This window comes from Oryza sativa, chromosome 6 (assembly GCF_034140825.1).
Source record: "Oryza sativa Japonica Group chromosome 6, ASM3414082v1".
NCBI classification, from domain to species: Eukaryota; Viridiplantae; Streptophyta; class Magnoliopsida; order Poales; family Poaceae; genus Oryza; species Oryza sativa.
This window is the reverse complement of record NC_089040.1, coordinates 29,499,050-29,614,572: the sequence shown is the minus strand read 5'-3', so window position 1 is coordinate 29,614,572 and position 115,523 is coordinate 29,499,050. Positions and strand designations below refer to the sequence as shown.

The 115,523-nt window shown below is 46.1% G+C and overlaps 15 protein-coding genes, 2 long non-coding RNA genes and 1 pseudogene across 23 annotated transcripts; 9 read left to right on the top strand and 9 right to left on the bottom strand.

The window, feature by feature from the left end:
* The first annotated feature begins 9,253 nt into the window (after positions 1-9,253).
* Positions 9,254-11,789, top strand: LOC112939443 (uncharacterized). Its single transcript, XM_026026633.2, has 5 exons — positions 9,254-9,467; positions 9,553-9,705; positions 10,891-11,043; positions 11,141-11,279; positions 11,645-11,789. The coding sequence occupies exons 1-5, from the start codon at positions 9,390-9,392 to the stop codon at positions 11,671-11,673; spliced, it is 552 nt and encodes a 183-aa protein (XP_025882418.1). The 5' UTR covers positions 9,254-9,389; the 3' UTR covers positions 11,674-11,789.
* Positions 11,790-12,980: 1,191 nt separating this feature from the next.
* On the bottom strand, positions 12,981-14,654 carry LOC136356943 (uncharacterized). Its single transcript, XR_010742019.1, has 2 exons — positions 14,095-14,654; positions 12,981-13,997 (listed from the first exon to the last, which is right to left on the bottom strand). It is a non-coding gene; the product is annotated as an uncharacterized lncRNA (long non-coding RNA).
* An 8,999-nt stretch (positions 14,655-23,653) lies between these two features.
* On the top strand, positions 23,654-24,890 carry LOC107275542 (uncharacterized). Its single transcript, XM_015786939.2, is given in 3 exon segments — positions 23,654-24,407; positions 24,410-24,568; positions 24,571-24,890. Coding segments are annotated over 3 exon segments (1,233 nt in total).
* A 1,534-nt stretch (positions 24,891-26,424) lies between these two features.
* Positions 26,425-27,162, top strand: LOC107276209 (putative EG45-like domain containing protein 1; annotated as a pseudogene).
* A 12,435-nt stretch (positions 27,163-39,597) lies between these two features.
* On the top strand, positions 39,598-41,026 carry LOC107276859 (putative EG45-like domain containing protein 1). Its single transcript, XM_015787189.3, has 3 exons — positions 39,598-39,763; positions 40,339-40,615; positions 40,713-41,026. Exons 1-3 carry the CDS (start codon positions 39,661-39,663, stop codon positions 40,717-40,719), a joined length of 387 nt encoding a protein of 128 aa, XP_015642675.1. The 5' UTR covers positions 39,598-39,660; the 3' UTR covers positions 40,720-41,026.
* Positions 41,027-41,640: 614 nt separating this feature from the next.
* LOC4341897 (uncharacterized) lies at positions 41,641-48,454 on the bottom strand. Of its 4 annotated transcripts, none has more exons than XM_066311588.1 (17): positions 48,313-48,454; positions 48,067-48,237; positions 47,299-47,421; positions 46,724-46,828; positions 46,561-46,632; positions 46,414-46,485; positions 46,098-46,334; positions 45,639-45,749; positions 45,434-45,547; positions 44,984-45,085; positions 44,051-44,119; positions 43,804-43,910; positions 43,317-43,400; positions 43,133-43,229; positions 42,891-43,010; positions 42,510-42,694; positions 41,641-42,292 (listed from the first exon to the last, which is right to left on the bottom strand). In XM_066311588.1, exons 5-17 carry the CDS (start codon positions 46,585-46,587, stop codon positions 42,004-42,006), a joined length of 1,614 nt encoding a protein of 537 aa, XP_066167685.1. In that variant the 5' UTR covers positions 46,588-46,632; positions 46,724-46,828; positions 47,299-47,421; positions 48,067-48,237; positions 48,313-48,454; the 3' UTR covers positions 41,641-42,003. The 4 variants fall into 4 exon arrangements, with proteins under 4 accessions (XP_066167685.1, XP_015643607.1, XP_015643604.1 ...); XM_015788121.3 differs by having other exon boundaries at positions 48,067-48,229; XM_015788118.3 differs by lacking the exon at positions 47,299-47,421.
* A 1,129-nt stretch (positions 48,455-49,583) lies between these two features.
* Positions 49,584-53,115, bottom strand: IRX14 (probable glucuronosyltransferase Os06g0687900). The gene is made up of 3 exons (NM_001402922.1): positions 52,063-53,115; positions 51,391-51,939; positions 49,584-50,038 (listed from the first exon to the last, which is right to left on the bottom strand). Exons 1-3 carry the CDS (start codon positions 52,905-52,907, stop codon positions 49,858-49,860), a joined length of 1,575 nt encoding a protein of 524 aa, NP_001389851.1. The 5' UTR covers positions 52,908-53,115; the 3' UTR covers positions 49,584-49,857.
* An 833-nt stretch (positions 53,116-53,948) lies between these two features.
* LOC4341894 (EH domain-containing protein 1) lies at positions 53,949-59,190 on the bottom strand. Its single transcript, XM_015788786.3, has 16 exons — positions 58,885-59,190; positions 58,675-58,754; positions 58,518-58,586; positions 58,364-58,421; positions 58,223-58,275; positions 58,086-58,128; positions 57,936-57,997; positions 57,330-57,443; positions 57,072-57,174; positions 56,931-56,980; positions 56,091-56,219; positions 55,766-56,017; positions 55,594-55,673; positions 55,191-55,317; positions 54,967-55,110; positions 53,949-54,508 (listed from the first exon to the last, which is right to left on the bottom strand). The coding sequence occupies exons 1-16, from the start codon at positions 58,967-58,969 to the stop codon at positions 54,323-54,325; spliced, it is 1,635 nt and encodes a 544-aa protein (XP_015644272.1). The 5' UTR covers positions 58,970-59,190; the 3' UTR covers positions 53,949-54,322.
* Positions 59,191-60,920: 1,730 nt separating this feature from the next.
* Positions 60,921-65,946, top strand: LOC4341893 (T-complex protein 1 subunit eta). The gene is made up of 14 exons (XM_015788731.2): positions 60,921-61,142; positions 61,256-61,516; positions 62,200-62,325; positions 62,410-62,613; positions 62,773-62,942; positions 63,048-63,183; positions 63,273-63,389; positions 63,505-63,624; positions 63,702-63,800; positions 63,883-63,972; positions 64,597-64,678; positions 64,813-64,901; positions 64,980-65,054; positions 65,603-65,946. Exons 1-14 carry the CDS (start codon positions 61,128-61,130, stop codon positions 65,699-65,701), a joined length of 1,683 nt encoding a protein of 560 aa, XP_015644217.1. The 5' UTR covers positions 60,921-61,127; the 3' UTR covers positions 65,702-65,946.
* Positions 65,947-67,077: 1,131 nt separating this feature from the next.
* LOC4341892 (protein IRX15-LIKE) lies at positions 67,078-68,441 on the bottom strand. Its single transcript, XM_015786260.3, has 2 exons — positions 67,609-68,441; positions 67,078-67,538 (listed from the first exon to the last, which is right to left on the bottom strand). The coding sequence occupies exons 1-2, from the start codon at positions 68,343-68,345 to the stop codon at positions 67,265-67,267; spliced, it is 1,011 nt and encodes a 336-aa protein (XP_015641746.1). The 5' UTR covers positions 68,346-68,441; the 3' UTR covers positions 67,078-67,264.
* Positions 68,442-73,184: 4,743 nt separating this feature from the next.
* On the bottom strand, positions 73,185-77,819 carry LOC4341891 (RNA-binding protein L-like). The gene is made up of 10 exons (XM_015785522.3): positions 77,349-77,819; positions 77,146-77,208; positions 76,896-76,980; positions 76,734-76,796; positions 76,328-76,403; positions 76,134-76,167; positions 74,698-74,804; positions 74,550-74,619; positions 73,762-73,844; positions 73,185-73,600 (listed from the first exon to the last, which is right to left on the bottom strand). The coding sequence occupies exons 1-10, from the start codon at positions 77,670-77,672 to the stop codon at positions 73,552-73,554; spliced, it is 954 nt and encodes a 317-aa protein (XP_015641008.1). The 5' UTR covers positions 77,673-77,819; the 3' UTR covers positions 73,185-73,551.
* A 2,337-nt stretch (positions 77,820-80,156) lies between these two features.
* On the top strand, positions 80,157-84,461 carry LOC9266893 (probable methyltransferase PMT9). 2 transcript variants are annotated; one of them, XM_015785922.3, is made up of 7 exons: positions 80,157-80,549; positions 80,645-80,809; positions 80,939-81,121; positions 81,211-81,805; positions 82,654-82,766; positions 82,867-83,087; positions 83,986-84,461. In XM_015785922.3, coding segments are annotated over exons 1-7 (1,500 nt in total). In that variant the 5' UTR covers positions 80,157-80,327; the 3' UTR covers positions 83,987-84,461. The 2 variants fall into 2 exon arrangements, with proteins under 2 accessions (XP_015641408.1, XP_015641407.1); XM_015785921.3 differs by having other exon boundaries at positions 83,915-84,461.
* A 941-nt stretch (positions 84,462-85,402) lies between these two features.
* LOC9272062 (protein PECTIC ARABINOGALACTAN SYNTHESIS-RELATED) lies at positions 85,403-89,749 on the top strand. The gene is made up of 11 exons (XM_015787879.3): positions 85,403-85,779; positions 85,881-85,931; positions 86,035-86,125; positions 86,672-86,748; positions 86,836-86,924; positions 87,049-87,168; positions 87,717-87,833; positions 88,037-88,180; positions 88,269-88,392; positions 88,504-88,695; positions 89,194-89,749. The coding sequence occupies exons 1-11, from the start codon at positions 85,438-85,440 to the stop codon at positions 89,554-89,556; spliced, it is 1,710 nt and encodes a 569-aa protein (XP_015643365.1). The 5' UTR covers positions 85,403-85,437; the 3' UTR covers positions 89,557-89,749.
* A 3,991-nt stretch (positions 89,750-93,740) lies between these two features.
* On the bottom strand, positions 93,741-95,250 carry LOC4341889 (uncharacterized). The gene has a single exon (XM_015787877.3). It carries the CDS (start codon positions 95,124-95,126, stop codon positions 93,999-94,001), a length of 1,128 nt encoding a protein of 375 aa, XP_015643363.1. The 5' UTR covers positions 95,127-95,250; the 3' UTR covers positions 93,741-93,998.
* Positions 95,251-95,330: 80 nt separating this feature from the next.
* On the bottom strand, positions 95,331-96,974 carry LOC4341888 (ras-related protein RHN1). 2 transcript variants are annotated; one of them, XM_026026592.2, is made up of 7 exons: positions 96,793-96,974; positions 96,630-96,707; positions 96,382-96,549; positions 96,161-96,209; positions 95,955-96,028; positions 95,752-95,845; positions 95,331-95,668 (listed from the first exon to the last, which is right to left on the bottom strand). In XM_026026592.2, exons 1-7 carry the CDS (start codon positions 96,820-96,822, stop codon positions 95,553-95,555), a joined length of 609 nt encoding a protein of 202 aa, XP_025882377.1. In that variant the 5' UTR covers positions 96,823-96,974; the 3' UTR covers positions 95,331-95,552. The 2 variants fall into 2 exon arrangements, with proteins under 2 accessions (XP_025882377.1, XP_015643364.1); XM_015787878.3 differs by having other exon boundaries at positions 96,789-96,950.
* A 3,238-nt stretch (positions 96,975-100,212) lies between these two features.
* On the top strand, positions 100,213-104,229 carry LOC9271691 (uncharacterized). 2 transcript variants are annotated; one of them, XM_015787876.3, is made up of 6 exons: positions 100,213-100,453; positions 100,901-101,033; positions 101,290-101,393; positions 101,784-101,928; positions 102,012-102,152; positions 102,245-104,229. In XM_015787876.3, exons 1-6 carry the CDS (start codon positions 100,413-100,415, stop codon positions 103,868-103,870), a joined length of 2,190 nt encoding a protein of 729 aa, XP_015643362.1. In that variant the 5' UTR covers positions 100,213-100,412; the 3' UTR covers positions 103,871-104,229. The 2 variants fall into 2 exon arrangements, with proteins under 2 accessions (XP_015643362.1, XP_025882376.1); XM_026026591.2 differs by having other exon boundaries at positions 102,003-102,152.
* Positions 104,230-104,830: 601 nt separating this feature from the next.
* Positions 104,831-105,494, bottom strand: LOC112939425 (uncharacterized). Its single transcript, XM_026026590.2, has 2 exons — positions 105,353-105,494; positions 104,831-105,264 (listed from the first exon to the last, which is right to left on the bottom strand). The coding sequence occupies exons 1-2, from the start codon at positions 105,353-105,355 to the stop codon at positions 105,052-105,054; spliced, it is 216 nt and encodes a 71-aa protein (XP_025882375.1). The 5' UTR covers positions 105,356-105,494; the 3' UTR covers positions 104,831-105,051.
* A 935-nt stretch (positions 105,495-106,429) lies between these two features.
* LOC9267635 (uncharacterized) lies at positions 106,430-108,596 on the top strand. Its single transcript, XR_001546834.2, has 4 exons — positions 106,430-106,526; positions 106,640-106,695; positions 108,135-108,176; positions 108,278-108,596. It is a non-coding gene; the product is annotated as an uncharacterized lncRNA (long non-coding RNA).
* The last annotated feature ends 6,927 nt before the right edge of the window (positions 108,597-115,523 follow it).

Below are 115,523 nucleotides of genomic sequence, written 5' to 3'. Positions count from 1 at the left end.
GAGTCTCAGAACTAGAGTTCGTGCGCGTGCCAACTCCAAACATTCGACGGTTTCCATGGTCGTGAAGGAGAAGGCGCTGGAGGTACTCTCCGCAACCACAGGACGCTTGCCGCCGGCAGCTGGCGTGGAACGTGGGAACTCATCGATAGGCGGCCTATTGCGCTCGCCGGCGCCTTGCCGAGAAACTCCAGAGCGCGTGGTCGTGGTCGCGGCCCTCTCGACTCTCGTCAGCGCTGCTACAGAGACAATCGCGCGCCACTGCTGCTGGCGGCCGTCCAAGCTCGCTCACTGCTAGTCCAGGACGCGACCAGCTCGCGCGTTCTCCTGCCCCGGCGCCGTTTGAAGTAGCTAGGCGTGCGGCGCGGTGGCGCGGTGCCCCCAGTCAATGATAGAAGCGGAAAGCCTCGAGGTGGATTTCGCACGCCGATCGAGCCGCCCATGGCACTCTCGGCAGGGTTCTAACGCGGCGGCGGCACATCTGGTCCGCGTGGATGCGCTCGTTCTAGCCTCCGTGGCCGTGCAACCGACGGTACGGTGGAGGCATATGCTCGCCGCTATTGCTGGCAGCAGCCACCGTCTGCCGACCATTCGACGCTGCCACACGCACACGACCGGCTGTGTTCGCTCCAGCGTGTTCCCAACCGAAACAGTGCGCACGAAAAACAGAACAATCCATTAGCGTGTGATTAATTAAATATTAGTTTATTTTTAAAAAAAATGAACCAATGTGATTTTTAAGCAACTTCTGTATAGAAAACTTTTTTATAAAAAACACACCGTTTAACGGTTTGAAAATCGAGGAAAACTGGGTAAGAACACAACCCACAAGTCCTCACCGTCGTCGCCGCTTGATTGTCCTTAGATATATATCTTAGCGGCCCTTGTGCGCGGCAACGCTTATGCCGCGAAACCTTTGCATGCTGCCGCTGCGAAGACGGAGTCCGGAATTCATTGAGACATACCACATCGCACCGCCACAATATTAATTGGCTCCTTCCTTGAGAGATCTCACGGGACCTAGACATGCCATTTCTAGCTGCTACATGTCTGCTTGGTCAGCTCAAGCTCCGCGCCTCCGCGATCGATCGGTTGCATCAATGCATGCATGCATGCACGTACGCCACTTCGCTCGGGAGCATGCTTGCCGTGACACGACTATCGTGGAGCGGCTATGGCAATCGAGCAGGCTGTGGATCGGACATGCATGGCACGCAGCTGGTTGGCGTGGACGCGCTCGGGCTGGTTTCCGTGCTCGTGGGTTCGTCACAACGCCGGCCGCGCCATACATGCCGGCGCCAGGAAAGTCGACGATGATGCATGGTCCGTTCCACGCCGTGGGCCAGCTGGTCGGCGGCGCTGGCGGTGCGCCAATACCGGGGACACGTTGTTCATGCAGCTTGCACAGCAGCTGGACCTCGCTGGCGCGGCCTGCTGCACGCGGGAGCTTGAGCTCGGCGCCGAGCTGATGAGCACGGCGGGACCGCGGGAGGCCACCAGGTGCCAGGACTGCGGCTATCTCCACCGCCTGCTCCTCGGCGACCTTGGCTGACTGGAAGTAGCCACGGAGAGCAGCCATTTGCACTACCGGAAAAAGTATTTTTCCCGACGTGGGGGTCTTATTTTCGCAGGCGGACATAACATTTAGAGCCAAATGACCGCCTACAAAAATATAAATTGGGGTGAAATTTGATGTATGCCTGCGAAAATCTATTTTCACAGGCGGACCAATTAAGCGGCGCCTACGAAAATGATTTTTTGCAGGCGCCACTTAATTGGTCCGCCTACGAAAATAGAATTAAATATAAATAGATTTGCGGGCCCTAATTTTTTTTAAGTCCTCACACCTCTCCTCCCCTCCACACCTCTCCTCCTTTCCCCTCCCCTCACCTCTCCTCACCGGCCTCTCCCCTCCCCTCTCCTCTCCCCTCCCCTCACCTCTACTCTCCCCGGCGGCAGTGGCGGGCGGTGGCGGCGGGGGGCGGAAGCGGCGAGGAGGAGAGGCGGCGCGGTGAGCTCCAGCCCTCACGATAGGCGCCGCCTCGGAGCGCATGCAGACTATGCCACCAGCACCACCACACAGAAACAGCGAGAGCGCGTCCACGCCGATCAGATACGCCACGTTCGACGCCTGTCCGTGTCCGAGAGCGCCAACACTACTAGAAAAAGCATTTTTGCAGGCGGCTAAAACTAATTTTCCCAAGCGGGAGATAGGTCCACCTGCACCACAACGATTTTCGCAGTTGGGGCAACGGCCCGCCTGCGAAAAATGGAAGGAACGAAAAAAAAATCGCCGGCCCACGCCGGGAGCCGCCGCCGCCGGCCTCCCCCCTCCCTCCTCCAGCCAGATATGGGAGGGAGGGGGGAGGGGAGCCGCCGCCGCCGCCCCGCACCGTCGCCGCTGCCGCCGGCCTCCCCCCTCCCTCCTCCGGCCAGATAACGCTCATGGCACCAAACCCTCGGCAGGGAACTCGAACGCCGCGCGCGACGCATCCTGATCCACGCGGATGCGCTCTCGGTCTGGCTTCCGTGCCCATGCAAACGAGTAAGCGACAGTGGTCGCGGCGCCGCGCACGCCAGCCAAGTAGCCAACTGCCTAGTGCCTGGCCCGGTCATCCCTTGTCCACGGCGCCGTGGTGTTGGGGCAGCGCGCGCATGCCCCGAGTGATTGTTGTGTCCTTGGAGCGTACATAGCTGTGTCGAAATTCGGGTGCATGCGCATGTCTCGCTGCACTGCAGCAATCGCCGCCGTTGTCGTGGCCGTGTGCGCAGGAAGGAGGGTGTATATGGCCCTGCAGCTGCATGCATGCCGGCCACCGCCTTGGTGACGGATGACGCCAGTCATCGAGACACCGCAGCGCGCGCTGGCGGTGCCGCCACATGCCACTGCTAGCTGTTGCAACGCCGTACGTGCTCCGGGTCACCCACGTACGCCGGTACGCCACGGCGCGGACGTACGGTCCACGGTCCAGTCATGCATGTGCAAACAGAAATTCGCATGGTCGCCAGCTCTTGCATGCGTGTGTTCCTTCACACGTATGGATGAACCGCGGTCGTCACCAAGTACTATAGCATTTTAAATTTGAATTGCGACCTTCTTTTTTGTGTGTGTTCTAGAGTGTTCTAAAAGGAAGAAAATGCATATACGGTAGTACACACGAACCATGGGTATAGCTGGGATAAAGCTGACCCATGCATAGTACGTACTACTCGCGGTAGAGGTAGACCGCCCTGACTCGCCAACTGCTCCTCGCCTCCTCCCTCTTCGACTTCGTCCCGTCTCGTGTCAACTCGCAACATCTGATCCATAACATTGTACAATGCAGTAGTGTGTGGTATTTTCGCCGCCCTTGTGTCAGGACTGGTTTAATTTGCTTCTCCTCACCGTGAGATAAAGCAGATGCGAAACACCACCCCAGATTTATCTCAAAGCTCCTCTTGTCTGGTGCGCTCCTTTCCTCCTCAACTCCATTCTCTCCCCATCTCCAACGTGCGCCGCCTCATCTCTCACCATGCCTCGCTACGGGCTCATCGCCGCCGTGTAGATGGAGGGAGTCCTCGAGGTCCATCCCATCGGGGGAGTTTTCAACGGAGCCGCGACGGCATACTTTTTACACGTATGCACTAGCTCTAGCTCTTTTCTTGGGTGGCGTACTAGTATTTTTCCTTGTGATTTGGGGTTTGGGGGTGTTTTGTTCTTGTAATCTGGGGTTTGGGGGTGATCTCTTGCATCTGAGGTTTGTTTTTGGTTGATAATGATTTTGGTACGTCCTTGTTCCAGCTGCGGTGCACAACTTGCCGTGAAGCTACCGGTAAGCAGATCTGCCTCTACCCAAGATAGAGCCCATGCCCGTTCTACTTGCGTGGTAAGAAGGAATAAGTTCACTTTAGGTCCCTCATCTTGACGTTGAGTCTGAATAACTTCCCTAAACCGTAAATCCGGGTATAACACATCCCTCATCTTCCAAAACCAGCGCAAATATAGTCCTAAGGCAGTATTGAAAGTGGTTTTGGGTGACGTGGCGCTGACGTGGGACAAGAAGCAAAAATAACCACGTGGGATCCATATGTAAGTGAAATAGCTTAATGATCTGCACCACCCTGAGAATGGCGTGATCGTCGTCACTGGCCATGTCGACAAACACACAAGTCGTATGGTTTGCCTTGTCATCCAACTTCACCCCCACCACCTCTTGGGGCAGCACGTTGTCGATGTGGTGCACATTCGTGCGGCAGATGGCGCTGCCCTCCGGCGATGCCGTGACGGCCTTGGAGATGACTTACACCTCCTCTCGCCCCCTCCCTCTTCGATTTCGTCCCGTCTCGTGTCGACTCGCAACATCTGGTCCATAAAGTTGTACAATGAAGTAATTTGTGGTATTTTCACCCCTTGTGTCAGGACTTGTTTAATTTGCTTCTCCTCATTGTGAGATAAAGCAGACGCCAAACACCACCACAGATTGATCTCCAAGCTCCTCTTGTCCGGTGCACTCCTTTCCTCCTCAACTCCATTCTCTCCCCATCTCCAACACGCGCCGCCTCATCTCTCACCATGCCTCGCTACGGGCTCTTCGCCGCCGTGGAGATGGAGGGAGTCCTCGAGCTCGATCCCATCAGGGGAGTTTTCAACGGAGCCGCGACACTTTAGGTCCCTCATCTTGACATCGAGTTTGAATAACTTCCCTAAACCGTAAAACCGGGTATAACGCATCCCTCATCTTCCAAAACCAGTGCAAATGTAGTCCTAAGGCAGTATTGAAAGTGGTTTTGGGTGACGTGGTGCTGACGTGGGACAAGAAGCAAAAAAAAAAACCACGTGGGACCCATATGTAAGTGAAATAGCTTAATTATCTGCTCCAGCCTGAGCATGGCGTGATCGTTGTCACCGGCCATGTCGACAAACATACAAGTCATATGGTTTGCCTTGTTGTCCATCTTCACCTCCACCACCTCTGGAGGCAGCACGTTGTCGATGGGGTGCACCTCCGCGCGGTAGATGGCCCTGCCCTCCGGCGATGCCGTGACGTCCTTGGAGATGACTTACACCTCCTCTCGCCTCCTCCCTCTTCGGCATTGTCCTGTCTCGCAAAATCTGGTCCATAAAGTTGTACAATGCAGTACTTTGTGGTATTTTCACCACCCTTGTGTCAGGACTGGTTTAATTTGCTTCTCCTCATTGTGAGATAAAGCTGACGCCAAACACCACCCCAGATTGATCTCAAAGCTCCTCTTGTCCGGTGCGCTCCTTTCCTCCTCAATTCCATTCTCTCCCCATCTCCAATGCGCGTCGCCTCATCTCTCACCATGCCTCGCTACATGCTCTTCGCCGCCGTGGAGATGGAGGGAGTCCACGAGCTCGATCCCATCAAGGGAGTTTTCAATGGAGCTGCGACGGCATACTTTTTGCAGGTATGCACTAGCTCTAGCTCTTTTCTTGGGCGGCGTACTAGTAATTTTCCTTGTGATTTGGGGCTTGGGGATGTTTTGTTCTTGTAATCTGGTTTGGGGTGATCTCTTGCATCTAAGGTTTCTTTTTGGTTGATAATGATTTTGATACGTACTTGTTCCAGCTGTGGTGCACAACTTGCCGTGAAGCTACCAGCAAGCAGATTTGCCTCTACCCAGGACCGAGCCTATGCCCGTTCTACTTGCGTAGTAAGAAGGAATAAGTTCACTTTAGGTCCCTCATCTTGACGTCGAGTTTGAATAACATCCCTAAACCGTAAAACCAGGTATAACGCATCCCTCATCTTCCAAAACCAGTGGAAATGTAGTCCTAAGGCAGTATTGAAGGTGGTTTTGGGTCATGTGGCACAAGAAGCAAACAAAAACCACGTGGGACCCATATGTAAGTGAAATAGCTTAATGATCTTCTCCAGCCTGAGCATGGCGTGATCGTCGTCACCGGCCATATCGACATCCACACAAGCTGTATGGTTTGCCTTGTCGTCCACCTTCACCTCCACCACCTCTGGGGGTAGCACGTTGTCGATGGGGTGCACCTCCGCGTGGCAGCAGACGCTGCCCTCCGGCAATGCTGCGACGGCCTTGGGGATGACTTACACCTCCTCTCGCCTCCTCCCTCTTCAACTTCGTCCTGTCTCATGTCGACTCGCAACATCTAGTCCATAAAGTTGTACAATGCAGTAGTGTGTGGTATTTTCATAGCCCCTGTGTCAGGACTCGTTTAATTTGCTTCTCCTCACCGTGAGATAAAGCAGATGCCAAACACCATCCCAGACAGACACCAAACACCACCCCAGATTGGTCTCGAAGCTCCTCTTGTCTGGTACACTCCTTTCCTCCTCAACTCCATTCTCTCCCCATCTCCAACGCGCGCCGCCTCATCTCTCACCATGCCTCGCTACGGGCTCTTCGCCGCCGTGGAGATGGAGGGAGTCCTCGAGCTCAATCCCATCGGGGAGTTTTCAGTGGAGCCGCGACGGCATACTTTTTGCATGTATGCACTAGCTTTAGCTCTTTTCTTGGGTGGCGTATTAGTATTTTTCCTTGTGATTTGGGGTTTGGGGGTGTTTTGTTCTTGTAATCTTGGTTTTGGGGGTGATCTCTTGTATCTGGGTTTTTTTTTGTTGATAATAATTTTGGTACGTCCTTGTCAGCTACGGTGCACAACTTGCCGTGAAGCTACCGGCAAGCATATCTGCCTCTACCTAGGATTGAGCCCATGCCCGTTCTACTTGCGTAGTAAGAAGGAATAAGTTCACTTTAGGTTCCTCATCTTGACGTCGAGTTTGAATAACTTTCCTAAACCATAAAACTGGGTATAACGCATCCCTCATCTTCCAAAACCATTGCAAAGGTAGTCCTAACGCGGTATTAAAGGTGGTTTTGGGTGATGTGGCACAAGAAGCAAAGAAAAAAACCACGTGGGACCCATATGTAAGTGAAATAGCTTAATGATCTGCTCCAACCTAAGCATGGTGTGATCGTCATCACCGGCCATGTCGACATCCGCACAAGCCGTATGATTTGCCTTGTCGTCCACCTTCACCTCCACCACCTATGTGGTCCATGTGGACAACACGTTGTCGATGGGGTGCACCTCAGCGTGGCAGCTGGCCCTGCCGCGCCAGCCTTGGGGATGACTTGCACCTCCTCTCGTCTCCTCCCTCTTCAACTTCATCCCGTCTCGTGTCGACTCGCAACATCTGGTCCATAAAGTTGTACAATACAGTAGTGTGCGGTATTTTCACCGCCCTTGTGTCAGGACTGGTTTAATTTGCTTCTCCTCACCGTGAGATAAAGCAGACGTCAAACACCACCCCAGATTGATCTTAATCTGTTACTCTCGGTAGACGCGGCGGCGCATGCATCTGGCCTCCGTGACCATCCAACCGACGGTGGAGGCGCGCCTCTGAGCTTGCTGGCAGCAGCCATGCATGGAGATCGTAGCGAGAGCAACCACCGTCTTCCAGTCATTAATTCGTCGTGCCCGGCACGCACGGCCAAGTCCTCACCGTCGTTGCCGGAGTTGTCGCTGCGCGTTACTTGATTGTCCTTTGCTATCTTCGCCGCCCTCGCGCGTGTGCGCTGTGCGCGGCAACGCGTATCGGCGTATGCCGCGAAACCTTCGCATGCTACTACCGATTTCCTTCCACGAGAGTCGCGCGAGAAATAGAAATGCCAGTTGTTATCTGCTGCAGCCTGCATGCGCTGCTATAGTGGTCACGTACGGATGGTCCAATGATGCATGCAAATATGCAAATGAATAAATGATCGCCAGCTTAAGCTCCATACAGGGTTGCATGCATGCATGCATGCACGCACGCCGCTTCTCTGGAGCATGCTTGCCGGGAATCCATCTCCATGCTAGCTTGCCTTGTCGACACGACTATTGTGGAGAGGCTACGGCGAGCAGCCTGTGGGCGCGCGCTTCGGCAAGGGCTGCGTCGGAGACATGCATGCATGGAGCGCAGCTGGTCATCGCAGACGCACTCCAGCCGGTGTCCATGATCGTGGTTTCGTGCCAACGTCGGCCATGCCATGCCAGCCGGCATGTCGCGACCATGCATGGTCCGTTCCACGCCGCGGCGTGGCTGTGGTTGGCGTGGACGCGACCGCGCGCAGCAGCCGGATCTCGTTGGAGGCCTGCTGCTCGCGGGAGCTTGAGCTCGCCGAGCTGATGCGGCGGGAGGCCACCAGGGAATGGATCGAGGCCCCACGAGCAGCTCCTAGGTGCACTGCGCGTGGCTACCTCCACCGCCTTCTCGTCGGCGACCTTGGCTAGATGTAGCCACGGCGAGCAGCCTTTGGGCCCTCTCGGGTAGGGGCAGGCGTCGAACATGGCATAGCTGGTCGGAGTGGACGCGCTCCGGCCTCCGGGCCTCTGGCTGGTCTCTGTGGTGGTGCTGGCGGCGCAGTCTGCACTCCTAGGAGACGCCTATTGTGATGGCTGGAGGTGGAGCTCGCCGGTGCCGGATGCATTGGTTTAGTTTGGTTGGTTACTATGTGCGCCTCGTCGTCCGCTGCTGTACGTAGTGCCGTCCGCAGTCAGGGAACGCCTCGCGTCGCGAGGTGGTGTTTGCAGGTACGTCGAGCCGCGCGCGCGCCCATGGCAACCTCGTCAGGACTCGAACGCCGCAGCGCATCCTTGTCTATGTGGATGCGCTCGATCTAGCGTACGTCCATCCGCGACATGGAGATAGTACCGTCTGGCGCCAACTGGCCCCGCGCCAACTGCCTAGCCTAGGCCGTTCATCCCTTGTCCGTGCCGTCGTCGCGACGGCGCCGCAGCGCACGCTCCGTTGTGATTGTTGTGTCCTTAGAGCGTCAGCTGCATGTCTCGCCGCCGCCGTCGCGCGTGTGCGCGGGCACGCGTATGTCCTGATCCTGGCATTGGGGGCGACGGAGTACGCGAACGCGAGTCATGAACACCAGACACCGCAGCTAGCGTGCCGGCGCCGGCACAGAATCGAGACATGTACTCCTAGATGCCTAGATGGTTGCATGACGTACATGCTGCATGCGCATGCATGGCATGCATGCGTCCACGTATATATGAAATCCTCGTCATCCACAAGTAATACTAGACTACTGAAGTTAGTATAAGAGTAGCACTTTAAATTTGAATTTGTGTTTCATCTAGTACGTTTACTCTACTTTTTCTGCGTGTTCTAGAGTGTTCCTATCTAAATACACGAGGCACTGACAGCTGGGGCTCCAAGCGGGGATTGCGCGGTGAATGGTAAAAAGAAAAAGCTGACACAACACAAGCCCAGTACAGTACTTGGTAGCCCGTAGCCTCGCCCTGGTCGCCCAACTGCTCCCCTTCCTCTCCTCTTCCCATCTCGTCTTCTTCTCTACGCTGCGTCCTGTCTCGTCTCAAGCTCCGAATCAATCTCATTCTCACCTCAAGCATCTCTCGCAACGCGATGGCTTTCTTTGGACTTTTCGTTGAGGAGCCAGTGGGTGGAGGTTTCAACGGTCCTGCTGCCGCGTACTACCTGAAGGTAACGTGTAGGGCTTGATACCCTCGAATTCTCGATTCGTTTATCTCCTGTTTATCTGGAATTTTTATGTTCTCTGTGTTTGCAGCTTTCTTGTGACACCTGTGGAGAGCCTACCACCAGAGACGTGTGCCTTGTGCCTGGGCCAGATTCGTGCACCAACCTGCCCGGAATCAAGAACCAGTGGAGGTATACTTGCTACCCCACCTGCCCGGATTCAGGACACGTAGTAGTCCGTAAGGTGAGGTTCAGATTTTGATTTAACCACCACCAGGTTGGAGTTTATTCTCTTGAGAACATAGCATGCACTGCTAGTCACGATTTGGCAACTTAAAATCATCTTTAAAAACGGCAACTTTAAATAGTAAATATGGCAATTGTTTGGCTTTGAATGATAGAGGTGGTACTAGTTTGGACTGAGGTTAGACAATTGGTTGAATATGTTCTATTTGGATACATCCTAGAGGTTCCTTCACAGTACTATCAACATTTAGGACTGCTTTGGTTTAGTGCCAAATTTTACCCATTCAATTTTTTGGTACTCTAAATAGCACTTGTGTGGTTTTGGTAGTCTAAATAGTGGGCTTGTTTGGTTTTAAGCTAATTTTGCCCAATTAAAATTTTGGCAATTTTAACAGTGTCAAACGATTATTTGGTTTGCAACCATTTTTTGCCCACATTAGTTCAAGTTATATACAACCAAATTTGTTAGTACTAAAACCTACCAAGGTTATGCAACTACTAATATTTTTGTTAGCAAAAATTTGCTTCTTAACCAAAAAAGCCCTGTTCTTGTGTGTTATTTAGGGATGTTTTGGATTTGATATCAAACGCCCTACTAAATGTGTCCTACAAATATTCTGGTAGGCTAAATAGTATATGCAATCCATTTGGTTTGAAGCCATGCAACTATATAGTAATACACATACTAAATTTGCTAGCAATTTAGAATATTCTTCACTATAGTTTCACAATTTGACTCTACGTTGATAGCGAACCAATCATGACCAATATAAACTTTAAGTTACCAAATAATTAGAAGTGTCAAAAATCTTATCTATATTTTAGTACTGCTAATTCTTTCATTTAGTGTGCTGGTAGGGTAGTGAACCAAATAGGCCATGAACCAAATATGAGAGTTATTGTGATGTTTTCTTCCATTTCTCAACATCAACTTACTCATTTTCTACGCGTATGCTTCTCAAACTTTTAAACGGTGTGAGTTTTTGCAAAGAAAAAATATATAGAAAGTTGATTTTTTAAAACATATTAATTGTTAAAAAATAGCTAATAGTACTTAATTAATTATGTGCTAATCTACTTCTCCGTTTTGTGTTTTAGTTCCCACCCCATTAATACATAGTACAATTGTTTACACAATCGTTTTCTACTTTTATATCTGTATGTTGAATGCTGTGTACTATAGTGCAAGGTGTGCTCTGCCTTGGGCTCGGTGGCTCTGCTGCCAGGACACGGGAAGGCATTGACTACAAGTTCTAGAACCATGGTAATGATGCTCCAGTCCAAGGGATACACTCCCACCAATTTCGCCCCAGGAAGTAGGTGGGTTGCCACCAAGGTAATACTCCTATTCATCTCCATTCTCCAGCATACAGTACACTAATGCTGTTTGTATTATACTCCTGTTTTGTTTATCGGTTTTTCTCTATTGAAAGGTTACTGGGTACCGTTGTGAGCTGGAGTTGACCGCAGACCACTTCAAGGGGTACGATGGTACCATCACCATCCCAAGTACTTCTACCAAATTCTCTGTGGAGAAGCTGAAGAGGGCAGAGGTGCCTACCTCTTTACTAGGTATTACTCCCTCTATTTCATAATAATTACATTCCTATCAAAGTTATAAAAAAATGTGTTTTATAAAATAGGACCCAACAAATGAAATGTGTACCTAAACCTTCCTTTTAATCTAGTTTACATATATAATGTGCGCCTCAACCTTTCTTTTGATGGAGTATACTTATGAAATATGTGCATGCACTTTAATAAATAGGGTTATTATTGTGGTAAATCGTGTTCGATGTTATTCTATCTGTAATTCTCTGGAAATGCAATTATTATGGTATTCCTAACTTTACTCTCTTCGGTTAATACCAGGAATAGTTTATCCACACTTGCAATCCCTTTTCTGTTTTCCTAATTTATCTCTCATTTTCAATCAGGTCTGCTCCCTGGGAAGAGGACTGCTTGATACTACCAATGGAAACTCAGAAAAGACAAGTGATTGAGCGAAAATAATTTGTGTTGCTTTAAACTATCATCTGTAAGACGTTGGAAACTTGCAATGTTAGTTCTCTGCTACCTGGATGATTAGTGTCTTGCTTGCTTGCCATATACTTCCTCCGTCCCATTTTAAACGCATCAATCAGTTTCCGTGTCTAACTTTATTCGACCGTCTTATTTAAACTTTTTTTAAAAAAATAAAAAACATAAGTCGCACATAAAGTAATATTCATATTTTATCATCTAATAACAATAAAAATATTAATCATAAAATAATTTTAAATAATACGGACAATAAATAAAAATTGAATACGGAAACTCATGACTGCGATTAAAATGGGACGGGTGAGTAATACTCGTTTTTACCGTTTTACTAATGAGCACAGACGCACAGTAAGTTATAATTACCTTCCCACTGCATGTGAATAGTTCGCATTGCATTAGCTGGGAGTTACTCCCTCCAGGCTAATAATACTTATTGTTTTAGACAAGGGTAAGATCAAACTTTAGAATCTTTGATTATGAACCATTTTTAAAATATTTATCTTTCAAATTTGGTGACTACATGTATAAATTAGTCTTAAAAATACTTTATTAAGATAATATATTTGTTAATATTTTTATACATATTATAATAGAAAATAATAATCAAAGTTGTTTTTTAAAAACCGTGTCCTTATCCAAAACGAAGTATTATCAACTCCGGAGGGAGTAGCACTTAACACTGCATGTGAACAGCACCGGCAGGAAGGGCTGGCACTCGCAACCGTGCAACGCAGCCACCTCACCTGCGGGCGTCTAGTACACGATCGATCGCGCCACCTCATCACCGCGTGCGATCGCTTTCAGGCCGGCTTGGATGCTACGTGTGTTTTCCTTTTCCAGAACGATGCCGCATGATCTGCCTCTGTTTTTCCCGATTGGCATCGGTTCGGTTTCTATCTCATGAGCCATGAGCAGCACGTATTGACTTGTCTTTTGGCCCATGTGCCGGCTTGCCTTTTGGCCCACTCGCTAACTGGTACGGAGTACCTTTGTTTTTGGCCCACGAGCATAATGCAATCTATTTAGGAATAAGTTCACTTTGGGTCCCTCTATTTATCATCCAGTCCGATTTTCGTCCCTTAACCGCAAAACCGGGTACGACCCGTCCCCCAACTTACGAAAATCGGGCAAACGTGATCCCTCAGCGGTTTTGAAGGTGGTTTTGGTTAACGTGGCGCCCACGTGGCTTGTTTGACTAGGTCTCTGTCCCACGTGGTATTGACGTGGCGCTTACGTGGCAATTATATTTTAAAAAACAATAAAAACTATGGGCCCACCTGTCAGCTACACACAAAAGAATAATTTTAAAATAGCGGGGCCCACATGGGCCTACATGTCAGCGACAAAAAATAAATATGGTGGGGCCCACGTGGGCCCCACATATCATTCCCTTTCTCCCTCTTCTTCCTCGTTGCGTCTTCTGACTCCGCTCAGCTCAACCACCAGCACGCGGCCGCCGCCGCCCACGGCCGTGCTGCCCGTCGTCTTCGTCGACGGCGACCAAACCGTCGACCTCGGCACCGTCACCGTCCAGCCCTTCCTCGGCGTCCGCAAACTGCGGGTCGTCGTCGCCGACCGGGTGGGCCTCGTGCGGCAGCAGATCTTGGCCTCGCTCGCACGCCCATGCCGTGCGCGCCGCGTCCCCTTCAAGGAGGGGACCGAACTCACCGCCGCCGTCCGCACGAGGGTTCCGGCTTCTATGTCCTCGCCGTCCTCCACCGCAAGCGCCGCGGCGGCCGCTCCCTCTGTCCTCGTCGTACTCCGCTGCTCCTGCTCCCGCCGTCCTCATCGCCATCTTCCAGGGCGCCGCCGCTCTGCTCGCCTTAACACGGACCGGCGACTTCCTCGCCGAGCTGCAGTCCTACGTCCGGGAGGAGGACGGCGTGCAGCGGCATGCGTCGGCAGCGGCTGCACCCGCTTCTGGGTGGTGAGCATTGCGTTGCTTCAGAGGAGGTGCGCACTTAGCTTTTTCTTGGGCTCAGTGGGGGCGCCGCCCTGGTGGGGGATGAACACGCCGGTGCCCGTGCGTTCCGGTTTGCCTCCTGGAGGGCTGAGGAACACGGCGCGCATGCCGGCCGCGGACGACGCCTGCTGGTGGGACTTCTGCAGCGGTGGCCAGCCGGACGAGTTCAGACCAAGCGGCGGGCCGACGCCGGCGCGGTGCGTGCCCCACGTCGCCGCTGTTGCCGCGGCGAGCTGCTGCTCCCGTTGTTGCTTCAACAGCTGCCTCTGCTTCAGGAGGTGGAACTGGAAACAGACGAAGACGAACAAAACATCAGAACAGTCACAAAAATCAATCAAACAGCATGCCATGGACTAGGTGATTCATGGCGGAGAAACTTACATGAGCGACTTGAACCTGGTGTTGGGTGAGTATACTTCGCTGCTCCCGCTCCCGCCGTAGTCACCGCCATCTTCCAAGGCGCCGCCGCGCTGCTCGCCTTCACGCAGGTCGGCGACTTCCTCGCCGAGCTGCGGTCCTACGTCTGGAAGGACGACGGCGAGGTCATCCTCAAGCTCGTCGGCGGCCTCGGCGCCGCCATCTTCGTGCTCGAATGGGCCGCGCTCCGCCGTCCTCCGCCGCGAGCGCCGCGGCGGCCGCTCCCGCCATCCAACGCTGCTCCCGCTCCGCCGCGAGGACCACTGGTCCGTGCGCGACGCTGTAAAAAAGAGAGGAGAAACGTGGTCAGCGCGCCACGTAGGATGGTCAATGTGCCACGTAGGCCAATACCGCCCTCCATACTGCCATAGGACCACATTTGCCCGGTTTTGTAAGTTGGGAGACGGTTTGTACTCGGTTTTGCGGTCAAGGGACGAAAATCGAATTGGACGACAAATAGAGAGACCCAATGTGAACTTATTCCATCTATTTATGTGCATTTAGACTACTCAATTATAGTACATAAAAATTATATATGTATGCATCGTACATATAAACTTTGTATATAGAAACTTTGCATAAGTAAATTTATGTATATAAACTTTTGCAAATGGGTTTAAAAGAATTAGAAAAAGTAAAAGAAAAAAAACCCACGTGAACCTCATGTGTCCTTGTTACTACTAACAGGTTGGAATAAGTCCACTTTGACTCCCTTAAAAGTGGCCCGAATCTAATCCGTGACCCTAAACCGCAAAACCGGATATCTCGACCCCCGAACTATTGAAACCGGTGCAATTTGACTCCCTTGATGGTTTTGGAGGGCGGTTTCGCTGACATGGCGTTGATGTGGCAATGTTGACCTAGTATGTGGGTTGACGTGACGCTTAGGTGGCATTTGAATTAAAAACATATGTGAGACCCGTTTGCCATTCACACATATTAAAAATTGTGGGGCCCACTGACATGTGGGCCCCATATGTCATCCCCTCCCTCTCTTCTTCCTCCCCTCTTCCTCCCTTCCCTCTTTCTTTCTCTTTCTCTTCTCTCCCCTTCGGCCGGCCGCGGCCCGCGGGGGGCATAGGCTGCAGCGGCGGTGGGTGGGGGCCAGACCGGTGGCGGCGGATTGCAATGTGGAGGAGGAGTCGGCTACGTACTGGGCGAACGGCGCGACCACGGGAGGAGTAGTTGGAGTGGGCGCCGCTTTTCGCCTCCTGACCTGGAGTTGGGGTCGTGGAGGGTTCTGGCCATGGGGGGCCGAGACGGCAGCCTCCTAGGGCATGAAATGCGGCGAGTATAGGCGAAGGACTCCGCGGTTGCCGGAATCGCACGAAGGCGGAGGCGCTACGCCGCTCCGGAGAAGGAGTCGCCGGTGGTCCAGTCCATGCAGCTTCAGACCGTGTATCAGTGCATCATGATTGTGTTGGTTGTTGGGGAGATTATCTGCCCTGCCAATTGGCAATTAGTGGAGGCATGCATTCGAGACAAGTTGTCCTATAAAATTTTCGTCCATGTCAGTCAGTAACTCATCAGGGTAAATGGGTAATCATCATCATCAAATGAAATCAGTAGAGTAGTTAGATGAAGGAAGTCTGGCCGAGCACGCCATGGACGTCGTCGGTGAGCGCCTTGTAGCGCCCGTTCCGTCGTGGCGCCTAGCGGGAAAAATTATCTCTTAAAAACCCTAATTGCGAAATTTGTTTCTCTGATTGTTGTCTAGTGTCCGTGCCATCTCAAGATCTCAATCCCCGATCTATCGTCGAGTTCAATTCCGAATCCAATTCCTTCCAAATCGAATCCCTCCGCAAAAGTCTAGTTTGCCTCCCCCAGGTTCGATGGGCCGAATTCCGCTCGGCCCATCTCTTCCCCGGCCCCCTCTCTCCCGGGCGCTCCCTCCCTCTCTCTCTCTCTCTCTCTCGCTTTCCCCGGCGCGTTCCCCCCCCCCCCCCGCTCGCTGCTCGCGCGTGCGAGAGCCGCGCTGAGCGCCCCCTCCTCTCGCGCGAGCTCCCCGCTCGCAAAGCCGGCCCCGCGCGCCGTCGCTCGCGCGCGCGCCCGCGTGGTTTCCCGCCCGAGCCGCGTCGTCTGCGCCGTCCGCGTCGCCCTGTCCCGCTGCCCAGCCGCGCCGCCCGTTGTTTCCCGCGCGCGCGTGCCGAGTGGCCGACCGCCCGGTCGCCGCCGCCGTCACCCTCTGCCGCGCCAGCCCGCGCCTGTCGCCCGTGTCGTCGCGCCGCTCCAAACCGCCCCGCCGTCATCGCCGTCGTCATCGCCCGGCCCCCGCCACTTCGCGCGCTAGCCTCCAAGGGGCGGAGGCAGAGAGCCCCTCTCCCTCTGCCGAGTCGCCCCGCTCCCTCCTCCTTTTCCCGAATCGGCAAAGGGGCGAGCCCCCTTTCTCTCCCTCCTTTTCCTTTTTTTCTCCCCTTTTTCCCCTCTCGCCGGCGTCACCTCCTGTCGCCGCTTTGGACGCTAGCCGGAACGCCAGCTCGCCGGCTTGACCGCCCATGTCGGTTCCCCTCTCAAACCGACATTGCCGCCCTTTTAAACCCGTCTTCCCCCTCCCTTCCTTTCCTCTCCCATTCGCCTCCTCACCGTTGTCGCCGTTCCCGTGCTCTGCCTCGCCTCCGCCGTCCATCGCCAAGCGCCGGGAGAGCCGGTGCGTTCGTGGACGCGGAAGGGGACTCCGAGCGCGCCCTCTTCTTCCTCTTCCTCGGCCCGAGGCCGGAGAGATCACTCCCGCGCCGTCGGCCTCTCGTCACTGCGCCCCGTCCCGCACGGTAGTGCCTCTCTCCGTTCTTCCTCCTCGCTCCATCTCCTCCCCCTAGCTTTCGGTAGTAGCTTGAGTAGACTCCCCGTAGTTAGCCGGCGCCGCCCCGACCGTTGCCGTCGCTCGCCGTGTGCTCGCCGCCGTCGCCGCCCGAGCTCCGTAGCACCCGCTCGTCGCCGGCCTCGCTCGGCGTAGTTCCGCCCAATCCGACGCTAGCGTCGAGTTCCCGAAGCCGCGTAGATGCTCTCACCGCCGGGAATCGACCTCTCGTGACCTCGTCGCCGTTTCCCTCTTCTCCCGCCGCCGGTTGCCGCCGCCGCAATCCGCCGCCGTCGAGCAACCTCCGGCGAATCCGAGCCGTTGGCTCGCCTCCCCTTGTCACGTGCAACCGCCCGGTGTGCTCGCTGTTGCCCGTATCGCCGTGGTTCGCTCCGCCGCTCGCCGCCGCCGCCCGCCGTCCATTCGCGGCCGGGTCGTCGTCTACCTCCCGCCGGCCCGCGTGGCAGTCACGTAGGCGCCACGTCGGCGCCAGCTCAGCCAGACCGGGTCGGGCCGACCCCGGTCGGTCCCTCCGCGTGCGCGCGATCCACCGCGAGCCGTGAGGCTACGCGTGGGCCCGCCGCACCTGCGTCCACCGCGGACCGCGCGCATGCACCGCGTCCCTTCCCTGCCCGCGCGCGTGCGTCGCGTGCTCCCTCCGCACGGTGAGCCGAGCCACTGACAAGCGGGTCCCACCCGGGACCGCGCGTGGTGAGCCCGGTCCACCGGCTCTCTCTCTCCTCCCTCCCGCGTGCGCGCGAGTTTGGGTCGCCTTGGGCCGGCCGGCCCATTTAGCTCGGCCGGACCGCTCCATTTCTCTTGGGCCGCGCCCTAGCCGTCCGAGAAAAGTCTATATTCCCTCCCTCCCTTCTTTTCTTTTTCTTTTCCAAAAAGGATTTAATTAAATCCTTTTCCTTTAGATCAAAAATTCAATAATCTTAGAAGTTCAATATCTTCCCAACCGTAAATCCGTTTGACTCCGTTCAACTTCCAAAATTCCCCAAATCTCGAGATCTATCTAATGGCACGCTTAGAGGTCATTAATAGGGCTTATTTTTCGCCGTTTGTTGAGTTGTTCCGTTTCGCGTATAGTTTCGGAGCCCGAAGACCCGCAGTGCGAGGATTTCGAGGATCAAGCTCCAGATCTCGAGCAAGGCAAGCCACCTTTGAACATCTTGAGCCTATATTTGAAATTTAATTATGTTGCTTGCAAAATATTATGCATTGATAGGATCGCACTTAATCTGTTTGTCCCGTCTGCATGGCAGATTGGCGGACCTACCTAATTTGTCGCATTTGATCCTTCCTTTGTTAATTGCTATACCATGTCCCCTTGTAACCACCCAGTTGCGCCTCGATACTGGTGCACTCTGTGCAAGTATCGACGGTCGCCTTCAAACTTAAAATCTGAGTAACAACTTGGGTAAAATTGGAGTTTTACAAAAAGACTTGGAAAACCCGACACCTGGGTCGGTGCTTGCGAACTAAATGAATTTCCAAAACCGCGGACCGGGGAACGTACCGGGTGTACGGTTTTCCGCTCTTGCACTTAAGGACCGTTTCCTTGGAATTTCATCCGAACATAAGACAAGTACGACCACATGGGTGGAATGGGACGCCCCTGGCTGAGTGAATTGCTAATCGGGGGAGCCTTGATGCCGAGAGACATGTGGATTCGCCGGGGTGGTGTCGGGGAGGACCCCTGGGCTTCCTGGCACAGTATGGTCTGGGACCCCTCTCGTCGGCATATGGTAAACCTGTGTCGGCTTTCGAAATGCCTTGTCATGAAAGCTTGGAGGTCTCCCGACGTGGCTGATCCCCACGGGCTGGGTGACCCGGGTTAGTAATGTCGTGTGGGTAAAGTGTACCCCCTCTGCAGAGGTTAACAAACTGTTCGAACAGCCGTGCCCACGGTCATGGGCGGATGTGAGGTGATTCCTAGCGTAGTTTGGTTTGACTACTGCTTGTGAAGTTGCTGTGTGAAAAGGGGGTTCGGTGTTTGAAAAATCTACAGCTGATGGGATCAGCTAGGCCCGGATGGCCGTTTGAAAAGTTGTTGGCCCGGGTGGCCGTTTGAAAAGTTGTTGGCCCGGGTGGCCGTTGAAAAAGCTGTTGGCCGGGTGCCAACCTTGTTTAAATCCTAAAGATTGACACATTGCACATACTCCGACCGGACGAGACGCACTGTCTCATCCGTGTCGTTTGAGAAGCACTCACTTAGTTGTTTTCATAAAAGAGTTCAAATAAAATCAATTGCAAAAACAACAGCCTTCCCTTGAAGCCTGCATCAAACACTTATTTCCCCTGGCTTGCTGAGTATCCCCCGTACTCACCCTTGCTCTATATAAATATCCCCCCCCAGTTGCTGAAGAAGATGAAGCGGATCATGCTGATGAGGAGTTCTTCCAGGAGCAAGCCGGCTACGATGAGTTTTAGGGTTTCGGCCTAGTTCCCAAGTCGCGCCTGTGATGTTTGGTCCAAGTCCTGGCTTCCGTTTCCCTTTTGTAATGCAGTTGTGAGCTCGGGATCTGTCCGCAGCCCAACATGACTGTACTTCTACTCTATAATAAAGAGACCTCTGTTGCTGTGATATTCTGTCTCCCTGTGATACCAGCACTGTTTCCTGGGACTGGTATCGATTAACAGGCTAAATTGGAGTGTCACGGGCTAGTTCCGGTCGGGACTAGTTCGGGGCGTGACACGCCTCGAACTTGAAGCCGAGGTTGAGGTGGACGAGGCAGTCGTCGTCGGTGACGCTGTAGTTGTGGACGCGCGACGGCGCGACTCCTCCCTCGTGATGGGCACCGAGCTGGCCACGATGCGGAACACGCCCCTGAGCTCTACAACCACACGCCGTTGGCCTGCGTGGTGCGCGCCACGGACAGCGCTGGGGCGTTGGGCGGTGACCACCGCGCGCCGTCGTGGCGAGGCAGGTCACGACGTGGTCGTCGTGGAAGGTGAGCTCGACGCGGTACACAGTAGTTGATCCAGCCCACCGTCGCCGCCGCTCTGGCCCTCGCCCGCCGCCGCTACAGCCTGTCCTGTGCCCCCCGCGGCCGGCCGAAGGAGAGAGAAGAGAAAGAGAAAGAAAGAGGGAAGGGAGGAAGAAGGGAGGAAGAAGAGAGGGAGGGGATGACATGTGGGGCCCACATGTCAGTGGGCCCCACAATTTTTAATGTGTGAATGACAAACGGGTCCCACGTATACGTTTTTAATTCAAATGCCACCTAAGCGCCACGTCAACCCACATACTAGGTCAACATTGCTACATCAGCGCCATGTTAGCGAAACCACTCTCCAAAACCATCAAGGGAGTCAAATTGCACCGGTTTCAATAGTTCGGGGAGTCGAGATATCCGGTTTTACGGTTTAGGGTTATGGATTAGATTCGGGCCACGTTTAAGGGAGTCAAAGTGGACTTATTACTAACAGGTTAGCCATCACTTGGTTTTGGACCTTCCTGGGCCACTCCAAAAACGAAAAAGCCTAGCCCCATTGCGAAGAGGAAAAAGTACACCCAAGGTCCCTCAACTTGTCATGGAGTTAAAAAATCGTCCCGGAACCGCAAAACCACATATCGGCCGTCCCTTAATTAATCAAAACCGGTCACTCTTCGGTGGTTTTGACTCCGGTTTTATCCTACGTGACGGCTGAGTCAGCGTGGGACCTGGGACCTACGTGGACCCTACATGTCAGGATGCTATGCCATCTCTTTCCCTTCCTCCTCACACACTCTCTCTCTCTCTTCTCTTCTTCTCTTCTCCTCTTCTCTAGGCAAACTGTTCGGCGGCTGGGGAGGAGGCCGCCGGGGCGAGGCGGGAGAGGAGGAGAGCGGCGCTAGGCAAACTGTTCGGCGGCTGGGGAGGAGGCCACCGGGGCGAGGCGGGAGAGGAGGAGAGCGGCGCTACGACGGCTGCCGGCGGCGGCCGCAGTGGGGAGGCGGCCGTTCCATGGAGGCCACATCCCGCGCCAGCAACACCAACAACCACCCCGCAGCGACGGCGAATGAGGGGATGCTCTCCTTCTCGTCGGCGTACGTCGACGACGCGGCTGTCCACGGGGAGACAGCCGTTGCTCGCCCCCGGCAGCCGACAGCTTCTCCTCCGCCTCCCGCGCCGGGATGGCGACAGCCGCAGCGCACGCATCAGGCTGTCGCGGCCATCACCATCCTGAGGTTAGTACTGGTTTCCTTTTAGGCGAACGGCTGCTGCGCCTCGAGGAGAGCGGGGTGGTTGGGGTACAGGCAGAAAGGAAGGAACACCAGCAATAAAATCAAAGCCAGCACCTCATCTGCTTGTTGAACTTTTCAGACGAGTATGCAACAGCAAACCAGCCGTTCAGATCAACCCCAACTCAACCTGGCGAGCAGAACACGATCGAGAGAAAAGGACAAACTTGTATTGTGCATATGTACTATGTTTACCATGTCAACATTCACAGATAATTCCATCAAGCAATTCTATATAAATCCTGCCATTTTGAGCAAAATGCTCAAGTGTATCGTCTCTGCTCTGAGTTCTGAACTTTGAACATGCAAGCGAAAGCAGAACAAGATGGAGCGCTCTTCTTCCAAGCCGGTCATTGCGCTCGTGCTGCTCGTCGTATGCATCGTCAGCTGTTTCGAGGTTGTCACTGCCCAGTACGACGGTTCTTCCAGCAACGGCGCAGCGGCGACGGGCCCCATGGCCGCCGGTGGGAACTGCTCACTTGTTGTTGCTGCCGCTGTGCTCGCCATCGCAGTGTTTGTCTGGAACTGAAACATTGAGATGGAAACGCTGCGACCGCCTGATGCGTGCGCTGCGGCTGTCGCCGTCCTGGGCGCGGGAGGCGGAGGAGAAGCTGGCGGCAGCAGGGGCGAGCAACGGCTGTCTCCCCGTGGACGGCCGCGTCGTCGCCGCCAACGAGAAGGTTCGTCGTCGCCGCCGGGTGGTTGTTGGTGTTGCTGACGCGGGATGTGGCCTCCATGGAACGGCCGCAGCCAGCCGCCGTCGCGGCGCTGCTCTCCTCCTCTCCCGCCTCACCCGGTGACCTCCTCTCCAGCCGCCGGCCGGCTTGCCCAGAGAAGAGGAGAGTGAGAGAGAGGAGGAAGGAGATAGATGACGTGGCATCCTGACTCGTGGGTCCCACGCTGACTCAGTCGCCACGTAGGACAAAACCGGGGTCAACACCACCAAAGGGCCTACTGTGACCGATTTTGATTAGTTAAGGGACGGCCGATATCTAGTTTTGTGGTCGGGACGATTTTGTAACTTGATGACAAGTTGAGGGACCTTTGGTGTACTTTTCCCTTGCGAAGACAATAAAAATGGAACAAATCTAGCCCAAAACAGGTAACAAAATGGGCTCTTTCGTTTTTCATCGGTATAAGTCTATTTGCATCCCTCATCTTTTGTCCTTGATTGAGTCACATCCCCAACCACAAAACCGGGTATAACACCTCCCATAATTTTTTAAAACCAGTGCAAATGGACTCCTTGGATGGTTTTGAAAGCAGTTTTACTGACGTGACATGCATGATCTCTCCTCAGTCGTCATTGACGACCCAGATGTCAGTCGGGTCCACAGCGAGATTGTATTCCGCACCAAGGACATCAAGCTCGCCATCCTCCACCCATGGCGCTACTCGATCGCCTCCCCACGCGTAGTTGCTCGCCGCTTCTCTTCCTTTGCAACTTTGCCGCCGCAGACGACGCCGGTGTCTTATCCCGTTGGGAACCTCGTTGGTGCTAGGGAGGGGAACTACCGCTGCATTGCCAAGATCCTCTCCCGTGGTCACAATTCATGCTCGTCGTCGCGGCAACGCGAGAGAAATAGAAGAGAGGAAGAAGGAGAAGGAGGTTGATAAGTGGGTCCTACCTTTTTCTTTTATCATTGTCATTTATATGTAGGATCCACTTCTCTTTTCACTTCTTTGATGACTAGGCTACCACGTCAGTACACTTAAACTAAGTCGACCTACCACGTTAGCAAAATTACTTTCCAAACCACCTAAGGTGTCAATTTGCACTGTTTTTTAAATTGTGGGAGGTGTTATAAGCGGTTTTGTGGTTGAGGGATGCGATTTAACCAAGAGCAAGAGATGAGGGAGACAAAATAGACCTATTCACTTTCCATCTCAGACACTGCGAACAAGGCATGAATAATGATCGAGCCGACCATAAAGCAAGGTCACATATACTTGTTCATTCGTTGAGAAGGGCTGATGACGGCAAGGGAACAGCCAACACGTTTCACGTGGAAAATAGAAATAGCAAATCTGACCGATCGCTCGTCCCTCGCTCGCGCGCGATCGCCCAATAGCCTTTTTCTTCGCTGTCGCGGCGCCCTGGCACGTCATGAGAGTCGTGACGCGCATAGCTGCTTCAAACACCGGTACTGGCACCCAAAAACCGGTATTTTTCCTTCTTGTTTAAAATCGACCATCACTCGTTTGACCTTAATTACTGGCCTGTGGACTTGCATGGCTGGTTAATTAGGCCATGTGCAGCGTGCAACTTGGACATGGTGTAGTCCGTGTCCGCGCTGGAGTTCTTTTCCGTTTAGTGTACGTGCCGGGGTGAGAGCCTGAGAGCTCTGTACCGAATCCAGTTCGGTTTTGGTAAAATAGGTACTAGTAAGTACAACATGTATTCGGAAAACAATAGACGTGCACCCTATAAATAAGGTGTGCAGTTGTTGGTCTTTCACGTACTCCAGCGTGAGGAGGTAAATTAGGACTCGCCCATCATGGCTGGAAAGAAGAGGCAGAACAAAAGAAATGGAAAAGTGTCAAAGCCACAAGCGGAGCCTAAGAAAGTCACTGAGAAACAGGAGGATCTGATCAGCAAGCTCCCCGATGACATCCTCCTGCACATCCTATCCATGTGCCCCTATCACGACGCCGTGCGCACTGCCGCGGTTTCACGGAGGTGGCAACATCTCCACACCCGGCTTCCAAACGTTCGGTTTCGTATGTCGGTACTTGGCAACCTTGCATCTCTAGGCGAGTCGAGCGAACCGCGCGTGCAGAGCATGGAGCGCATGCTTCGCCAACGCTGTCACGACGACGGTGGCCTGCACGACACCATCGAGACGCTCCACATTGGTTACCGGAAGGACGTCCCGTTCGAGTGCCGGTACGCGAACGAGTTCGTCGCGCTGGCCAACGCGTCGAGGCTAGAGCTGCACGTCCAGTGCAAGAGGGGACTCCCTGACGAGGACGCCGGCGTGTGGTCGCTCGAGCTGCCGCCGGCGACCACCGAGCTTGAGCTAGGCCTGTACTGGTACGCGGTGAGGCCGCCACGCGTGCGTGGCCCCGGCGTCACCTCCCTCCGGTGGCTTGCGTTGGACGGCCTGACGGTGCTGCGCCCGAGCGATTTCCTCTCTACCGTCGTCTTCCCTTCGCTGGAGGAGCTGCACATCGTCGACTGCACGCTCCCGGCCAGCATCGACATCACGTCCGACACCATGCCGCGGCTCAAGCGCCTCCGCATCACCGACGTCACCTAATGAGCGCCACCACCAAGGCCGGGATCGCCGTCCTCGCCGACGAGCTGAGGGAGATCCGCGTGTCGTGCCGCTGCCCGACCGAGCCCATGTCGTCGTCCAGCCCTGCCGCCTACCACCTGCTCCCGCGGTTCCGTGCCCTCTTCACCCGGTACTCGTCGTGCGCGCGCCCAAGCTGCGCGTGTTCGAGTGGAGATGCTGCTTCGCCGACGAGGTCTGTGTGGAGAGCGTCGGCCGTCTCACGGACGTCGCGGTGGAGCTCGCCGCCGGCCGGCTGCCGAGGCTGTCTGACGAGGAGAGCAAATCTCTGTCGGTAGAAGACTGTGACAAGCTAATGAAAGGCATCCTTCGTGGACTCATGCCTGGACTGCAGCCGCCCAGCTGGAGTTCTATTCAGAGAAAATGCATCAAGCGAGATGAAAGGTGGCTTAGCTTTGAGATCTCAAGTGCTCCAAAGTATTATGTAAATGATTATTGAATAATTCAAACTTCTATATTTCTGTTAAAAATATGGTATGCCATATTCTTTTTTGGAAATTGCTAAAAAATGTCGCGAGTTTTTTTTATAATTTGGCAAAAAACTTTTAAATGTAGCTATATTAATTATAGTTATAGTGTAACTACAATGGTAGACATTGTAACTATATTATAATCTCTATATAAATTAGATATAAATAAAGTTACATATATTATTTTAATACTTATATAAAATTATATTATAGTTATAGTATAGTTATATGGAACTATATTACAATTGTACTTTAGAGATTTGAAAGTTTTTTCCCATAAAAAAATTGCGGCAATTTTTTAGATAATCTCTTTTTTGTTACCTTATTCCAGACACTTTTTTCATGTGTGATTGCTACATCTCGTTTCTTTTAGATGTAAGGTTTTTTATGTTTCTTCTATTTCCTTTTTTAAGTAGGTCATCAATTATTTTTATCTCACTTTTATTATATTGTATGGATTAGCAAAATTGCATATGCAAATATTTTAAATTTTACAATATAATATAATATAATTTACAGCGTAAACAATTATATGTTTTTTTTTGGAGTTGTGTGCGATTGGGGAAGGGAGAGATAGGTGTGCATTTATGGTGTACCTTCTGCTTAGGCATTTTACAACGATTTAATGACCCGGAGATTGTATTTGGATATAGTACATAAAAATAGTTGGGAATATTCAAGGATTATGATCGAGTATTGATGAGAAAATTTTTTATTATTATTGTGCTCACTAAAATGTAACACCTGTCAGTCTTTCAAACTAAAAAAAGCTCCCAAATGGGACTACTCAATTTCAACGAATCTTACGTAATGTGTAGTCAATTTTAGTAGTCTTTAGAATTGTAACAAATGCAACATTGAGGAGATAGAGCCGTCCATGTTGGAAAAAAGTAGAACTGTCCGAGAGTTTAACGGCTTCATCGTTTGCTCCTCTTATAAGTCGTAGATAAGATTTACATTTTAAAACTTAATTTTAAGTTGATTTTGATGTTTTTATCGTAGTTTATTTTTCAACATATATTAACTTACAAATCGGTAGAAACAGATATATAAAATTTTATGTACATTTTATCATTAACAAATGTCAGTCTTATATTCGATCGTATGAGAAATTATAAGACTCGTCATTATGTTGCTAAATCAACGTAGTAAGTTTAGTCTCTTTATCATGCTGATCCTCTATCCACACCAGGACAATTTTTCCACTTTTTTGTTTTTTTCTCTAAACAAATCACACATTTTAATATGTCTCCCAGGATAAGATAAAGTGATGTATATATCCACATTAGCGTAAGGTCGGATTTAATTTGGTACCTCTTAACTCCCTTTATTTACTACTCCAGAGACAGATTTAGTATCTCTTATTCTCCTATAAATTCTTCTGTCCGACTGTCCGTATTGGAACAAATTTGTTACCGTCAAAGATTTTTCGTCCTGACAAGAACTGAAGTTGCAACCTGCAATAATCTTGCCTTTGTCAAATCAAAACACCACAAGTAGTCAATGGCAAAGATCGCATTCCTGCTCGCTGCCGCTCTGCTCCTCGGCCTCGTGTCAGTGTCGCAAGCCATCCAAGGCACCGCGACCTTCTACACCACTTACAACCGTACACCACTTCAGTCTTAAGCTTTACCTCGAATACATCTTCACATTTCGCATTTCCGAAGCTCCAAATTCACCTATAATTTTCGTGAGATCTAACATTCGTTTTGCCGACATCTTGCTTAATTTTTGGCAGCGTCGGCGTGCTACGGAAACCAGGACAACGGGAGGATGATCGCGGCGGCTAGCGACGGGCTGTGGGCCGGCGGCAAGATCTGCGGGACGATGTTCACGGTGCGGTGCGTCGGGCAACCAACGCCGTGCCCAACCCGTGCCGCGGCGGCGCCATCACCGTCAAGATCGTCGACCGCTGCCCCGGCAGCACCGCTACCATCGACCTCTCCAGGGAGGCCTTCGCCGCCATCGCCAACCCCGTCGCCGGCAAGGTCCTCATCGACTACCAACAGTACGTACCATACTCTGCATATATACATATAAATACTCGTGTCAGTCGTGTGTAATGTATAAAATATACAATGTTTATTTTTCACTCACTAGGTGTTGTTTTTGCAATTTTGCAGGCTCTAGATGAAGAAATGATCATCTGAGAGTCGTAGGTCTCATGGTTCACTGCTTAGGTGGACTTGGCTCATATGTACATACAGAATCGAAATTCAATAAAAAGAAATGATTTATGAAGTGAACGAATTCCTGCTTCAAAACCACTACTGTTTCCTATGAAAAAAACAACAACCAGAGATTCTCTAAAAATGAATAAGTCTATTTTGTTTCCCTTGACTCTTAATCCTGATTGAATCGCCCCCTCAATCACAATACTCGGTGTAACGTCTTCCCTATCTTTGAAAACCCGGTGCAAATCGAGTCCACGGTATGAATTCATCCCGTCACAGCCCAATTGAACCCACGAGAAGGCGAGAAGCAGCGGACCATTTTGTCCCTCCTATTGATGTTCGGCCCAATCTGCACCGTTCGCTGGGACTCGAAGTTGATCGGTCCGTTCGTTGCTGTACTTTGTTTTTCCCTTGCGCCGGGCGCGTCTGGCGCTGCCGTGATGGCCGCTGCGTTCTCCGGCGATGTTGACGCAAGAACACGCGGCGGCGAACTCCGTAGGATCTCCGGCAAGTTGCGAAGCGCCCACACGGTGTCCTCGTCATCGCTAATCGCTATAGCGTAGAGGAGTCCATGGCGTCATGGATGTTCATCCGGTTTGCTCCTCATCCGCATTTTCTTCGTGTTCATCCCAGTAGCTCTGCTACTAATTAGTAATTAATACATTTTTGAAGAAATCAGGCACAATGTTGAAGAAACTTGGCACATTTTTCCATTGCATAAACCGATGAACGTAACTGAAGAAATAATATTTTTCCTGGTTACAGATCAGCTTCCAGATGAGGATAGCGAACTTGCTGAATTTTCCAGTGGATTCAACCCTTTATTTTTTTCCAACAGTTCAAAAAATTACGCAAATTGCCTATAATAGGTCGGTATATAGATAGGCGCTAGTTTGTCAACATTATGGCGGCGTATTGAGCTTCTGGACTGGAAATTTGGCTATTTCCAGATGCACAATGTTGTGCGGTTCATTTTTCTCTTCTGACTAAAACAAATGGTTGTAGTATGTTCTGCCGGTAAAGTCTCTTTCTATCTCTCTCAAGATTAACCTTAAGACACACATGTGGAGATTATGGATATCCCATATCTACACGGCGATGATATTTGGACTGAATATAGGATACCGAATATAGATAGAATATCTTATGTGTATCCTGGGTTTGTTTCCTAACTTGTATATCAAGGAAATACCTTGAGACTTAGTCGGTCACGACTGTATTCCGTTAGGGACATAGATTATCTTTTGTAATCCGGACTCCTTCTTATATATAAGGGGGGTCCGGGTGCCTCTAGGGGCAGATGTTGATTTTCTCTAAATCATACAATCAATAATACACTCGGCGGATTCATCCCCGGACAGGAGTAGGGTATTACTTCTTTTATAAGAAGGCCTGAACCTGTATAAATCCTTTGTCTCCAAACCCATACACTTTTCCAGCTTGATAGCCACCCCCTTTTATTATTGCCGAAATCTAGTTTCGACAGTTGGCGCGCCAGGTAGGGGTAGCGTCAAGCTTTTCGCCGATCAGTGCAATGGGTTCCATCTCCGGCATCGACGACCTCGTCTTCCCGCCCGGGCAGACGTTTCGGTTCGGCAGCCTCGACTTCGTCACCAACAACTTCGGCAAGATTTCTCTCCTCGACTCGGAATCAGACCAGTCGGGAGAGAACCGGATTTCGGTCCCGTTTGGATTCCCGAACGCGGCTGAAAGCTACTTCAAGACCATCTCAACCGAGTCGGCTTCAAACCACTCGGCCGAGATCGCATCTTCTCCAACGACACCAGATCAAGATGATGGGGCTTACCCACCAGTCCTGATGAAGCTCCCCGACGATTTAGCGGCCGTCTCCACCACGACAGCGTCTTCATCCCGTAGGCCTAGGCGGAAGTCGGCTTCAACACCGATTTCGCCTAGCTTCAGGGAAGTCGGCGTCATCCTCCAACCACTCGGCACGGTTTCGACGGATCAGCTGGATGACTACAACAGCTCTCCCACCGTCGACTCACGTCCTACTGACATCGTGGAGTACGACGAATTTAGTTCTCGCTACAACGACTTCGACGACTTCGACGGAAGCCTAGATGACAACTACACCCCTCTCTACTTTGGCGTTTTCATGGCCAATAATGAGACGGAGGAGCAACGCCAAGCCCGGGAGACCGAAGAACGTTGCCGACTGGAGGAGGAGCATCAAGCACAAGAACAAGAACGGCTACGGCGTGAGCAGCAGGACCGTGAGCGGACCGCGAAGGAGGCTGAGGATCGACGTCAGCGAGCTTTGGAAGCAGGGCGCCGAGCGCGTGATCTCATCGGCCAGCAAGATGTCGAAGGGACACCGGTTTTCCGCACCCCTCAACAGAATGCGGTTGCCGCGATCACCCTTCTCGACACCCTCCTCAACCAAAACGAGCTCAATCGATCCGACCACGTCGTCAACATCTTGAACCAGACGAAGACCATGATTGCGGCTTCGGTCCCAGTTAACTCCGAAAGCGTCCACACGCCGACTGGCAGCCGAGTTCCCCACTTCCGATCTCATGACTACCGTCATCCAAGCCTCAGCATCACCGGCGCAGGATCCAACCGCAGGAGCAGGGGTCACGACGAGCGGTCTGTTCACTCACCTCCCGACCTTCATAGGGAGCGCCGAGTGGAACGGCCTCGCTCACCACCTCGTCGCCGCCCCATCGATCTTCGCGACACAATCATACAGCGCCGAGCAGCTCGAGGCTACCATCACTCGCCGGACCGCCACGACGACGACCTTGACGGAGTAGCAGCCTTCACCGACGACCTGCGTCGAGTGGATTGGCCAGCCGGCTTCAAACCGACTGGAATAGAGAAGTATGACGGCACCACTAACCCCGAATCGTGGCTTACCGTCTACGGTCTCGCAATCCGCGCAGCAGGAGGAGACAACAAGGCCATGGCGAACTATTTACCAGTGGCTTTAGCGGATTCCGCCCGATCTTGGCTCCATGGATTGCCCCGTGGTACAATTGGATCTTGGGCCGAACTACGCGACCACTTCATCGCCAACTTCCAAGGCACCTTCGAGCGTCCCGGCACACAATATGATCTCTACAACGTCATTCAGAAGTCCGGAGAATCCCATCGAGATTACATCCGGCGATTTTCTGAACAACGTAACAAGATCTCCGACATCACCGACGACGTCATCATCGCCGCGTTCACCAAAGGGATTCGCCACGAAGAACTAGTCGGCAAGTTTGGGCGTAAGCCTCCCAGGACAGTCAAGCTCATGTTTGAAAAAGCCAACGAGTACGCCAAAGCTGAAGACGCCGTCACCGCATCAAAGCAGTCGGGTCCCAGTTGGAAGCAAAACAAGGGTACGCCGGCTACGGGAGGAGGTGGAAGTAACAATCATAAGGACCGCAAGCGTAAGCCTGCGGAACTTGTTGCAACCGCCAGTCACTCTTCTCGACAGCGTTCGCGCGTCAACACGTTCGACAAGATCATGAACTCCCAATGCCCGCACCATCCTAACTCCAACCACGTGGCCAAAGATTGTTTCGTCTACAAGCAATTCGCGGATCAATACACCAAGACTGCACGAAAGAACTCTGACGAAGAACAAAGCACGTCGAGGAAGAAGGATGACGGCGACACCCCGGCAGGTTTTCAAGATCACCGCAAGGAGCTCAACCATATCTTCGGCGGCCCCCTGGCTTATGAGTCTAAACGGAAGCAGAAGTTGACTGAACGGGAGATCAATGCTGTTCAGCCCGACACGCCCCAGTATCTTCGATGGTCAGAGATTGCAATCAAGTTTGACCGCTCGGATCATCCTGACCGAGTGGTCCACCCGGGGCGGTACCCCCTGGTACTAGACCCAGTGGTCCGTAATGTCAAGCTTCGCAGAACTCTCATCGACGGTGGCAGTGCACTCAATATCCTCTTCGCCAAGACCTTGGATGATATGCAGATTCCTCGCTCCGAGCTAAAACCAAGCAATGCGCCTTTTCACGGAGTAATTCCAGGACTATCCGCAACTCCACTCGGCCAGATCACCCTCCCGGTCACTTTTGGTACTCGGGAAAACTTTCGCACAGAGAACATCAGCTTCGAAGTCGCCGATTTCGAGACAGCATACCATGCCATACTCGGACGCCCGGCGTTAGCCAAGTTCATGGCCGTCCCGCACTACACTTACATGATGATGAAGATGTCTGGTCCCCGAGGAGTCCTATCCCTACGGAGTGACATCAAGCAAGCCGTCACATGCAACAAGGAGAGTTGCGACATGGCTCAAACCCGCGAGATGGCGTCCGCCCGAGAGGATATCCGACTGGCTGCAGCCACGGCGAGCGAAGGAGAAGTGCCCGCTACCAAGATTTCAAAGAGTGGAGAAAGCGAAGCCAAGACTAAGAAGATTCCCCTAGATCCCTCTGATCCTACTAAAACTGCTGTAATAGGCGCCGAGTTAGATTGTAAATAGGAAAGCGCGCTCATCACCTTTCTTCAGAACAATAAAGATATCTTTGCGTGGAAACCATCTGATATGCCCGGTATTCCTAGAGAGGTGATTGAGCACTCCTTACATGTCAAAGAAGATGCCAAGCCTATCAAACAACGACTCCGCCGATTCGCACAAGACAGGAAGGACGCGATCAAGGAGGAATTAACCAAGCTGTTAGCAGCAGGCTTCATCAAAGAAGTCCTTCATCCCGACTGGCTGGCAAACCCGGTTCTAGTTCGGAAGAAAACAGGGCAATGGCGCATGTGTGTTGATTATACCGACCTCAACAAGTCTTGTCCCAAAGATCCTTTTGGGTTGCCTCGCATTGACCAGGTAGTTGACTCAACCGCCGACTGTGAGCTTCTCAGTTTTCTGGATTGCTACTCAGGGTATCATCAGATCCGACTGAAGGAATCCGACTGCTTGAAGACTTCATTCATTACGCCCTTTGGAGCTTATTGCTATGTCACCATGCCGTTCGGACTAAAAAACGCAGGAGCAACTTATCAACGTATGATCCAAAGATGCTTCTCAACGCAGATCGGCCGCAACGTTGAAGCCTATGTGGATGATGTAGTCGTCAAGACCAAGCAAAAGGATGATTTGATCTCGGATCTAGAAGAAACCTTCGTGAGCATCCGCGCTTTCAGGATGAAATTGAACCCTGAAAAGTGCACCTTCGGAGTACCGTCAGGGAAGCTGCTTGGCTTTATGGTGTCTCATAGGGGCATCCAAGCCAACCCGGAGAAAGTTACTGCTATCCTCAACATGAAACCGCCAAGTACCCAGAAAGATGTTCAGAAGCTGACTGGATGCATGGCGGCGCTCAGCCGATTTGTTTCAAGACTTGGCGAGCGGGGGATGCCCTTCTTTAAGCTGCTGAAGAAAACAGATAACTTCCAGTGGAGACCCGAAGCACAGAAGGCCTTCGAAGATTTCAAGAAACTTCTCACCGAGCCACCAGTCTTAGCCTCACCACACCCGCAGGAGCCGTTGTTGCTGTACGTATCAGCTACCTCCCAGGTTGTGAGCACAGTCTTGGTCGTTGAGCGCGAGGAAGAAGGCCATGTCCAAAAAGTCCAGCGACCGATTTATTTTGTCAGCGAGGTCCTAGCCGACTCCAAAACGAGGTACCCTCAGGTTCAGAAGCTGTTATATGGTATTCTAATTACTACCAGGAAGCTATCTCACTACTTTCAAGGTCACTCGGTAACGGTGGTCACATCATTTCCACTCGGTGATATACTGCACAACCGCGAAGCAAACGGACGTATTGCTAAGTGGGCTTTGGAGTTGATGTCTTTGGACATATCATTCAAGCCCCGAATTTCAATCAAGTCCCAAGCGTTAGCTGATTTTGTCGCCGAATGGACCGAGTGCCAGGAGGATACCCCCGCGGAGAACATGGAGCACTGGACCATGCATTTTGACGGATCCAAACGACTTTCGGGCACTGGAGCAGGAGTGGTTTTGATTTCCCCAACTGGAGAAAGATTGAGCTATGTGCTTTGGATACATTTTTCGGCGTCCCACAACGTTGCCGAGTATGAGGCCCTCCTTCATGGACTACGGATTGCAATTTCCCTAGGGATAAAGCGTCTGATTGTTCGAGGCGATTCACAGTTGGTTGTCAACCAAGTTATGAAAGAGTGGTCCTGCATTGACGACAATATGATGGCATATCGACAAGAGGTGCGCAAATTGGAAGACAAGTTCGAGGGACTCGAGCTCAGTCACGTTCTTCGACACAACAATGAAGCCGCCGACAGACTTGCCAATTTTGGATCCAAGCGCGAGGCGGCGCCCTCAGATGTTTTCGTCGAACACCTTTATACACCGACCGTACCTCATAAAGATACTACTCAAGATGCGGACACTCATGACGTAGCTATGGTTGAAGCCGACTGGCGAGAGCCCTTCATACGATTTTTAACTTCTCAAGAGCTCCCTCAAGATGAAGATGAAGCCGAGCGGATTTCAAGGCGGAGCAAACTTTATGTTATGCATGAATCTGAGTTATACAAGAAAAGCCCTTCAGGAATTCTGCAACGCTGCGTATCTTTAGAGGAAGGGAGACAATTGCTGAAAGACATACATTCTGGGATATGCGGAAACCATGCTGCTGCACGCACCATTGTCGGCAAAGCTTACCGGCAGGGTTTTTTCTGGCCTACTGCAGTGTCCGACGCCGACAAAATTGTGCGCACATGTGAAGGTTGCCAATTTTTCGCCAGACAAATTCATCTACCAGCTCAAGAGTTGCAAACTATCCCGCTGTCTTGGCCGTTTGCGGTTTGGGGGCTCGACATGGTTGGCCCGTTCAAAAAGGCAGTTGGCGGTTACACGCATCTCTTTGTGGCCATTGACAAATTCTCCAAGTGGATTGAGGCCAAACCGGTTGTCACAATCACAGCAGATAATGCTCGAGACTTCTTCATCAACATTGTGCATAGATTTGGAGTGCCCAATCGGATAATCACTGATAATGGCACACAATTCACTGGCGGAGTTTTTAAAGACTTTTGTGAGGACTTCGGAATTAAGATTTGCTACGCCTCAGTGGCACACCCCATGAGCAATGGACAGGTGGAGCGAGCTAATGGCATGATACTTCAAGGGATTAAAGCGCGTGTCTTTGACCGGCTAAAACCCTATGCCGGCAAATGGGTGCAACAACTGCCATCGGTACTTTGGTCTTTGCGAACTACACCCAGTCGGGCCACAGGCCAGTCACCTTTTTTCCTTGTCTATGGGGCAGAAGCAATGTTGCCGAGTGAAGTCGAATTTGAGTCTTTGCGCTTTCGTAATTTTCGTGAAGAACGCTACGAAGAAGACCGAGTGGATGACTTGCACCGATTGGAAGAAGCCCGCGAAGCAGCTTTGATTCGGTCGGCTCGATATTTACAAGGGTTGCGGCGCTATCATAATCGCAATGTTCGATCTCGTGCCCTTTTAGTCGGTGACCTGGTTTTGAGGAAAATTCAAACTACACGAGATCGGCACAAGTTATCTCCTCTATGGGAAGGGCCATTTATTATCTCTGAAGTCACCCGGCCAGGTTCTTATCGACTCAAGCGCGAAGACGGTACTCTTGTCGACAACTCTTGGAACATTGAACATCTTCGTCGTTTCTACGCTTAAGTTTATCATTGTACTTCCCTATCTTGACTGTCAACATCAAGTTTTCTTCTTGCCGTTGTCAGTCGGGGGCTATCATCATAATAATGGAGTGTGATTTTTTATCAATTTAATTTGCTTACTTGGTCTATCATTGCCTTGTTTGATTTTTTCTACTTAGTCTGCGAGGACTGAAAGTTTTTAATAGCTTCTTTGGGTTTTAGGCTCAACAAAGCTTGATAAAAGCTTTTAAGAAATCAAAGACTTGGTTAGAACTATCAAGCACAGCATAAATACACCAGTATTGTACAAATTAAGCCTCCATTTGCTACATCTACACTCAGTCAGAATCAGTCCTTTCATCATCAGAGTTATTATTGCTCGGCTGAAGGTCGTTGTTGCGGAATTGTTCTACAACATCACTTGCAATCTTGTCAGCCGCACTTTGAGCATTACTGATAAGATCAAGAGCAGCTTCTTCGCTTGTCCCGTCTGCAAAGCCATCAATGGCGTCAATTTCAATCCTCGGGTACAAGGATTTGGTCATCGCCAATGCCATACTAGCTCCCATACTTCCAGCTTTCTTGATATTCTTGAAGTATACATCCGGTGCTACTCTCAGCTTGTCAAAGATTTCGGTTGCGTCAAGTGCACTCGGACCACTGTCATTAAGGAACATAGCTTGGACAAGTGGTGTAGCGACATTGGCGACTTCGTCTCTTGCTCCTTCAAGCTTCTTGATCTTACCAACCAGGACATCAAACTGAGCTTGAGATTTGATTTTACGGTCTACAAAACACATTTATAATAAGAATTTGCTGCATTAAAGAGAGGAAAGTTCAAATTGTCAGCTGGCAGTACCTTCAACCTCCTTTAAGGCTGAGTCCCTTTGCACAGCTAGTTCTACTTTGTCTCTTTTCAAGGCTTCAATCTGTTTCTCCATTTGTGCCATCCTGGTAGCTTGTGCTGTTTGAAATCCAAATATTTGAGGATACAGTTATGACAGCATAAATCAATGGAATAGATCTGGAAGGTTACCTTTTGATGAACCACTTAGCTCGAAGTTTGAATCCTGGAGCTGGGCAATTCGGTCCCTTAACTCCTTCTCTGTCTTTTTAGCATACTCCTTGGCCTCATGCAGCTGGTCCCTAACTGCTTCAAGAGTTCCCAAATGAGGAACCAGCTTTTCCAAAGTTGTAGTCTTGGCCTCATTGCGAAGATGGATTCTCTGCATGATGGATCATGATTCAGTTCTGCTAAAGAGAGAACAAAGTTATTAAAGGCAGTCACCCGGAAGATTTACATTCACAATGCAAGTGGCTTCTCCAAGTGCTTTCTTCAGCTGGCACACTTCCTCATCTTCTTTTTGACGATTTATAACGATGCCGGCAACTTGCGAGTTCTCGTCCCACCATTTGAGCAAGATAGGAGGACGGGAGTCATCAGCCGCCTTTATGCGAGGAATTGTTTCTTCGTCATCGCCTAGTGTTCCTGATGTATTTCCAAGACATTGGACGAGTAAGCTGAAGTTATTTAAATCGGCATCACTTGAGAAGATGTGTTACCTGAGGATGTTCCTGGCTGAACATGAGGTGGTCCTTGTTCTTTATTTAGAGACCTAATCATTGAGTCTTTACCGGCCTCTGGTCCTTGGGAAGTTGTCGTTTGCACTTCAACTTCAGGGATTTCTTCATCGGGACCTACATCCGACTGGTTTCCAGTCGGGGGCTCTTGTGTTGTTGCAGTTTCAGCTGTTGCCGACTGGTCTCCAGTTGGCGGCTGGTCACTCGGATCGGCTTTGTCATCCGAAGCATGGGCGCCAGTCGGCTGGCTTTCGGCAGTCGGCTGGCTTTCGGCAGTCGGCTGGTTTTCGGCAGACGGCTTAGCATCTTTGGATAAATTTGGCTCTGTCACAGCCGGATCAGGATCTTTTCCAGTTGGATCTATGTCGGACGGTTTCCTGCAAAGTGTCCTTTCGATATTCAGCATAATTTCTATGAGAGAAGCATATCAAAGGGAGATGGTACCGAGAAGTTTATACCTGGAAGATGTTCTAATCTTTGGCATTTGACAGCCAGCCAGTTTTTTCCTGGGCATGGTATGCTTTGGGAGTTTGTTGGGCGTGCCCTTGTCCCCAGATTTGTTGCTGTCATCGCCCTCGTCGTCATTAAGCACCAGCTTTCTCTTACGAGGACCTGTCTGACCAGCCGGTTTGGAGGTTTGAGGTTGTGGGTCTGACCTGTTTGTCGGCCCTCCACTTCCCTGAATGGTGTGCTGGCGAGGAGATCGGCGCTGAGCAATTGGGGGATCAGATTTCATCAATACGTATTCCTGAATGAGATGCCTCCATGGTTAGTTAACTCAACATGAAGACAAGATACTATTTTGGTCATAAGTTGAAGATTTCAGATACATACCTGCGGAGGCGGATTGAATGCATTATATGGCACAACTGGCAGCTGGTGTGAGTAGCTGACGACAATGGCATTTGAGAAGATTTTATACATTCTCTCCTTCATGATTTTGAAATCCAGAGAGTCTGGTTCTTCGCGATTAGGATCATGCTTGCCGTCAAACTCAAAAGCTGTACGGGATCTTTCTTTAATTGGCGCCAGTCGGCATTTGATGAAGTGCCGAGTGATCTGCTCTCCTTGCAAGCCTCGTTCTTTGAGTTTTAACATGCGATCCAACAATTCCAAGGCTTGGGCAGCTTCATCTCCGATTGGAAGAGAGTTCCAAGTGTCTTGGTACACCGGGGGAAGACAAGAGTATTCGGGAAGAGCAGGCTCAGGATTCTGAACATAAAACCAGTTCGCATGCCATCCTTTGTTTGAAGTCTTGAAGGGCATTGAGAAGTATTTCTGGCTCAGAGTTCCCCTCAGCTGAAATCCGGCCCCTCCGACTACACATGGCTTACTCTTGTTTGGTTGGGGTTTGAGAAAGAAGATTCGGCGGAACAGGGCGAAGTGGGGTTTAATTCCTAAGAAGGCTTCACATACATGGATGAAATTGGCAATGTGGACTATGGAATTTGGGTTTAGGTGATGCAAGCTGATTCCATAGAAGCTTAATATCCCGCGGAAAAATCTCGAGGTCGGAAGAGCGAAGCCGCCATAGAAGAAATGCGAGAAGACTACGATCTCATGTGTATCAGGGGTCGGAAAAGCCTCACCGCACGCTGGCCGCCACCCGATGATCTCCTTGGCTGGGAGAACGCCGTGCGCCACCATCTCCTTCAGGTTCTCTTCCGTTACGTCGGACGGCGCCCATTGGCCTTCGAAGCTTTCCTTCTCTTCCGCCATCGATTTTATCCGAATGCGCTGATTTGATTCGAGGGATGGCTAGGGAGAAATGAGGGATTAAGGCGGTGGATCACGGGAAGGATTTTGATGCACTTTTCGAAGGTGGATTTGAGTGGAGTGGTGAACCCTAGTTCGCCGGCGCAGTTCTACACTGTAGCAAGGAGTGGGGAAAATGGTGAGAGTTCCGGCGGGGAAGACGAAGCGTCGCTTGGATCTCGGGATTTCTTGTTAAGGGTATCGGAGGTGCAAATGGGCCTAGGCCTGAACAGTACTTCAGCCCAATACTTTTAAAAGCGTGGCCCATTGTGTTCCTTAGGGACTTAGGCATATTTTGCTTTGGCAATATTATGCGCACAATAGTGTTGCCCAATGCTGATAAAATCCTTTTTATGCGGTCATATAATTCTTTGGAATTATTGCAATGCAAATTAAAAGGTGCCCGACAGAAAGGTGTTATACTGCTTTTTGTTAGCTTTATTAGGCTACAAAAGCTGTCTGGGTTATTTGGAATGACTTGTTTTTATCATAGTCACTTCCTTGGTATGTTATATACCTATTTTCATTATGGTAAATAGTCATAGCCTAGGCTATTAGACTTATTCATTACCATAATTTTTATAATACTTGGTGGGTAATCTTTAGAGTTTTATATTCGGATGCCTGTCCAGTGTGTTCATTCGTGAACCTTTTAGAGTGTAAACCACTCGGACTCTTTTCATTATGGCTAAAAAGCGGTCGGCTAGCATGCCTATTTAGGCGCCGTGTGTGCTTTTGTCATATGATGCACGATTGTGCTATTATTTGGTCTCTCAACTATATGTTTAGTTCGTTAACTAATCACATAGTTGGGGGCTACACCTAATTAGGTGCATCTATTCGATGCACCATATTTTTATCTTTTCGCCCTTTACAGTCTTTGTCTTCGCTACTCGGCAGGCCTTGGCATGAAAAGTTTGAAGCACTCGGATTATTATCTTTGAGAAGGCTACGATGATTGACTGCAAAGGTCTCGGGGGCTACTGTGGAGATTATGGATATCCCATATCTACACGGCGATGATATTTGGACTGAATATAGGATACCGAATATAGATAGAATATCTTATATGTATCCTGGGTTTGTTTCCTAACTTGTATATCAAGGAAACACCTTAAGACTTAGTCGGTCACGACTGTATTCCGTTAGGGACATAGATTATCTTTTGTAATCCGGACTCCTTCTTATATATAAGGGGGGTCCGGGTGCCTCTAGGGGCAGATGTTGATTTTCTCTAAATCATACAATCAATAATACACTCGGCGGATTCATCCCCGGACAGGAGTAGGGTATTACTTCTTTTATAAGAAGGCCTGAACCTGTATAAATCCTTTGTCTCCAAACCCATACACTTTTCCAGCTTGATAGCCACCCCCTTTTATTATTGCCGAAATCTAGTTTCGACAACACAGGACTAAAAATTTTCCAAGTTTGTTGCCTACGGACTGGACGGAATGCAAGTCTGAACTTTCCATGCATCAGGCACGATTTTCCACGGCCCAGAGTACGTACCAGGCTAGCAGCTGTTCTATAAATCAACCTCGTAGCTAGCAATGGATAACTCATCACTTCAGCTTCTTGCTCATCCAATCCTACACGAGAACCTGTGTCTGATCTAGCGGCGGCCATGGCTAGAGTTGGCATCCTGCTCGCTGCAGCTCTGCTCCTGGGCCTCGTCTCGGCGTCGCAGGCCATCGAAGGGACCGCCACCTTCTACACCGTTTACACCCGTACATCTCCAAACTGCTCCTTAATTCTGAATGATGTGTTTGGTTTGTTGTCGGAAAAAAAGAACTTGCCAATAATACCAAATTTTGATAGGAGAAAAGCTCTCGCCAAATTCTCTGATGAGAGTTTTCGGATTGCAGAGTGCCCAAATTACTAAAATTTGCTAGGGCCATGAACTTATGATGGTAATAATAATGTGTTTGGTTTCTGCTTGTAAAATTTTGATAATGCTAAAATTTAGTAAAGATGAAAATAACATAAACCAAACATGTGGTGGTGTTTGTCTGTTTGAGATAGATTAAGATAAAGATGATATTAGCGCACACAAACGATAAATCTATTAGCGCATGAATAATTGAGTTTCAATTATTACAAACTTAAAAATAGATCTATTTAATAGTTTAGTTTTTGTAAGGAACTTACCGTTTAGCGGTTTGAAAAACGTGTCAATAGAAACCGAGATAAAATTTATACATCTTAAGGAGAAAAGAATGGGGCCATTGGACATTTGGACAGTCTTCTACTATTCCATTTCTGGAACATATTTTCTGTAGTAACTTGTGCTGTTGCGGTGCAGCGTCGGCGTGCTACGGGTTCCAGGACCAGGGGACGATGATCGCGGCGGCGAGCGACGGGCTGTGGGACGGCGGGCGGGCGTGCGGGAGGATGTACACGGTGCGTTGCGTCAGGGGCACCAACGCCGTGCCCAACCCCTGCAACGGCGGCACGGTCACCGTCAAGATCGTCGACCGCTGCCCGTCGCCGGGTTGCACCTCCACCCTCGACCTCTCCAGGGAGGCCTTCGCCGCCATCGGCAACCTCGACGCCGGCAGGATCGTCATCGACTACAACCAGTACGCTTTTATATGCATCTATATTGTATTTTCGTGCTTTCTTATGTGTTTCGCTAGCTGACTCGCTCTCCGTGTCCGTGTGATGGTGGCTTTGCAGGGTCTGAATGGTTCACGCTTCACAGGTTCAGGAATGCGTCGATCTGTATAAATAAGCTCGTCACATTTGCAGCGAGTACAAGTGTCGAGAATAAAGCGTGATGCTGTCTTGTACGTAAAAACCAGAGCATTATATTTGCAGAGTGCGAGCTCATCCCGCACTCTGTATAGTGTATAGTCTAAAGATCTTTTTGTTTTACCCCTAGGGGTTGTATTTTCTCCTTCTATATTCAATGAAAAAGCACTACTGTGCTGTTTTTTCTGTTCAAAAAAAAAAACCAGAGCATTATATATAGGCCTTTATCAATTGAATAAGGTGATGGTCAGATTCACTGGCTGAGCTGAGAACTTTGAGATTACGTGAACAGACCTTGTTGCCTAGTATTTGTATGGTGCAATTAAACAGTATTGAACCAGTTGTGACACTTGACAGGACAAACTGCGTTGCCTATTTGTATGGTAAAATTAAACAGTCCTATTGAACAAGTTGACACGTTTATTTGTATGGTGAAATTAAAGAGTACTACTCCATACTCATAAAAGAAGTCGTTTAGGACAATGTTTAAATCAAACATTGAGAATATAAATCATAAATAACTCTAAAGTTGTTGAGTTTAAAAATGTAAAAATTATATGTATAGATTTATCTTGAAAAATACTTTCATAAAAGTATACATATATCACTTTTTAATAAATATTTTTATAGAAATAAGAAGTCAAAGTTGTGTTTTGATCTAAGACCGTGTCGCTGTTCTAAACAACTTCTTTTACGAGTATGGAGGGAGTATTGAACAACTCGGCACTTGAGATATTTGTATGGTGAAATTTAAACAGTATTGAACAAGTTGACACTTCACAGACGAATGGACGATATAGGAATTCGTCAAGTGTCAACGCATATTCAGGAAACAGCACCGACCAACCAAATCTAGTATCAAAGTTAGACAGCTGCTGTTCCGATATAAAAAATATTGGTAAATCGTTCTACATCAAAACAGGCCTGTCTTTTACATACCAGAGGGCTACCTGCTAGTCTATAGTCACAACCACTCCCGCTTCGTTTTTAATAACACATCTGTACTTCACATTTCATCCCAACAACTAACCTATTTGGGCTGGATACATCGCAAAAGATGGGTCGTTCGACCCTTCTACCAGCTATGAAGTAAAGCTCCAATTCTATCCGATACTTGTACTCTTATACAAGCTGGATCCTAATGCACTCCCAGCATACGGCTGTTTCTTTTGTGAAGTGAACAACAAGTTGGCGGCGGCGATGATCTTTGGACCCATTATGATGGGGGGCTTATTGATGGTCTGATCCTCGCAGGCATGGTAAGGCCAGTGTCACTATTTGCCATAATTTGATGAAAGAAAGAGCGGTTCGGCGTTATGGACATCTTGTTCATGGAGTATTCCAAGTCATCATCACTGTTGAGATCTATCTCAACATGATCATCTAAACTGCCGACATTCATTTCAGGTGCATCGAGGTCCACTAGCTCATCATCAACATCACTGTTATAATTGTTGTATGTCGTCTTGACCATGGACCAGTACTCAAAATTTGGACGCATATATCTGCAGGGCAATCAGACAGAACAGAGCATTAGTATAAATGTATAATATGTAATAATGTGGACAGCTCACAATTATATATTCAACAAGACTCTTTTTTAAAATGCATTTAAGGTTTGCTAGAGAGACTATTTTAACCCACATAAAGCACAAAAAAAAAAGGTAAGCAGCACTGGAGAATTGCTACCAAAAGAGTTTATTGGATATTAGTGATGCACACCTGTCGGATTCTTTTAGCAGATAAGGATCAAATGGGAAGAACATGTCAAGTCTATTCATTCCTCCAAAAGTTTTGGACAAATCAGATTCAAGCGCATCTTCAAATTCTGAATGGACAGATGCATTGAACAACCTGGCAGCCTTGGCCTGCCTCAGGAACTCATCAACTATCGATGGCAAGCAAACCTAAAATATCAAATAGCCATGTGAGTTCTCAAAGGTAACTAATAGTAAACAATTAAGATTTATGGACTTAAAGAACACAGCAGTCAAACACACAAACAGCTACTAATGGGGATATGTACTGAAAATAACAAAAAGAGATGATTATAATGGCCAAAAAGGAAATCTAGAAGGGGCAGACAATTGGTGCTGTACAAACCTTTAAAGGTTCCAGTGGGTGTGTCAAGATATATCCAAATGGCATGTTAAAAAGCTGTGCCTTAAGATTTGGGTAGTCCATAATAGATCTTAAGCGAAAGCACAGGATGTACATGACTGCCTGCAGATGTAAGAAAGATGGCAGCAACACGTTTAGAGAGCATACAGAATCAAAATGAAGACAAGTGACTAACCATACCTCTCCTGCTTAGCTAAATGCAATATGTGTGCGACAAAACTAACCTGACAGCTTGCGTAAAATATTTGATGATTTATAGGCTTGGTTGTTATCCTTATGTTGTTCTGGAGGTCACAATAGTCAACACACCAGTCCACTAACCTGCCAAAAGAAGTACAAAGATATTCAAATACCAAACCATATTACTCAAGACATATATGGATGCAGACACTACAGCGTAACAACCACCTTTTGAGTATACCAACCACCGTATCAGCAGAAATGAACCTTGCCCGAGACAAATAGCTTCCAACATATGAAACTGCAGACATTCTGCACTTAAATAACAAAGTGATTACTGGCTGTTCATTACTGTATAAGTTATTACCAGAATCAAATATACAGTCTACAGCAATCCCCTCGATAAACAGTTACAACCAAAGTTGGCAGGAGCCCAGGCCAATAAATATACACTTTCTGCCAAACTAAGCGAGAATTTTTCGGCAAAAAGGTGTGCCCTATGACAGGTGGATCAAAAAGCTAATTTTGTGCTCCAAAGATCTGGTTGCAACTAAAATTTCAGCCACAAAAATGACCACCTCACCAAACATGCAAAAGGTGAAGCTTGTTCTAAGTAATCACTCAGCACCCAATGCCAGCTATGATCACAAGTTCACAAGACAAAGAAATACAAGGTATGCACGTTAGCTGTATGCATGATATGGGAAAAAAATACCTAGAAATTGAATCCTCTTCCTTTTTAATAAAGATATCAGAGAGGAAGAGAGCGAATTCAAGGCCACAGATTTCAGGATCCAGTGAGCAGGCATAAAACATGATAAACTGCAAATTTACAGCAGAAGAATCAGATAACAAGAACGAAGCAGAGAGCGATGGAATAAATATATAATGCTGAATAGCACATGGTGCACTCACAAAATTATAGTGAATCTAGTTAACACAAAAAAAAGGTTAATCTTAACCTGTGCAAATTTGGATTTGTGCACCCTTAGCACAGATGCTCGAAAGATAGTCTTCAGAATGTCAAACTCCTGTCCAGTTCAAACCAAACTATGAAGAACCAACAGACAACAATACAGGGTAAAATAGTTCATTTATCTGTATATACTTCAGAAAGAAATGGTACTGGTTGTGAGTCTGCAGCCACCACATCTATGTTGCATTTGTAATGAAGTGCGCAAAATATTACAATTAATATTGCACAGCAGACCTATTATATTCTTATTTGTTTGTCTTCTAAAGTTAATTTAATACGGAAAGGTGCCAGTGACCAAATTCCGGAGTATATATGCAATTATCAGTTAATTTCACAATTAGTGTGTTCAAAGTGTAGACACTATTGAATCTTCCTTGTGGAGAAAAAAAAGGAAGGATATATTGGTGCAAAAAATCACATTTATTTATTTTCAACTCAGGCCCAATAGGATTCTTTTCTTTATATAGTAAGGACAACATACTTTAGGTGTCAAATAATTTCATTTTAGCATCAAAATACCAGTTTTAGGAGAATTATCTCATGATTCATGAACTTCATTCAATAATTACAAGACATGAAACACCTCTGGATCCCAGAAACAAAACTCCTTCAGAAATGCATCACAGAAGTTATATCTCATCCTATAAAGTCTAGAGCAGGACAGTAAGCAGGAGTAATAAGTGACTTATAAGTCTGCCAACAATATGTACAGGACCAACGCAACGCCACGTACTGGGCAACAAGTATAAGATATTAGAAAAAACGTACACATAACAGATAGATGCAACTGATACTCGCGTGTTTCTACACTAAACAGTTTTTAGCCATTATTACCTGGTTTAACATCCATAATCATATTATCGAACTTGCTATACTTTAAGAAAGTCTTTAAAACGTAAGTATTGACTATCTGTTTCACCTGGGGTAAGCGACCATGTTCTTTACATGACTTGAGGTGCTCACAAAAAACAACCATTAAACCATCAAGCTTTTCAGCACAAGCATTTCCTCCAAAAAGGGCCTGACCAATAAAGTGAGTCTCTAGTTATTCTCAGTTAAGCAAGAAAGCGACAAATTTGCTGCATGTTTGCTATGGAAACTAAAATAATTACTACTTCTGTCCCAGAATATAAGGATTTTTGGAGTTAGTCACGGGTATTAAGAAAGTAGGTGGAAATAAATGGGGAAGGTTGTGATTGGTTGAGAAGAGGAGGCGATAGGCGGAGAATTTGAATGGTGGAAGGTTGTGATTGGTAGAGAAGAGAATGCAGCGGGAGAAGTTATATTTTGGGACAATTTTTGAATGCTAAAAGTTGTTATATTTTGGAACGGAGTGAGTAGTTAGCAATCCTAAATATGACGCACTAACCTTTGTTCCTTCTTGTCCAAGGCTGTCCTCATCCTCACCCAAATCTTCAAGCTCCATATCAAATATACCTTTGTTATGTTCATCTTGGAGTATATCTTCCCAAGTTATGTTAACCTACATAGCTCATAAATCAACCAATAAGAACCATCTAGTTACAGGACAGACTACCCAGCCTTGATAAAAGAGAGGTAAAATAGGGGCATACATCCAATTCAGTCAGTAGATCCACAACTTTCGCCAGCAATAGTGCTCCAATGAGGTCGCCCATCCTATCATTATCAAGACCCAACATGCACTCAACAAACGAAACCATCTTCTGCATTAGACATTATTAGACGGTAAGAGCAGTTGTTTGATGAAATGATAGCTTAGATTCTAGCATAGACTATCATCACAAAGATATTGGGCAAACGAGCGCCCAATGTCAACTCCCACTAGATATAGAAGCAGAAATTAACAGAAAAATATAATTGCATGATATAATAAGGATGTTGCAGCTTTGGGATTTAATACAGCAAAAAAAAACATGTTGGGTTCAAAAACAGACACTTTTTAACATGTGCGTACTGTTTTTCCAAGTAAAGATCCACAAGTAAGGAAAACCAGAATATATCACATCATAATCACTACAATAAATGGAATGGTTTACAAAGTTCACACTTACAGCTTTGTTGTCAAATAACTTCGGCATACTCCTATCTATTATATCCTTTAACATCCTTGGTGCTAAGGGTACAGTATCAGAGATCATTCTCAAACTCTCATGCAACTGAGAATAGATTTCCTTCTTCCTTGCAAGCCATCTCGGTTGGCCGATGAAAGCAGTAAGTGATCCAGGTGGAGTGAAGTTGTTCACAAGCATCTGCAAACACTCTCTTAAGAACTGATCTGCCACTGCAGCCTGGATGGTAAATCGATTGATCAGAAGCTTATATACAGATCATCCAGGGCAATGTGCATGTGGTTGTAGAAAATAATACCAATCTGGTGATTAATGACAAAAGAGCATCCCTTGTATCGCTGTTCAAGTACCAGATAGACATCGTAAATATCTGAAAAATAGTGCCTTCAGTAAGATCCAGTTGATTCAGCAAAAGACATAAAGTGTGTACTCAGTATCACATTACATTGTTCAAAAGAGCATGATGGTACATGATATCTATCTTGGACACTGCTTCTGATAGTGCTTTCAAAGTTGTCTGGAAAAGCAGGAAATACATGCATTTATCATAAGAGTTGCTTCATAAGCATGCGAAGGATAGGAAAGTGAAACTAATGTTAAGCACTTACCACTAGCAAAGCCTCGTCATCGTAACTCCTTTTCTTTGAAGAGTCTACAATACTTAGCAAGCTATCATACTCTTCTTTGTCCCTTAGATCAACTTGAAAAGGATCCTGAATGAAAGGCAGGACATTAAGAGCATTTTTTAAAGAACCCGTAAAAAGTACTATGTCCTAATAAACCCTTGTTGAATGTGTTCCCTTAGTATGAATTCAAGCTGACAAAGGAGCTACTCAATCAGAACACTAGTAAAGGTTGGGATCAAGGCCTCAAAACCAAAAAGGAATATACACGGTACAAATTATCCAAAAATAATTGATGTGTTTCGGATTGTAACCAAAAGGGCCTGTTAAATGACACTCCAGATAAGTTACTGCAGCAATAAAGCGCATGGAAAATTACTTTCTAAAAATGGTCATGCAGGACCGCAATAAAACCATTTGTGAATTGTGAGCCTGAAAGAACATGTAAAATCCGGAAGCTACTTACAGTAGCAGTTTCCGTAAGAATAAAAAGGATGCACCTTGCTATCTTAACACCCACAATTTGGCATCCAATAAATATCTCCATAGGCAACAGTCACCTTTGTATTTCCCTAACTCCGCATGGTTCATGCATCTGCCGCATTTCATCACATCTTCAAAACACCCTTGGATTTCGAACTTGAAAGCAGTACTAGGTAACTCACTGCACGCCCCCATTTTGTCTGAAGAAATGTATTATCCATAGCATGAGTGGCCGTATTTTTTATTTGGATTGTGAAACAACACAAAGAGGTATGATTTTGGTTTGAGAAAAAAAATGCTATCCTAGAATTAGCATTATAAGTGAATGCATTCGTTGCTCAGACTGCAAACTTACACAAAGAGAGCTCTTAGTATTTAACATATGGGCACACACTGCTAGCTCCGTCGTCTGACTTCAATACATGGCAAATAACATAGAAGATGAAAGCTGCGTGTCACATTACAGTTTTATTTTATTTTTTTTGCTTTGTATATGGCAATATGGTCTGTCGAATTGTCGTCCATAGAAACAACTTGGAAAAGGTGAACTAGTTTTACTATATCAACTTGTCTACCGGCATCCCTCCACAGATTGAACTATCAGGTATCAAAATCAAAGGACAAAATAAAACAAAAAAACGGAGCTTCGGAATGCTAATTTACAAGGGAATGCAATCCAAAGCAGGACTAACCACTTGAGACCGAACACAACTCTAAATTCTACCCATGGAGCTATCAAAAAACTAATGTCTGAGCCATCGTACGACTGATTCGAAAGCTGATCATGGTACCCCCATCCCCCCACATAAAAACTGAGCAGAGGAGCAAGGAGCTCAATCCCATACCATCCGCACGGACTGGAGCACGTGCTCGACGAACCGGAACGCCTGGGAGTCGCTGATGTCCTCCTCCGCCACCTCCATGTCGTCGCGCCGCAGCTCCGCCCCCATCGCCAGCCGACCCGACACCTTACCTCCCTTGGAGAATAATCTCGCGCTTGAAGAAAACCTACCAAACTGAATCGGAATCAGCACCAGGTAGGGCGGTGGCCTCACGAGCCTAGAGGCGGGAAGGGATGGGGGATTCCTCACCGGCTCGTCGGGAGGAGGGAGGCGGCGGCGTGGAGGCGGTGGGCGGCGAGGAGGCGGCCCTAGCTAGGGTTTTTGCGGGAGTGGAGGAAGGAGAGAGGAAGCGGGCGAGCAGGGGAGACGCGGGATTTATCCGACCCGAACCAGACTGACACGTGGCGCCGGGTGCGGGTTCTTCTTCTGCTCACGCACCCGCTTGGCCGCTTGCCAATTTCGCGGCCCAATTTCTGATGGGCCTGCACATCACATCATTGAGGCCCGTGTAGGGCCCATCTGTAGATAGTAGGTCAGTTGGGCCAATTAGTGGGCCTGTACTGTGTAGGGCCATTTTGTTTATAATGTGTTAATGTGCCGGTTTGCAACAAAACGAACTCCATCTCCAAAATTGGCAGTAGAGCATCCTATTTTTATTTCAATAAGACAAGGAGATTATGGTATAAAGCCTATACGAAATTGTAATAACCTCGTTTAGATATGGACTAACAACATGGAGGCAGAAACAGCATGGGCAGAAAAAATGACCGATGCAATCGAATAAAGGGACCACGATGCTTCCATTCCATCATCCAAATATAAGATAGTGACAGTGTTGGTTCCAAAAGAAAAAAGTAACGACAGTGCTCATGCATCAAATGCATAGGATAGGAGTAGCAGCAGTATGCTGTGATGCATTCAAATCACTAATTCAGTGGGACCAAAACGCCTCAATTCTGATCTAATCTGATAATGTTGTACCCAGAAAATGAGTGCTTTAAATATTGGTACATGTATTTTCTGTCCCAGATGTCTCCAAGATTTTCTGGTATTCGATACATCATTGAATTGTCAATTGAGCGAGGAATCTTTAATAGTCCCATCAAGCATTTAGGCCAAAGATTTGTTACACAAAAAGAAAAAAAGTATGGTAGCAATGTATTCTCTAATACGAATCTAAACGTGCCTCTTACTAAGATATCTCACTTGTATTAATTTGATTTATTTTAAGATATCTCACTTGTATTAATTTGATTTATTTTGAAACGGAGTGAGTATAAACTTGAGATAGTTTGTACGAAAGAAATTGTATCATATATACTTAAGGTTCTTTCTGCGCACTGATTATTAGCTTGGCGCTGTTAACAAAAGGGTTAATACACAACCAAATCGATTGGAATGAAGCGGCAATACTTAGTAGAACCGTTGTCGAAACGCTATATTAAAGTGAATTTTCCACCATTCCACTGCCAACAGCAAGAATAGTAACAGAGATCACCAACACAGAAGCACATAAAACGAGCACGAAACCCTTACTTCAGGGAGCGTATATGATATCCAGGATCCAGCTTCCATTTCCTTGATTCAGATTGCACTGTATATTACAACATAGATAATACAGCTACCAATAAAAAAACAGTCTTCTACAGAAGACATACGAGTATGAAGCGCTGCCACATTAGCAAAACATCAGGAAAAAAAATAAACATAATACCCACCAGATTAACCAGACATGGTTCCTATTGTAGTTTGTGCAGATGTAAGATATACATTACAAGATGTGTTTATTTTGCTTCAGTTCTCCTTCCGCTTTGTGGTGCTTCGGGACCGAGATGATCTGTCGGTTCTTGACAACCGCCTACCCTCCTGATCTTGTTTGGAATCTACTAATTCAGCCGAAAGCTCAGCGGTAGTTTCAGGCCATGGGGTGCGCTTGGCGGGAACAACTATGTCCAAAGGTGGCTCAATTACCCACCTGCAGAACACATTTCATTGCAGCTTAGCAAACATAAAAACTCATGAACTTAAGGATAAAAGATAAGGGAAGAAACATTAACAAACAATTAAATAGTCAGCCATTCTTGATGATTCCAGGTGTTATTGTGTTTGGTTAGAAGAACCTAATATTCAATCAATTGTTTTAGTTGATTTAAATGAAATTTGCAGTTTATGGAAACATCCTTTATAACTCTAATTCTCTAAAGCTAAGTTTCTCTCGATGAAGCTCCATATCCATGGCTTTGGAGAACATATTTCTGATACAAGGACACAAACTTTCTTTACCATGTGACCGATGACAGTGGTCAACCATGAAATTGACTCCAACATGAATGCAATGAAAACTTTGTGTCCAAATTTCAAAACAAAATGTTGATAATGATAATTAGTTAATTATTGATGGTTTGGCATCTTTCATGCCACTACCACATGGCAGCATGTCAGTTGAAGGGGTCACAGTTGTTAAATACCTAATCCTACACTGCCTCTATTACGTATCAGAGGAGTGGTGGCTATCCAACAAGTGTTGGGTACACATGAATGCTACTTGCAAAAGCGTTTGTTGCAGCCAAAGTTTATACTTGAGCACTTTGGTTAAATTGGAAATGCAAAATTCTAGTGCTGCTGCTACAGCAGTAAATGTAACACAGTGGCATTAAAATAAACAAAAACAGACGCATTTCTGATTGGAAATACCAAAAAAAAAAAAGGACAACCACTGCAAGTAATTATAGAAGGAAAAAAGAACAAAATAAAGGTCATTTTACAAAAACAGAGTTAAATTTGACATCTTGCAGGATGCCATCTTGGGTCTGCAAAGTTCCCAATCCCAGATCCCAAGTGCAGAATGGAGCTCTTAAACAAGAAGTCAAACAACTAAGAGACTAGACAATGGACTATTTAATTTAATGTGAATTACTAACAAGGAGATTTATGAGTAATTCACACCGTTCGATCTAGCACCAGACTCAACTCAGTGCAACCATATTAGTGGCAGTACCATTACTAGATTCAAACTGAATCAAAGTCTCAGTTGCTGAATAACTAATTATTAGATGGTTGCTCTTATTCGAAAAAAAATATTGGATGGTTGGCTTGTCCAATTCTCCCCAGAAAATACTGAGTTGAGTGCCTAACTAGAAAGTCTGGTCAGCATAACTAACTTATGGAAGGGATTCTCTAGACTCTATGACTTAGATTGTGGCTACACAAGTTGTTTGAAGTACCGAACAAAGGTGCATAGAGCATTTCAATATTTTGCATCAACATAATGGCGAGTTTAAAGTAACCAGTGAAAAATGTAATGAAAAATTCCAAAATAAATCTCACCCCTGAGGAAATTTGCTGTCAGCTCGCGCTTCAACACGGAGCCACCACAAGAGGATCTTCTTCCCACAGTTCCCCAATGGCTCAACGGAGGATGGATCATTCAACAAAATAAGGGGGTTCTCGATTTCCTCGCCGTTCTCACCCACAGCATCCAGATCCTTCACCCAATCAGGTTTTCCCTCCGCCTCTTTCCAAAGAATCCTAGAGTTCAACACAAAACCAGCCCACTCCAAACCCCTTGGTAGAACCGGTGCTGCCTCTCCAACAACAGTGGCAGTTTTCCCGGCAAAAGGCAATGAGTTAAATGTGTGCCACCCGGCTAGGTGCCCAGAAGAGTTGCAGGCAGGGCCTTGAACTGGAAGAGGCATATTCTGCTTGTCCTCTTCACTAAGTCGTGGCTGGTCTGCTGTTCCAGTATGTGCGAGTATACCCACAGACACCGCACCCATCCACTGGACCTTCTGCACCTCATCAAACAGCTCCAAGCTATGAACATTGCTGTCATCCGCAAACACAATCACACCATCCATCTTCCTTTCCCGGATCACCCTACACAAGCAAACCTATCCCTTGTTAGCCACTCTTCTTTCTATATTCTCTACTTCGTGGAATTCAACAAAGAAAATTACTAACTATGAGAAAGCGGAAAGTATTGAAGTAAAGCACACATACCGCAGTGCGTGGAGGCGCATACGATTCTCGGTTGCGTGACGGTCAGCCCAGTCATGAGGCATGCGGTCAGGGAAGGGGATGTGAACGATGGTAAGGTCGGAGCGTGCAAGGAGGGACGCGGTGGCGTTGGTGGTGCCGCCTGCCTCGACCACGATCCAGGTGAGCGGGTAGGGCACGTTGCGGAGGGAGTGGAGGAGGCCGGTGAGGTGGAGCGCCTGGAACGCGCGGGAGTAGGTGGGCGTCACGACCAGGACATGGCGCGGCTCCTTGACGCCATACCACCTCCGCTGCTCCTCCTGCACGCGCTCCATGATCCGGTGCGCCCGCATCACCTCGACGGGGTCAGGGTGCGGCCATGGCCGGATCCGTATCCCATGCCGCCCCACCACCACGTGGCTCTGCGTGTGCCCGGCCGCCCCCGCCGCGTCCAGGGCAGTGTGGTTGGAGAGGTTAGATGGGGGAGGGTTTGGGTTGGCTTGGAAGGAGAGGGTGAAGGTGTTGGTGGTGGTCGTGGTGGTTGTGGTGGTGGTCGTCGTCGTCGTCGTGGCGCGGAGCACGGCGGAGGAGGAGGACGACGAGGTGGAGGAGTAGAGCGCGGTGGTGGAGAAGAGCAGGAAGAAGAGGAGCCTGGAGAAGCGGAACCCGAGGAAGAGCGAGACGAGGCAGCAGAGCGCGTGGAGGAGGAACCAGAACGTGGACGTGGCGGGGGCACGCCCGCCCGCGCCGCCGTCGGAGCCGGCCCCATCGGCGCCGCCCGACCCCGCGCCTCCTCCCGAAGACCGCGCCGCCGAAGCCGCCGCCGCCGACCGCCGCAGCTGGCTCTGCGGCAGCAGCGACTTCATCATCGCTGCCGCCCGCCGGATCTACTCCCCCTCCTCCTCCTCCGCCGCCGCCGCCTCGAATCGATCGCGCTCGGTCGCGTGCGTGGATGGGTGGATACTGCTACTACTAGTTTTTGATGGGGAGGTTGGGGGAGGTAGGTGGGTGAAGTGCGGTGCACGAAACTGCTGGTGCGGAGGCGAGGAGGAGAGGAGGGGGGAGGAGGAGAGGAGAGGTGAGGTTGGGCTATCAATTGGTCAGTGGAAAAGGGGAGCGTTGGGTTGGGATGGGTTGGTGCCGGACGGGGACGGAGGCGTCGTCAAGCCGTCAGCTCGGGCAACGCGTCGCGTCGTGCCGTCGTCGTGCGGGTGAGGTGAGGTCGCGTTGGGTTTGGGTTTGGGGGGGAATTCGGCGGAGTGGACGGGGTCGGCGAGAGAGGCGGTGGGGGTTGGGTTGGACCGGGCCGCGGGTCGTCAGCGAGTCCGCGTCGTTTCTTTTCTTCTTTCATTTTTTTTCTCTCTCTTTTGCGTCTTTTTAGCGGTTTTTTAGTTTCTTTTTGGTTTGTTGTTCACGTTTTTTGGTTTAACAATGATTGGTGCGGTTTACCGGCGTCACCGAGGCTCCGTTTGTTTGTGCCAGCTGCGTTTGACTTCCAAGGGTAGTGTCGGTCCGGGAGTCTAGAGGACACCTTGCTAATGACCTTGTTCCAGTACAAGCCTCAGGTTTAGGTTTTTTTTTTGTGTGTGTGTGTGTTAAGCAGTCTCTGAACTGCATTCCTGAATAAATATTATTGTTTAATTAAGATGATATAGATGAACTACAAGTTCATCTCCAAACTCTTGTTGTAACTCAATTCTCAAAGGAGCCACAGTTTACAGGTGTAACACAGTGATTCATCTGTAAATTCTCCAGTTGGTCTTGGTTAATTGTTTGCAGATAGATTTGGTCGTTTGGTGTACTGTCTGCAATTAATAACAGTAGAAACATTCAATTCAATTTCCAAATAAAACGAAACATTGTGCTAATCAGGAAACGCGATGTCAGAATGGTCCAACGTTGCTCGAGCGTTAATTCCCGGGGCCCATCATCAGGCTGTTCCCCACAACGAATATATACTCAATTCTTAAAAAACAAAAGACGATGTGCGTCATATTCTTTCATACAGCGCTTCCCGTTTTACATTGCCTTCCAACAGTTCACATCTTCGTTGAAAAGAATTGAGCAATGGCTCTCAGATTCTTATGCATGCAGTTATACAACAAGGTAAAGTATGCCACAATAAACGCCCTACAAGAGTTACAAGACCTAAACCTCAGCAATCCCAGATTTCTGACAGTTGCAAAACTATGGAATGCAGCGCATCCCTATTCCCTCCGAATATGACTAGTCTCTCATCATGATAAAAAGTTGAAAACCATGGTCATAATTTAAAGGTGTTCATTCACTCGTATGGGTTCCTGAAGTTCTTGAGGAGTTCTGGAATGTCGTATCCAAGCATATCATCCACCGCCTGCACCATCTTGGGCTTGATTTTCTCAAACTTGTCAATGCTATACCCACCCAGGACATCTCTGAAATGCTCCACATAAGGGAAATCTCCAGCTGGAAGATGTTGTTCCCTTTGGACCTGTTCCACCAGACCACGGATAGTAATCAAGCATGGAATTACATAACTGAAATGAACCATGCAGGTGAACTGCATGAATACTTCATAATGCGATACGTCGACAAACCAGAATTAGCTATTACTACAACTACTAATTAACTGGTTAGGCAAGTATTACAGCACGAGGACAAGATAGGCAGAGAATCTACCACGTGTTCTAAACGAACAAAGGGTGGATACTCACTACAAATCTACCATTTGTAAAGTCTACAAGACTACAACGGCCCCAAAATGACTACTTCCTCCGTTTCAGATTATAGGATTTTCTAGCATTGCCCACATTCATATAGATGTTAATGAATCTAGGCACACATATATATCTAGATTCATTAATATATATCTAAATGTGGGTAATGCTAGAAAGTCTTATAACCTGAAACGGATGTAGTAGAAATTACAGGCTTACAGAGCTAAGATACCTTTGCGAACTCATTCTCCAAATTGTCTATAAGTCGCTGCTGAGCTTTGGCTTTGCCCATCATCGCAGGCATCTCCTTCTTCAAATGACCAATTATATGGGCATGAATCTTGGCTGCTCTTGCACGTTTAACAAATTCATTGATCTGCAAATATGGAATGAGATTAATTTGTGAAATCCAGGACTCAAATAAGCCAAACAATAGAAGGTACTGTAACAACTTACTCGACGGTCACAAGCTTTCTTCGGTATATCTTTCAGATCAGAAAGTAGATCATCTTGCTCTCTCTCAAATAGTTCCTTTCCAATTGGACCAACAGCTGATTCATTTACTGGTTTGTCATTAAATGATCTGTGAGTAAAACAGGAAACTAGTTTAGTGCTTTAATATGCCGAGGCGGCCTCAAAGATCAGTACAAGCACCAGATCCAAATTACGCAATTATTTGAGAACCCACTAATACTGCTGTGAATTTCTGTGCTAACCTAAGGTAAATGAAATTTATCTACAGTATTTCTAGCAATGTTCAACCTATGGTTTTATGGTATTGTAAGTTGTAGTTTGTAAAGTACTCTGTGCAAAAATAATGTAGGAGCGAAGCAGTGAGGACAGGGGCATGAGAAATTACCCAATATAAACACGTGCAACCTCAGGGGTATTCAATACTTTCCCAAGAGACCACATCAATGCACCATAGACTCTCATAAGCTGCACGCCAATAAGGAAAACAGATTTATGTCAAAACAAAGCAATATGCAAAAACAAGCGTCGTGAGAAGAGATGGCTATGAAATACTCTACCTGCTGAGTGTCAACTTGGTCTGCCTTGTTTAGCACTACACGTATTTTGTCATCATGTCCGCGTAAAGATCCAATGACACGTTTGAACTCATCACTGATATCAAGCTTATGTGGATCAAACAGAAGAAGAATAAGATCACACTTGGCCGCAAACCATGATGTGACACCAGTGAAATCATAGCTACGTTGCGTCCGTTGCTTCTCGCCTGAGAGAACACCAGGTGTGTCGACAAAGGTGATATGCTCTAGTAGCTTCAACATCCAAATTAGGAATTAGTCTCTAGATTACCACATGCCCTCTACATGCATCAAAATTAAATCTTACTGGATGTGGCATCTGAGAGCATTCGAACTTGGATAAAAAAGCAGTTCCAAATGTTGTAAGACCACTGAAAGGCATGTCTGCTTGCACAGCTATGGTATTCCCAGGAATAGTCCTTTCATCTGGTCCTGACTAGTATAGGGAGAAGAAAGTTAACTGGAGTAAGTAGTAATAGAGAAGTACAGATAGAATATACCCATCAACACACCAGCTAGGCAAGTGGAAATTCAAATTGTTTACATTGCACTCGCTCACATCAATCCATTGTAGTAAAAGCTAAAAATGAATTTGTTCAAAAGCTAAGAAAAAATTATGCTAAATAGTGATGGGTGTGTTATGCTTCTTCTATACTAGCCAACAAACCCTAAAAGTAGTAACCACAACAGAAACTGAACAAATGGTCAGCTAACCAATTCAGAGGAAATTTTGATAAGATGGTGCCTGAACAGTGTCACCATGCTAGCATTCAATAGAGTAGATAGCCGACATTTTTTAGAAGCTATCATTAACAAAGGGTCAATGAATGGCAAAATCCATACATCCGACATAAAAATACCATTATTGAAGTAAAAGAAGGCAAAGACTGAGCTACTTGTTCTAACTCTTATTAGCCATGGAAACTAAAAAGAAAAAGGAAAGTAAAAGACTGACAAATATTCTACCACTTTGGACTGGCTCAAAGCCTCAAACGTAAAGCATGTGAAACCAATTATCAGCATTGAAATATAGAAATTGAAATAGTGTTTTATTCATTTTAAAAATGCAAGATAGCTCTTCCAATAGTTGTTTGTAGCAAACTTCCTTAACAAATCATTTGCAAGAATTGCGCAGACTAGAGTTTACCATGACAACAACAAATCTGTCAGTTGTTGGCTCTGGTCCAATATGGGCACCTGCAAGTGCATATCAACTGTCAAGCACATGCTACCTAAATTAATCTGGAAAACTACAGAAAAATAAATATAGAAAATACTAAATAAAAACCTGGATAGCTTGTTCTGAGCAGATGTTTTATAAAAGTTGTTTTCCCTGTAGAATATTGACCTAAAAGCATAACCATTGGCTTTGCATCAAAATCACTATTTGTCTGCAAAAGGGAAGAAATAGATATTGTTATTCATGCAAGTAATTTACTTTAAACCATACCATAAGCAGGGAAAACAACAAGGAACAGAGAAACAAAAGAAATTAGATGTTTATAGCTAATAAGAAACCAGATAATGAGAATATATAAGTATGTACCAGTAATGGAGATACAAAATCATTGAATTTGTATGTAACTTCCAAAGGCTTTAATTTTTCGATGTATAGTTTTTTTAACCCATCAATGACAGAAGTAACAGCATTCAGGGGTATCTGCACATATAGAACACCACAAACAAAGTCAGCATAAGTGATATGTGTCTCATTAAAGAAAGGAACTTCTTTATCAGTTTATCATCTGGCATCAATGGTTTGTATAGGGCAAAGGCCTTAATAATTGCCTCTTTGTGAACATTATTAAAGACAAAGTTTTAGAGGACGCAGTCCTGTGAAAAAAAAACATAAGGGGTAAATCTTTAAACAACACGACTTCATCTTAAGACATTGAATCAAGGTTTCTGTACTGTTGCTTCGTAGTTCAATAAATTGCATGTCAAAGCTTAACTTGATGTCTTCACCGCTCAAATAACTCAGCAGCAAACTCCTTACTTGCCTTACTTTCCTTTTTAAAATTGCAACATGTTATCAAAATATGAATGTAATGCAAATTGAACTCACCAAAATTTTGCAAGAGCTTCAAGGTTCATGTAGGTATCTATTGTTCAGAACACAAAAGGAAAGAAAAATAAATAACACGAACATTACCTTCTTTGAGGACTTTGAGCTGAACCATTGGCTCGTTGCAGGAGATTGAGCCTGAGGAAATCCTGCATGATTGCACAAATATAAATTGTTTGTCCTATGACATAGCTAATTTTCCCAGCATGATTTCCTATTGAAGGGTGCATTCCTTACCATCGATATCTGGATCAACTCTCTTAGCATGATGCTTTGATTTCTGTAAAGCAATTAATCATCACACTATTATCCGGTTGTGTTGTGCAGCACAACTTAATGAATCTGACTGAGGCATAGACGCATAGTAGACTTACCACAAGTAGAGCATCCAAACCATCCATCGTTGGAGGATTCAGGCTGCCCAAGTCTGTCAGAAATCAGTGTAAACTATAATTAGTACTAGTAAATACAAACTCATCAAAGAAGCTTAGTACTTGGTGGCTAGTAATAACAACCATCGCGCTTAAGGCTGTCTTGAGTGATCTCATCCCCCGCTTGCGCCAGAGAGACAAGCTATCAATTGCGACAAACCCATCACTAATTAATAAAGCCATACACTTCTGATGGCAGCACGGAGTACAACCAAGGCATCGAAAAGGGGAGGAAAACCTGCATTGCCGTGACGAATTCGCTGAAACCTAAGTACCCCTGCCGCTTGGAGTCCGCGATTGCCCAAACCTTGAGAGGCGACGCGGATTTCACGAAGTCAGTACACACAACTCTACAGTAATAAATAAGAGGATTGGGGAAACAGTAGACTTGGCACCTGCTTGAGGTCGGCGCGGGGGAGCTTGGACATGGCGAAGAACTTGATGGCGTCGGGCCCCGTGATGCGCCCGTCGCCATCTGCGCGCGCCGCCGATTAACCGAACGAATCACGAACAAACCATCAATCATCAGATACCACCAAACAGCGGAAGGGGAACAGGGATCAAAGGGGGCGAAGCAGCCAGGGTGATTGGGATTGGGATCGGACCTGAGTCGGCGAAGGCGAACCACTCCTGGTAGGTCTTCTGGTGCTCCTTGGAGTAGCCGCTCGCCGGATGCTGCCCGATCTCCATGGCTCCCCTCCCTCCTCGTCCCCGGGCCGCGCCGCGGCTCCGCTTTGCAGCCGGGAGAAGCAAGCAAAAACCCTACGACGTGGCCTCACTGTGCGGTAACAGCGAAGCAAAGGGGGTCTCCTTCTTTTACTCGGAGGAGAGGAGGACGAATCTCGTCGTTACGCCACTGGAGACCAGAGGAGGAGGGGTTTGGCTGGAATCCACGCGACGCTGCTCTCGCTGCTGCGTGGCTGCCCAACTCGTCGTTGACATTAACCGAACTCCGAACTCGTCACACGCGCCACGCGATTGCCGGGCGCGGCGAGCGTGGATTGGACGGGTTCGTGAATACGTGGATTATCTTTTCGAATTGTGAAAGAAAAAAATATGGTAGCCATTCATACGAATGGTGTTGGATCTGCCATGGGACGACGTGGTAACTACGGGTAACTACGTGGATCTGCCATACGAATGGGTCTCTGAGCCTCTATTGCCGACGTGGTAACTACGGGTGTCCCCATTACACCTTATTAATTTTATTTTTCATACATCCATTAGAGCGGATTTATAAATGTTGTCAACTTGCTAGTTGTAACACATCTACGTCATTTATAGCTTGTTAGTATAGATTGTCCATATAACAATGGTACTCCCTCCGTTTCAGGTTATAAGATGTTTTAACTTTGGTTAAAGTTAAACTACTCCTAAGATTGACTAATTTTATTGAAAAAAATTAGTAATATTTTTAACCTCATATAAATATATTATGAAAACTTATTCAATTATAGATTTATAAAACTATGCTGGTGTTGTAAATATGAAAACTGATATATTTTTTAATTGATATAGATCCTACTAATTATTGCATCCTTTATAGTTGTTCCAAGCATGAATCAATCTCTATGATCTCCATAAGACTCGTTTCTCTTTTTTCATTGTACAGTGTGCTGCAACCGGGCGATAATTCTATTGTCAGCTCGCGTTCTCTCTCTACCATTGTCTCCTCCAACATAGCAATGAGATCGACGTGGTCACGCTATCGCCGGTCCATGTTAGCCTATTAAACATGCTTTTAGAAGAGGGTTATAATTTTATATAGTTTGTTCAGCTCCTCATTTTTTTTATCCGCCCATAAATAGAATTTTCTCTCATATAGGACACATCTGACTAAGGATGCGTTCGTTCCTGCAGGTTCCCAACTCACTTCCCTCGTTTTCCGCGTGCACGTTTACCAAATTATTAAACAGTGCATTTTTTGCAAAAAAAATCTACACAAAAGTTGATTTAAAAAATCATATTAATCTATTTTTCAACAAAAAGGCTAATACTTAATCTTGTATATTTATATAGTTCATCCCCACTAAGTGTGTAGTTAATGCTATTTCTCTCTTCTCTTATGAAACCACATCATCCCAATTATTTTTAGCCTTTGGATGATAGATCTATGCTACAACTAGTCTCTTCTTTATTCTCTCGTGAAACCATACAATCCCAGTTTTTTGTCTATATTTGTATTGTTCATCCCCACTAAGTATAGTTAATGCTAATTTCTCTATTCTCTCATGAAGCCACATAATTCCAATTATTTGTAGTCTTTAAATAATAAATCTATGGTACAAATAATCTCTTCATTCTTCTCTCATAAAACCATACAACCTCAGCTGTTTTTATTCAAAATTCATAAGTATCAAAAATATGTTCACCTTGCATTATATTTGCAGTCATGTGTTAATTATATAAAACATAGGAAGTCATTTTATTTTGGCTTACAAAATATAATATAGCTTATTGTACATACTATACAACTTAGTTTCCAGCAGCAACACGACGGGGTATTCATGTTCCAGTTAAAAAAACAAACAAGGCAAACGGTGAACAGAAAATAACCGAGCCTATCAAGGGGTTTTGTAGAAACTGTCCAAGCTGCTACTCCGTACTACTTTATAGCGTTCCAAGGATGGACGGCTAGGATGCAAGCAAACATTCCAAGGGCAAGGTCATTCGGCACCCGGGGGGCCTCCTAGAACTCTCGCCTTCCCCGCGCCGCCGCCGCCCTCTCAAAACGAGCGATCGAGAAAAACCCTCGCTGCTCTCCTCCCCCTCCCCCTCCCCCTCCGCCGCCACCTCAGATCTCCATCTCCCCGCCACCAAATCCCCCCGAAACCGCGAGCTCCTCGCCATGGCGTCCATGATGGTAAGCACCACTATCCCAGTCTCCATTGACGCGACCTCTGCTCCCCTCCCCGCGAGGTTTTGAATCACTGGCGTGATTTGTGGTTTGGGGTTTTTTGTGGGGGGATTTTGCAGCAACCGCAGATCATCCTGCTGAAGGAGGGGACGGACACGTCGCAGGGGCGCGCGCAGGTGGTGAGCAACATCAACGCGTGCACGGTGGTGGCGGACACGGTGCGCACCACGCTGGGGCCACGCGGCATGGACAAGCTCATCCACGACGACAAGGGCGGCACCACCATCTCCAACGACGGCGCCACCATCATGCGCCTCCTCGACATCATCCACCCCGCCGCCAAGATCCTCGTCGACATCGCCAAGTCCCAGGACTCCGAGGTAAAACCCTGGCGAGCCCCCCCCCCCCCCCCCCGGCGGCGCGCGCGCGCTTGGCAGTAGAACCTCGTTGGAGTGTGCAGCTGTCCTACTACATAAGACTGTTTTGCGCGATTTGGAACAATGCTTCAGTGAATATGCCGTGCCACAAGATGCATAGGGTAGAGATCTGAATCGATGATCTGTTATTTTTTTGTGTGTGTGTGTGAGTGATTTGTTAAGTACTTAAACGAGTGAAATGAAGTTATCTGGTGATCCGTGGATGTGCTGCTTGTTCCTTCCGGATCACGTTGCTTTGCCCCTGTTACCCGTGGTTTACTGATATGTGATGTTTGGATTCATGAAAAATGTGTTTGGATAGCCTTAGTGTTTTTAGATCAAACAGATTACTTATGTTCAAATTTCGCATCTCATTTCATACAATGACCTGACCCACGGGAAAAAAGACAATTCTGTTAATTAGGTCATGAAAGGCTTGTGATTTGCTCGTGTTGCATTGGATCAAGATGATGCTCTTTCATAAGCTGCTGTGTGGCATAATTAGTGTTTAGGCTGATGCTTGTGTATTCATAGTGATTATCAATTTAATCTTGTTTTATCATCTGCCACCAGTTTTAGTTGTATACTTGCAGCCTGTAACATACACTTGAAAGTAAGCTGTATCTTACCCCTCTTGTTTCCTTCAGGTTGGTGATGGAACTACCACAGTGGTGCTTCTTGCTGCTGAGTTCCTGAAAGAAGCAAAACCTTACATTGAGGACGGAGTACATCCGCATAGTCTAATTCGCAGTTATAGGACTGCTGGCCATTTGGTTAGGATGCTTGCCTTTCTTCTCCTCTCTATACACCCTCCCACTTGCTCCATTCCTTTCTAACTCACATGAAATAATCATCAGGCAATTGAAAAGGTCAAAGACTTGGCCACTAGCATTGAAGGGAAAAGCCTTGAGGAAAAGAAGGAATTGCTAGCCAAGTGTGCTGCAACAACACTCTCATCAAAGTTGATAGGTGGCGAGAAAGAATTTTTTGCATCTATGGTTGTGGATGCTGTTCTTGCCATTAGCAATGATGACAGACTTAACCTTCTTGGAATAAAAAAGGTAATTTCTCAAGATATTGGTACACAGCTTTGTGTTAAATCATCGAGTGCATGATGACTATAGTACATTTGTACTGATCAAAAACCAGTTTCCATTCAATAGATGTTTAGCATCTAAATTTCATTATGAATCAGGATGTCTAAATTTTGTACTTATTAGGTTCCTGGAGGCACCATGAGAGATTCCTTCCTTGTTAACGGTGTTGCCTTCAAGAAGACATTTTCCTATGCTGGATTTGAGCAACAGCCAAAGAAGTTCTTGAGTCCAAAGATTCTTTTGCTGAACATAGAACTAGAATTGAAATCTGAGAAAGAAAATGCAGAAATCAGGTACTAGCACAATCCAAGCACTTGTAGTGTTATCTTGATCTGTATTCATATTTGCATGCACTCTCTGTTCTTCCCCTATTTCTTACTGTAGTCTCATTTATTTAGATTGTCTGACCCTTTACAATACCAATCAATCGTCGATGCTGAATGGAATATCATTTATGACAAGTTGGATAAATGTGTCAAAAGTGGGGCAAAGATAGTCCTTTCTCGGTTGGCAATTGGTGATCTTGCAACACAGGTATGCATTCTCGTTGCAACTCATCCTGTTCTCTCAATTAGTTTTTGTGTAGCACTGTAGCCTAAGCTCAAAAACTTTCTTTTATCCAGTATTTTGCAGACCGGGACATTTTCTGTGCTGGCCGTGTTGCAGAAGAGGATTTACAACGTGTTGCAGCAGCAACAGGTGGTACCGTTCAGACATCAGTGAATAATGTCATTGATGAGGTAATCATGTTTTCAAATTTTCATGTTTTGAGTCATAGTACACATGTTTGCATCGGTTAGCTATTTTGGCAACAAATAAGCACACTAATGTATGATGGTCCTTTCTGCTGAAAAGGTACTTGGTACTTGCGAAGTTTTCGAGGAAAGGCAAGTGGGCAATGAACGGTTCAATATATTTAGTGGTTGCCCTTCTGGTCAAACAGCAACCATAGTCCTTCGTGGTGGTGCAGATCAGGTGCTCTACAGCTATATATGATTTGCTAAGTTTTCCAACTAATCATGATATACTAATGCTGCTGTTAATGTTATCAGTTCATCGAGGAAGCAGAAAGGAGCCTCCACGATGCCATCATGATTGTTAGAAGAGCTCTTAAGAACTCAACAGTTGTACCTGGTGGTGGTGCTATTGATGTATGCATGACCAGCTTAAACTAAGCAGTGCAATTTTCCACGTATATTAATGTACTAATCTGTAATTTTTTTTGGGTATTAGATGGAAATAAGCAAGTACCTCAGACAGCATGCACGTACCATAGCTGGGAAGTCTCAATTCTTCGTAAACTCATTTGCTAAAGCCCTCGAGGTACATCCTTGGCTTCATTCTTCCCCATTGTTTATTCATAGTATGGAGTACTTTGTTTAATCCAACTTTTTTTATTTTTTTGCAATTGCTGGTTCCTTAAGGCTTTGTTATCACTTGTGCAATCAGAATAACAATTGAGCTTTGTTTGTGTGATGTGATTGTTGGGGAATTTAACTATGAATAATGCCTTCCATGCTGTAACTGTAACTGTAACTAAATTGCACTTATGTTGTTATGTTAATGTTGGGTATTTGGCGTTGCTAACCAGACCCTGAGTTCACTATAGAATATGTCCTCTTCTTTTGGAGAGTGTTGGATTAATAAATATTAGGTTCAGTTTTCAGCCCTGATGTGATCGACAAGGCATAATCTCTAGTAGCTTGTAGCATTAAAACAAACATTAATGTTCAGCCAGTCCTTGTGGTGAGCTACCGTTGGTTTCAATGGGAAGTTCTATTGTGTCTTTTGAGGTTATGTTCATCAAGCACTGCAGTTTTTGACTAGCACTAAAACGGCACTAAGCTTATGTTGGTTTTACACTTTTGCTCAATGTTGTTTCAAATCTTATAGATCAAAGCTTTGCAAGTATACAAATTTGCTCAGTTGAAATTAACTCTTCTACAGGTTATTCCAAGACAACTTTGTGACAATGCTGGATTTGATGCAACTGATGTACTCAATAAGCTCCGACAGAAACATGCATCTGGTTAGTTACCTGTATCTTAGGTTCAATAGTTAGTTTCTGTTGAAAAGTTTCAATTCATTCAAGCCAATGTGGAACTGTAACATTATATGAACTCATATGGTGAACTTCTCTTATTCTCGGTTCACTGTTAACAGGTGAAGGTGCTAATTTTGGTGTGGACATCAACACTGGTGGAATTGCTGATTCCTTTGCTAACTTTGTCTGGGAACCTGCTGTTGTGAAGGTAATGGTGCTTCTCCTTTTCAGTAACTCTTTAAATATCCCTATTGTTATGTTGATGGTATAAAATAAATATTTCCAGATCAATGCTATAAATGCTGCAACTGAAGCTGCTTGCCTTATTCTCAGCGTGGATGAGACAGTTAAAAATCCCAAGGTAAAGAAAGTACTATCGATTCTTCTCATCTGTCATAATAAAACCTGACCATCCTTCGCTTCTCTGCCAAATGCATCTAAATTCTCCGTTGGCCAGTATTATCTATTTTCCCCTTTGCCAATTGCGCCACACCGTGTGCTTGTTCTAGGAACATGACATTGTTTCCGCTTGTAACTTGAACAAGGAAAAAAAGATAGCCATGCCATCCTTTTGTGATGGGGTTCATTCTTCTACTTTTTCACTAATAATTGTTTAGTAACGTCATTTTAGACGTCTAAGTGAATCATACCTCAGGGTGTGTACATATGGTTTTAGGCAATACTGTAAAGTATGCTCTGTAAGCGAATGACAAATTTAAATACCTGAATCTCTTCTAGTTAATGAACTTACAATTTGTGGTATTATTCACCTTTTGTGATGCCACAGTGAAAAAGATGTTTCAGCCAGTCATTCATTTCCATCCTCACAATTTGGTGCAAGTTGCCGTATGCATATCGCTGCTACAATAGGCATCACTTCGTCTGACCGGGTTATCTTCTTTGCTGTAGTCTGAAAGTGCGCAAGGTGATGCGGCTGCTAGCGCGATGGCTGGCCGTGGCGGAGGAGCGATGCGGGGCCGTGGTGGAAGGGGCATGAGGAGGCGGTAATCAATCTACGCCACGTTTGTTTAGCTTCGTCGCTCGTGTGGTTTAAATTTAGGAGTAGGTTATTTGCAGTCTGCTCTTTATCGAAGTTTTTCGTGACGCTACATGCATGCCCTGCTCGATGTATTTCCAATTGTGCTTGTCAGATTCGTGAAAACATGGCAAATATTTTTGTGATGGTTGCCTACTAGCTTTTGTAACTTCACATGTTGACTGTTTCAATCAATGGGTATTCTTCTTGATCCTCACCACCTTTGCATAACTTGCATTTGGAAATTCACGTGGTATTCTCAGAGGCAGGACTAACACCTGCGGCGGCGTGCAGGTTGACACCGCTATTTTGTGTATAATGTTCGTAGTAGTTAAACATAATTATGCACACACAAAGTATGGATATAAGGTAGTGCCGGGCAATTTATGAGATCATGCATCTACTAGGCTTTTCTACGGTTCTAGGGGTACAAAACAAGAAATAAAGCAGGGCGTGAAGCCATCAAAACAGTGCGCATACCTTTGTACCGTATCATTGGCGCCATGGGTGCCACCAGTATGCCATCGAGCGGTACAGTAGTACATGTGGAAGTGTGGAACCATCGACTCGAGCTCAGAGCAATCGAGGATATGGGTACTTGGCATTGGGAGGCAGCATCCAATGCCAACACATCACACAGTATAATAAATGCTATCTTGTTTTGAAGCCTAAAAATTTCAGACATGCAACACAGCTTTCTGCCTAACTTTGTTACACAGAACAGAACACGACAATCAATCAGAACTCAGTTATGGATTATGACAAGGTTAATCACACAGGCCAAACAAGTTAACAACATCCCCCTCGTCGTTGCCTCGTTGCAGCCAAATCCACGCAGTCCCATCCACCGAGCCAGTTGCGACCCTCGCCGCAGCCGCAGCGGCGCCCGGCAACGTGCGCGTCGCGTCAGGCTGCAACCGCTGCTGCAGCAGCAGCAGAGGCGACGAGGCAACAGCCGACGGGGCGTGGCACTGTGGCAGTGTGTCACCATGCTGTCTCGCTGCTCCCACCCAACACAGGGCGTCAGTTGGGAGGAGTGGCACTGTGGCTGGCCAGTCATCCATCCATCCAGCCAGCCACAGCCAGTCATGGCCACCATGGACGGCACGGCAGCGAGGCCCCAGCGCCCTCACCAAATATGGCAGCAGCTGCATGCAGCGCCATTCATATCGCCACTCTCGCACTCACCTTTACTATCATCCCACTAGTTGCAGCAGATGTCGATAAATCGGAGTTTATGTTTTCTTGTGTTGTGTACCAAATGTTTTTGTGGCCCTTTGTGTTTTCAGCTGGACCTTGTATTTTTGTGGCTCAACGTGAAGAAAAGAGACAGAAAGAGAAGCGAAGATGAACGCCATGGACACATTTTTATGTGCTGCTTCGCATCTCGCCGATTTTTTTACAGGCTTTCAGCTTTCTCTTGTTCTTATGTTCACTCTCACTCATTGGGCCATGGCCACCGACATCATCATTAGCCATCAAAAGATGGGAGTAAAAAAAAAAACTACCAAGTGAGTAAAAAAAGGGAGAAAAATCTATGTCGAGGCGCCGCTGCCGCCGCCGCCGGCGCAGAAGGTTTCCCGGCGGAGGTCGCGGCCGCCGGGGACGACGAAGTGGGCGAGCGACCTGGTGCTGGTTTCCTCCACGCGATTCTCCTCGCAGAGGAACTCCCTCGAGCACGCCCTCTCCACCTCCCTCTCGTAGTCGTGCACCAGCACGTCCGTCTCCGCCCCCTTCTCCGCCCTCGACCTCGCCATCACCCCCGCCGTGAATATCGCCGACATCCTCCCCGGCGACGCCGCCGTGTACCTGCATCATTATCGGTGAGGAGAATCGATTGCAAGAAGAAGAAGAAGGATTAGATCTGTTTGGTTGTTACCCGCGAGGGCCGTCGACGAGGATGATGTCCCAGGCGACGTCGTAGAGCTGGTTGGGGAGGTCGTTGATAGCGAGGCGGCAGTCGGAGTAGAGGAGGTTCTGGACGGGGCGGCACTCGGCGGAGCGGGCGGCGCGGGCGGCGTCGAGGAGGTCGGGGAACTCGCGGACGGTGGTGGTGTAGACGACGTCGTAGGCCTCGAGGCCCGGGTGCCGCCCCTCCAGGTGGGACACGTAGTACTGGTTCTCGTCGAGGAACACGGTGCGGCCGCCGTGGTTGAGCGCCCGCCACAGCGGCGTCTCCCCGCCGAGCCCGAACACCAGGAAGTTGCACGGCGCCCGCCGCTTCACCACCGCCGCGATGGCGCGCACGTCGCCGCCCGGCATGCTCGCCGTCGAGTTCCCCCCCGCCGACGCGTACTGCACCAGCGCGTCGAACACGTACCCCGGCAACCCACCCCCACCTCCACCCGCACCGCCACCCCGCGCCGACACTGCGAGCGTCGCCGCCTGCGCCTCCGCCGCCGCCAGCCTCCTCGCGGCGACGGGCGGCGGCGGGTGGTCGCGCGCGGCGCACAGCATCGTGCCGAGCGACACGCAGGCGAACCCGGCCAAGAACAGCACCACCCACATCCGGCGGCGGGAGCCAAGGACCGCCATCGCCGGTGACGCGGCGCCACCCAGCGGCTTGTTCGACGACGGGTGGACCACCAGCAGCTTCGGCCCACTGAGCCCCTTCATCTCCGCAAGAAAACCGAGCTTGCCAAGAAGGCAATGGCGGTAGTTGGAGAGAGAGAGATACTAGTAGTAAATTGGAGTGGAGTGCTCCTAGCTAGTGAGAGTGTGAGAGAGTGAGAAGTGGATAGATATGGAGGTGGAGGTGGGGAGAGATGGGTGAAGTGGAGGAAGGGAGAGAAGAGGTGGAGGAGGAGAGGAGGAAGAAGAAGATGGGTTGGGTTGGGGTGGGTAGGTAAAAGGGCGAATTAATCCCGCCGGGATTTGCGGTGGCCGCTCTTCGTTTTCGTACGTGACTCTGCTGCGTTTTCTCTTCTTTTCTTTTCTTCTCCCTCTTCTTTTCTTCTCTTCTCCTGGGTTTGGCAAATTCGTAGACTCATTATCTCCGATTAATCAGGCTGAGGTGGTATTCGATTCTACTTAAAAATAAAAAATAAAGTTAGAAAAATAAAATAAGAAAGTCATTAGCATAAAATTAGTTGAGTTTTACTTATAGCAAACTTAAAAAATAAATTTATCTGATAGTTTAGATCAACTTCTATATAGGAATTTTTTTTTGCATGAAATGTGACCATTTTACTGTTTGATGACAAACGTGCTAATGAAACTAATGTAAAATATGCATCTCAATCGGACAAAAATGGGGCCTGAACTAAGCTGCCTGCCTGCTAATTAAACTATTTCAGATTTTTGTGGTTAAATAAAACATATGGGGGTATTTATTTCGATTTAAAAATGTAAACTTACAGATAAGTTAAGTTTTCAGTATTTCTTTTGTGTATCAAAAGATGGAAAGTTGTTACAGTTTGTAGCTTAGCTTTTGCTAATCTTTAATGTCAACGATCTTACCGCGGTTCCAAGCCCCAAGTCAACCAAATGTTAGTAGTATAATACAGGCAAGTCAGTTTGGTCGTATGATATTATTACTGTGGAGATCGCTGGTACTATAGTTAGTTCAATGGAAAAAGTGGATGAAGCCAAGACAAGCCATCGCTTTCTGTCGTCCTTTCGGGCCACGGTTGCACAATGTGATGAGTCACACGACCAAGCAGCTAAACTTAATCAATGCCAAACAATCAAAGGGGAAACCAGTGCAGCAGCATCATCGCTACAGGACGCAACAGCAGATTAATTGCCGCCTAAAAATCGTATCTTAAACCTCCTCCGTAAAGTAGAAATCTTTCTTTTGCCGGAATGACTGAAGGAGATCATTCAATATAATTAAGATAGAAGAAAAAAGGTTACAAGAAAAGTTTTACAAGGATGTGCACTAGAACACACGCCCTGAACGGTTGAACCATGTGCCAACCGTCCAAACACACGCTACAGAGAGGAAGCCAAGCACCGAACCGGCCATCGCTATGCGAGACCGATCGCCACCGAGCCAACAACATCACCACGACACGAAAACACAAAAACAACGCCCTCACGAGGGTCGCAACGGCGAAAGACGCAATCGTCATCCGTCCAAAGAACTGGACTAGTTTTCACCCAGTGCTCCTCGCCGAGGGAGGGGTACCTCAACAATGCCTTCAGGAGGGTTACCACGCCCGAAGGCGTAGTCACTGTTAGCCCAAAGGATTGGGCTAAGCTTTCACTCGGAACCCCTACCGCCGTGGTTCGTCGCCCAATCTAAGTCCACCATCTAAACATCGGCGGCACATGGCTTCCGCCACATCCGACCGACGCCCCTCCGCCGGCCAGTTTCTAGTCCTGCCAATGACAAGACTGCCACATGAATCTTCAAAAGAGAAAAACATAGGAAAACCTCAAAAGAGATGCTTGGTTACAACACATGAATAATACAGGAATAGTTATATGGATTCCGAATTTTCTTAAAGAAAAAAAAATCACAAACAGATGTTCGGTTGTAACATAGGAAAAACAGGGTTGCAACAGAATTCTTTTCAGAAAGTAGAGTTCTTTCTGAATCATGGGCGTTTTTGAAAGACAAGAATAGAAAAAACACAATGGAAGCGATATGGATTCCCAATTTCCCCCAAAGAAAAGAAATTAGTGTTTGGTTGCAGCAAAGAAAAAACATAAGATTGGAACAGAATAGAAATAATAGAAGAATGTTCATGAATCTAAACAAAGTCATTTTCTGAAGGAGCGGTAGTGCACCGTCATGCTATTTAGTGCCCTCCCTACGCGAGTCACTGTCAGATCGCCTCATTAAACGAGGTCATTATCTGAAGAAGCGAGCAAGGCAGCACTTCACCTCATCAGACATGGAACGTACCATCTCGCATGCTTTTGCTGTACAAATCAGCTTCAGATTGGCCGGGCAACCGCTAACCACTGGGCTAGGAAGGCTTAGGGTGGTTGCATTTGCATTGCTGCTCAAGATGAATCTACAAATTAGTAGCCAAAAAGATGGACGTAATAGGACAATTATATATCTCAAGTCAATCAGAGAAAAGGGCTTATGATATCACCTAAAGTCAGCAAGAAAGTTGTGAGCTATTATCAGATTTGGTGCCAAAAATGTTTGACAAAAATCTCCAAATCATGTGCCTTAAATGTTGTTAGATGGGGAGATGTTATCAGAATACGCTTGGAATTTAAGTCACGGACCTGACATGTCCAAGCCATCCATCTATATCCATCTCTGCATCCATCGCCTTTAATAAAGAGTTTAAGTGAAGCCTCGGGCAATGCAAGATGCAGAGAACACAAGATGCCAATGTGCACTCAGATGCCATGCCATCCTGATGAAATGAAGCATTTGATTTATTTTTCTTTTGGGGTCACTTATTTCTTTGCATGGATTCTTGTAGCATTGACATTAGTTTATCTGAACAATCTAGAATGAAACAATTGTAAGATAAGCTTAAGAGAGAGCAACAGACAGGAAGCACCTAAAGATTTGTTTTGTTGTTAGTTTACTCTAACCTAGAATGTTGTAGCATTGGTAATTAGTATACAGTACCTGTTGTAAATTATTCAGACAGAATCTTTGTACTATCAAAGCATCATTAGCAGCAGTTTGGCAAGTGTTGATTACATCTGAAGTCTGAAGGTGAAAGCATGGTCTTGGTCTCTTGACATTGACGAGCATAGTTTAAGGTGGCTTCCCAAGAATGTTTGCCACGCGGTGCCTGCAAACAAAAATGCTAATGTAATGTTGATGCTACTAGATTACCAGAAAATAAATTATTAGATGAGTGAGATTTGCAGGAGCTATAATAGAATCAAAAGCAAGCAGTAGCATCGAAAGCAAAGGTTCACCTTATTTTGAAGATCTGTTCCTGGATATCGCTACTGAAATCTTGTTGAAAGCTATGGGATAGTTTATGCCCTCGTATTCTGCATATCAATGCTCCTTTTTGGCATCCATTTGCTGCAGGTTGGCTTCAGAGGATGGATTAAAGCTTGAGCTAGCTCACCTGGAAGGCAAAAGGCAAACATCTGAGATGCTTCCATTTGACGAATGCTGGACCTTCTCAGACTAAATACGGTACAAAAGTATATAATTACTGTCTACAAGTTCACAGCCAAGTACAAACAGATTCCAACAGGTGCTAAACAGCCAGTAAGCTGCAAAACATAGCTGTCAGGGCGAATCAGTGATTCAGTGTTCGTTTTCCCTCAATTTTTTTAATTTCCCTATAAAAATTAAGTTTTCGTTGCAAGCCCTATCTACAGTGCTAAATTTTACAAGAAACAGTTGAGTTAGAGCAGTAACAGCATGCTAAAATGAAGCAAACAATGAGACTGATCACTGCAAACCATAATTGAAGTACTAGTATACCACATTGTTCCCACTACTCATACTGTCGCACTCGCACATCACCAGCACGTTGCAGTTGCTGCTGGACATCAGAAAGTTACTGTACATTTCAACTCTTTATTGAAGCTCTGTACTAGCTGGGGCACATCCCCCTCATGAATTGAAGACGGATCAGTACTACGATCCATCAAAATAGAGGTATTCTGAATTTATATTTCTACCCTCCCCACTAATGAATTGATGACCTCTGGAATTTTACTCAAGTTGATGGTGGGTGTGCAAGCGAGCACAAATAATTGACAACCGACCATGCTCTCGCAGAACTTTCAACTTAAAACTGGTAAAGAGTTCTAAACCTCAGTGCCCATAGCTTTCCTTGTTGATAAAGGGTATCACCTCTCGAGCAACTGCAAGTTATGACACTATCTCGAGAAAGAAAGATACAGTACAGCTGAGCAGAACCATCACTGTTAGATATAGCACTTTGTATTCGGATGGTAGGTCATCCTGCAAATAGCCAAAATGCACCAAGATGATGTTTCAGCGTTTACAGTAAAGGATAAGAGAAGCAGCTCCAGTGCATGCCTTTTTAGGTTCGCTTTCTGTTTCACATTGTTACACGCACCCAAAATATCCCCTATATGCCGAACAAATCAATCAATATGAGCAACTACTTTGCTTCCCAGTCACAGCTGTTATATACTATAATGTACTAGCGTAAAGAAGACAGTGCACCTGAAAGGCAGAGGTGTCATTTGAGCTCTGCATTTCGTTGGTTAGTCTAATAGTCTAAGGCAAATCAGATTAGCAAATGAGCTAGCATTGGATAAACGTACCAGAAAGGTAGATATACCCTTTCATTATGTACTTGAAACGCAGACAACAGTGAGAAGAAGCATCAACACCTGCCTGCAGGAGTCTCTACGGCCGTCGGCCTGATGAGGGCATACATCATCCATACAACCAAACCATCCGTATCAAACACATAATGTCATAATGATGTCCTTAAATATTGGACAGTCACCACCCATGGTACACTCATTAAGGTTTCCCAATGATAACCCCCAATTGGACCAGGCACCATGTTGTCATTAATGACCAAGTACAGTTAATTTGGCACCGAACCATTTGATCTTTCAAAAGTTACAACTAGTTTGATTGTTTGAAGTTTGAACATGATTACATGGGTATGCTGACTTCAACAGTAGCTAATGAACAGCCTAGAAAGTATAGGGTTGAAAAGAACCAGAAGGTAAGACAACTACACAGGTACAGCTTAAGTTACCAAACCCAATTACAAAATGTTATGGAACTGAAAGACCACCGATGCACCATAACCTAACATCATGAGCAAAACATTTCACTGAACAAAACATTGTGTCATCAGACTAAACAGCACTTGGAAGACCAGTCAGGAAACATCATGCTCCACTGCCAGTTGCGCTGTATGAGAAACAACTGCAGCCTCGTCTATCATATCTATTGGCGCTTATCCTGCTTACGCAGGCCCATCCGAGATTTGGCATATCTGATAGATGTTAAGGAGCTATATCAATAAGTTAAAAAGGCATGGTCAGGAAGTAGAGATCGCATTTAGCTTCTGCTATAAGCTCCAAATACACCCTGCAAGAAGAATTTGAAGAGAGATATAATAGCAGGAAATTTAAATAATCCCTAAATGTAGGATACTCTAAACGCATCCCCTCGCCAGTTGATGAATACAAAATAACTCCTTGGAGACGGTTTATGGCTTCAGTTGAACTGTCCATATCCTGCAGGCAGCAACTCCAGTTTGGGATTAACTTTGAAAATAAATTCAAACATATTGAAATCATCGGTAATGAAAATGCTTAAGGATCCACTCTATAGGAAAATGCAAGTACAGAAACAATAGTATCTTTCAAAACACATATCTCCATTGCATGTTAAATGTGGCAACAAACAAGAACCCCTAATTCGACTATCTTTACTGATGCCTGTGTATGCAGCAGTTGGTTGTCTGGTCTATAGAATTTATGGATACAAAAAACACTTACATAGAAAAAAAATACAGATATGACTTTGTTAATAATGTTCGCAACAGATTCCCGTGGTCACACCACAAATATTAGGGTTAACTAGTAAAATTTATCAAGAAATCATTTTTTTGATATCTGAAACACATGAAACAAAAGAATATAAACTAGATTTAACCTACAGAAAAGAATCAACTTTACAGACTGTCTGTCTCTGTAAGTGTATCATCATAGTTTCATGTTATCTCACCACTGATGAAATCAAGAGCGTTTATTTTCTTGTTTACTTTGTTTTGACTTCTACCCGATGTTTTCCTTTTTAACGAAAAGTGAAATGGGCATCCATTATCTGAAGATTTACCACAGATTTCAAAAGGCAGATAGCTCTCCACAATAGACCAACATAATAGCTAGAGACCTAGACAATTAATAATAAGCAGCAGAATAGTTTACTTGATATACCTTGAAATCCACAAATGCAACTGGAGCTCCAAACTTGTTTTGCATCTTCACCTTTATGAATCCCGCGCAACTAACCATGAGAAGAAACTTGTAAAAAAAATATGTTTATTTATTTATCTCACATCATGAATTGTTATATTGGAAATACCTTGAGAAAACATCTATTAGCTCTTGCTCAGAGCAAGTTGGACCAAGGTTAGCAACAAAGAGTGTAGGGCAAGGAGGATTGTTTTGAGGGGCAAATGCTGATGGGTCCTGCAGGTAAATGGACATGCAAAAGGGAGTAAGCATTACATACTCTCCAATAAGCCTAACAAAATATAGATATTTGATATTTAGCAACAACAGAAATCAATTGTGCTGTTTTCTGATCTTTTTATTTATGTAAAGTAAAACCATGGGTTACTTCATTTAGTTTTCCATCCAATAAGATCAGCTGTATAATATGGCTCACTCCATGAGTCAAGATCGAATGCCTTGTTCATAATGATCCCAATGAATCCGAGCCATTTATTCAATTGCACAATTAGTTGCTATATGCAACCAAACCAAGTTTGTAAAATAAGAATGAAAGAAGAAGGGAAGGCGATCCCTCAGAATATTACAGCCCAGCCACATAAAGCACACATAAATCAGAGAGAAAGGAGATGAGAAGATAGATGACCTGGTTCAGCCCAATATCCCACTTGAACCCAACATCTCACATAGCACACTATCTTCTAGCCCCGCAACTCCAACTTACAAGTCAACATGCGTCCACAATTCACAAAGTAGCCTCCACTGCCTCCCCTTCCTCCACAGCTGCACACACCTAGTCATCTCCTCAACCTCCTCTCATGCTCCCCTCTCCATAACCATCTCATGCGTCTGCTGCTGCTCCTCATCGTCAAGCAGATGAGCTGCAATGGTGGCAATGGTGGGACTGGCAACAAGCAACAAATTAATGGCCAACCACCAGCAATAGGCAGCAGTCTCTCCAAGGGCAACAACCCACACGCACAAAGATCCAGTGGCCAACCATCAGGTGCTCTCATGGAGAGTGGAAGCAGGTGTGCCCTGGTAGTGACCCATGATTTGAGATGCCTCATCAAGGTCATGGATCATGAGGGCAGCCCCCAATCCCTGTGGCTATACTTTGCAGTACCAGTTACGCCATTGAAGTCATTCGCTTTAGTCTTTTGTAACTCAATCGCACTTTATAATACTAGTTAAACTACCATTGTTGTGACTAAGTTAATAGATTTACCTACTATACAAGATTAATAGAATTCTACCTTGAAGATAATGTACTAGTAGTAAAACTCTGAAAGCAGAACTGACTTGTGGTACAATAATATTATAAATGTGCTAGCCCTCTTTTTTCCATATACAAATGGAATTAACTAAAACCATTCAAACAGCTTTGCAAATGTGATATATGTCATAAGATGGTAATAATATTAAGCTTTGCTGCAATTGTTCGTAGTTTCCAATTTTCCATCTCAGATACTGCAAACATTTATCAAACAACATATTTGTATAGAAATAAACCAACACTGATGCTAGACAAGGACAAATATATCAAGATGCACAAACAAAACTCACCTTGCTGAAAGCAGCAGGCTCAAAGTTCGTGTAACTGCAAGTTGAAAATGATCTTGATTAGAATTAAAATATTTCTAGGAGTAATATCAGCAATAGTATTGGATATCTCTTTTCTAACACCAGCTGCTGGACATCTTAAGCTGATTTTCCTAAAAAACACATAATTAAACTGTGCTCAAGTAGTGCGCCATAACCTTTGTGCAGAAGGATAACCATTCAAGCTGTGTGAAGAATTACCCATTCCAGACATGTGAATATTGCTTCCAGCACCTGATAGGGCGCAAAGTGTGCCAAAGATGTGCAAGGTGAGTGTTTTGCAAGAATGTTCATCAACGTGAGTGGATATGAAGTCATGGTTAGGATATGAACACAGAAAATTCTAGGAAAAAGTTATAGGAACTCAGGATCAACTGTATCCCTTAGTAGAGAGGGAAACCATTTTCATCAATCTGATGGATGTGGAAACTGTGGATTTGGAATGGTCTGCTATTGCTCATGTGACTACGATGGAACAGGTCCTAGTGGATAGATCAACATGGTGTATACAACGAACTGTTCAAAAAAATTGCAGGTACTAGCTCCTGTCAACTTGAATGATACCTGAATCAGGAAATCCCCTCGGATTTCTAGCTTTTTTCTCAGAGGAATAAGACGGAACATCATCTGTTGAAGTAAAAGGGTGCAATCAACAATACTGATACACAATAACCACAATATGTGGCAGTAGGAACAAAGATTGCAAGGTGCAGGCTAATCGCCCACCTGTTCTGGAGCGCTTTGATCTTGAATTAGATTTCGCAAGATCTACATGCAGTGTGCAATTATTCTCAAGGTCAAATATCCTTCCCTGCAGCAAGAAACAATCCACAGAAATGGCAACCATTGAGAACTCTAAACAGATTATTTATAGCTGTAACTTCTGATGTAGATAACCTCGTTAGGAGTAATGGTTTGTCAGAAAAGCATAACCTAATACTACTAGAAACCTGATAATGCTGAAGCGAGCTCTTACGTTTGTGGCACTCATTGCAGCTAAGGCAGAAGGTTGATCTGCAAAGACAGCGAACGCATATGCCTGCAACGCAGAAACAGTCAGGGTTTGTGCTACTCACCATACTGTTCGAGAGAAGGAATACGTACAAGTTTGCAAACCCAATTACCCTAGCACAGGGGAGATTGAAGGGTTGGGGGGTGAGGAGAGAAGAGTGGGGAAACCTGCGAGGATTTGCCGGAGGTGCGGAGGTGGGAGGAGACATAGCCGGGGAAGTCGCGGAAGAGGTTGTAGACCTCGCGGGCCTTGGCGTCGCCGGGGAGGCCCGCGATGAAGAGCGTGCGGAGCTCGTCGCGCGGCGGCAGTGGCTCCGCCGCGTGGTCGTAGTACGCGCCGACGTACGCGGGCGGCGGCGGCGGGTGAGGAGGGTAGGCGTGGTGGCGGTAGGAGGCGTACAGGGAGGTGCCCGGCGGCGGCGGCGGCGGCGGAGGCGGGGCCGCGTACGAGGAGTGCGGCGGCGGCGGGTTGTTGTAGTAGGACGCGGCCATGCGAGGCGGCGAGGCGGCGAGGAGAGGAGAGCGCGAGCGCGAGGGCGACGGCGGCGGAGGAGGAGGAGGCGGTGACGCGGGGGTGATGGGGACGCGGACGCGGTTTGGAGGATTCCGCCGCTCGTGCGGCCGACGGAGTTGGGGGTTGGGGGAGAAAATTGCATATCTACCATTGCATAAGATTGGCTTCGCAGAAATACATCACTTAAATCGGCTTCGCTAGAATACCACTCCCAACTAGAACGGCTTTGCCAAAATGACATTTTGGACAAAAATAACCCTGGTTCTTCTCCCTTCCTCCAATGCCAATGTTGGAGGAGCTCGTCGGCAGCCACCAGTGCCACCTTGTCGGCGACGATGGGGGCGCTGCCCTCCTCGTCGTCCCCACCTTTTCATCATGCCTGCCGCGCTAAGAGGAGGCCATAGCCGACGTCATCAACGTTGATGGGGCCAAACTCATCGGTGACGGAAGCGGAGCGGACGAACTCACCAGCGATAGGGGTGACGCGTTGAGGTGCGGCGGAAGAACTCGTTGAGGATGGGGGTGGTGTGTCGAGGCAACAGATGAACTCACTGGCAATGGGGATGATTCGTCGAACTCGTCGGCGACGGAGGCGGCGTGTCGCGGAGACTGAAGGCGTTGGGGGCCGCGAGGCTAGGTGAGGCGGACGAACTCGCCGGAGAAGACCACCGTCGTTCGCTCCTCATCTCACCTGCCGCTACCGCGCCGCGCACCATTGTCGTTTGCTCGTGCCGGAGGTGGAAGAGATAGATGCAGGGTCATTTTTGTCCAAAATGGCATTTTGGCGAAGCCGTTCTAGTTGGGAGTGGTATTCTAGCGAAGCCGATTTAAGTGATGGTATTTCTGCGAAGCCAATCTTATGCGATGGTAGATATGCAATTTTCTCGGGTTGGGGTGGTTTTCAATTTCGCCTTTCTCGGTGAGCACGACGGGTTGGAGTTGGAGTTGGGGTTGGGCGCTTGGCGTGGTGGCTAGCGTTTCGTGTCTATGGCACGACCCGTGTTGTGTGAATTTGTTATGGGTAATGATGCCTATTTAGGGAGGGGACATCCGGTTCTGACCGAAAATCGGTCTTGAACTTCAATCTTTCAGTCTTTAAAAAGTTAAATCGAATTTCAAAACAAAAATATCAGGACCGATAAATTCGGTCTCGGTCTCGGTCCTGACCGAAATTCAACAATAGTTCATATATGCAAAGAAATAATAGAAATTTTCAACACAAAAATCACAAAAAAAATTCGTAAGCACGTATGAATAAAGACTCTTATTAGGTTGCATGCCTAGAAGAAGTAGGGATGTGAAAACTATAGTTTAATCATATTGAACTCAGTGGATTGTAGGTTGCATTTAGACTTTTTTTTTGTTATTCGGTCTATTTGGTTAACCGAGGAGACTAACTGAATTGGCCGAACTGAAATTCGGTCTTTCATTGTCTGGACCGAATTTCTCGATCTCAGTCTTTTCGGTCTCAGTCTTGATCTTTTCGGTTTAGTCTTTTTCTGCCCACTCCTATGCCTATTGCCTTTCTTGAGTGTTTTGTTGCCATTGTTGTGTAAAGATTGGACTATGGATTTTATTTTTACAAAACTAACAAATTATTTTCTTGTGTAATATCTTATACATAATTGTAAATACATCACATACTACTAATTAAATCCCCAACCTTTGGATTGTATAGAGATTCATGGTTCAATCTTATTTTCGAATAAACTCTTCGGCGGATACGATAATGCAACAATGATATCTCTATTGGACTAGGTTTAGAATATTATTAAGAATTAGTGACTAATCGTCGCTACACATTTTTATTTATATAATTGAATCAAGTTTCACATGCACGCATGAGATAATGAGACGTATAATATTTTATATAAAGCACTGTTCACAAAAATGGTACTATAATATTTAGTGTGAACCATTGATCATAAAAGCAGACGATCAAAATTGTTGCGTAATCGCCATAAAGCATAAGAGATTTTAGATTTAAGGAACACCTCATATTACTACTAATGTCAACAGATGTTGTCTATCTAAAATCTATCGGAGGGAGTATATCCATTCAGTGCAATGGATCATTTTATATACGGGCATTTTATCGCAAGTACGATGTACGGGCATTTTATCGCATCTTCGTATCTTCATTTATATTTTTGGTGTAATACGTTGTTCTCAATGCAGGTCGCGTTGATTCGAGGAGGGCCACACGGCAATACGGCATACGGCCGGTCCCCCAGCACCAGTGCAGCGCACCACCGTGCGCCCGTGCGCCCGTGCACGCGGTTTCGCTCGCTCGCCGTTCCATCTCCTGCACGAAAAAGAAAAATGATTCCACGCGATCCCACGAGAGCGAGAGCAACCCAACCCAACCCGCGCCCGCCGTTGCGCCGAAGCGCGAGCCCCCACCGCCGTCACAGGGGAGAGACAGCGTCACAGTCACAGAGCCCTGAGACCGCAGTCCACCCGCGATTTGTTCATCTCGTTTCACTTCACACGCACACGCCTTTCCCCATCCCCCGCCTCCGCGCCCGCGCCCGCGCGCCCCCGTCCGCGTCTCGTCCCCGCCAACCATGCCGGCGCCGCGCGAGCGCGACTAGCGGCACGGCTCGCGTCGCGAGGGAAAGGAGGAGGAGGAGATGATGACGAAGCCGCCGCAGAGCCGAGGAGGGGGAGGCGGAGGCGGTGGCGCGCTGGGGCGGCGTGGCTTCGCGGCGCTGCTCGCGGCGGCCGTCATCGCGCTGGCGCTGCTCTGCCTCTTCTACGGCGCCGCCTTCGCCCCCACCCTCCGCTCCCGCCGCCTTCCTCTCCAGCGCCGGTTCGAGGCTGTCCCCGCCGACCTCGCGCTCTCCTCCCTCCCGGTCCGTGACCTCCCTCCCTCCCCCCGCCATTGTTCCGTACAACGCGAGTGACTGATGGCTTTGATTCGCTAACTCCGCGCATGGGGTTGGTTCAGGTGTGCGACGCGAGGTACTCGGAGCTGATCCCTTGCCTGGACCGTGGCCTCCACAACCAGCTCCGCCTCAGGCTCAACCTCTCCCTCATGCAGCACTACGAGCGCCACTGCCCACCCGCGCACCGCCGCCTCAACTGCCTCATCCCGCCACCCGCCGGCTACCGGGTGAGACAACATACATCCGATCCGACCATGGAGACCATACATGATATGATCGATGAATCCATCACTTGTTGTGCTGTGCATTGTTTGTTGTTTATTTGGTAAATGTTGGTGTGATGTTTCAATGTTCAGGTGCCCATCAGGTGGCCGAGGAGCCGGGACGAGGTGTGGAAGGCTAACATACCACACACCCACCTTGCCTCTGAGAAGTCCGATCAGCGGTGGATGGTGGTGAATGGTGACAAGATCAACTTCCCCGGTGGGGGTACCCACTTCCACACTGGTGCTGACAAGTACATTGTGCACCTTGCTCAGGTTCAGGATGATCTAACAGCTAATTACCATGTTTTGTTACCTTTGAATCCGATGACATCATTGTTGTTTGGTGTGGATGTGTGGTGCAGATGCTGAATTTTCCGAATGGTAAGCTAAACAATGGAGGGAACATCAGGAATGTGCTGGATGTTGGTTGTGGGGTTGCAAGCTTCGGAGCCTACCTTCTTCCTCTTGATATAATTGCAATGTCTCTTGCTCCTAACGATGTGCACGAGAACCAAATTCAGTTTGCCCTTGAGAGAGGAATTCCGTCAACCCTCGGTGTGCTGGGCACAAGGAGGCTGCCATACCCCAGCCACTCATTTGAGCTTGCGCACTGCTCTCGTTGTCGGATTGACTGGCTGCAGAGGGATGGGATCTTGTTGCTGGAAGTCGATAGGGTTTTGAGGCCTGGCGGGTATTTCGTATATTCATCGCCAGAAGCTTATGCTATGGATCCCATCAACCGGAACATATGGAGAAAGATGAGTGATCTTGCTCGAAGAATGTGTTGGCAGATTGCATCTAAGGAGGATCAGACAGTGATATGGATCAAACCATTGACTAATGAGTGCTATATGAAGAGAGAGCCAGGAACACTTCCAAATATGTGTGACCGTGATGATGATCCGGATGCTGCTTGGAATGTGCCCATGAAAGCATGTGTAACTCCTTACTCGGAAAGTAAGTTTATTTCCCTGATTTACCTCAAGATTGAATGAATAGTGAAAAGTATAGTGTACTACTATACTACCCCTTACTTTCTTATGGAATTTTGCTTGAATGCTATATCATCGGCTTTCCACAAAAGTTTGCTCATCACATGACACACTTAATGTTGGAGATTCAAATCATTAGTGATAATTTAGAAGGGTACCACGGTCAACCATTTATATCAAGAGAATAATCCACTGCCGAACCTTTAATACTTGGGCTGCGGGCTGCCCAGTTGCCAACCAATAGGCTTAAACCTGGATCATGCTTGCTAATCGCTATACGCTGTAGGCTTTGCTTATCCAGCCATTTATGGCCTCAACAGATTACACTTCTCTTTCATGTTCCTGGTCATAGCGGCGGTACCAGATCATAGTTGGCTATATACTGGTGATTGAAGAGCAGATGATAAGCTGAATTGTGCATGCTTAATTGGGGACATCTCTCGAGAATACCTCAAACTCGTTATTTGTAATTTTTAGTATAGCTTGGTATAGTATGTATTAAATGCTTTACCTCGTTATCTTTACCTAGAATCACTCAGTACTTTTCCAGTAACCAATTGTCTGTTATTGCATTTACTGAAGTATAGAATTCTGCTGTCTAGCTTGAGAACTACTGTTGTAATTTTGTTTGGTTCAAATATGTGTGTTATCTTGGTGCTGGAAATTTAATCAAGCAATTGTTAGTTACCTATTTTCTGTTAAAAGGAATTGTCAACTCCAGTCGTTGTCATATCCTTGATTTATCTGCTATCAAACATATGTTTTTCTAGCCAATTTAGCCTTGTTCTGATCTTGTCGTGTGCACTTCTCCAGGAGTCCACAAGGTTAAGGGCAGTAATCTGCTTCCCTGGCCGCAAAGGCTTACAGCACCACCCCCTCGTCTTGAAGAGCTCGGAATCAGTTCAAACAATTTTTCTGATGACAGTGTGAGCTATGCAACAAACCAATGATATTTTTTCATGCAATATGTGCTCACATCCTTTCTGATAGCTTCTTTAGTACCTGACTTTGAAGTACTCCTTGCAGGAGATTTGGCATTTTAGAGTTATTCAGTACTGGAAACTCATGAAATCTGAGATACAAAAGGATTCATTTAGAAATGTTATGGATATGAATGCAAATCTTGGTGGATTTGCAGCATCCCTGAGGAAAAAGGATGTCTGGGTGATGAATGTAGTTCCTTCCACAGAATCTGGAAAACTGAAGATCATCTATGATCGTGGTTTATTGGGGACCATCCATAATTGGTATGATATGTTTGCAAACCTTTTGTCCTAAATCCTTTAGATTTAGTTCAGTCCAGTTGTTTCAGTGTTGACTTTGCATAGCTAAAATTATTACGTTTTCATTGTCTGTGGCAGACAAATCCAATAGTTTTAATGCCTGGAATGCAATCAAAATATCAAAAAGTATTGAAGTATGTTGAGTATTGAAGAAAGAGACCAGTAATTTGATTATTGTTGACAAATGAAACCTATTGTCAAGCTGTTCTTTAGCAGCCAGCCTTAGAAATACCATATCTTTGTTAACAAAGCGCCATTATGTATCTTCCATTCATGTAGGGGATTACATTTTATCTAGACATAATTTGCATACGATTTTGTGGATTTCCATAGTAATGCAACAATTGAAGGGTGGTAGCTATTTATCACACGGTTTTAATAGTAGTTATAGTTCAGTTACCACATTAAAACATGTCGCTAGAGATGTTATCAAGTCATCATGATTGCACCTGAAGTTCTCGCCATGAGAAATCCCTCCAAATGACATGTGGTGCTCTTGTCATTAACTTATGTGACCAAGATGCTCTATTTACTAGTATTGCATAAAACTTAAAACCTTGGCCTATCTTCTATCTGGGCCCAGTGCTCCAGCATTGCTTAATTTCAGTGTCTACTTTCTATTGTTACTTCCTATTTCTACTAAAATGCCTTCCATATGCCTGATTGACTTTGCCATGATCACAGAAAACAATTTCTTATTGTTGTTGTATTGCAGTATTTGATGGTACCAACTACTATTTGCTACCTCAATTGTGGCATAATTTCTTTATTTTCTGTTTTCTTAATTGAAGGTGTGAGTCATTCTCAACATACCCACGCACCTATGATCTCGTTCACGCCTGGCTTCTTTTTTCTGAGATAGAGAAACAAGGGTGCAGTGTGGAGGATCTGCTGATTGAGATGGACCGCATCATGAGGCCTCAGGGGTATGCCATTATCAGAGACAAGGTTGCTGTCATCAACCACATCAAGAAGCTTTTGCCAGCGGTAAGATGGGACGACTGGTCATCTGATGTGAAACCCAAAAAAGACGCTCTCTGGTCCGGTGATGAAAGAGTCCTGATCGTGAGGAAAAAACTCTGGAATCAGACATTGTAGGCCTTGTAGCAAATACGCAAATCGTAGTTCCTGTTTTGACCTTAGTTAGCCAGCCCCTTCTAAATTGTGATAACCTGATCCTCATGTGTATTAAGCGACCGGTGATCAATGCTTAGCAGTAAGTACAATGTGAAAGCCATTCAAAATATGGAGTTTCACACGAAACCATGTGATACAACACTCGCTTGAATATAAAATTAGCCATAGCAGCATATAATCAAAATGTTCCTTTCACATCCATACCATTGTATAGATCATCAAAAAGATTATAAATGATGAAGTGACCGTATATTTGCCATTTGACAAAAAAAACACACCCTACAAATGCTCTATGAATTTTAAACTGTTGGATCGCTTTGAGATTCATGTAGTAACCCTCAAACCCTAACCCCCTCCTCTGCTCCCTTCTTATTCCCACCCCAATACCCCATTGCGACTTGCTCGATGCTCCTGCCTTCATCGCTCCACAGTGTCACTACCCACCCTCGGTCCGCCTTCTCCCTCTCCCTCTAGACCTCCTTTCCCCTTCTCCTCAAGCCGTTGGGACGCCCCTGGCTTGTAGCCACTCACTCTGCTTTGCTATTGACGCCAACATTGGCCCACTGCCTCGCTGCTGACCTCGTGGCTTTGTTGGCCTCACTGCTCACTTGTCCTGTCACCAACCAATGGTTTGCCGCCTCCCATGGACATTCCTCTTAGCCTAGGGAACTCTCCTCTCTCTCCTTGCCCCCACCCCCATCCCTAAACCCTAAATTGGGGGCCACTACTAATCACCAGAGTTCATTAGGGTCGTCAGAGCTGGAGAAGGAGTCTTAGCATAAAATCGGGAACCAAATCCAAGCAAGATTTTGGCCCTAAATTCCTATCAAATGCTATTTAGTAATGCCGATTATACAAGTCTATTGTGAGTGAGTGCGTACCCAACGACTCAGCGAACACATCACAACAGAACCCATGAAATCCAGATGAATTTGATTAAAAAAAATTAAAATTCAGTTTTTTTAAAGTTGACAAAAAAAAACACGAGTGGTTTGTGCTTGAGGTTCGACCTGGTTCAAAAAAAAAAGAAAAAAAATCGGGTTTCTGCGAAATCCGAACCAAATTTCACTGGAATTGCGAAAAGGCATGTTGGGCCGTAAGGCCGCAACCAGAAAATCTGGCCCAGGAAGCGCAGCGGAGCCAATCCAACGACACTCCCGTCACCGCCGACAGCGGCATGGCGGAGCTACGGCACGCCACGGCGGCGGCGGCGGCGACGCGCGCGTCGAGCTCGCCGGCCAAGCGCGACGCGGAGTCCTCCGCCTCGTCCTCCCCCTTCGTGGCCTCCTCCTCCTCCCCGCGCGGCGGCGGAGGCGGGGACGGCAAGGACGGGGCGCCCCGCTCGTCCGCTCCACTCCACCACCAGAAGTACCACCTCCCCTCCCCGCTCCGGTCACTCCTCGCGCTCGAGGATCCCAGGTCGCCGACCGCCTCGGCGTCCTACCGGATCCTGGTCGCCGTCGTCGCCTGCCTCTTCGTCGCCGCTCTCGTCTCCGCTCCTTCCGTCTGGTCACGCATCGTGAGCTCTTGATTCCTCCTCGATTGCTTCATTTCTATTGCTGTTCGATCAAGATCTCATCCAACTTCTTTGCTTACTATCATGTCGTTGTTGGAACGTAGAACGCGCCCTATCTGTGCCGCAAGGACGGGATTCGGCTCCACTGCCCCAGGGTAAAGTGACGTTGATCTCATAATGTATTTATGTATCTTGGATATCTATCTGTACGCAATTCGCTTTCAATATTGTTTTGGATGGCTTGGTGCTACTCTGCAGGTGAACGAGCGGGAATCTCTCTGGGAGAATCCGCATGCTGCAGCGGCATCTTGGAAGCCCTGCGCCGAGCGCCGTAGTGATGAGATCTCAGGCAAGAGCAGCATCTAATTGTCATTTGTCCCTGCCTCCCTGCAAATACTTACTCAAAGATAATCTGAATATACGTACTAGTTGGACCGCTAGATGTAGTTTAGTTGGCCCAAATGATTTTCCAGTGTCTGTAAGGAGAAATGAACAATGAATAACTTATTTCTCTAATGTTAAACTGATGATTTTAGCAACTATCCACCAAGATTGTTTATAAGAGCGCAGGCGAATTAGGCACCCAGAACGATGTACCTCCTGTTCTGTGATTGCATGCAATGTACCTATCTATTTCTCTCTGTTGATGCAAAAAATGACTACTTTAATCCTTACTAAGCCTCTCGTACCCACAAGACCTAAGCTTTCATTTATGATGTCCTGTGACTGCTCTTATAAGAGGCGCTTAACACTTCAGCATTTCACTGTGTATGCTTGTGCCTGTTTATGTTTGTCAATTTGTAGCTTACAGGAATTATTACAACATTCCTTTGAAAGTTGAAACCATGGTTAGATCCTGATGAATAAAGATATTTTTCTCTCTTCTGCTGTGCAGATCTTGTACCAGAGAATGAAACCTCTGGGTATATTTTTATTCATGCCGAGGGTGGATTAAACCAGCAGCGAATAGCCGTACGGATGTTCTTTCCTCACATTATTAGCTTGCTGAAGCTGTGTTGTGTAATCAGTAGTTAACTGCGATACTCGATGTATTTGCAGATATGTAATGCTGTTGCAATTGCTAAGATAATGAATGCCACACTTATTTTACCTGTGCTGAAGCAGGATCAAATCTGGAAAGATCAAACGTAAGTGATGAATTATGGTATTCTTTTTCTGTATCAACTCCTGCTTGCATACACCCTTTTGTGTCTATCATGTCTTTTAGGTACAAGTCCTTTAGTACTTGAGAGCTTTCGTCCTTTTATGCAGGAAATTTGAAGATATCTTTGATGTAGATTATTTCATAAATTACTTGAAGGATGATGTACGCATTGTTCGAGATATTCCTGAATGGTTCACAGAAAAAGATGAACTTTTCACCAGTATAAAGTTAGTTGCTTCCTTTTCACTTATTCCTTCTATCTTTTCTTTTATCAATCAATAAGATTGATGTGTGCACACACTCCTAGAACATATGAATTCTGGAGACAAGCAAACAAGGTGATTGCCGCTGCTTGTTTGCGGTTTGTAGTTGTCTTTCATTCACACATTGCATTGTCCACATATGTGATGCCACTATAGAGGCATCTACTTCAAACCATGTAGGGGTTAGCATGTATTATAGGGTCAAAATTAGCTTATTTTACTATAGGATGCCAACAGTCTTATACAACCGAAAAGTGCAAGGGCAAAGGAAAATTGTATCACTAGGACAGGTACTGCTTATGGGCATTTTTTTCCTTATTTATTCTTCCTTTTTTCCCCTCTTGTCATGATGTTGAATGATTATAATATGTTTCTATTTTGGTCATCACTATCTGCTGTGTTTTCACCCATAGTTAGCAGTTACTATATGTGCTATATCTATAATTGATTAACACTGGAACATAGTCTTCCATGAATGTAACTTATTTTATTTTTGATGCTGATTATAACAGGCGAACTGTGAAAAATATTCCAAAGTATGCATCGGCGCAGTTCTACATTGACAATGTACTTCCGAGGATCAAAGATAAAAAGATAATGTCTATCAAGCCATTTGTTGATAGGCTGGGGTAATGTCTTATCATCATGACTGCACCTCATCCATACATCTTGAGATTGGTTGTATAACTTTTTAGCGCTGTTACTGTCCTTGACATCAGAGTCTTTTGTTGTAAAGTGAATATTGCTCCCGGTTCCTCCCCTAAGTATATGCCTTACAATTTCGTTCACATCAATTGATGTGATTGAGTGTAACCTAAGCCTGCAATTTCAGGTATGATAATGTTCCAATGGAGATTAACCGGCTCAGATGCAGAGTTAATTACCATGCCTTGAAGTTTTTACCTGAAATCGAAGAAATGGCTGAGAAGCTAGCAACAAGGATGAGGAACCGAACGGGCAATGTAAATCCATACATGTAAGCTTAGCTCAGTGTCTCCTATTTAACCTACCTGTCGCTATCAGATTGAAATGTATCTTATACTCGGTTATACTTGCTTGTGTAGGGCTCTTCATCTTAGGTTTGAGAAAGGAATGGTGGGTCTTTCATTTTGCGATTTTGCGGGAACTAGAGAGGAGAAAGCAATGATGGCTGATTATAGACAGAAACAATGGCCAAGACGCTTCAAGGTAATCTGAATTTTTAGCTACCTGGAGAGTTGATGATGACATTGGCCTCAATATGAATAAGGTCACAGGATACAGTACATAATGTTTTTCTTCTCTTCTATTTGTATGCAGAATGGATCTCACCTTTGGTCATTAGCACTGGAGAAAAGAAAAGAAGGTCGCTGCCCTCTTGAGCCTGGGGAAATAGGTATTATTTTACGTGCAATGGGATATACAAAGGAAACTCAGATATATGTTGCATCCGGTCAAGTTTATGGTGGAAGCAATAGAATGGCTCCGCTAAGGAATATGTTCCCCAATTTGGTAAGTGCTTCAAAGTTTTTTTACCGGGAAAACATTTCAGTACTTTAGGTCTTTACTAGAAGGTTCAATTTATTGCATTCCGTGTTTCCTTTAATGTAGACATATTGCAAAATCTTTACTACGACTTATAAATGTTAGTAGTGTCATGTCTCTACACACTCATTACTTGACCGGATCTTTTATAGATGGATCTGCGTAAACACGAGCGTGCTCTTTGTAGAAACATTTGATGTTGCATTTAATTCTTTTGTGAATCATGCATGTGATTCATTGAATTAGAGAACGGTTATCTTTTATTTATGAGTAATTATGCAGGGCTAGAACTTATGCCATGTGTCTTCTATCATTGTTTGAGAACTGTTGCAACCCATGGGAAAATATACTAGTTGCATATAGTTTTGAATGTAGTCGAGATAGTCGAGATAGTTCTGACCAGCATAAAATCTGTTCAGACAATTGATCTGTTCTCTCCTCTCTCTGTTTTTTCGTTAATTATAGGTTACAAAAGAAGATCTTGCAAGCAAAGAGGAGATAGAACACTTCAAGAAGCATGTGACCAGCCTTGCTGCATTGGACTTCCTGGTTTGCCTGAAATCGGACGTGTTCGTCATGACCCACGGTGGCAATTTCGCCAAGCTGATCATCGGTTTCCGCCGCTACATGGGTCGGCATCGGCTCAAGTCTATCAAGCCAGACAAGGGCCTCATGTCCAAGTTCTTCGGCGATCCCTACATGCCATGGGCAACTTTCGTGGAGGATGTGATGATCACTCACCAGACACGAACTGGCCTCCCTGAGTCCACATTCCCACACTACGACCTCTGGGAAAACCCCCTTACGCCTTGCATGTGTAGAGCTTAAACTATAGACAGATATTGATTGTGCGTAGATATTCTTTGTTCATATACTGATTGTAAGTTTATATAGTTCTTTGTATCACATCCATTTTTCATTTTACCTGTTTTCTTAATTGTATCTTCTACCCTACAATGCACCAACTGTTTTTACTCATTTTTCATTCTTAAAATCCAACGACACATATTTGTCTGCATTAGATCGAATGGATGAGATTGCCTCCCCCTCCTCCGTGTTTCTGAATGGTTGTTGTGTTGAGAACACTGCCAAGCTGAGGACTCTTGTCTCATGATAAGGACTTTGCCGAGCCGAGGACTCTGTTTCTTGATCCATTCAAATGAACGTAAACTAAACTTCATATAGATCAAAGTTGTAGTGATATTCCTTTATTTAAAAACTCACTTTGTTGAGCTCCATTATTTGTTGGTAAATTGATGGACAAAATTTGTAAAAGCATTTGAGAATTTCATTGGATATTTTGTATACATGTTTGTTCCACTAAACCGGAGAGAGTAGTACTTAATTGTCCAATAATGAATAAAAAGAGAACATTCGATTACGCTTATAGGTCAAATATAAGGGCAAATGTTTTCCCCCCAAGCAACCAAATTAAACATATATAATATGTTGTTATCCTTTATTTTACCATTGCAAGCTTAGATTCCTGGCATAATACTAACATATAGTAATGTTTTTATATGTTCATTGTCGTTTGGCCCCCTCGTATGAATTTAGACATACCTCGGTTCAGATTCATTGTACTATTATATGTGTCTCATTTAGGTTGCGCTCTTTTCAGCTTATAGGATTAAATTCTACTCGTTTTCTGTTAGCATGTTTTTCAAACTGCTAAATGGTATATTTCGTGCGAAAACTTTCTATAAAGAAGTTGTTTAAAAAAATCCAACAAATTTATTCATAAAAAATATATATTAATACTTAATTAATCATATGCTAATCTCATTTCTCGTTTTACGTGTGGCTAATCAGTCCACCACACCTACTGAAACGAGCGCACCCTTAGTTTTAGGTTACTATATTTTGAGACAGCAGCATCAATGATCAATGGCTCCAGAACTCAAGCCTGCAAATTTTGGAGATGGATTTTAATATCTCGGGTGGATGTCCACCCATTTCTTGCATGCCACCTAAATGATTATGAAAAAATTCCAAAAAAAATTGTAAGATAGGTTAATATGTAATATATCATTTCATAAACATGAAAATTCAAATTTGACTTCTACAAGCTATAACAAAAATAACAAATTTAACTCTAACTAGTATATGTATATTCACAGTCAAATTTGTTATTTTTGTTACAGCTTGTAGAAGTCGAATTTGAACTTGCATGTTTGTGAGATGATATATTACATATTAACCTATCATGTCAATTTTTTAAAAAATTTTTTATAACCATTTAATATGTCCACCTGAGTGTTTAAAACAGTTTCCCTTCAAATTTTTTATAACCAGGTCCTTCCTAGCACTTGTCACTCCTCTCGAGAGTGAACTCCAAGCACTCGCCATGGAAGACATGGCGCACGGAGCACCCGGGCCACGCGACGAGGTCGGTCTCAAGCTGGAAGAAGCAAACGGGACACTCCTCTCCGGCGACCCCAGCCACCGCCCTCCTCCTCTTCTTCGCCGGCGGCGGCGCCCCGTCGCCCTCCTCCTCCGACAACACTTCGCCGGCGGTGGCGCCCCTGTCGCACAGCACCGGCTCCGGCAGGTTGAGGTCCAGGCCGACGTGGTGCCCCGGCCACGACCACGCCGCCGCCGCCTCGGCCTCCAGCTCGCGCCGCATGTACTCCATCCGGTCCGGCCTCTTGTCGAACGGCCGGAGGATGCCGACGGCGACGAGCACCTCCACGCGCGTGGCTCCCGGCGGGACGATGCTCGCCGGCGCCGCCATGATCAGGCTCGACCAAAGCTCCAGGAGCTCCCGCCTGAAGAAGTAGGGGTAGATCAGCGGCGCCAGCGACGAGCCGGCCCACGCCAGCGAGCTCGCCATGCCGGCGGCGGGGGAGACGACGAACCGGAGGCGGTTCAGCTTCGTCCTCCTCGACACCTCCACGCCCTTTCGCCCGCTCCACGTCCCCGAGTAGCGGGTGTAGCGGTAGAGCACCACGATCTCCTGGCCGCCGCCGCCGCCGTCGCCCTCGACGACGGCGACACGCATGAAGCCGGCGGCGCACCCGGCGGTGGCGAACCGCGCCGGGCCGAGGAACTCCCCTTCCGGGACGAACGGCGCCGGGACCAGCGGCAGCTCGCCTCTGGCCGCCGGCGCCTCGCCGTCCCTCGCCTTCGTCGGCTCGTCGGCCTCGTCGCCGCTCTCGTCGTCGTCGGTCAGCTCGTAGTCCACCACCGAGATGGCGGGCGCCTCCTCCTCCGCCGCCGCGGGTAGCGATCCGGCGGCGAGCTCGCTCGATCTCGATCTCTACAGGAGCTAGCTAGGGCGGGTGGCTTAATTCGAGCGCGCACTCGCTTTCCTTTTCGGTTCGGACACAAAGTGGATTCGGATTCATGGGGCCTTTTTAAGATGTGTTAATTAAGAATTTGTCGCTCGCTATCTATAACATGTAGACCCTTATGTGTGTATGACATGTGGGTCTGGCAAATCTTTTAGAACCACTTGTACAAGTGGCAAATAGTTGATTATTCCTTAAAGAATATATATACAATGTAGTCAGCACATCCATTACCATTATGATGCCTTATCCATAATAAATAAATACGGATGCGATTAGGGATCAGTACTGCCCGATCCTAGCCAAAACAGGCAATATATTTCGTCACTTGGTTAATTAAAGAAATGATTCAAGTTAACTTGATACTATATTCGTCTCAAAATATTGCTAGAATAGGTCAATTTCTATTCTTGGCAACGAATCTGGCTGGTGTCCAGATTCATTGCCCTAGGATAAGTAAAATCATATCCTAAATAGCAATATCTTGGAATGGAGGTGGTAAAAATTAGTAATTTCAAATAGATGCAACATTCATAAATACTCTTGCAATAAAAAAAAGTGCATGCAACATGAAAATTGACGGCAACATTCTGAAAATATTGTAACTAATACATGCAAAATCCAAACAAAACCAATTGCGATATTAAGAAGATATTGTGGGCAACATACTCTGTGATATGGCGCTTATAATGGCACCATAAACTCCACGTACGCCTCCGTGAGTCCAATGAGCTATTATGCCAATCAATGATGCATGCTCATCCGCTTATTGCCTCTGCTGGCCTCTCCTTCATCACCGTCGCCTGCTTCTTCACCTTCTCCCCCTCCCCCTACAGAAGTGAGGGACACCGCGATGGAGGCGATGCTTGTGGAAAGCCCCAACAAGGAGCTATCTACCCGCCACCCTCATTCTGTCTAGGACGGTTCTTAACTAGATCTCGTACCTCAATGTTGGGGTTAGCTAGATTTGGCCAAAGGACTAAAACAAATTGATAAGCCAAAGAGGGGAAAGGGAGGGAGGGAGGGGGCATTGCCAGGAGGAAGAAGGTGTGCAAGGAAAGGCTGGGGAGGGGTGCCCTAGGAGAAGCGGCATCATCGTCCCGAGGACTAGAGGTGGTGTTATCGTCTCGAGGAGGACAACTGGGAGCCGCCATCCTTTATCACCATTTCTACAAATGAGCGAGAGAGAAACGTGACCGATATGGAACATCCGATATTTCTCTTGGATGTCAGTGGTATGGTATGTAAAATAAATGTTGAGTGGTATGGTAGCGCGGGAAAGTGTTTTAAACTCTCAAGATAATGTTACTACACTCTACATTGCTAAATGACTTTAGATTTTCTTTTTCATAACCAAATATTAAATTTGAGAGAGAGGGAGTTATACGAGGAGACATCCCCTCAGAGGATAAATATCCTCTCCCTTTAGATGCTGCTAAACTGCTAATGATCCAAGTTGATTCTGTGGACGGCGTTTTCAGCTAAATGATGGCGCTTTCTTGAACATAAGAAAAGTACGGCTCAAACAATGACTTCTGAATTTTAACGACATATTTGTCGGAGATCTGAATACTGAAATTGCATATTGGCATCTTATTCTATATGTTTCAATTCTAAGTGGACACAAAGAACAAATCAAAATTTCAAGTAATGCTTCTGACATTGTTACTTGATTTGCTATAAGCCATAAGTGGAGAGTCATAATTGAATGCATGCATGATACAGTATACAAATAGCCAAGAATCTCTTATTACAATGGATTGCTTATACTTAGCATCGAACAGAACAGAAACAACATATATAGTATAATCCATGGAACAAATTTTACAGTGAACCATGTGTATGAACTCTGAAGAATGCTCCAGATTCACACAAGAAATCGATCGAATTGAAGGCTACAACTGCAGAACAATCAATCTGCTACTACAACCTACAATTCATTCATTCATTCTGTTTCAAATGCAAGTCTGCAACATCAGTCTACTCCTGCAAGGTTTTCAGGCCAAGATCACGCCTGCAGATAGGGCACATCTGGCTCCCCTTGAGAGTTGTCTCCAAGCATTGGCCATGGAAGACATGGGCGACAGAGCACCCAGGCCACGCCACGACGCCGTCCTCGAGCTCGTCCAGGCAGACGGGGCACTCCTCCCCGGCGTCGAACACCTTCCTCCGCTTCGCCGGCGGCGCTGGCGCGTCGTCGAACACCTCCTCGCTGCTGTCCCTCTTGCACGACGCCGCCGCCGCCACCACCGGCTCCGGCACGTGCAGCTCCATGCCGAGGAGCTTCCCCGGCCATGGCATCTCCTTCTTGGCCTCCAGCTCGGCGCGCATGTACTCCCTGCGCTCCGGCGTGTTGTCCCCCGCCCTGAGGATGCCCACGTCGACGATCACCTGGACGCGCGTGGCTACCGGCGGGACGCGCACCTGCGCCGCCAGCTTGGACCACAGCGTCTCGAGCTCCTCGACGTAGTCGTTGTGGTAGATCAGCGGGGACAGAGATAGCCCGGCGAATGGCAGCGAGCTCGCCGGGTCGCCGGAGGCCGGGACGATGAACCGGAGGCGGTGTATCTTCGACACCTTCGCCCACATGGACAGCTCCACGCCCGCCGGATCGCTCCATGCCCTCTTGAGGAGGGTGTAGCGGTAGAGCACGAGGATCTCTTGGCCGTCGGCCGGGTCCGCCTCGACGGCGGCGACCCGCATGAAGCCGGCGGCGCAGCCGTAGGCGGCGAACTGCGCCGACCCAAGAAACTGCCCTTCCGGCACGAACTGCGCGGCGCTCGCCACCGCCGGGTCAACCTCCTCGCCGTCGCCCTCGTCCTCGCTGCCGTCGCTGTCGTAGAACTCGTACTCGACCTCCTCCACGTCCGCCGCCTCTTCCTCGCCGTCGGCCTCGGCAATCTCCTCCTCCTCGCCGGCCTCCGTCTCGCCCTCATCATCCGAACCCATCACCTTCCACGGCGGCGGCGCATCCCCGGCGTACTCCTCCTCCTCCTCCTCGTCCTCGCACTCCTCCACCTCCTTCGGAACCGTCTCCCCGTCAACCATCACCGGCGGCACCGACACGGCCACCGACAGCGGCAGGCCGGCCTCGCAGGCGTTCTCCATCGCGGGCTGCTCGACGTGCGCAGCCGCGGCGGCGGCGGCGGCGGCGCGTAGGGTTCGCGGTGAGAGCAGCGGCGGGAAAGGGAAATAGGTTGGAAGAAGAAAGCAGAGCAGCGGCGGCGGCGCGAGATTTGTAGGGCTCGGACTAGGTCGGTCTGTCGGTGTCCGGGTCCGACTCGAACTTGGGCTCGCGAACGCGATATGATGGGTCGTGTCGGACTCGGAGTGGCGGCCTGGTGGGCCGCACCGACTTGCTGTTGCGTAATCGCGTACACGTACGAGTTTACTGTATACATAGACACGTCAGCACGTGCCTCATCAGCATATATCCATTGCCTTATCTACCAGGGACATTTAAAGTCCAAGGCGGGTTCAGTAAAAGACGTTTTCGATTAAGGATGGCGTATTTCGGGAGTCGGTAGAGGCGCATCAGCCGGAGCAACAGAGCCGCCATGGCCAGCCGCCGCCGTCGTCGCGGCGGCGCCGGCCGTCGTGGAGAACCATCCCGGAAGGGCGGTGAGGTCGCACTTTGACCAGCCTATCAGCTGGCAACAACACGTAGATGTTATTATCAGGCGACGATGCATCAGAGAGTTGAATCCGACAGAGTTGTTTCGGTAGTGCTTGCCTAGTTCGTAGAAGAGCTCGGTGACGTTCTGCGACGTCTTGGCCGAGGTCTCTATGAAGAAGAGGCCGTTTCGCTCTGCGTATTCCATCGCCTCCTGCGTTTTCAATAAGCAGAGACGATGAGAATTTTGGAGACGCCCTACAAAAGTTTCTGAATTTTGTCTTCAGATACAGAGATACTGAAAGTCTGAATTGCATTTTTACCTGCGTTCCAACCTGCCTCTTTTCTTCCAGGTCGACCTTGTTGCCCACTAATGCCATCACCAAATGTGGATTCCCTGTGTTTACACAGGTAGTAAGACTAAGAGAAAATCACAATTTGAACTAACACTTTTGCTTCTAATTTGCTACAGACCCATATGAATGATACTGAAACGGCAGTAGTACTATTGTCAGGCACTCAGGCATACCTTGTCTCTGGAGTTCGTCGACCCACTTCCTTGCTCGAATGTAAGAATCCTGTATGACACACAGATATGCATATCACTTAATCAGTTGCTGAAAATCTACCGATGTGATTATACTAATTGCTTAGCTGCAAATGAGCAAATCTACCATTTCTGCTGATGAGCCAGCAGGTGCGTAATCAGCTAGCATCTGAAGATCACTTGCTAGTTATTTTGATAATTACCGTGCTGGAGATGTCGTAGACGACGACAGCGGCGGCCGCGCCGCGGTAGTACATGGGCGCAAGGCTGTGGTAGCGTTCTTGGCCGGCGGTGTCCCAGATGTCAAGCTTCACGGTGGCCTCGTCCATGATCAGCACCTGCGAGAAGAACGCTGCCCCGATCGTCGACTCCTGAAAAGCATAAAATCTTCAGTCCGAAACTGAACTTGATGAGAATTTAAACAACAATTAAGCAGGTATTGTTTAATTGCCTGGCAATCGTAGTACAATCCTTTGGCAAATCGAACCACGATGCTCGTCTTCCCGGCTCCCAAGTCACCCAGAAGTACCTACCAAAATATTGGAAATGCCCAGATAAACTGACAAGGATCAAAGAACCAAACAATCAGAAAATTCAGGGTAAGACATACCCACCAGCTTGGCCTGGATAACATCGCTCCCCATCGATCGATCGCTCCTAGTTCGCTTTTACCGCTGCCGTTTGGATCAGGATAATTCAGAATTGAAATGCGAGCAGAAGTGAAGTAGCAATGCTTTTCTTTTTTTCAGTTGATGCAAAGACTGGTAGCTGTCCGCGCATTGGATGGATAAAAAGATGATGAGGAAGCAGAGCAGGAATTGATCAGCAGCTGGTAGGTTTCAGACTTTCAGTTTCTGAAGCTCAGACTGGTAGTTGGAGAGGTTTTGGGCAGCACTAGCAACACACTGCAAACGCATTGCGTTGCCCATGGGCAGTGGGCCGGCTCTTGCCGTTCGGCCCAGCTCAGCCATCAGCGAGTAAAGCCTAAAATTTTATACTCCCTCCGTCCGTCGCGTAATACGGATGAGTGTCTAGATTCGTTGTAACGTCCCATTTAGCTTTAATTTGCTATATTATACGATGGATGGGTATAAGATTTCGATAAAATGTAAGCCAGTTCATTTTAGACATGTTTAGATTGGTGATGATTTGTACCCTATCTATATTTTGGTAGCTTCAAAATAGTACTTTAGTGGCATTTCAATTTATATCATCTTTAGCCTAACTAGTATCAAATTTGGTAATGCCTGACACTACAATATTTTGATAGGGCTTCAAACTAAATGAGCCATTTGACCTGTTGTGTCGGAGAATGGCGTCCATTTTTTGCACGTACTGAGTGTATTATAAACGCATAACGATGTGTTGCTTTCAATGTATTCCCCCTCATCTCAAAATGGATCAAATTTTATTATACGTGATCTCATATATAAAAGTTGATTTGAATTGAAAAGAGTACTACGATCGTCCCAAAATAACTATCTCTCGAGGATTCAAATTTCGTTTTAAAATAGTTGTCACTTTAGAATACCTACCACATGTTCCATCGATCACCCCACGTTTATTCCTATTTTATCTTTAACCACCCTTTCATAACTAACCATACACCATTTAATGAAGGACACTATCATCTGTTTCTCCTTAAACCTTAATCTACACTAAACAATTTAGAATGACAGCTATATACTTTGACAGATGTAGTACAAAATAAAATACTGAATGCTGTACATATGTACCTACGGTTCAGCATCCCTGCGTCAATCGGCAACAAAATTGTCAATTCCTATGCATCGTCGCACCTCAGCAACCCATACATCCAACGGTTCATAGACTTTTGGAGCATTTCTAGCGTAGTAGCTGTACAATACAAACCAGAAAAAGGCTGGTAGCTCGTGACGATGCCTCGATCTCACGCACGTCCCCGTGCCGGAGCCTCTGCCCGCACTCATCTTCCCCAACCCAACCTTTTTGCCCATTCTGACCGTTGGAAGCCACCCGCTTCCTAAGAGCAGGTAAAGTAGCATGCTATAAACCAGCTGCAAACATATTTCAAGAAAATAAATGAGGAGAGAGAAGGACAGCTGGCTATAGATTTGTAGTCAGCTGCAGTACGGACTCCAAAACGTAGTGTGTATATGACAGGTGGGACCAGATATTAATAGCGTAATATGTAACTATTGTATAAATGAGCTATTAGATTAGCTATAGAAAAATTGGAGTTAGTACTTGGCTATACTATTAAACTCTCGGGAATTCCATCTCACCCTGTGCCATTTGTACTCGCTGCTAGAGTTCTGGAGGTGCCAGTGCCAGTCATGGGAGGTGTCAACGTTTTTTTTTTATTGTTTTTTTTTCCTGTCGGTTGCATTTGGCCTCGAAGAGACGAAGATCCTGCCTGACACTTGGGCCACGAACTCACTCTTCTCCTAATCTCCTTGCACGTACTACTGTTTGTCGTCTCATTTCTGTATTTGCAGTCGAGAAATCTTCTTCTTCTGTGGGTGTTCTTCATGGCTGACACCAGTTTGCAAGCATAACTGTTAGTCAACAGTTTTAAAAAGTCTCCTAATCTAGTCTGAATAAAACAGTCAAAGCCGGCCACAAACTGTACTGAATTATACAAAAAATGATCTCTTCTGCATAGTTTTAGTACATCTGGACATCTCGCTTTCTGGAGTATGTACAATAGCTGTAGCGGCAGTGAGATTCATAAGAAAGATGCTCTGAACTTTTATGCCTTCCTTTTCCTCCTGCACTTGCCTGTTCATGCGAGAGAGATTCACAGAACAAACAAGGTTAGGCGAGTAAACCGAACAGATTAGTCCACAGCTAAACTTAATTAATAGTAGAAGATATCAACTGATTCGCTGGAAGCTGATCAAACTTGTGTCTCTGCCAAGCTGTTCTTAACAAGGAGTATTGCAATAGAAGCCATGCTGTGTCTTGCTGTCCGTGAGCTTTCATGGCGTGTAGCTTGATCTGCCAAATGGAATGGAAAAGGATGCAACATCATGCCGTGGGTAACACCTGACAATGTATGAGTAATTAGTAGTCCGTGAAAACCACTTATGCGAGCTAATCGATTGGCTGTGTCACGCGTGAGGTTAAGTAATCCTATCCACTTGAGTGTTGCGGTGGGGATGAACTGTTGCTGTTAGTTAATTTATTTACACAAGTTGAGTTTTACTACTAGAGCTAACTGTAGTTATCATGTTAAGCTAATTAATTAGTCCAAAAGGTTTTAACTGCAACCTGTACTAGCAGAGATTTGACGAGACAGGAATGTTTCTTGCAAAGGTTCGCGAGAGAGAATGTTCAGTAGTTGACTTTCACGTGAGAAATACTCCATCCGTTACAAGACGTTTCGACTTTGATCAAAGTCAAACTATTTTAAATTTAACTAAGTTTATAAACAAATATAGTAATATTTATAATACTAAATTAGTTTCATCAAATTAATAATTAAATAAATTTTCATAATAGATTTGTCTTAGGTTGAAAATGTTACTACTTTTTTCTATAAATTTGATCAGGCTTAAAACAGTTTGACTTTAATCAAAGTGAAAACGTCTTATATCCTGAAACGTGGGGAGTATATATTTTTTTGTCAACTTCCAACTTGAAACTGTTTCGTATCAAATGCTTCAAAATGTCAGTGTTCTCAGTTTACCTCTTCCGAATAACAAAATACTAAGTATATTGAAGATTAATCATGATAGTAATTAAGATGCAATTTAATCAACGTGTTCACCTTCAAGATTAACAAAAAAAGCAGCAGTATTTTTCTCATCTTTTGTGACCTGAAGCAAAATATCGGCTGCAACGGGTAATTTCCCCAAAGATTAGGGCTTCAAATTCGAAATTCGGTTGGTTGCTTTGTGCGGTAAACTTTCGCCTGGTTTGTTACGAATCCTCCCTCTTTCCGCTGCAACCAATCCTCACCGTCAATTTCCGATCGGACGGCTCGTGATCGCCCTAGCTGGCCAAGCCATACCTGGTTTTCGCCTTCTGTTGCAACAGCTCACATCGATTCTGTCCACCACCACCTCCACTTCCTCCTCCCCCACAACCGCCTCCTTCCCCTCCCCCATTGCTCCCTCTCATCTTCTCCTCCTCGTCCTCCTGATGATTTAATGCCATTGGAAGCTTCGCCTGTTGGGTGAAGCGAGGCGGAAGGGAGAAGAAGAAGAAGAAGAAGAAGAAGAAGCTGGGAGGAGGGGAGGAGTGGGGGAAGATGTTTGGCAGCCTGCTCAACTCCAAGTTCTACAACAAATGGTGAGAAATTGCTTCTTTTCTGCTTGTTCTTTTTGGTTCTTGGGTTCCTAGGGTAGTAGGGTACGAGGGTTCGAGCTCAGCTGAGTTCTTATGGTCCAATCTGGTTATTTGAGGCTCTACTTTTGGGGTTCTTGGTTCTTGAATCCTCCCCGCATGGAGGGGCGAACTTTTCGCCGGGTGCGTTCTTGGGTTTCCGGGTTCTTGCTTCTTGTTTTCTCCTAGGTTCTCGAGTGGTTCTTGCTTCTTGTTTTCTCCTAGGTTCTCGAGTTCGTCAGCTTACGCGTTCGGTCCGGATTGGTTGATAGATTATTTTCTTGGATTGCGCGAATTTGGGTTACAAATTCTTGGGCTTGCGATGGATTTGTTTGATTCCACCTTGAAAAATATTGTTTTGAGTTCATGGAGAAGGTTTGACCAATCGTTTCGGTTCTTGAACAATGGATGCAGCAAGCACGCATTCAAATGCATTCGTACGCGGCTGGCTCTCATACGGCGGAAGAAGCAGGCGATGATTCGATTCATGAAGAAGGACATAGCCGACCTCCTCACCAATGGCCTCGACACACATGCATTTGGACGGGTAAATTTATGTCGGTTAACTCATTCTTAACCGCTGCATTGCATTGTTCTGCTGTTGAAGGATTTTGGGTTCAAGGGGAATCGGAGAAAGTTGCACTCTTGCCCCCTTTTTTAACACAGGAAAAGTTGCACCTTTTTCGCACATGGTTTAATGATTAATGATCAAATTCTGGTCATTTTTGTGGTAGAGGAAACATGCGGTGACTGAATTGCTGATGTTGTATTTTGTATCTACTTTCCTCTCTCTTGGAATGCAGATGGATGGGCTGATAATTGAGATGAACCATGCTTCTTGCTATGATATGATCGAGCAGTTCTGTGAGTACATTGGTAAACAGCTCAACAGCCTACAGAAACAGGGGTAACTAACGATCTGCTTTGATTTCCTATTTCTTTTGTCAACCACTAGCAATCATTGTGATGCTGAAACTGTCTACCTAAAAACCACAAGTTTGTTGATACCTCGATAGAGTCATTAATGCATCCTACATTGTTTAATTGGTTAAGTAATCAAGCCAACAGAACAATAGCATCCGGAAACATATACAATTTTATTATTGTTTGGATGATTTAGTTTAGTGTTAACCAAAGCATCATCTTTTAAAGAGAATTAAAAAAATTGTTTGAGAACTTTGCTTGGTCAATTAAACATTACTACTTGTATAATGTTAGGAAGAGGAATAAACAAAATGGATTTCCATTTATCTTGATGACAACAGTTGTCAGTTATATCTTTGCCTTTTCCTGACAGGGATTGCCCCCAGGAAACTCGGGAAGCTGTGTCGACTCTAATTTTTGCTGCTGCTCGGTTTCCAGATTTGCCAGAACTGTGTGACCTTAGGCATATTTTCACAGAGAGATATGGACATTTTCTTGAGCCTTTTGTTAGCCTTGAGGTGTGCTACTGCCACGAATTTGCTGTCATTGAATTGATTAGTGGTGTACCACTTAACATGATCTATAATCCTAGTACTTGCAGTTTGTTCAGAAGCTGGACAATAAAGTGTTCACTAATGAGGAAAAGATACAAGCCATGCAAAGTGTGTCTGAAGAACTATTGGTTGATTTTGATATCAAAGCATTTAAGATCAAACTATGGGCCACTCCAGAAACCAAACATGTACTATATGCTTACACAAACTTGTTCGAATGAATTTACACAATCTATTGGTTGATGTTTCTTACTTGGCATCTTGGGTTGTTTTCCCTTAGGATTTGCCTGCAAAGGACTCAAAGAAACAGGTAGAACTGGCAGTGCCTTTGTCCAGCAAGAAGGGGGATGATGCTGCTCCATCAGGAAGAAAATCTGAAGCTGCTACTCTTGGCCACAAGAATAAATTGGAAGCGTCCTTAAAACAACAAAAGGATGTTCATCCTGTTGCTGATGGCATTGACCGGTTACGTGAAAACACCAGGAGACAGCATGCGGATAAATCTGATGGTAAGGGGCATGTGGAGAAACCAGTGTCCGATTCAGAGATGAAAAGAAGGAACATTCAAAAAGAAGTTCAGAAAGCTAACAAAAAAGATGTTCGCCCTTGCGAAAAGGAACTAATGGAAGCGGTGGAGCTAGACCTCAATGGCCTGCCTAAGAAGGAATTTGGTTCATTGAAAGTTCCTGAAGCAGAAAGCAAGAAGACATTTGCACTAAATGTCAAGCCTAAGAAAGACAATGATCTTGAGAAGGAGAACGAGAGCAACCTTGGTCACCACCACAGATCACATATTCCTTGTGCTGCTGATCATGCAGATTCAGGTCTCAGAACCCTTGGCCTAGATAAGCAGGGGCTTCAATCAGTGAATCCTTTGAATGGTAACACTAAAAACAGGATGCCTCCTTATTCTAAGCTGGATGGATCTACCGGCAAGAAATGTTCTGAAAAGGAAGAGAACACTGGTTGCTTGAATGCTAGACCACATCATTTAGCAGATAAGGGGAATCCAGTGCAAGATAGACAGCCAGTGCCAGAGAGGGCAGCTTATGTGCGACCTCCTTACATCAAACCAAAACTCAACATGGAAACAGTGAATGATGATCCTGCAGAGCGAGCTGCTAGTGACTACAGCAAACGTGCTATCCCTGAACAAACAGATCACCTGTCTGACAAAGATCCTCTTCGACCTGTTTCTGTTAGAAGTAAATATGCCAAGCCACCTGCACCTGCTGCTGTCTATGATGAGGCGCCTGCCAATGAAAAGGTTTCAAGCCGAACACCCAGTAGTCACAGAAGACACACAAGCAGGCAGAATGCTGTTAATGATGGCAGTGCCCGGAGAGATGGGTCTAGACAACCTCATGGAGGCAAAGGAATGGATGATGTTAATGGAGAGAATGTTCAGAGAACTCCTAGTAGCCGGCCAAGGCACTCAGGCAGGAGAAATGGAGCTTTGTACACCGAGGACTACGATGGATTCATGCAGCGCCATAAATCAGAAGAGGATGAGGCTGCAATTGACTTTGGTAATCTTTTACCCAGAACTGGAAATGGCCATAGGAGACACAAAAGCCGCAATACTGATGCGCGCAGTGGAGTTGATGAGGAGGAGAGAATGATGGATAAGCTTCTGAGGCACTACAGCAAGAAAGGTTTAGATGCGGAAATCAATCCAGCTCCAACCAACAAAGCAGAAGAACAATCTGAGCAAAAGGGCTCCATGCATCCTCCAGGAAGAGCAATCTCACTGCCAGGGGAATCCGTCTGCCGCGATGAAGATGTGAAGTTTCCTGCCCGGTCTACCTCACTGCAGCCGGACTGTCCCAAAACTGTACATGTGCACCCGAAAATGCCTGACTTTGATGAGCTTGCTGCTCGAGTCAGAGCTCTGAGGAAGGCCTGAGGTTGCACTAGATTGTCCTGAGCCTGTGCACAAGTTCAGAATTAAGCCGTTCTGACAGTTTCTTCGCTGCAACTTGCAAGTCACTCTACCTTTGTTCTTTCTTGATATGTGATTGGAATGATTTGTGCATGAGTTCTCCTTTTTCTTTTTCTTTTCAATCTATATGTAGGTTTTTCTTGTTATATAACATTTTCTCTGTACCAGGTGTTTGTCTAGATAGGACACTGGTTGGAGGATTAGCACGATACAGTTGATAGGGGTTTTCAGTTTGTTACTAAATTCAATTAACAGGGATTTACTACATTGTAACATTGAATTGAATTCATTGATTAATTGAGTGCTCCAGAGAATTATATGCATGATTTTCTGTGAAAGAGTTGCTGAAAAAAAGTTACAGTAATTCTCTTTATCCTTTTCCCTAACTTTTTCATGATTCTGAATTCTTGTACAGGCACAGACCTGGATACATCCGGCTCTTCCCAACTCATTGATATGCGGGGAAGGGTTGCTTCTCTATTGCTTTACTACTAGTTAAACACATGTACTACCATTACAATGCACCACAGTTTCTTTTTATTTACGTCTCACAAGAAGTATTGTTTTGTTTTGTTTATCCTGTACGACTTACTATGCAGAACCAGCAGCTCGTGCCGCTGTAAAGTGGGCGCCCACAGTGACAGTATCGTTAAACTGCTCCTTTCTACTACTTCCTCTATCCTTAAATATTTGACGCCGTTAATTTTTTTAAAAATGTTTAAATATTTGTCTTATTCAAAAAATTTAAGTAATTATTAATTCTTTTCCTATCATTTGATTTATTGTAAAATATACTTTTATTTATACATATAGTTTTACACATTTCACAAAAGTTTTTGAATAAAACGAACAGTCAAACATGTTTAAAAAAGTCAATGGCGTCAAACATTTAGGGAAAGAGGGAGTACTACTGAGTGATTGGCAGTCGACATATGTTGGACATGAACAGATATCAGGGTGCAAAGAAATGGTGCTCAAATCGCTGCAAATGCATGCTACACTAGCTGTTTTAATTATCAAAGCCACGGAGAACGTCGTATCCCCCCAAAAATGGAGCCCAAATCGCAAATGCAGATCAGATATCAATTCATCAATACCGGTGCTATGCATCTAATCTAGCTTAGCCGCCTAGCTATGTACTCCAGCTAACACAGGCAGCGCATGAAGCCGACGACGAAATGCGCGATGAAGTTGTGGTCACCCCCGACGAGCATGTCGTCCCTGACGAGGCGCTCCAGCCCCCGGTTCCTCGGGAGCGCGCCGGCGCGGTGCAGCACCGTCGCCACCGCAGACGCCGGCCGCCTCGCCACGCTCGCCGCGGCGCGCACCACGGGCCGCAGCAACAACGGCAGCAGCGACTGCAACATTCATATTCATATATCAACACTACATTGCAACAGAGATTGAACACATATGCAGGCAGAGGAGTAGCAGCAGTAATCTCACCATGCGCGAGATGATGATGGAGATGGCGGTTTACGATGATTTTCAATTGCCAATTGGCAATGGCAGTGAGAGCTCGCTCCTGATGTTGACAGATCTCAAGCTCTCTGATCAACCTCTCATGGATGGACCTGCACATATATACACAGCGGGCGATCGATCCATCGATGCGGCGCAACGAGGCATCGGAGATCACATGGAGAGAGCGAGGAGGAGAAAACGGTTGGCGACGGGTGCAGCAAGCAAGCAAGCTAGGGGCGCGGCGCCCACCGTGTCCGTCGTCCGTGCCACCTGCCGTACTACGGACAAGAAGCGCTATCTCCCAAAACCGATCTATACTCTCATGCAGCGCCGCCGCCGTCCACGCCACCCTATACCATCCATCTCGCTTTCTGCACCCATTTTTGCAGGCTGTGCAGCAATCTGCTCCGCGTGTCACTCGCATCACTCGGTTGGATGGCAAGCTACCAATGCTTCTTTTTAACCTTTTCTTTTTTTTTTCCTTATCTAAACTCTAGATGGATTATAGATAGATCATAGATGGATGATTCGACCGGACGTACATGTACTTATCCAGTACTCTCTCTCCATTTCAGGTTACAAGATGAGTTTAACTAACTCTATAGAAAAAAGTAGTAATATTTGCATAGTTTCATTAAATTTATAATTGAATAATTTTTTATTATATATTAGTCTTGGGTTAAAAATATTACTACTTTTTTTTTATAAATTTAGTTAAACTTAGAGTAGTTTGACTTTGACCAAAATCAAAACGTCTTATAACCTGATATGAAGGTAGTACTACTTACGTCCATACGAATGTATACGATGATTGGTACTGTATGTACGTATTCGTTTGATCGATGAAAGCCAGATATGTATTAGAAGTACAGCGTCACATGTGGCCAACGGACCAGGAGGCCCAATACAAGATGGTCTAGAGAACTTAATGGGCCAACAAACCAAGGCCCAGCCCAATACAGCCACAATCATGAGATTCCCATTCGCAGCCGCGACCAACCACTACACTAGGCTAGGCTAGCTATATACGCCTCTGCCTCTCGCGTCTCCCATTTCCTCGCCTTTCCCTTCTTCCATCTCCTCCTCGTCGTCGCGGCGCGCGAGCTAGGGTTTCTCGACTCGCCCTCGCCGATCCGGTCAGCCATGTCGAAGCAAGGTGAGTTCCTTCCAATCGCGATTGGTTCCTGCGAGATCTCGCTGACCCTCGTTGCCGATCGATTCGTGCGGGGTTCTGATGATTTGTTTTGTGGGGGTGGGTTTGATTTGCAGGAGGGAAGGCCAAGCCCCTCAAGGCGCCCAAGGCCGAGAAGAAGGAGTACGACGAGGTATGCTGCTGTGCTGTGTGACCTTTGCTCCCGATTCGTGGTTCCGTCTACCGATTGATCGTTTCGGGTTAGGGGTTAGCGATCCGCGCTTGTGTTTTGACTGTGCAGGCCACCGTGTTGTAGATCGGTTCGTGTCTGGGGTAGTTCATAGTGGTTTTATCCTTTAGTTGGTTAGTTGAAGGTGAATTTGTAGAATTATCATGCGCGATGCTGTTTGTCCTTTAAATCTGCGTATTGACTTGTGGCCTTGTCCTCAGTTAGGGATCCGTTCGGTTAATCCCCACGAGGAAGGGACTGGAGGGGGGATTGAGTAGGTGTGGAAGTGGAATCAATCCCCTTAAATCCCCGTGGCGGAGGGATTGGCTGATATGCCATCATATTTACTTACATTCCTTGGATATGTTGTGTTAGGGGGTTATTAACTTATTATTGGATAATGATTGTGTTAAAAGCTTGTTCTGTTCATGAAGTCCTAGTTTCTAGGGCAAATTACTTTCTTCTAACTACTTTGTCAACATGAAATGAGCAACCTTATAATATGTTTGATGCTAACCTTATAATATGTTTGATGCTATCATGTATGGAAATCATTTGTTCATGGTCTGGAATTGTGTGCTTGATGCTTTCACCTTTTCTCACCTTGCAAAACTGACCTGGTTGATGATGTTTGGAAAATTTGCATTCGGTAGCAGTGTAGCATCAACTTATCTCACCTTCTAAAATTGTGCTAGCTGTTATTTTTGGGTGATGTCCCCAGTCACAGTGAGCGTATGGTCTTACTTGTCCGATGGGAATACAAAGAATATGATCTCACTCGTCCTAAATTTCTTCTATCTAATTAAACTTAATTTGTCTTGATATACTTCTATGGGTTTAAGTTGTCTTGAATGGATCATTAGTCTATGCTTATGGTCATCTTAATTTTCAACTGAACTAAGACCTTAAAGGCTTTGAAGAAATGAGCATGTGTTCAGTGTATGAGCCTTTGGCTTGATTTGACTATTGATAATTGATAACAAGTACTACTAGTATTTACTATTGCTTGATACTCCAGTTCCACCAGCTTTCTTGTGAAACATAATCTACATCTCTTGAAGGGGAACTGCATTGCTAGAAAAAGAAAAATAGTGGTGCTTTATTTTTTTTCCTGGGAATAACATGTCGCTGCCTGGCTTTATTAGAATCAAGCAGCGCAAAATCAGATAAGCATTTTGAATTTGCTGTTTGTCCAAGTTGAGATGATGTGGCCAGTATAGATTTGGTTTAACAAAGTGATTTGGATGGATGTAATTGTAGTTTATGAATTGTTAATAATGTGTGGTATTGTAAGTAGCGCTTTATCTGGAAAACTAGTGCATATTTGATTGAAGCAATGATGATATAAGGAACTTGAATGGTTAGTTGCAGACTTGTAGTTCTGATTTTGTTGCTTTCTGTAGAGTGATCTCGCGTATCTGCAGAAGAAGAAAGATGAGGAAAAGGTGAGACCATTTACCAAACTTACCAGTCTTCTGTTTTTTTTTTTCATTGTAGCTGGTGTTTTAGTTTGCTGACATCAATTGCATGCATTTCTTGCAAACAGGCACTGAAGGAGCTTAAGGCCAAGGCAGGACAGAAGGGTGCACTGGGAGGCTCTGGTCTGAAGAAGAGCGGGAAGAAATGAGGCTGATACCAATCTGTAATGCCTGAAAAATGATAAACCAGCTACCTGTCTGTGTTACTTCACTATGTGCGGATGTAACAAAACTACCTTTAAGCATGTTATGCATTAAGCAATGTTGCAGTTGGTTGCTTGATCCGAAGATGTTTCGGGCTCTCTTCTGCTAGCTATGATACATCTGGTCCCGTATGATGATAATATAACATAACTCATGGTGAAAATTCCACTTGTTTGCGCTCAAGTCTTGCAGTTTCTTTGCTATATGATTGATTGATCTGATTCTGCCTGTTTCCATGCAAGCAAGCTGATATGCCGTGCTTCCATTTCGGTCAGCAGTTGCTTAACATGTTACAGAATTCTGAACTGATCTGATTCAGTGTTTACGCCATTCCTTAACATGTTAAGAGAGGGTGAGGTTTTTATACAGTTACCGCATCCTAAATTTCTTACATTATGCAAGTCTGAACTTACTGAATTTTCGATCCTGCATACATGGTCATGTCTCGAACTTAACCATGTAAAGCGATCTACTAACAAGTTATGTGGAAGTGTTTCTGTTTGGTCAAATAAAAATGTTTCAATCTGGTGCATTTCTGGTAATAATGATATCCCCATTCCCAATATGAAACCAGACTGCTCATACAGAAACATACTGTGAACCGAATTGAACGATCGTTGGACCAAAGACTGCAGAGTAGTACTAGTATTATTGCCCACGGCCTCAACAGCGAAGCCGCACAAAGGAGACCCAACTCTCATGTTCTCCTGCTTTGTGCTTTTTGCCTAGCTTTCCATGAAGTTTCGCCCCTTCTTTTTCCATCGGAGACCAGATCTGCCGGTGCCAAATATGTTAACGGAAAGGGGAGCTGATCCGATCAGAATGTGATGGGCGGTGGCGGTAAAGTGCAGTGTAGCTTAGGTGGTGGACTGGACTGCATGCACCGGTGGGTGTCGCCTATTGCGACGAGCGATTCGAGCGTGGGGGATCACGGTGGAATGGAATGGTGGATATGCGGCGTGGACGGGACGGGACATGACACCCATCCGGCGGACAGGCGCGAGGCCGGTGACGGCGACTCCGGGGACACGAAAGCTGCACGCCCTGTTTGCCGTGGCGTCCACTAGCAGTTAGGGGGAATCACGTACGATTCGCGAACAGACTCACTGTGCTGCTGTCTACTATTCGTCGGTATCGATCGGGCCCGTGCGTTTACATCCACCTGCAGGCAGAGGCAGACCGGGTTGATGTGCCTCAAGCGTCCTCCTGCCTGTCCATATGGATGGATGGCCATAAGATGGAAGATCATTTGATGTGCCAGCGATATACTGACAGTGGAAGTGGTGTGCTCACTGTCACTGGATAATCACTCAGTGATCAGTCTCATCTTTTAACTTATGCTTATTCTTATAAGTTAAAATTTAAATTTTTAATATTAAATTATAGATCGCTAAGAACACGTATATAAAAATTTATTTATAAATTATTTTTCATTTGCAAATATGCCGTTTCGTTTATTCCATAAATAAATGAAACGATGGCCTCTGATACTTCCTTTCTCCCATAAAAATCAATATTTGTACAGATTTGTTGTACTATAATATGCTATATCTAATTTTAGATTCGTTTTTTCGGGATAGAGAGAGTGCGAAGTAGGATTACTGTACTAGTACTAGATGTCTACCGAATTGTACTACAGTTTATCACTGCTTTACTAAAAGTCCGTACATACTCCATGACGCTCAAATGCTCTGCGAAATGTTCATGGATCTCACAACACAATTGATCAAACCAAACATGCTTATGCAAAGCAAAGTAAATAATCTAGATGATGAGAAACATGTCGATCATCTTAAATTTAAAATAAGACCGGACAGCACAGTATTATTCCACTCATCAAATGCAGTGCAGGGGATGCTCCCAAATCTATTGAGAAGCCGCCGTCGACGTGGAAAGCTCAACGGAGGCGACAACCCAACCACGCCGACGTCGTAGTACCATCCAAGCAGCAACAGCGAACTGATTATTCCTTTCGATGAGCTCCTACGTCTACGTGTAATTAATTAGCCAGTGAAATTAACCAGATCAGCTCACATGTAAGCTAAGGCGAGCTGGTGACTAACGAGTAACCGGTGAGTATATATAAAAAAAAGATCTATCAAATTTTAACTATTAGCTTATATTTTGATTTATGTAGCTACCGATTCTCATAGCCTGAATGAGAATCTTAAAACGTTTGAAGAGGTGAGGATTTTGGAAGAATATATATAACCTACGCTGCCAGAAACTCATCAAAACCAAACATTTATCTTTAGCAATTGACTATTGTTACACAATACTCCTTCCGTAAAAAAAAAAGCTAATCTTCAGTGTCATAAAAAAAACAAACTTTAGTCTGAACAAAATGCTACTTAGCGCAAGTCAAATTTACTATATAAAACGTCGCGTAATTACTATATAAATGATTCTACTACCCATTGTATCTCTCTTTCCACTTCAGCGGCACGAGGGATCGGAGAAAAGGCCAAGTAGGTGACGACCAAGGGCATCGTGCCATCATGCGGTAGCATCATGCTGCTGCTGGTGATGATAAGTAGGGTTGTACTACTAGGAGAAAGCGAAAGGCCCAGAGATTGATTGGTTTGGTCGATTGAAAGGATTATTTGATCCATTGGCAGTCTTATCTTTTCGCTTACACTTTTGTTTATCAACTAAGATTTAAATTTTTAACATTAAATTTGAAGTTGATTTTGAGGTTTTTTTTATCGAAGTTTATTTTTTTAGCACTTACTTTTAAATCGTTAAGAATACATATATAAAAGTTTTACATATAAATTATTTTTCGTTTGTAAATACGCCGTTTGGTTTATTCCCCACAAACGAGACAATGGGGCCGTTTGGCCGGAGCAGAGAGTGCGAGGTGTCTAGAGCGCCACTACCTACACGATTCATGGCTTTGGCCATTCGCCTTCTTTTTCTTCCTTCTTTTTTGTCTGGTTGATCTGATACAACCTGTGCATTGAACCTGTCCGTGGTGTGCGTATGTATCATCGTCTGATCACCCAGTTGACGGTGTAGATAGCTATGATCTCATTGCTTGCTTTCTGATTGACCATATAGATGCTCATTTTTAGCTTTGGGTACTGTGGAATAAGACACTGCAGCAAAGCTTACTCACTGTGAGGCTACCTTTGCTTCCTGATCAATTTAACATGCTTTATTATTAAGATTCTATAGGTAGAGTACAAGATTCTTCCTAGGGTTCACAAAAACGATGGAGAATTGGTATTCGACCCACAACCGTTGGTTATCGCTCGAGCTATATCAAATTCGATCGGATCACACCAAAACGGTTATAGCCGGTTTTACTAACCCTGAACTTTCTTCTTATGAGTCACTAAAACCGATACATTTCACTATTGCATCTCCCAATTATGTGCAACCTACGGTTTCCAATCTGTGAGTCAACTGAGAAATGTGTTCATCACAGATTTCCAGCAGCAACAGATGGATCACCCACGGATCGATGGCAATATAATGGCAGCAGAGGATCTGGCCTAGGGGAAGGAGATGCAGAAAAACAAATGCAGATTAATTTGCAAAGCAACGCAATTAGAGGAGGAGAGGAAAAAATTTGGGCGACGAGGAAAAGATGGCTTAATTGTCGCGTCCAACAAACAGCACACGTGGGTCACACGGACGGGTGAGTGCAGCCCCCACTCCATACAGCGCCTCCATCATTCCCTTCCCCACATTCCTTGATAAAAAGCCTATTAAACTCCAGTGATTTCACATAAAGACACACTAGGTTTTTGGTTATTCAAATTTTGCAAAAGCAGAAAAGGAGCCCCTTTTTTGGGGGGATATTTTTATTCTCTCCTTATTTTGTCATTTTCTTTTAAACACTTTTGTAGTTGTGTAATGGTCATTGGGTTGGTTTTTTTTTTTTCACCTTTTGTTTTTGCCTTGGTCATAGAATGTTAAATGTAGGCTAAACACGAGGGACACTACGATAAAAGATATACATGAGTTACAGGTTGCGCGCTTTGTCAATGAATCAATGTGTCTATTATTTTTACGTCACAATGAACAGAACCTGTAATATACTCTCTTATTATAAACTAGCATGGAGGCCCGCGTAATTACGCAGTTAGTATCGTTATTTTTTCTCATATAATAGCTTAAATATTTTTATATTTTATTATTAAGGTATATTAAAAATAGCAACACAATTTTGAATTTTGTATTGTATTAATAGTAATTTATTATTTTCTAATATCGAATTTACTTATTTCTAAATTATATTCTTATATGGACTCTAGACTCTTCTCTCCCAATCATGCTTATTATTTAAAATTTGATTTGAAGTTTAGTTATTTATAAATTGTATTTCTATATGGACTCTAAATTCTACTTTTAATTTTTTAATTCTGACTTTGAATTAGTTTAAATTCCTATATGAACCCTATATTATTCTTCCAATATTCTTTTTTTATTCTGAATTTCTATTTTTATAAATTATATTCCTATATAGACTTTAAGTTTTTTTCAATATTCCTTTTTTTAATTCCAAAATAAATTATATTCTTATATAGTCTGACTCTTATTTTAATATTGCTTATTTTTAATTTTTAATTTTAATTATTTCTAAATTATATTTCTATATGGACTCTAAACTGTACTTTTTTTTTTCTTAATTTTGAATTTAAATTTATTCTAAATTTCTATATGAACTCTAGACTCTTCTTTCAATATTCCTATTTTTTAATTCCGAATTTTTGTGTTTTTCTAATTGTATTTCTATATGGACTCTTGTTGACGTTTGATGTCTCGACTATAGTATTTGCATGGCATAGGGATCGTTGGTACTAGGATATACGCGAGACTGAGGTAAAAGAGATGGAGACAGGGATTTTTATACAGGTTCGGGCTCCTGAATTGTCAGGTAATAATCCTACATCCTGTTGGCCGAAGCTGGTATTGCTCTTATTCATGATAATCACACTAGTACAATATTTGGGGTAGCCTATCTAACTGTTGTCGACATGGCGGTCTGACGATCTGACTCGTAGTCGACAACAGGGTAGCCTTTCTCCTCGAATCCGTGCCCGGCGAGATCAGAGATAGCTCTTTCGTCTCTCCTGACAGTATCCGGAAACACCGTAGGGGACTAGCCGTGCTTATCCCTGAAGTCGATATCCGGCGGTGTGTCTTGGCGTATGTAGGCTTCTATGTTGTGGCTTCTATGTCGATTGTGTTGGGTGTTGATCCTGTTGGGTGTCGATCCTCTCCTCCTAGGGGAGCTTGTATTTATACCCATAGGTGTCCCCTTGTCTAAGTAGAACTAGGGAAACCAATATGGATACAATCCGAGTAGTCCTTGTTGTTTCCATGTAGAACTCTGGTTGTCTTTCCTTATCCGGAACTCCCTCCATATCCGAAGTCAGTTTCCGTATAAGACATGGTATGTGGTGGGTCATGCCGAGATTTAGTCAACTACAGTTAGGTATGTGGTATCCATAACCCTGATAGTAGCCCCCCGACTTCAATGCAAATGAGCGAGTTCATATTCTCAACCGTAGACCTTGGAGGAACTGTTATCGAGCTCTTGTGACCGTTCTCGGTGAGTTCAGAGATAACGTTAGACTTCCTTTATCAGCCTCGTGCGGGCACCTAAAGGGTTTGTCTGAGTCAATCTCCGACGTCAACCAAGAAAGTACAGAGCATGCGACTAAGTCTCCCGTCTTGCTGTAATCGAGAATTTGGATTGATGTCAATAAATTTTATCTCGGCGGGTACACCATCTCTTCATTCCGTATTCCTTGTCGATATCCACCAACCGTTCTCGAGAAGGCGCAGAGTCTGCGACAGAGCCTTGTCAACATTTGTCGTACTCGCCTTAGTCGATCTTGGTGTAGAACCATAGAGCCATGAAGTCTTCGACAATGTCGAATAGAATTTTCCTGGAATCAATACTCAGAAAAAAATATTAGATAGAAATAGCTCCCGAGCGAATGCTCAAAGGGTGACATGTTATAGAATGTATAGAAAACTGAAAATGAATTAAATTTACATACCAATGTTTTGTATATGAGCGTCTACTTTTTTACCGACTTCGATCAGTCAGTTTGTTGAGTTATACACTTTCCCTAGTCCCCAGCCTTGTCATCGGAGAATCGTTCTCGGAGGATAAGGCTCTTGGACCTTTGACCTGCCTCGGTTGAACAAGCACTGATCCTAGCCCCCAGCCGTGAAGTTGGAAAATCCATTTCCGATTACACGGCTTGGTTAATACGCACGGCGAGAACTCTTACACGACCAGATCTTACAAGATCTTTCGTCTCTGAAGGATCCGACATAGCCTTATCCGCTCTGGGCGTCCCCAGCCGAAGTTCCCTTAGGTTCCTCAGAGGCTTTGTCAAGATGGCGTAAAAGGACATTAGGAAAGGTTTCAACACTAGGTGTCTTTGTGGTAAGGGATCTCTGGGTAAAACACTTGTTGAAGTAGAGGTAATGGGAGAATCGCTACACCTCTGGTCAAGAACCGGGTAGTAGTCGTAACTCAACCACTAAAAGTAATTGTACGAGAGATCGCTACGATTGACTGGTTGAGAACTAGTGAGTAGGTGTCCCTCGATCATTTGAAGTCGTGGTACGAGGACCGCTGCGTTATTGCTGTAGTCGTACCTCAACCATCTGAGGTTGCGGTGCGAGAGATTGCTACGGACTGGTTCGAGGACCAGCGAAAGTGTAGAATTATCTCTCGAACACCAATGGAGGTTGCGGTGCGAGAGATTGCTACGGACTAGTTCGAGGACCAGCGAACGTGTAGAATTATCTCTCGAACACCAATGGAGGTTGCGGTGCGAGAGATTGCTACGCACTGGTTCGAGGACCAGCAAACGTGTAGAATTATCTCTCGAACACCAATGGAGGTGCTAGAGTTGGTTTATTACAAGTGCGTCTCATGTGGCCAGCATGACTCACGCACCCAACTTATAGCATATCCGGATGTCCGTTCGCAATCATGTCGGGTGATCAAGCCGACGACATTCACGAGAATTATCCGTTAACAACCTTTTCTCGAGTAGTCCAGCCATGGCCGGTGCTATGAGATAGGTCGTCGATCTTTGTTGGTAGGTTGGGCGCGACGACTCTGCATTCGTCGAG

Coding starts and splice junctions, on each gene's coding strand:
- LOC9272062 (XM_015787879.3), top strand. CDS start 85,438: ATGGCGGAGCTACGGCACGCCACGGCGGCGGCGGCGGCGACGCGCGCG. Junction 86,749..86,835: donor TAAACCAGCAGCGAATAGCC/GTACGGATGTTC, acceptor ATGTATTTGCAG/ATATGTAATGCTGTTGCAAT. Junction 87,834..88,036: donor CCATTTGTTGATAGGCTGGG/GTAATGTCTTAT, acceptor CTGCAATTTCAG/GTATGATAATGTTCCAATGG.
- LOC4341892 (XM_015786260.3), bottom strand. CDS start 68,345: ATGAAGGGGCTCAGTGGGCCGAAGCTGCTGGTGGTCCACCCGTCGTCG. Junction 67,539..67,608: donor CTCGTCGACGGCCCTCGCGG/GTAACAACCAAA, acceptor ATAATGATGCAG/GTACACGGCGGCGTCGCCGG.
- LOC4341893 (XM_015788731.2), top strand. Junction 63,390..63,504: donor TGAATAATGTCATTGATGAG/GTAATCATGTTT, acceptor TCTGCTGAAAAG/GTACTTGGTACTTGCGAAGT. Junction 63,801..63,882: donor CTGGTGGTGGTGCTATTGAT/GTATGCATGACC, acceptor TTTGGGTATTAG/ATGGAAATAAGCAAGTACCT.
- IRX14 (NM_001402922.1), bottom strand. CDS start 52,907: ATGATGAAGTCGCTGCTGCCGCAGAGCCAGCTGCGGCGGTCGGCGGCG. Junction 51,940..52,062: donor ATGCGCCTCCACGCACTGCG/GTATGTGTGCTT, acceptor TTGCTTGTGTAG/GGTGATCCGGGAAAGGAAGA. Junction 50,039..51,390: donor GACAGCAAATTTCCTCAGGG/GTGAGATTTATT, acceptor TGTGTTCTGCAG/GTGGGTAATTGAGCCACCTT.
- LOC4341897 (XM_015788118.3), bottom strand. CDS start 48,171: ATGGGGGCGGAGCTGCGGCGCGACGACATGGAGGTGGCGGAGGAGGAC. Junction 43,230..43,316: donor GTGGTTGGTATACTCAAAAG/GTGGTTGTTACG, acceptor TTCTTTTGGCAG/GTTAGTGGACTGGTGTGTTG. Junction 42,695..42,890: donor ACCCACTGGAACCTTTAAAG/GTTTGTACAGCA, acceptor TTGATATTTTAG/GTTTGCTTGCCATCGATAGT.
- LOC4341894 (XM_015788786.3), bottom strand. CDS start 58,969: ATGGAGATCGGGCAGCATCCGGCGAGCGGCTACTCCAAGGAGCACCAG. Junction 58,129..58,222: donor GTTTGGATGCTCTACTTGTG/GTAAGTCTACTA, acceptor ATTGCTTTACAG/AAATCAAAGCATCATGCTAA. Junction 56,018..56,090: donor GCTCTCAGATGCCACATCCA/GTAAGATTTAAT, acceptor TGGATGTTGAAG/CTACTAGAGCATATCACCTT.
- LOC9266893 (XM_015785921.3), top strand. CDS start 80,328: ATGATGACGAAGCCGCCGCAGAGCCGAGGAGGGGGAGGCGGAGGCGGT. Junction 80,810..80,938: donor CGCCACCCGCCGGCTACCGG/GTGAGACAACAT, acceptor TTCAATGTTCAG/GTGCCCATCAGGTGGCCGAG. Junction 81,806..82,653: donor TGTAACTCCTTACTCGGAAA/GTAAGTTTATTT, acceptor GCACTTCTCCAG/GAGTCCACAAGGTTAAGGGC.
- LOC4341888 (XM_026026592.2), bottom strand. CDS start 96,822: ATGGGGAGCGATGTTATCCAGGCCAAGCTG. Junction 96,708..96,792: donor ATGTTATCCAGGCCAAGCTG/GTGGGTATGTCT, acceptor ATATTTTGGTAG/GTACTTCTGGGTGACTTGGG. Junction 96,550..96,629: donor GATTGTACTACGATTGCCAG/GCAATTAAACAA, acceptor TATGCTTTTCAG/GAGTCGACGATCGGGGCAGC.
- LOC112939443 (XM_026026633.2), top strand. CDS start 9,390: ATGGCTTTCTTTGGACTTTTCGTTGAGGAGCCAGTGGGTGGAGGTTTC. Junction 11,044..11,140: donor GTAGGTGGGTTGCCACCAAG/GTAATACTCCTA, acceptor CTCTATTGAAAG/GTTACTGGGTACCGTTGTGA. Junction 11,280..11,644: donor GGTGCCTACCTCTTTACTAG/GTATTACTCCCT, acceptor ATTTTCAATCAG/GTCTGCTCCCTGGGAAGAGG.
- LOC9271691 (XM_026026591.2), top strand. CDS start 100,413: ATGTTTGGCAGCCTGCTCAACTCCAAGTTCTACAACAAATG. Junction 101,034..101,289: donor ACACACATGCATTTGGACGG/GTAAATTTATGT, acceptor CTTGGAATGCAG/ATGGATGGGCTGATAATTGA. Junction 101,929..102,002: donor AGCCTTTTGTTAGCCTTGAG/GTGTGCTACTGC, acceptor CTATAATCCTAG/TACTTGCAGTTTGTTCAGAA.
- LOC4341891 (XM_015785522.3), bottom strand. CDS start 77,672: ATGGCCGCGTCCTACTACAACAACCCGCCGCCGCCGCACTCCTCGTAC. Junction 74,620..74,697: donor CTAATAGATGTTTTCTCAAG/GTATTTCCAATA, acceptor TCTCATGGTTAG/TTGCGCGGGATTCATAAAGG. Junction 73,845..74,549: donor TTGCATTTGTGGATTTCAAG/GTATATCAAGTA, acceptor TGCTGCCTGCAG/GATATGGACAGTTCAACTGA.
- LOC107276859 (XM_015787189.3), top strand. CDS start 39,661: ATGGCTAGAGTTGGCATCCTGCTCGCTGCAGCTCTGCTCCTGGGCCTC. Junction 39,764..40,338: donor CTTCTACACCGTTTACACCC/GTACATCTCCAA, acceptor GTTGCGGTGCAG/CGTCGGCGTGCTACGGGTTC.
- LOC4341889 (XM_015787877.3), bottom strand. CDS start 95,126: ATGGAGAACGCCTGCGAGGCCGGCCTGCCGCTGTCGGTGGCCGTGTCG.